The sequence below is a fragment of the Eretmochelys imbricata genome, chromosome 18 (genome assembly GCF_965152235.1).
Source record: "Eretmochelys imbricata isolate rEreImb1 chromosome 18, rEreImb1.hap1, whole genome shotgun sequence".
NCBI lineage: Eukaryota > Metazoa > Chordata > Testudines > Cheloniidae > Eretmochelys > Eretmochelys imbricata.
In genome coordinates, this window is record NC_135589.1 from 48,766 (window position 1) to 192,524 (window position 143,759).

At 47.9% G+C, this 143,759-nt stretch overlaps 2 protein-coding genes and 1 long non-coding RNA gene across 42 annotated transcripts in view; 1 reads left to right on the forward strand and 2 right to left on the reverse strand.

Annotated features, from left to right (window-relative positions):
* Positions 1-7,596: 7,596 nt before the first annotated feature.
* Positions 7,597-87,088, reverse strand: HP1BP3 (heterochromatin protein 1 binding protein 3). 19 transcript variants are annotated; one of them, XM_077837534.1, is made up of 16 exons: positions 86,723-86,794; positions 85,565-85,643; positions 78,322-78,428; positions 77,653-77,732; positions 70,085-70,283; positions 69,512-69,593; positions 48,544-48,691; positions 46,279-46,438; positions 42,713-42,856; positions 41,588-41,668; positions 23,407-23,561; positions 22,620-22,710; positions 21,657-21,816; positions 13,304-13,415; positions 10,831-10,965; positions 7,597-8,793 (listed from the first exon to the last, which is right to left on the reverse strand). In XM_077837534.1, exons 5-16 carry the CDS (start codon positions 70,178-70,180, stop codon positions 8,508-8,510), a joined length of 1,650 nt encoding a protein of 549 aa, XP_077693660.1. In that variant the 5' UTR covers positions 70,181-70,283; positions 77,653-77,732; positions 78,322-78,428; positions 85,565-85,643; positions 86,723-86,794; the 3' UTR covers positions 7,597-8,507. The 19 variants fall into 19 exon arrangements, with proteins under 19 accessions (XP_077693660.1, XP_077693657.1, XP_077693658.1 ...); XM_077837531.1 differs by having other exon boundaries at positions 69,494-69,593; XM_077837532.1 differs by having other exon boundaries at positions 69,512-69,596.
* A 9,696-nt stretch (positions 87,089-96,784) lies between these two features.
* LOC144276956 (uncharacterized) lies at positions 96,785-100,656 on the forward strand. The gene is made up of 4 exons (XR_013348368.1): positions 96,785-96,840; positions 98,166-98,382; positions 99,797-99,939; positions 100,188-100,656. It is a non-coding gene; the product is annotated as an uncharacterized LOC144276956 (long non-coding RNA).
* A 27,045-nt stretch (positions 100,657-127,701) lies between these two features.
* The window catches only part of EIF4G3 (eukaryotic translation initiation factor 4 gamma 3), a 449,900-nt gene continuing 433,842 nt past the window's right edge, over positions 127,702-143,759 (reverse strand). For 19 of the 22 annotated variants that reach the window (XM_077837081.1, XM_077837076.1, XM_077837073.1 and 16 more), the window contains 3 exons: positions 135,456-135,537; positions 132,611-132,757; positions 127,702-128,354 (listed from right to left, as the gene is read on the reverse strand). In XM_077837081.1, the coding sequence (XP_077693207.1) occupies positions 128,173-128,354; positions 132,611-132,757; positions 135,456-135,537 (411 nt within the window). In that variant the 3' untranslated portion in view covers positions 127,702-128,172. The remainder of the gene's footprint in view (positions 128,355-132,610; positions 132,758-135,455; positions 135,538-143,759) is intronic. The other 3 variants (XM_077837080.1, XM_077837079.1, XM_077837078.1) reach the window with 1 other exon arrangement.

The following is a 143,759-nucleotide window of genomic DNA, read 5'->3' on the forward strand; positions in this document are numbered from 1 at the left end:
TAACTAACTACAGGTACTAACACTGAATGAACAAACAGTTCTGGGGATGAGCTACAGCAAAGCTGGAGCAGAGCAGTTCCGACGCACCTTCACTGGTGGCAAGAAGGTACCGAGGGTGGGGGGAGCATGCAGCTCCCCTTATACCGCACCAGGCAGGCGCCCCTCCAGGGGTTGCGGGGGCATGCTCCCCCCCTACAGGTGCTAGGGGAAAAACTTCTGGCACCAAGCACGCACACCTATTGTGGAATACACATAAGCAATGACTCGAAGACGACGACGACATGTATGCCCGTGACAATGGGCACAGCTCAGTGAATGGTGGGACTTTCCATTCCCACCTCGGCTGGACAAAGATACTCCCTCTGTGATACATGTTTATACTGTAATACCAACAAGTTAGTTCTACTGCCCCCTAATGTCGCTAGTTAGTACCCATCATTTTGTATATATTGGTTCAGTCAAAACATCTCCGTTACATACTGCCATCCTGACCTTAGGGAGGATTCAGTGTGTTCCTGTTATCCTTGGGCAATGTTTTTGTACCAGCCTTGATATCGGGATGTGTTTGCGTGAGTACTCTATGACTAGCACTTCTTAGGAATGTGTATTTCTGCAATATCAACCCTGTTCTTGCCAGATTCTGTGAGCAGGTCCTGCCTCATAGCAGGCCTCTGATATAAGGGATTATGTCTCAGGCTCTCCTCCTACTACAGTAAATAGTTGCACAGCTAGTATCTAAGTACATGCCACTTCCCAGACTAAATTTTACATCCACTGTTTGGAAAGACTAACCCCTTAGTAACACTCACTCAAAGCATTAGCCAAATGAAACTTTACAAGGAAGTCTGGCTCTCACAGACCAAATGGGGCCATAACTATGTTATTCAGTTTGCCAGAAACAGTGAACTAAAGTAGAACAGGAAAATCTTGGGCTGTCACCATTACTGAGTTTTCTGGCAGTGGCAATGAAAGCAAATCCTCACGTAAGATGATGAAATAAAAGGTCATTTGGATCCAGAGTCAAGAAAGGTGACATATCATTGGAAGATTTATGCAACAGATTCAGGTTACGAGTGTGTAATCAAGGCAGAGACAACAGACGGTTCTTAAGCAATAAGCTTGGAGACAGCATATTTGTGGCAACCAGACATTTTGTAAGGCAAGAGATCTGGATGTGTTGCAAAGTCACACTCAATCTTCATAATAATGAAATTCCAGCATGATTCAAAAAGAATGATTACTTACCTTCTCGTAACTGTTGTTCTTTGAGATGTGTAGTTCACGTCCATTCCACATTAGGTGTGCGCGTGTTGCGTGCACGAGCGTCGGAAACTTTTCCCCTTAGCGGCTCCTGTTGGGCGGGTGGGGCCCCTGAGTGGCGCCACTGCACTGTGCATATATACCCCGGCCGGCCCGACCCCCTCCAGTTTCTTCTTGCTGGTGACTCTGACAGAGGGGTAGGAGAGTGGGTGGTGGAATGGACATGAACACCACATATCGAAGAACAACAGTTATGAGAAGGTAAGTAACCGTTCTTTCATCTTTGAGTGCTTGTTCACGTCCATTCCACAATAGGTTAATCACAAGCTTACCTCTGGAGGAGGGTAGGAGTCACAGAACAACTGATTGGAGGACCGCTCTGCCAACTGCTGCGTCCTTTCTGGCCTGCTGGTTGACCACATAGTGGGTCTTCAAGGTGTGCACCAAGGACCAGGTGGCTGCTTTGCAGATCTCCTGGACTAGGACCTGTGTCAGGAAAGCCATGGAAGTTGCTTGCACCCTGGTCGAGTGGGCCGTGACTGCCAGGGCCGGAACACCTGCGAGCTCATAGCACGCCCGGATGCAGCTTGTAATCCAAGACGAGAGCCACTCATTCCACTTTCATTCTCTCGGCTACATCCACGAACAGCTGCGCTGATTTACAAAAGGGCTTGGTGTGCTCCAAATAGAACACAGGTGCTCGACGGACATCCAGGGTGTGTAGGTTGCGGTGACTTGGGTCCGTATGGGGTTTTGGAAAAAACACCGGCAGACAAATGTCTTGGCCCAAATGGAATTGCGAGACCACTTTAGGGAGGAACTTGGGGTGCGGTCAAAGCTGCACCTTATCCTTATGAAACACTGTATACGGTAGCTCAGAGGTGAGAGCCCTCAGCTCAGACACCCTTCTGGCCAAGGTAATGGCCACTAGAAATGCCACCTTCCAGGAAAAGTGGAGGAGGGAGCAGGTAGCGAGGGGCTCAAACGGGGGTCCCATGAGCTTAGGGAGGACCAAGTTAAGGTTCCAAGGAGGGACTGGGAGGGCCTGAGTATGGAAACATCCTCTCCAATCCTTTAAAGAACTGTCCCACCACTGGGTGGGAAAACACCGAGCCCCCCAAAAACCCCGGCTGGAAGGCGGAGATGGCCACCAGATGCACTCTGAGTGAGGACAGGGCCAGCCTCTGAGGTGCAGGAGGTACTCGAGGATGGCTTGCACCGGGGCCTGGCATGGCCGCACCTGTTGGGGCTCACACCCACACGAGAACCTTTTCCACTTGGCCACATTGCTGGAGGGCTTCCTTCTGCCAAGCAGAATCTGCTGTACAGGAGGGGAGCACCGGCTCTCCAAGGCATTTAGTCACAGAGCTTCCACGCCGTCAGGTGTAGTGATTGCAGGTCAGGGTGGAGAAGCCATCCGCCGTCCTGCGTGATGAGGTCCCAGTGTAGGGGCAGGACTACCGGGCCTCCACTGACAGCTCTAGGAGTGTTGTGTATCAGTGCTGGTGGGGCCACGCCGGGGCAATGAGGACCACTGCCGCCCTGTCCCTGCGTTCCTTGAGGAGGACCTTGTGTATCAAGGGCAGCAGGGGAAAAGCATATATCAAGCCCCCTCCCCACGGGATCGCAAACGCATCTGCGACTGAGCCCGGGCTGTGGCCCTGAAACGAGCAGAACTGAGGGCACTAGGAGTTAGCCCTAGTGGCAAACAGGTCTACCTGGGGAAACCCCCACCTGCGGAAGAGCGAAAGCACGACATCCGCTCTGAGCGTCTACTCGTGCATGTGATATGACCTGCTGAGGTAGTCTGCCAGCTCGTTTCGCACCCCCGGGAGATACGACGCCGCGAGGTGAATGGCGTGGGCTGTACAAAAGTCCCAAAGGAGGAGAGCCTCGTGACAGAGAGGCGAGGAACGGGTACCACCGTGCTTGTTTATATAGAACATGGCTGTAGTGTTGTCTATCAGAACTGTCACACTGTGACCAGAGTGGCGTGAAAAGTCTTGCAGGCCCTGAGCTCCTTCACATTGATATGGAGCAACCACTCTGTTCCGGACCACAAGCCCTGAGGCCTGAGGTCCCCAAGGTGAGCCCCGCATCCGTGGTCTGACACGTCCGTCACCAGCATCAGGTCTGGTTGTGGGGCGGCAAAGGGGATGCCTTCGCAAACCACAGGCTGGGACTGCCACCACAGCAGGGAGTCCAGCACGTCCCTTGGGGCTGTCACTACCAAGTCAAGGGGGTCCCTGCCTGTGTGGTACACCCGAGCGAGCCATGCCTGCAGAGTCCTGCATCTCAGTCTGGCATGCCTGACCACGTGTGTGCATGCTGCCACGTGGCCCAGCAATTGCAGGCAGCATCTGGCCATTGTAGTTGGAAACTGGCGCAGGGAGGCCACCGCTTGCTGGATAGCCCGGAATCAGGATACTGGAAGGCTTGCCCTGGCCTGCACCGCGTCCAGGACCGCCCCTATGAATTCCACTTTCTGTGTGGGCATGAGAGTGGACTTGGGGACATTGACCAGGAGCCCCAGCTCGCGGAACCATCTCAGGGCCACCTCCACGTGGCCCCGCACTTCTGCTTCGGATCGACCAGCCAGGAGCCAGTCGTTGAGGTACGGGTAAACCCGGACCCTCTGCCTCCGTAAGAAGGCGGCCACCACCACCATGCATTTCGTGGGGCCACGGCTAGACTGAACAGGAGAACCGCAAATGATCTTGGCCCACAGTGAAGTGCAGGAACAGCTAATGTGCTGGGTGGATGGTGATATAAACAAACGCTTCCTTCATGTTGAGGGCAGTGTACCAGCCTCCCGGATCTAGGGAAGGGATGATGGTGTCCAGAGAGATCATGCGGAACTGGTCCTTGACCAGGAACTTGTTGAGCCCGCGCAGGTCTAAAATGGGACGAAGTCCCCCTTTAGCCTTGGGGATGAGCTATATATAACAGCTATCTATGAGAAAGGCTAAGGGACTGCTCACATCCAAGAAAGAGAGGTTGTTCCAACACCGCCACGGACGGTAAGGAGGAACTGGAGGGGTCGGGCAGCAGGGGTATATATGCACAGTGCAGTGGCGCCACACGGGGCCCCGCCAGCCCGAAGCGAGCCGCTAAGGGAAAAAGTTTCCGACGCTCGTGCACACAACGTGCGCACACCTAATGTGGTATGGACGTGAACAAGCACTTGAAGAAAAACTTATCACTGTGCTTCTGGATCTGCAGCTAGTGGAAGCTGGAAGTTAATGTTCAGGAAAGCTGCTACTGGAAAGGCATCTGGGAAGATACACAGAAATGGCATGAAAATCCTAGGAGCCTGTGTTTTGAGACAGAAGACTGTAACTTTACAAACAACCCCAAAAGTTCCATAGCACATAAAACACAGTGCATCTCACCCAAGATAAAAATAACATATACCAGAAATGGAAATCACAAATGCCCATATGCTCTCACAAAACAAACCTGAACTTTTCACTTTAGCATCTATCAGCAAAAGCTAGCACTGATGTGTTCTGGAAAGACTGCCTAGCCAAGTGAAGAGCCTATGCAAATACCAACAAAATAGCAGCTTTGGAGTCAGTTATTTAGAGGATGTATTCAATATCAGTAACTCAAATTCCGTTTTCTCCTACAGTGCAGTAGAATATGCATATTTTAACCTTCCATGGATGGAAAATTTTAGCTAAGTCCCATTTTCTGTTTTTGGCAAATTGTCAGAGGAGCGAATGAACTTGTGGCTGAGTGTAAGGCTTGCTCCATGCTTTTCCCAGGAGTTTGGAAGGTGGGATCCATGAAGGTATATAAGCACCTAAGTCCCCTTTTTAGGGACTGTTGCAATCCACAAAATACCCACTCTACTGGTGCCAAATCCTGTAGGTCCCTAAACTCACTTAGCACCTGTTTTTTCCTCAGGGCTACCTCCCTCGGGGTAGAAAGAGCTAGGTGTCCAGCTAAGCCCCAGAGTGATTCACAAACTGGGAGAGACAGGCATCCGGCTGCCCAAGGAGACAGATCTGGAAGGCAGCCTCTGAGCACACCTACAAGATCAGGTCCTCAGGTGAGTTCACACTAAACTGCCAAGGGCAGAGAAGCTCCCTTACAGTCTTTAGCCTAGTGGCCAGGGTACTCACCCCAGGATGTGGGAGACCCTCCATTCCAGTCCTCCCCCACGAGACTGGGAGAAGGGATTTGAACAGGGATTTGCCACCTCCCATCTGAGTGCCTTAACCACTAGGGTAGCAAGTCATCCTACTGCTTTCTCTAGCCCAATTAATAGCCAGATATTCTATTGTTTAATTAAAGTGGCACTACTTCAATAGGAGAGACTGCAGGAGCCCCACAGCAAAATATTCTATAGCATTGTTGTAAGAGTTCAAATCCCTGGCACCAGCATATTACCCATACTTCTGAACACTATAGACTGAAATGGCCTTAGTTTGACTCAGGCTGTTTTTAAGGCTAGCATGCCCAACACTATTCTCTGAGCAGCAGCAACCTTTGACACACCTACCTGTGGCAGGCTGCATTCTTCACCCTCTCTCTCTCTATTCAGCTATGTTGGTGTATATGGATCTTATATTAGTTACCTGCAGGGCTGTTAATGTGGGGAAGTTATTGTGAGGAAGTTATTCCTCGGAGCAGCAAGATTTTTTGTCTGCAGCCCCACAGATGGAATAACATTCCTGTCCCATTAAAACCTACACGAACATGATCTGAGTTTTAGAGAGTTTTCATTTTTTATACTGATGCGGTGATGGAAAGTAAAGGCCAACTGCACTGTGCTATTTTACAGGTATCCCATATTATGTTCTAATTGAGTGTCATTAACATCACTTTGCCATCTCCTTGAGACACAGCTCAAAAGGTTAAGTTGGCAGTAGGTAAAATTTGAAATGAAATACATCAGTCACATGCCGTTTTGCGTCTTTCCTTTCCTGGCAAGGATCATTACAAATAATCAGTGTGTAAACAGAGGTGATCTCCATTATCAGCAGACTTCTACTAGATTTGCTTAGTGATGGCACAGTTCAGTGTCTGCAACATATATGGGCGAGAGCAAGGATATCAAAACTTTGCTAGTGGTCAAGTTGTACCATCCCACAGAGAAAGCCAAGGGAGACTGCAGCCCAGCAACTGGTTGGGAGGAGGCAGTGGGATTGACAGTACTTTCCTTTTGTCCCCCTTTCCTGCAGAAGCAGTACTGACAGTGGGTAGGCTCCCCCACATCAAGAGGGTAATGCAGGCACAGAGTCTGAGTAACTACTTCAAGCAACAACACAGGTGTGAATATCTGCTTGAAAAGAAGAGTTCCTTCACCTCTCTCAAAACCTCCAGCTCCCTTTCAAGGAATGCACACACCTCTAAAAGGCTGTTCTCTTAGCATTAAGCTTCTCTAGTTTCTCCCTCCCACTGAGTTTCTGCCTTTTGGGGTTTGTCCCCAGATACAGTAGTTTCTACTTTCCCCCCTCACTTTGTAATTTACTAACCATGATTTAAATTGTTCTATGCACCTGTAGACTGTTTTGGTTTTCACAGATACTTTCAACTTCTCCCAGTCTAGTATCATCTGAATTTCATTAGCTGCTGTTTACAGCCTCTTTCGGACAATTAAAGGGGCGCCAACAATGTAAGTCACTTTTGTCTATTTTTTAAATCCACTCTTGTTGCTTGTAGTTATCTTTGGTTACTTGTAAAGGAATGGAGGAAAATACCACTTTTTTCAGTTTATTTTGTATTGTTCTCAGGTTTTATACCACACTCAACACCATCATACACTCAAGCACTTTCCTATCTATCATTATGTGTCACATGAGGTTCATTCATATTCTCATCCTCATTCTAGGAGAGGATTGCATGTGCAGTGTTTTGGCAAGAGTTTTGGTTTTTCAAATGTACATGGCTGTGTATGTTCTGAGTTTATGTTAGAGAAGGCGGATGGAAGAAAATGCACCATGCATTTGGAGTGGAAGGTGATGAGGTTTTGTGATGGTCCTTAGTTCCTGCGGGAGTTCATTTCACTCAATACTGACTATACAGGGGAAACTGACTATACCAATTTCCCCAGTTCACAATGGTCTTCACAGAGAAGGAGGGGGAGAAGAGTTTTAAAGAGTGAGTGTAAAATTACAGAGTTTGGTAGGGGAGTTGGGAAGCGGGGGCGGGGAGGATATCCAAAACTCATTAACAAGGACCAGATTTCGAGCTGATGGTATCCCTTTAACAAAATGTTAAATAAAATGGGCCTCTACATTGATCTCTATGGTAATCCCACTCTCCTTCTAGATCTCACCTAAAGAATCTGAGAAAACTTCGGAGAGGAAGCAGCACACAAAACAGGGCTGGAATCTAGTTTCATTTTATTTTAGCAAACTGCATGTTCATCACTTATCAACAACTCTACACTAGGAGTTAAAGAACTCTCACTTTTTTTTTTTTTTTAAAAAGCGCAAACAAGAAGTGAAAACTCAGGTTCTTCATCTTTTAAAAAAGATTTCAAAGTTGGATTAAAGATGACTTGTATATATTTTGGTATTAGGTAACAGATGGAGGATGTGTGGAATCGCTTACTCAAATCACAACAACCTGGCTAACTGAAACTCAGGAGATTGCCCATTCTGGGACCCCTTTGACATCAGATGGGTCAGAATGTTTTGCATTCACTCTGAGATAAGACTCATTTTCAAGGGGAACCTGTTGGTCTGAAGCGGCCAAACAAAACATCTCCTTAGCAAATCACTACAATGGCCATGCAGAGAGAAGCACCTTCAGAATTCAGTGCGAGCATTGTATATATTTTGCTTCTCCACAGAAGCATTAGGAACCCTTTGTGTTAGTTACCATGCAGGAAATCTAAGGAGAAAACTCCTGCAGTTTTGTCTTTTCACTTCAGAGTTACATTTCCCCACTGATCCTGTTCCTGCTGTGTAAAGATATAAAACTCTTTTTTGAACAAGTTCTGAAAGCAAAAACCCAAAACAAACACCATAAAATGTACAGATTACACACTCTAGAAAAGCCCTAAAATTATTGCAAAAACTAAAGACGACTTGTTCCAGGAGGAGGGCAGGCACAGGGCATCTAGATCTAACTCGGGTTGGTTTGACTTAGTTTTCAGCTTTTCCCCATCATTCAAGAAAAAAAAAAAAAATTAAGAAGTGTTTAAGCATTAGAACTAAAATACAAATGCACGTTGACGTTATAAAACAAGATTGTGGATTTGACCATGGGATTCCCTGACACATTGGAAAAGTTTACTTTTTTGCCCGGAGAGACTTCCTCATGGTGGATTTGCCCTTCGTAGGGGATTTCGCTTCTTTCCTCCCGCTCGCTGCTGGTTTCTTGGAAGAGCTGCTACCAGAGGGCCTCTTGATGGATGGGGCTGCTGGTCTGGCTTTTTTGGCAGGGGTTTTGACCTTGGGTGCGGGCTTTGCTTTCCCCCGGCGGGCTGCAGGGGCCTTTCTTGGCTTGGGTTTGGATTCTCTTCGTTTCACTGGGGGGGCCCTGCTCCGGGATTTTGGGGGAGATCGCATCTGCATCCTGTCAGGAAGAAAGGACAAGAGAATTTAGTACTAAGGCACCAAAACTTGCCTAGAGCCCACGGGTTAATGGATATAAAATGGAGCAGATTTCAGCCTCCTTCATCTTTAACATGGAGGACCCAGCTTGCAATGATCCACCTCAATTTGAGTAGCCAGACTCCCAAGAGCAAGAAAATCTTTTAAGCAAGATCACATTGTAAAGCTCTTAACAGTCCCCATGATGATCTAACTTTGTATCTCCTTTGTTAGCTTATAACCCTATGAATAGTGCCTGTCATTCAGGAGTCTGAGTCACGCAACCCAAGCATCTTAGAGCTTTCCTTTGTGTTGGGTTTGTTACTAATATAGCTACTCAGCGTAAATGTACATTTGAAGTAAGAACAGTTTCATTTGGCTTTAGAACAGTAAATACACCAGCCAGAAGAGAGAAAAGTAAACTTATCCTGTATTTATCAGATATCATTAAAATGTCCCCAGCTTTTAAAGTGAGACCACAACCTTTCCTAAAGCACAGAAGAAACATGCAGAAGCTAAATGGAAAAAGGAAATGGACACTAAATATGGTACAAAGAATAAGAACAGGCCCACCTCAGCTTTTATGAAATTGAGTAAAAGACTATCACTAGAGTCTGGCAAGGTGCACACTGACCACGTGTGTACAGCACCTACCATGATAGAGTCCTAATCCCGACAGTGCCCATAGCCTCCAACCACAAAAAAAACTATACACCACCTTGCAAATACCTGCATCATCCCCTGCTATTCCAGTCCTGGGCCTCTCTGCAGCAGTAATGACTATCTGTGGATAATTATCCACTGCCAGAGATTGAACACTATAGAATTTGACCTCTAGCCTCCAAAGGTGAAATGTTGGCACACCAACCCACAGCCTCACTAGAGTCTTCTGTAGCATATATTTAGTATTAATGATGACTAACCAATTCTCAGCAAGTAGCCCTAGTCCTAAAGAACTTTACCACAGCCATGATAAAGTTCCAATCAATTGCCCCAAACTCTGGTTAATCATGACCTCAGTTCTTTCATGGACGATCCAATGTTTGAGTCGCCCCTGCACTATGACATTTTGCTGGAGCCTGCTGCTGAAGAGCCATGATTCCCATGAAGTCTGTAACTGCAAGTCAGTCATACTTTTTAGTATGTCATACCGGAGGAGCCCTGTAATGAGGAGGTGTGGCTTCCCTCAGAGGGAAGGACAGGGAGGACCCCAACATGCCCGCTGGTGTGCAGAACCAGGAAGGCCAAGCCTGCCCCAGGCAGGACAGGAAGAGGAAGTACAAAAGGCAGGCCCTGCAGCTCAGTTGGGCTGGAAACGCCAAGGGAGACAGATGCATCCCGCCTGCTGCTGGAACCTTTAGAGGAACCCCACTGTGCTGAGGACTGGCCAGATCTCCCTGGGCTGCTAGCTGACCAAGATGCTGAGTAGCTATGGGGGCTGCCGCCTGAGAACTGGCCAGAGTTCCCAGGGCCACCGGCCAACCGAGACACCAAGGAGCTGCTGGGGCTGCCACCTGATGACTGGTCAGAGCTCCCCAAGGAGACAAAGGATCCCCACATTACAGAGATACCAAACCCCAGGGATGTAGGAAGTAGCCCAGGGGAACTAGACGACCATCTGGTTAAGTGCTGGCCTGATCCTAGGTCAGCGTGTTGCGGGCGGACCACTCTGCCACTGTTAGGGCCCTAGGCTGGGATGTGGTGGAGTCAGTTGGGCCCACATCCCATGCCACCCTACTCCTGGGGTGGAAGCCTCCCCACCGAAGGCCAAGAGGCCTGTGTTGGTCTACCGTGCACTGAGCCCTAGACTGCTTTGCTGCCCTGCCCTGACTGAGGGTCCAGGACTCAGCCTTATCGCTCTGCCCAGCCTGAGGGCCTGAATACTAGATGCAAGCTAATTCCCTGTTTTTGAGATCAACTTTACAGGTATGTGACAGTGAGGAGGCATGGCCTCCCTCAAAGATGGGCCAGTAGGGACGGCCACACAGGCTTACAAGCCCATTAATTTTCAGCTCTATACCTTTTCTTTGGAGGTGGTTCTTCCTCCTCTGACTCTTCTTCCTCCTCAGACTCCTCTTCTGCCTCCTCTTCCTCCTCCTCAGATTCCTCAGAATCCTCCTCCTGCTGCTGCTTCTCTGGGAACAGCACACCTGGGCTACAAAAGTAATCTTGTTAACTCATGTCAAAGAATACAAAGTTCAGTGTCAGATGGCTGAAAGGGAGCAACTGATTGACCCTGCATTGCCAGGACTAGTTGCCCATTTTGTTAAAGTAAAACCTAGCTAGTTTGAGCTTCCACACACTGTGGACTTACACATGATGCTGATTTCCATGCATGTGGCTAAATATGTAGAAATCAATGAAGTGCTGCTAGGGAAGGGCCAAGGTGGATGAAGTCAAGCTGGCTGCAAATTAATGGACATGCCACAGCCCCATCTCTCCCCTAAGCAGTTCTGCCTCAAGCTCTCTTACACATTGCTCCCTCCCATTGCAGACATAGCAGGGGGATGGCAGTTTAAGTCCAGGTTCTCACTGATCATGGAGCAGGTCCTAAAGGAATTCATTTTGAAGCACTTGGAGGAGAGGAAGGTGATCAGGAACAGTCAACATGGATTCGCCAAGGGCAAGTCATTCCTGACCAACCTGATTGTCTTCTATGAGGAGATAATTTGCACTATGAATACGGGGAAAGCGGTGGACATGATTTACCTTGACTTTAGCAAAGCTTTTGATACAGTCTTCTTGCCAGCAAGTTAAAGTAGTATGGATTGGATGAATGGACTATAAGGTGGATAGAAAGCTGGCTAGATCGTTGGGCTCAACAGGTAATGATCAACAGCTGGATGTCTAGCTGGCAGCCAGTATCAAGTGAAGTGCCCCAGGGGTTGTTCCTGGGGCTGGTTTTGTTCAACATCTTCATTAATAATCTGGATGATGGGATGGATTGCACACTCAGCAAGTTCGCGGATGACACTAAGCTGGGGGGAGAGGTAGATATGCTGATGAGGTTCAACACGGACAAGTGCAGAGTTCTGCACTTCAGAAGGAAGAATCCCATGCACTGCTACAGGCTGGGAACTGACTGGCTAAGTGGCAGTTCTGCAGAAAAGGACCTGGGAACTTCAGTGGACGAGAAGCTGGATATAAGTCAACAGTGTGCCCTTGTTGCAAGAAGGCTAATGGCATATTAGGCTGCATTAGTAGGAGCATTGCCGGCAGATCGAGGGAAGTGAGTATTCCCCTCTATTTGGCATTGGTGAAGCCTCATCTGGAGTACTGTGTCCAGTTTTGGGCCCCACACTACAAGAAGGATGTGAAAAAGTTCTAGAGTCCAGCAGAAGGCTACAAAAATGATTAGGGGGCTGGAGCACATGACTTATGAGGAGAGACTGAGGAAACTGGGATTGTTTAGTCTGCAGAAGAGAAGAATGAGGGGGGATCGTATCAGTTCTGCTAAGCTACACGAGGCCAGGGCAGGTTGGTAATTAGAGGGGTTTTCTTAAGCAGTCTCCCAGGAGCAGTGCAGAGCAACGCTTGTGGGAGGGATAGCTCCGTGGTTTGAGCATTGGCCTGTTAAACCCAGGGTTGTGAGTTCAATCCTTGAGGGGGCCATTTAGGAATCTGGGGCAAAAATTGGGGATTGGTCCTGCTTTAAGCAGGGGGTTGGACTAGATGACCTCCTGAGGTCCAAGCCAACCCTGATATTCTATGATTCGATAGCTGCTTTCAACTACCTGAAAGGGGGTTCCAAAGAGGATGGAGCTAGACTGTTCTCAGTCATACCAGATGACAGAACAAGGAGTAATGGTCTCAAGTTGCAGTGGGGGAGGTTTAGGTTGGATGTTAGGAAAAACATTTTCACTAGGAGTGATGCACTGGAAAGGGTTACCTAGGGAGGTGGTGGAATCTCCTTCCTTAGGAGTTTTTAAGGTCAGGCTTGACAAAGCCCTTGATGGGATGATTTAGTTGGGGATTAGTTCTGCTTTGAGCAGGGGGTTGGACTAGATGACCTCCTGAGGTCCCTTCCAACCCTGATATTCTAGGATTCTAATCTTCTATGATCCCAGGCAGCTGTGCTGAAGCCATGATGGACTTGAAGATTAATAAAAGAACAGGAGTACTTTTGGCACCTTAGAGACTAACAAATTTATTAGAGCATAAGCTTTCGTGGGCTACAGCCCACTTCATCGGATGCATAGAATGGAACATATATAGACACACATACAGATAAGTTGGAAGTTATTTTCCTGAAGAGTTTCTTGGTTGGTAAAGCCATCGTAATGTTTAATCAGATTTGTTATCATCAGAACCTAGAATGATACGGGTTCTACAAAGTTGGGCATAATCACGGTTGTTAAACCCTATTTAAAAAAAAAAAAAATCTTCCAAGGCAAAAAAAAATTGGTCCTGTGAACATCAACACGTTAAACATGGCTGGACTAATGGTTTGTGAAATGCTGTGCATGACCACCTGTCAACGGAGGGCTCTTTACCTGGGGTAATAAGGGAAGCAGAGCTGGAAGGTGCCACTGAAACCCTTCCCAGAGATCTGCTCCATCCAGCCATTCTTCTCACATTTCTGCAGGGTTCTCTTCAGTAGATGTACTGCAGGAAGTGAAGTAAGGGTGCGTCAGTACCTTTATCCAGCCACAAGCCCTGACCTCACTGTTCTATACAGTCCCCTTCCCCTTTCTGATGCAGTCTGCTTCTGTGTAGGACCCAGCTAAAGAGTGGCTTTAGAAGAGGTTTACTACATTTGTACTGTATGTAGAACTTACAGTGCAATCCTCCCCACAGATAATATTTAGGTAGATTCAGGTGTTGGGCCTGAATTGTTAACAAATGTTAGTTTAATCGCCTTTTGGAAAGATTTAAACAGTCAAGACTTCTTGGTGAAAATATTAAGACCAGAGACAGTTCTTTTATAAATGTTTCTAATACAACATAATTCATTTTAGTTACACTGACCTTTTGTCTCTGTTCTGTTCCAATTGTTCTTTGAAGTATTTTTGCCTTAGTTTGAACACTTCATTTCCCATCCTTTCCTCCCTTTTGTTTTCAGGTCCTTAATTGTGATCTGGCACCTTCTTAGCTCCACCTTGTTACAGTGAATTGCTAGGGCAAGATTTGAGGGGTCAAGTACCAGAAGAAAAAAAATAAGACATGTTTTTGCTCCAGTCTTTTCCTTGGTACTTGCGTGCATTGAAGGGAACTTGCCTCTCTGGCAGATAGGAGATGAACACTGCTGGTTCAACAGTTTGTCATGAGACAGGTTTCAGTTTCAATTAGGATGGAACATTTACATAAGTTAACTTCTCTCCAAACCACTAAGAGACAGGAAAGAGCCTTTTCATCTACCAGATTCAGAAGAGACTCAGGTGGAGAAGGGAAAGAAAAAACAGAATCAAAAGGAATATACTGTTTAAATTACTTGATTTATTAAGCGTAATAAATGGAAAGGTACTCACTCCAGCCAGCTTCCACAATATTGCTGAAGTGGGACTTTTAAAGGGAGAACATTTCACTGTAACAAAATCATCTGGGACTAAGCCATTGTTTTATCAGCCCTCAGCCATTCCCAGTGAATAAAGTTTTAATTAAAAATAGCACTTAAAGAGCTTGCTTTATTAACTGAATGGCTCATTTCCATTAAACTATTAGCTTTGCCCATATTAGATGCGCAAGAGTCCAAACCCCCCCCCCCAAAAAAAAAACCACCACACAAAAAAACTTATTTAAAGAAAAAACACCAAGTTTTAGAATATGCATCATAAGGCTATTTTTAAACCTGGGCAGCAAAAGAAATGCAAGGCATAAAATGACAACCATGGCAGAGCACAGAAACTCCCTGTCTGCTTCTACATCTCCTCAGGTCTCCCGCTCTAGATAGTCCAGAAAGAGATTGAGATCATTACAGATATTTCTATCTAGTGGAGGGGATGTAAATTAACAGATGGCATGCTGAAACGTTTCCACATACGACCAGCAATAAATAGATGTCATATCTCCAAGCAATGATCAATGTTCTCAGGCACTGGGGATAGGTTGAATTATGTATGCCTTTAACAACCAGAGTTGCAATTTCCTATAGCAATGCTCTAAAACCAAATAATGCCAGTGCTAAATACGTATTAGACTAGCCTGGATATTCTTCCTACACCAGAGATTCAAGCTGAGTCATAGGTCAAAAGACAGTTACTCACCATGTGCAATGTGCAGATGTGCGTCCCGATGAGTACTCCATTGTAGGTGTGCTTGCGTCCATGTGCTGCAGATTGGAGAACTTCAGTAGAAGTGTCTATTAGGCCCGCACATACGCTGATCTCCCTTGTGACCTACCACGAGGCTAGTCAGTGTGTAGGGGCTAACCCTCTCAGTTCCTTCTCTACGGCAGAGTCATTGACAAGAACTCCAAATAAAGGGGAGTAGGGTGGGTTGTGGAGCACCCATAAGGGGACACATGTCAAAGAACCACTGTTACTGCACAAAGTGAGTAACTACTATTTCTTCTTCTAGTAGTGTCCCTATGGGTACTCTACGGTATGTGACTCCCAAGCAGTATCCCGACGGGAGGGCTGAGACTTCAGAGCAAGATCAGTTACAGATGACAGTACTGTGGAGTCGAAGATGACATTGGGGGCGGAGTCCCCAGCGATTGCATAATGTTCTCTGAAAGCATGGACTGACGCTCATGTTGCTGCTCTACAGATCTGAGATAGGGACATTCTTGAAGAAAAAGAGATGAAGATTGACCTTGTGAAGTGTGTACTAGTACCATCTAGAGGGGTTATACTGTGAACTTGATATCATTGTCTGCTGCAGTTCGAGATCCACTTGGAAAGTCTTTGGGCTGATATTGCTGAGTCAATGGAGAAAAAAAAAATCTAGGGGGGCTTCCTGAAAATCTTCGTCCTGTCCAGGTAGAAGACTAGGGCGCTTGAGTGTGTTGTATAGTCTCCCTGTCGTTCTGGTGAGGCTTAGGGTAAAAGGTTGGAAGATGAATCAACAGATTCACTTGAAATGGGGAGGTTACCATGGCAATGAATTTCAGGTGCGGTCTGAGTGTAATCTTCTCCCAAAACAATACAGTGTAAGATGGATCTGCCATCACAGCTGCTATTTCTCCTAGCCAAGGTAATCACTATCAGGAAGACTGTTTTCACTGAGAGGTATGCAAGCAAACAGGTGGTCCTGGGTATGAAGGGAAGCCTAGTCAGTCTTTTCAATACCAGGTTTAGGACCCACATGGAAGTAAGAAATTGAGGAAGTAATTAGATGCAACAGCAGCGAATATCCCTCTACTGGTTGGTGGAAGGCTGCTATAGCTGCTGGGTGGACTCAGAGAGCCCTGATCTTTTTAGGGTTAATGCATAGTCTAAGATATGTGGAAGAGTTGCGAATGTCAGGGAAATTTGTTGGGAAGTACACCAAATCCAAAACCTAGACCACTTTTGCAGGTAAGTACGTCATATTGAGGACTTTCTATTGTGTAATACATCTTGCACCTCCTTTGAATAGGAGCTTTCTAGGTGTTGGAACCAAGTAGGAGCCATGCCTTGAGCCAGAGAATCCCCAGGTTGGGATGTAGGGTACATCCTCTGTTTTGCGAGAGGCGTATGGAGTGGCTGGGAGAGGAATCGGCAGGCACAGCCCAAGCTGTGCCAGGTAAGGGTGCCAGGTCTGTCTCGGCCAAGTGGGAGCACGTCATATTGATCACTCCATCTCTTTATTTTCAGCAGGACTTTTGACAGTAGGGGAAAGGAAGAAGAGAGAGCTGGAGCGTGAATGGCCATGGTGCCCGCGTCAGGAGTGGCTATGGTAGCTCTGATGAGAAGGGGAGCGCATACGGCGCCTGTGCCTGTCCCGTTGATACTCTCTGCTTGGCGTGGAGCGGTGCCTGGAACTCCTATCCGATGGCACCCAACCAGACAGCCTAGTGGGTGATGAAAGCAGAGGCTGGAGACTGTGCCCTGACAGGACGCTGAGCGGCGAGCAGGCCTGAGAGCAGTCCCCTGACTGGGATCTGCGTCGGGTCAGGGTCGACTGCCTGGAGCCAGCGGCGGCTTGCCTCCTGAGCGGGGCCCGGGTGCCGATGATGCCCTGGGTACCTGCAGAGTCATAATGTCTTGAGCCGTCTGTAGGGCCTCCAGCGGCGAAGGCATCCCGACATCCGGAGGGGCCTGAGTTGACACAACTGGGCTGTTCCGCTCGACATGAGTCTGAGCTCTGGAGCCCAGGGGGGAACTGGGGCTGTCTCACTCGGGTCTAGCCTCGCCCCTTGCTTTCTCTCGACACCACTGAGAAGATGGGGCCTTTCTCTGTTTCTTAGACGGGGAGCGGTGCTGGCCACCTGAAGGTGCCAGGGGATCACTGCGCACCAAAGACGAGGTGCCCGGTGTCGAATCCGCTCGGCGCACCGGCGTTGGGGCCAGTGCCGACTCCATGAGAAGGGCCTGAAGTCTAATGACTCTTGTTTTTGCTTCTAGGTTTGAAGGATCTGCAGATTTTACAGTGGTCACTAATGTGGAATTGACCCAGGCAGCGGAGACAGTCGGTGTGCGGGTCACTTCTGGGCATCGAATGCCTGCAAGAATCGCATGATTTAAACCCTGGGGCACGGGGCATGCCCCGGCCTGAACGCTAACTCACTGAACCGAAACTTGTTGAACACACACACACACACAAAACGAACGAGTTCTGGGATGAGCTGCAGGGAAGCGAAGCTGGAGCACGTAGTTCTGACGCACCCTCACTGGCGGCAAGAAGGAACTGAGGGTGGGGGAAGCATTCAGCTCCCCTTATAGCGCACTATAGAGGCGCTACTCCAGGGGTTGCAGCAGCACTCCCCCTACAGGTACTACTAAGGGAAAAACTTCCGGCACCGGTGCACGTGGCGAGCATGCATGCCTACTGTGGAATACACATGAGCAAGCAGTCGAAGAAGAAGCTTCTTTCACAGACTGGATTCCTTCCTAGTCTGGGTCCACCAATCACTCACGCCCCCACAGTTACTGTCCTTTGTTCCAATTTCTTTCAGGCATCTCTTGGGGGTGGAGACACCATCTCTTAAGCCAGCTGAAGACAAAATGGAGGGGTTTCCAGGGCCTTTTATATTCTCTCTGGGTGCCTGAAAACATGTTGGGGTACAGTATTGCAAACAGAATGCAGATAGCAATATCTATTAAAGTGTAGGTGCCTTGGCTTTCAGCCACCAATGCCATGAGGCGGTGTGCCTCAGTTTCTCCTTCTACACAGCAGTGTAGACCAGTTATGCTTTTGCTGCTGTGCCAAGCTTCCAGCCTGTTTACAGGTATAAGCTGAAAAGCAACATGCTTGTGATACTGTTTTGTCACCATCCCTAGCATGTACAAAAGTTTTTTCCACAAATCAGTTATGTCACACATCTTTAAAGGGTTTACCATTAATATTAACTCCTTTGTCTTGACCAATATATGAAATAGCAAAAGACACAAGATTAACAGGAAATCTATGGCGGACAGGCTCGGTTCACACAATTTAGCTTGTTTAGTGTCTACAGCATTTCCCAAGTCCTTTGCGTACCATGGTGGGGGGTTAGAAAGAGTCTAACCCTAACCCTAATCCATCTCAGGAATTGTTCCTGAGTAACCAAATCACACATTCCTTCAAAGCTTGTAATGTCTTTTCCCCTCACCCACTTGTCTAACAACTCTCTCATTTCATTTACATAAACCACATTACTCAATCCAGATCCCCTCTTAAGACTCCTGAATTTAACCCTGTAGGTTTCAGGTGTAATCTGAAACGGTTTTAAAATCAGTTCCTTAAAATTTACCATAGTCTGAAGAACCATTAATAGGCATCTTATTGAATATGTCCAGTCCTCTCACCTCAATTTCGCAACTGAAGTAAGTCATTTTTTGACCTTCAAGCATTGCATGGAGGGTGCAGTGTCTCTCAAAGGTGATGAAATATTAGGCAATATCACTGAATTCCATTATACTGCGGACATAACCGTTCTCATTTGTGGATTTTTGGGGAAGCGGAGCCAGCTGCTGAAGGGTTCTGTCTCTGCCACTCCATTACAGGCAGTTCATGCTTCTGAGTCTCAATCTGAGCTTGTATTTCTCTGTCTTAACTCCAGGGTTAGCCTCTGGGTTTTCATGGCTCTTTTGTAAGCAGCTTCCTCCCTGGCTACCTCTGCTTCTTTGAGCTTCATTTGAAACTCACGGTCCTTTGCCTTCTCTTTTGCTTCCAGTCTGGCCAGCTCTAGTTTTGTAGCTGCCTCACTGGTAGTCATTTTCCTGCTTTCTTGTGCTTGTTTCCCTCATCCGAAATAAACAGAAAACAACAAACCAGTAACCACTTTGTCTGTTCTCCAGCCACCACACCCAAAACTCACTTAAAATCACTACCACTATCTCAAAGCAATCAGCTGTGCACAGATCCTGCCGACTATGCCACTGTAACAGGTTGGGTCACAGAGACCCCCTTGGGACTGTCACCTGATGTGCTGAGACTACCTCTAAGCCCGTTTTCCTTGCCAGCTTGGGACTTCAGAACCCTGTCTTGTTGAGCCAGACACGCTGCAAACACAGACCCAGTTCTGAACCACATTTCCCCAAAGCTGCAGACTTAACTGAAAACAGCTTAAGAAGTGCTCCTGTCTCTAGCACCCAGACACCCAGCTCCCAATGGGATCCAAACCCCAAATGAATCCGTTTTACTCTGTATACAGCTTATACAGGGTAAACGCATAAATTGTCTGCCCTTTATAACGCTGATAGAGAGATATGCACAGCTTACTCTGGGTTAATTTATAAGCAAAAGTGCTTTTATTAAATATAAAAAGTAGGACTTAAGTGGTTGTAAGTAATAACAGACAGAACAAAGTAAGTTACCAAGCAAAATTAAACAAAACACACAACTCTAAACCTAATACATTAAGAAACTGCGTACAGGTAAATCTCACCCTTAGAGATGTTCCAATAAGCTTCTTTCACAGACTGGACTCCTTCCCAGTCTGGGTCCAGCAATCACTCCCACCCCCGTAGTTACTGTCCTTTGTTCCAGTTTCTTTCAGGCATCTCTTGGGGGTGGAGAGGCCATCTCTTAAGCCAGCTGAAGACAAAATGGAGGGGTTTCCAGGGCCTTTTATATTCTCTCTTTTGTGGGAGGAAACCCCTTTATTCTCCTGTGCAAAATCACAGCAACAAGATGGAGTTTGTAGGCACCTGGGCAAGTCACATGTTCATGAATGATTCAGCTTTTTGCAGGCTGACGCCATTGTTTATATGTTAGTTTGAACATCCCCAAGAAAGCTCAGATGTGGATTGGTGTCTCCCAAAGTTCATTGTCAGTTAAGTGTTTATTGATTGGGCACTTACTGAGAATAGTCCTTTCTCAAGAAGCTGACCAAATGCTTCACTGAGGCTACTTAGAATCAAACACATTGAGATACAAGTATATAGCCAATATTCAAAACTTCAAATACAAAAGTGCTACACACATACAGACAGCATAATCATAACCAGCAAACTACAACCTTTCCATAGACACCCCACTTGACCTCCTCTGTACAAGACCTGATGCAACCATAGGACCCTGGTTGCAACAATAATCTATATGGTCACAGTTCATATCGCTAACGTCATACATACCTACAGTGGAACACCCATAGGACACTACTGGAAAAAGAACCTGACATCATGATCTCTGAATGACAAGAACACTAGCCTCAGCCAATCCCCTTTTGCCCTCATTGCTAGGCCCCTTTATGGATCAGAGAGCCCTAAATCAAAAATTTGATTATGCTGATGCAGATGGGGAGTGCAAGATTGGCTGTGCTATCTCTGGCTCTGTCTCATGTAAGCATTACAGGAAGGCACCAAGCATCACAAAAATCTGGAAACAAAGAACCAAAAATGCTAATGTGTCTGGAGATTTGCTTCCGAGTCTGGCAGTAGGGGGACATTACAGTGAGTTGACATCTGCCTCATATGACTACCAGCACAGGTCAAACAATCACAGTGTCCAGAAGTGCTCAGATCAACACCACATACTGTAGTTCCTTTGCAAGTGAACAGTTAGGAAAAAAAAAAAATCTACCTTTGAGTCCCTAAGACATCACCACTACTCTTAATAAAGAATGGTTTACAAGTCACAATCAATTATAATATCCCACAGAAAGATTTTTTTTTCTTTTCTGGCAACCAAGATGCCTCTTTCAAATACAACTAACACAGTCTCTGCCCCAAGCAGTTATCTGTCTTAAGATTATAAAATATGGAGAAGTGGAGGCAGCACAAACAAGCAAACTGGTCAAGGTGGTGCATGGGTGCTTCATTGGTTAGGATTGTGCAACATCTCAGGATAGGAAGTAAATCTGGAACTGCATTTATTTTTTTTCGAGCTACAGTCTCCTAGAATTTTTCCAGATGTAACAAAAAAAAAAAAAAATCAATTCAACTGGCTTAAGACAAATAAGAATGGTACTATCTAGACCGGGGTGGCCAACCTATGGCTCCGGAGCCACAAGCAGCTCTTGAGAAGTTAATATGTGGCTCCTTGTATAGGCACCGACTCCGGGGCTGAGGGCTTTAGAGCAAGATGACACAAAAATCCATTATGGTTCAGAGAGGGACTAGGTGGCTATAAGCCTTGGGACTCAACTGAAATAATGGGACTTTAAAATCCTGGGAATCTCTGTAGTGTGCTTCTTTCACAAAGGATAGTGCTAAGCAGCTGCCTGGCCCCTGGCAAATCAAACAGTACATTTTTAACAGGGAATATAGAGAATTCTGTGGCTTTTGGGACTCCCCGCTTAGTCTCTGTGAAACTGACAGCTATGTAGATTTGGAGTCATACCCTGGAAGTTGGAGTTGGTCCCTGGGTGGTTCTCCAGAACATACTTCTTCAGAGCTGTGGTGGAGCAAGTCTTCGGTTCATTCATGGCAGCAATAGCAGACAGGATGGCATCTTCCATCAGACTCCCACCAAGTAGGGGCTTCTCCCCTGATTTTTTCAGCTATTTTCCAAGGAGGAAGAGAAAAGCAATCAAGACAAAATTCTCCCAAACCAGCTCAGGACAAGACTCTTCTGCATCAGGTGAGTCAGGGCTCCTGCATTAGCAGAGATACGTTTTACATTAAAACTTTGCACAGGGAATACCTCCTTCCCACCCCACAAGGAGAAGACAGGTCTTTTAGTCAATTGACCAGAAATGCCTTTGATTGGAGCCACTGTCCCATCTCCAAGATACACAGTAGATATATTTTTAATATACTTAGTACTGTCCAGTCCCCTGCATTCAGGACTTGATGACCTCTCGAAGTCCCTTCCAGTCCTACGATTTATATTGAGCTGAAGAAAGTAACACCACCGGTTAATTAACATGCCATGACCTTCCTCCATCTCACAGACCAGACAGCCATTGGCTTTAGACTTCCATACGTCTCTGCCATAGGTGGGACTCACACACACCTAGCAAAAGTATTTATAGTTACACTGACAGAATGTTAAAAAAACCAAACCAAACACTTACCCCACCATCCTGTCTCATCACTCTAGTGAGTCAGAGATGAAGCAGCATGTGGAGCACTACTGACAATAAACAGGCTATAGATCTCAGCAAGAATAGCTGGGTGTCCCGCTCCAAAAGTGTAGACCAACCTAAGAATCCTAATATTCCACAATCTGAGAACTGTTGCATGTGAATCCTATTTGATAGGCTGCTAGAGAAGGTTGTAGCCCAATAAAATCAGAGGGGGAGAAAATAGAAGGATTATGTATGGTATAAACAACAACAGAAGGGTAACTCTGGCCTCTGACCTGGAATGTTCCAGAAGCTCCTTTGCCTGTGATCTGCTCTAATTGGCCCTTCTCTACTGCTCTCTGCAGGGCATTCTTCAACAGCTGAGGTCTGAAAAAGACAGGCAATATAGCTTTAAAGGGGAGGTGGAGAGATGACACTTTACCCAGGGCATGAGAGTAACTATCAGCAAGTGACATGAGCAAGGAGTAATGGATATTATTTAAAAGTGAACTGACATTGTCTTCTTGTTCTACAGTTTATCCAGAAAAGATCAAGCTTCATGTTTCAATTTAAAAAGTTTGACTTAATAGTAAAGCAAATTTGTAGACAGGACAAGGTGGGTGACTTACCCACCAATCAGTCAGTGGACAGAAGGCTCTTTACATTTACCAATTAAAAGATCGTACATAACATCACTTTTTTAAACCATCCACATAGGTGAACTAGCTGGCAGGCTGTGTGCCCTTTACAGCATAAAAAAGGAAGTGGATGCCAAGATGCCAAGAGGAAACCTGTAAATATTCATATCCCAACAACTAAAGGGATTCCATTTAGGTTACTGGTGGATGTGCAATATGAACAATGCTACCTTAGGTATCAGAAGTTTCATATGGGTTACAGAAATCAAAAAAAGTCACAGGAAAAAGCATTTTATTCTCAGCTTCTAGGAGGGTATTACAATGCCGAGCTAAAAATGTCATCTACAGTCTCCTTAAAGGAGCAGAAGAGGGCAAATCTACAGAAATTAGTGTTTCAAAACAGTGACAGAGACACCTGTTACCAATATGTACCACCTACACCTACCTTACATCCACCTTGAGTTTGGGGTAATACTGAGACACATATTTTTTGATCAGGCTGTATGAAGCTTCCTTAGGTTCACAAAGGCGGGTGAATGCCAGCGGAAGGATGTCTTCCAGCTTGACTTGCTGCTCTGGAGTGGATGTGGAGGTACTTCTCTGAAATACATTTTACAAAATATATCTGAAGTCAGAACAAGGACTAGGGCTCCATGTATTCTCAGCTATACACATATAGGAAGAGCTGTTGAAAGAAAGGTTACTTATAGTAACTGGAGTTACTATATCTAAAGATATAGAGCAGGTTGCACAGAGGAGCCAAGAGGCCAGTGAAGAAACTTGGCAACATGTGACCTCCAGAAGAGGTAAGCGGAATGTCCGGGTTCCAGTAACACAGACACAGGTAACTAACCGCTTTCATGTTCTCTCCGCAGGTACCGTTGCAGAGAGTGGACCAGATGATATGTCTGGGGCGAGAAAGCAGAAGGAGACTCCGCTGGTTGGAAGGCATGAGATGCGATGTCCTGAGGTTGGGGGTTCCACGACCACCACTCCCAAGAGGAGAAGGCGGGTGGTGGTGGTCGGGGACTCTCTCCTCTGGGGGACTGAGTCATCTATCTGCCGCCCTGACCGGGAAAACCGAGAAGTCTGCTGCTTGCCGGGGGCTAAGATTCGCGATGTGACGGAGAGACTGCCGAGACTCATCAAGCCCTCGGATCGCTACCCCTTCCTGCTTCTCCACGTGGGCACCAATGATACTGCCAAGAATGACCTTGAGCGGATCACTGCGGACTACGTGGCTCTGGGAAGAAGGATAAAGGAGTTTGAGGCGCAAGTGGTGTTCTCGTCCATCCTCCCCGTGGAAGGAAAAGGCCTGGGCAGGGACTGTCGAATCGTGGAAGTCAACGATTGGCTACGCAGGTGGTGTCGGAGAGAAGGCTTTGGATTCTTTGACCATGGGATGGTGTTCCATGAAGGAGAAGTGCTGGGCAGAGACGGGCTTCATCTTACGAAGAGAGGGAAGAGCATCTTTGCCAGCAGGCTGGCTAACCTAGTGAGGAGGGCTTTAAACTAGGTTCACAGGGGGAAGGAGACCAAAGCCCTGAGGTAAGTGGGAAAGCGGGATACCGGGAGGAAGCACAGGCAGAAATGTCTGTGAGGGGAGGGCTCCTGCCTCATACTGGGAATGAGGGGCGATCAACAGGTTATCTCAAGTGCTTATATACGAATGCACAAAGCCTTGGAAACAAGCAGGGAGAACTGGAGGTCCTGGCGATGTCAAGGAACTATGATGTGATTGGAATCACAGAGACTTGGTGGGATAACTCACATGACTGGAGTACTGTCATGGATGGTTATAAACTGTTCAGGAAGGACAGGCAGGGCAGAAAAGGTGGGGGAGTAGCACTGTATGTAAGGGAGCAGTATGACTGCTCAGAGCTCCGGTACGAAACTGCAGAAAAACCTGAGTGTCTCTGGATTAAGTTTAGAAGTGTGTGCAACAAGAGTGATGTAGTGGTGGGAGTCTGCTATAGACCACCGGACCAGGGGGATGAGGTAGATGAGGCTTTCTTCCGGCAGCTCGCGGAAGCTACTAGATCGCATGCCCTGATTCTCATGGGTGACTTTAATTTTCCTGATATCTGCTGGGAGAGCAATACTGCGGTGCATAGACAATCCAGGAAGTTTTTGGAAAGCGTAGGGGACAATTTCCTGGCGCAAGTGCTAGAGGAGCCAACTAGGGGGGGCGCTTTTCTTGACCTGCTGCTCACAAACCGGGTAGAATTAGTGGGGGAAGAAAAAGTGGATGGGAATCTGGGAGGCAGTGACCATGAGTTGGTTGAGTTCAGGATCCTGACGCAGGGAAGAAAGGTAAGCAGCAGGATACGGACCCTGGACTTCAGGAAAGCAGACTTCGACTCCCTCAGGGAACGGATGGCCAGGATCCCCTGGGGGACTAACTTGAAGGGGAATGGAGTCCAGGAGAGCTGGCTGTATTTCAAGGAATCCCTGTTGAGGTTACAGGGACAAACCATCCCGATGAGTCGAAAGAATAGTAAATATGGCAGGCGACCAGCTTGGCTTAACGGTGAAATCCTAGCGGATCTTAAACATAAAAAAGAAGCTTACAAGAAGTGGAAGGTTGGACATACGACCAGGGAAGAGTATAAAAATATAGCTCGGGCATGTAGGAATGAAATCAGGAGGGCCAAATCGCACCTGGAGCTGCAGCTAGCGAGAGATGTCAAGAGTAACAAGAAGGGTTTCTTCAGGTATGTTGGCAACAAGAAGAAAGCCAAGGAAAGTGTGGGCCCCTTACTGAATGAGGGAGGCAACCTAGTGACAGAGGATGTGGAAAAAGCTAATGTACTCAATGCTTTTTTTGCCTCTGTTTTCACTAACAAGGTCAGCTCCCAGACTGCTGCGCTGGGCATCACAAAATGGGGATGAGATGGCCAGCCCTCTGTGGAGATAGAGGTGGTTAGGGACTATTTAGAAAAGCTGGACATGCACAAGTCCATGGGGCCGGACGAGTTGCATCCGAGAGTACTGAAGGAATTGGCGGCTGTGATTGCAGAGCCATTGGCCATTATCTTTGAAAACTCGTGGCGAACCGGGGAAGTCCCGGATGACTGGAAAAAGGCTAATGTAGTGCCAATCTTTAAAAAAGGGAAGAAGAAGGATCCTGGGAACTACAGGCCAGTCAGCCTCCCCTCAGTCCCTGGAAAAATCATGGAGCAGGTCCTCAAAGAATCAATCCTGAAGTACTTGCATGAGAGGAAAGTGATCAGGAACAGTCAGCATGGATTCACCAAGGGAAGGTCATGCCTGACTAATCTAATTGCCTTTTATCATGAGATTACTGGTTCTGTGGATGAAGGGAAAGCAGTGGATGTATTGTTTCTTGACTTTAGCAAAGCTTTTGACACGGTCTCCCACAGTATTCTTGTCAGCAAGTTAAGGAAGTATGGGCTGGATGAATGCACTATAAGGTGGGTAGAAAGCTGGCTAGATTGTCGGGCTCAACGGGTAGTGATCAATGGCTCCATGTCTAGTTGGCAGCCGGTGTCAAGTGGAGTGCCCCAGGGGTCGGTCCTGGGGCCGGTTTTGTTCAATATCTTCATAAATGATCTGGAGGATGGTGTGGATTGCACTCTCAGCAAATTTATGGACGATACTAAACTGGGAGGTGTGGTAGATACGCTGGAGGGGAGGAATAGGATACAGAAGGACCTAGACAAATTGGAGGATTGGGCCAAAAGAAATCTGATGAGGTTCAATAAGGATAAGTGCAGGGTCCTGCACTTAGGACGGAAGAATCCAATGCACCGCTACAGACTAGGGACCGAATGGCTAGGCAGCAGTTCTGCGGAAAAGGACCTAGGGGTGACAGTGGACGAGAAGCTGGATATGAGTCAGCAGTGTGCCCTTGTTGCCAAGAAGGCCAATGGCATTTTGGGATGTATAAGTAGGGGCATAGCGAGCAGATCGAGGGACATGATCGTCCCCCTCTATTCGACATTGGTGAGGCCTCATCTGGAGTACTGTGTCCAGTTTTGGGCCCCACACTACAAGAAGGATGTGGATAAATTGGAAAGAGTCCAGCGAAGGGCAACAAAAATGATTAGGGGTCTAGAACACAGGACTTATGAGGAGAGGCTGAGGGAGCTGGGATTGTTTAGCCTGCAGAAGAGAAGAATGAGGGGGGATTTGATAGCTGCTTTCAACTACCTGAAAGGGGGTTCCAAAGAGGATGGCTCTAGACTGTTCTCAATGGTAGCAGATGACAGAACGAGGAGTAATGGTCTCAAGTTGCAGTGGGGGAGGTTTAGATTGGATATGAGGAAAAACTTTTTCACTAAGAGGGTGGTGAAACACTGGAATGCGTTGCCTAGGGAGGTGGTGGAATCTCCTTCCTTGGAAGTTTTTAAGGTCAGGCTTGACAAAGCCCTGGCTGGGATGATTTAACTGGGAATTGGTCCTGCTTCGAGCAGGGGGTTGGACTAGATGACCTTCAGAGGTCCCTTCCAACCCTGATATTCTATGATTCTATGAGTTCTGCAAGATGTGTAATCTCTATGGCAGTAGTTTCCAACATTTATACGCCCAAGATCACTTTTTGAATTTAAGAACAGAGGATCTACTACGCCCATTCCCCAAAGCCCCACCCCACTCACGTCATCCCCCCCACCCTCCCGTCGCTCGCTATCCCCCACCCTCACTCACTTTCAGTGGGGTGCGGTTCGGGAAGGGGTGCGGGCTGAGCCTGGGGCAGGAGTGAAGGAAGGCGGGAGAGGTGCAAGCTCTGGGAAGGAGTTTGGGTGCAGGAGGGGACTCTGGGCTAGGGCAGAGTGTTGGGGTGCAGGCAGGGGGTATGGGGTGCTGGCTCTGGGAGGGGGCTCAGGGCTGGGGCAGGGGTTTGGGGTGCAGGAGGAGACATGGGGGGCTGGCTCTGGGAGGCTGCAGGTTGGGTGGTGGAAGAGAAATGCTGGTCCTGCTGTACTTACGCTCCTCTTGGTCTTAATGCTGCAGAGCCATTCAGAACCTGCCCATTGAAGGGGGTGGCACTTACCTCAGGTGGTCCTGGCCCCACGCCGCTCCTGGAATGGGCCAACGCACCCCTGCTCCGCACACTGTCCCTCTCTGCAGGGACCGCTCCCACAGCTCCCATTGGCCATTGAGGAACTGTGACCAATGGGAGCTGCGGGGGCTGTGCATGCAGGCAGGAGCAGCGCAGAGCCCCCTGTCCCTCCCCTTCCCCCAGGGCCATGGAGGCATGTTGGGCTGCTGGCCGCTTCAGGGAGTGGCGTGGGGCAGAGGCAGGAAGGGAGCCTGCCTTAGAAGCAGCCCTGATGCACCACCAGATTGCGATCAACTGGGAGAGAGTATCCAAGATTGACTGGTGGTGACCACTGCTCTATGGGTATTCACTGTGGGCGTGTATGTGCAATGTGCACCCGGGACTGGAAATTCTTTAATAGCAGTGTCACACAGTTCATCTACCTCTCCGGTTCCTGATCTAATGTGAATCCCATGAGGGACTGAACAGAAGGGAAGGAGAGCGGGTTGAGAACACCCACAGGGACCATACATCTCAAATGACTCGAGTTACTACAAGGCCCTTAACTTTCCTTTCTTCTTTGAGTGCTGGTCCCTATGGGTATTCACTGTGGGTGACTCGCAAGAGGTTCTCATTAAGGAAGAAGGTGCAGAGCAAGGAAGTATGCTGTATCACAGAGTGGAGGACCACTGAGCCATATGAGGCATCCTCAAGCTGAAGCATGAATCAGCACGCATGGTGCAGGTGTGTACAGAACTCTAAGGAGCTGCTCTGTACAGCTCAGAGGGATTCCTTGTATGGAAGCTGCTGATGCTGCTTGGGCTTTCATCAAGGGGGCCCTAACAGTTTGAGATGAAGGGGTGTTCATAAGATCATAACATAAAAGGGTGAGACAGGAGAAAATCCACTAAAAAAGCCTTTGGGAAGAGCGCTTTTGACTTATTTTTTTCTGCAACAACAGTAGTCTTGAAGACTTTCAAAAGGGTGTTGTGTGCAGGTAGAAGGCTAGATCTCTGCGCATGCCTAGAGAGGGGAGCCTTGTCTCTTCCATGCTGTGGTGAGACTCAGGGTAAAATGCCAGAAGGTAAACAGTGGAGTTTAAGGTGAAACTCCAGGAACGAATTTTGGATGTAGTTGCAAAGAAAAAATGGTTACTAACCTTTTGTAACTGTTGTTCTTTGAGATATGTTGTTCATGTACATCCCATTCTAGGTGTGTGTGCTCGCCATATGCACCGGTGCTAGAAGTTTTCCGCTCAGTAGTATCTGTAGGGGACCGGTCTGGCACCCTCTGGAGTGGCATGTGTATGCACCAGTATAAGAGGCGTTGCCAGCTTCCCCCACCTTCAGTTCCTTCTTGCCGGAAGTCTAACAGAGATGAAGGAGGGTGGGTCATGTAATGGACATGACCAACATCTCGAAGAACAACAGTTATGAAACGATAGTAACCAGTTTTTTTTCTTCGAGTGCTTGCTCACGTCCATTCCATTGTAGGGGACTCCTAAGCAGTACCTCTGGAGATGGGCAGGAGTTCATGGACGTGCCAATTGCAACACTGCTCTGCCAAAGCCAGCGTCATCTCTGGCCTGCTGGGTGATGGCATAGTGCACTGTTAAAGGGTGTAGTGATAGTCACGTCCTGACTCTGCAGATGTTCTGGATAGGGACATGCGCCAGGAAGGCGGCTGATGACACTTGAGCCCTTGTGGAATGAGCTATCACTATCGGTGGAGGCACAGCCTGTGCTATCTCGTAGCAAATATGGATGCAGGTGGTGATCCAGGCCAAAATCCTCTGAGAAGATACCAGGAGGCCCTTCATCCTGTCAGCCACCGTGATGAGGAGTTGAGTAGATCTGCAGAAGGGCTTGGTGCGCTCCAGGTAGAAAGTCAAGGCATGTCTGACATCTAGGGTGTGCTGATGACTCTCGTTGGATGTGTGAGGCTTTGAACAGAATACCGGGAGGAAGACATCCTGGTTGACATAGAATTGCGACACCACTCGAAGGAAGACTGGATGGGGATGCAGTTGGACCTTGTCCTTGTAGAACACTGTGTACGGGGTTCTGACACAAGGGCTTTAAACTTGGAGACTCACTTGGTGGAAGTAATAGCTATAAGGAACACAACCCTCCGTGACAAGTGTGAAAAGGAGCAGGAAGCCAGAGGTTCAAAGGGAGAGCCAGTGAGTCTACAGAGGACTGGGTTGAGATCCCACTGGGAAATTGGGTCCCGAACAGGCCTTTCAGGAACCTGATCTCCTCATGTGAGAATACTGATCTACCCTGGACATGAGGGTGGAAGGCTGGTATGGCCACGAAGCGTACCTTCATCGATGAACAAGGCAGGCCCTGGTGCTTTAAGTGAAGCAGATAATCTAGGATGGATTGTAGAGAGATATTCCGTTCCAACACCCACTAGGAGAAGCGCTTCCACTTTGCCAGGTATGTCGCCCTGGTAGAGGGTTTTCTGCTTTCCAAGAGGACCTGCTACTCCTGACTAGAGCAGGCTTGCTTCTTGGGATTCAGTCACTCAGCAACCATGCAGTGAGGTGGAGAAAGGTGAGGTGTGGGTGCAGTAATCGTCAGTGATTCTGAGAGAGCAGGTCTGAGCAGCCAGGCAGTGTTTATGAGCATGCTGAACCAATGCTGGCGTGGCCAAGCCAGGGTGATCATAGTGATTCATGCCTTGTCCCTCTTGATCTTCAAGAGGGCTTTTTGATCAGTGGGATGGCATATATCAGGTCGCCTGACCATGAAAGGAGGAAGGCATTAGATAGCGATAAACTCTATCCTCTGCAGCGGTACCTATGTTCATTTATCAACAGTCCCAGTTCTTGACAGGTGGCTTGCAGTGTTATGAAACTGTGTTGGACCTGGTGCCTGGAGTGGCCCTTGATGAGCCAGTTGTCAAGGTATGGGTAGCTCTGGATGCCCTGAGACTACTGCCATGCACTTCGTAAATACCCTTGACGCCTACGGATACTACTGAGGGAAAAACTTCTGGCACTGGTGCACATGGCAAGCACACACACCTACAGTGGAATGAACATGAGCAAGCACTCGAAGAAGAACTTTGTCTTTTTGAAAAACTGTATAATGTAGCAGGTTTCAGAGTGGTAGCCGTGTTAGTCTGTATCAGCAAAAACAACGAGGAGTCCTTGTGGCACCTTAAAGGCTACCAAATTTATTTGGGCATAGGTGTGCCATAAGGGCCGCAACCTTCTCTTCCCTTCTAGCCAAGGTAATTACTGTCAAGGAGGCAACTTTTCAAAGAGAGACAGAGGAGACAGCAGAAGATCAAGGGTTCAAATGGTGGTCTCATAAGAGCAGAAAGGACAAGCTTCAGAGCCCTGGCAGGGACAGGTTTTGTAACTGGGAGGGCGGGACAGCTACCACACGTAGGGAGTAGATAGACAAGCCTGACTTCTTCAGTGAGAGAAGATATTCCAGTATGAGGGGTATTCCCGATGCCTCAGAATGTAAGTGGTACTCCAGAACCAAAGGGAGAATCGTATCCACTTAAGTGTAAATGCTATTCCACTGAGAGGGTCTCGTGCTGCTGTTGTTTAGGATGGGTAGAACATTCTGAGAGCATGCCCTCTCTATGCTTGTTGTCCATTCAAAAACCACGCTGCCAGATGCAGGGAAGCTGGGTTGGTGTGGTTTGCCCTGCCCATGTTCTGGGCTATCACGCCCTGGAATGGTTGTAGGTGGACACATGGATGGGCAGCTAGCTCTAGGATGGGGGTGAACCAGAACTGCCTCAGTCACTAGGGGGCTGTCAGGATCACTGTCACTCCAACAAGCTTGATTTTCCCCCAAGTACATGAGCTACCAGGGGGATGGAGTGAAGGCATACATCAATGGGTCTGATCACTGTACCAGGAAGGCATCCCCTCTGGAGTTGAGGTCCTGGGCAGCCTGGGAACAGTATGATAGGCACTTCTTGTTCCGTTGGGTTGAGAAGAGATCCTAAGATAGGACCTTCCCATTGCTGAAAAATGCGCTACACTATCAACAGGTAGAAGTTCCTACTCGTGATCCACATAGAAATGTCTGTAGAGGCTCTCTGCTAGGGAGCAGATTATCGCTGGAATGTGTACTGCTGAGAGGGTGATCTGGTGGCCTGAGGCACCAATTCCAAAGTTGGATTGCCTCTCTGCAGAGTGGGGTGGATCTTGCTTTTCCCTGTTTATCTGTTAGACTGTGTTTATATTGTCTGACCTGACCTGGATTTGTGGAGACTGGATAATGGATAGAAACATCTTGCAGGCTTTGTGAATTGGCTGAAGCTCAAGTAGATTGATATGCAGCCTGGATTCTTTCGGGGACAAGGATTTGTGGGAGGTCTGGTCATAGAGATGTGCTCTTTGTAAGTGGCACGGGAACAAAGGGGACTCCCACATAAACCATGTCTCTGCTCTCCCACCAGGTCAGTGACATCAGCACATTCCATAGAAGAGAAACTTTGTCCAGTGAGTACCTGACTGGGACACAGAGTATCCTTAACCATGTTTGGAGACACTGCAGGTGCAGCCGTGCAAAAAGGGTGACATAAGCCACATGGCAGTGGGCAGCTAATAGGACCAAGCAGGATCATACTCTAGTCTGAGGACTGAGACAAAGCTGGACAATGAGATCCCCCATGGCAAGGAATCAGTCTTGAGGCAAATAGGCTGTTGCTGCAGATCCACCCCGATTAATTCTATGATTTGCGTGGGTGTTAAAGTGGACTTTGTCTAAATTTCACTGGAATCCCAGCAATGAAAGAGTTGAAGTGCAGCAGGGGCTGCTGTTTACATTTTCTGACATGACCATCCAGGTAGGAAAATGTTGGTCTGCCTTGGCTATCACTACAAGCACTTTTGTAAAGACCCTAAGGGCCATCAAAAGGCCACTTTCTGTACTGAAAGTGGTCTGGGCCCACCATGAAATGCAGGAACCTTCAGGGGGTCCAGGGGGGTGGGGAGAGAAAAGTGGGAAATGTCCAAATGAAAGTATGCCTCTTTCAAATCGAGGGCCATAAACCAGTCGCCTGAGCTGAGGGAGGGTATCAGAGGCCAGGGTGATCATCCTAAACTTTGAGTGTTGTATGAAGACATTCAACTGCCTGAGGTCCAGCATTGGCCTCCAGGCCCCCCTCTTTTAGGGGTGAGGAAGTACCTTGAGTAAAACACCTTCCCTACATGAGGGGATGGTATGGGCTCTATTTTGAGAATCCTCTAATGAGACAGGTCCCTGTAAAGGGACTGGAAGAGAGCAACTCTAGTGTGTAGCTGTTTGATAGCATCCAGGATGCAATTGTCCCCTGTGATAATGTGAAAGAACTGGGAGAGAATGGGCCAGGCAGCCACCAAAAGTGGTGATAGTGAGCAGCACAGAGACTGGTAGATCCCTCATGTATCGCATCAAAATACTTTCTGGAGGCAGCTAAGGCCGTGGAGTGGAGTGCGATGATGTGGGATGCTAACCATGCTGGACAATTCCTTGGGGGAGGGAGAGGGTTCACAGGATGGCTGGAGGGGAGCTTAATGAGACAAGTCCCATGGGGACCTTGGGAAAGGATACAGATGGATTATGTAGAACCCCTACCATTAAATTATGGGGGGGAGGAGGAGGGAGAATCAATTTATTATGCTGGTGGCGTTAGATGCTTTTAGCAAGTGGATGGAGACGTTCCCCACGGGATACCAAACTGCCAAGGTGACAGCTAAGAAGTTGGTCAATAAGGTATTTACTCGTTCGCGGGAGGTTCCAAAAATAATAGACTCTGACCAAGGAGCCGCTTTCCGATCCCATCTGATTGGGGAGCTCACAGCACTCACCGGAATCACATAGCTGTTCATAGAATCCTAGAATATCAGAGTTGGAAGGGACCTCTGGAGGTTATCTAGTCCAACCCCCTGCCCAGAACAGGACCAATCCCCAACTAAATCATCCCAGCCAGGGCTTTGTCAAGCCTGACCTTAAAAACTTCTAAGGAAGGGGATTCCACGACCTCCCTAGGTAACGCATTCCAGTGTTTCACCACCCTCCTAGTGAAAAAGTTTTTCCTAATATCCAACCTAAATCTCCCCCACTGCAACTTGAGACCATTACTCCTTGTCCTGTCATCTGCTATCACTGAGAATAGTCTAGATCCACCCTCTTTGGATCCACCTTTCAGGTAGTTAAAAGCAGCTATCAAATCCCCTCTCATTCTTCTCTTCCGTAGACTAAACAATCCCAGTTCCCTCAGCCTCTCCTCCTAGGTCATTTGTTCCAGACCCCTAATCATTTTTGTTGCCCTTCGCTGGACTCTCTCCAATTTCTCCACATCCTTCTTGTAGTGTGGGGCCCAAAACTGGACACAGTACTCCAGATGAGGCCTCACCAATGTCAAATAGAGGTGAACGATCACATCCCTCGATCTGCTGGCAATGCCCCTACCTATACACCCCAAAATGCCATTGGCCTTCTTGGCAACAAGGGCACACTGCTGACTCATATCCAGCTTCTCGTCCACTGTCACCCCTAGGTCCTTCTCTGCAGAACTGCTGCCTAGCCATTCAGTCCCTAGTCTGTAGCGCTGCATTGGATTCTTCCGTCCTAAAAGTGCAGGACTCTGCACTTGTCCTTGTTGAACCTCATCAGATTTCTTTTGGCCCAATCCTCCAATTTGTCTAGGTCCCTCTGTATCCTATCCCTACCTGCCACCGTATCTACCACTCCTCCCAGTTTAGTGTAATCCGCAAACTTGCTGAGGGTGCAATCCACACCATCCTCCAGATCATTAATGAAGATACTGAACAAAACCAGCCCCAGGACCGACCCTTGGGGCACTCCGCTAGATACTGGCTGCCAACTAGACATGGAGCCATTGATCACTACCCGTTGAGCCCGACAATCTAGCCAACTTTCTACCCACCTTGTAGTGCATCCATCCAGCCCATACTTCTTTAACTTGCTGACAAGAATATGTGGGAGACCGTGTCAAAAGCTTTGCTAAAGTCAAGGAATAACACGTCCACTGCTTTCCCTTCATCCACAGAACCAGTTATCATAGAAGGCAATTAGATTAGTCAGGCATGACTTGCCCTTGGTGAATCCATGCTGACTGTTCCTGATCACTTTCCTCTCGTCTAAGTGCTTCAGAATTGATTCCTTGAGGACCTGCTCCATGATTTTTCTGGGGACTGAGGTGAGGCTGACTGGCCTGTAGTTCCCAGGATCCTCCTCCTTCCCTTTTTTAAAGATGGGCACTACATTAGCCTTTTTTCAGTCTTCCGGGACTTCCCCTGATCGCCATGAGTTTTCAAAGATAATGGCCAATGGCTCTGCAATCACATCCGCCAATTCCATATTGCTTATCACCCGCAAGCTGTGGGACAGGTGGAACGCATGAACTGCACTATTAAAAGTGAATTGAGAAGGGGGGTAGAAAAAGGAGGGAAAAATTGGTCACAATTGTTACCCTTTGTTCTAATGAGAATAAGGGCCCAAAGAATCAAAAGGTACCGGATTCTCCCCACCATGAAGCTTCCCCTGGAGAGGTTTCTACACATGGATTAACACAAGAATGGGTTTTAACCCTAATTGACCTCAGCAGGCAGTGGCCTGGCAAAAAGAGCAAGGAGCAGCAAAAGTCAAAACATGGTATAATCTACCAGGAGAACACAATATACTGCAGTGGGTGATTGAGTGATGTACCAGATTCCCAGCTTGACAAAACCCTGGCTGGGATGATTTAGACAGGGCTGGTCCTGCTTTGAGCAGGGGGTCGGACTAGTTGATCTCCTGAGTTCTCTTCTAACCCTGATCTTCTATGATTCTATGATTCCAGGAAACGCATCCATTCCAAGCTCCTAAATGGAAGGGCCCTTAACGGGTCCTTAACCAATTAGGGCCCAATTTGCTACTACTGGCAACAGAAAATGGGGGACAGGAGTTGGTTCACTGTACAAAAATAAAGAGGTAAAAGCACACAGAAGATGAGAAACAGGAAACGATGTTATTTGCTTTACAGAAACAAAATGCAAAGGATGGTGGAACGGTGGAATGGAGAGAAATCAACAACAATCCAACGTGGAAAGGTAAATAGTACCTGTGGATGTGAATGGGACGATGTTTAATAATCCAGAACAGAGGTGTAACCACTCACCGAATACCCCCCCGTGATTTAATGAAGGGGGAAAAGGAATGGGAACGAATTCCAACCATATGGATTAAGGGAGAGTGTAAAGGGGGAATGGAATTTGCTTCCCCCCTTGGCAAACTTAATTATACTTGTAGTGCCCCTTCCCTGGTACCACCCCTTCCAATATATGGTCGTGTTCCATTCTGGGGGTGGGGGTGTCTCGTGTCTGGCGGCAATGAGCCCACTCAATGAGAATGAGCCCACCTCTTATGTACCTGATGGGAGGGGTAAGGAGCAAGGTTACTTTTGGCTGTGGTCACTTTATGTGTCTCCTCCTTACACCTTCCCACTCCTCCAGCTGCTTGGTTACCGTAGCAACTGATTAGCCCCTTATCTTGTTACTGAAAGGCAAGGCTACCAGCTTGGGATGGGGATATAAGAGAAAGAGGGGAATGCAGCCTTGTACTTTCACTTACATTCTTTTGCTCGCTTATTCAGCCTGTTTAAACTAAAAGCAAGGCCAGAAGCAAGATTATTATTGTTTGGTCTTTACCCTTTTTATTTCACAGTCTCCTAACAAGGACCATCAATGACTATTAGCCATGATGGTCAGGGAAAACCCCATTCTCTGGATGTCCCTAAATCTCTGACTGCTAGAAGCTGGGACTGGATGACAGGAGACGGACCACTTGATAAATGCTCTGTTTTATTAATTCCCTCTGAATCATCTGGCACTGGCCACTATTGTGAGACAGGATACTGGGCTAGACGGACCATTGGTCTGACCCAGTATGGCCATTCTTATGTTCTTATCATGCTCCAACACTAGAGCCAAAGGTACCACGGGATCCTACCCTGGCCTATCAGGAACAGGAGTAGACGCGGAGTACGTGACTGCACTGGAGCTTCCAATTCACAGCTGGGGCAAGCTACTGGCAGATGCTGGCCTGACTGAGTCAGGACATCCTATAACAGGATTGGATCTGAGAAGGACTCGGGATTCCAGATCTGTATAGATAGCTAGGTCCTAGAGGAGGTCATATTGAGGTCCAGTCTGCGAAGTGTCTTGGGCTTGGCCTGAACTGTCCATCTCACCTTGGAAGTGGAGGACGTATGCAGGGCCAGTACCACCAGTGCAGAGGGAGAATGATCCCTTCTGTTTTTATGCAGTGCACGAGTTGTTACTGTTCTTTCACTGCAAGGTTTCAGCGCCCTGGAAGCTCCCGATACAGTCCATGTAATCTTCCTGTAGCTCCAGGTGCACCTGTTCTGGAGCACAGAGTCTCACAGGACGAAGAGACAAAGGAGACCTGTTTTTAGAGAATTTATGGGGAGATTTGTCCCTCTTTTTGTGGGGTTGTTGGCCCTTGCCTTCCTCATGCTCCTGCTTCATAGTCCATTTCTTGAGGATTCCCATCTGTTGGGATGAGACACAGGAAGGGTGTTGCCCGGAGGCTCTGAATAGGTAGTTGGGGAGTAGGAGGGCCCAGGTTCCGAACAGAGCCTCATGGAGAGCTCCAGCACTTGAATTAGTGGGATTGCCTAGTACACAGGGAGAAGCATGGCAGATGCCACACTTTGCAGGGATGCGTGTTTCCCCGAGGTAATACAGGCAGCTCTCATGTGGGTTGCTCAGTAGGAAGACCTGGGGGCTAGCCAGGCAAGGCTTGAAGCCTGGAACTTTGAGCATAAAAGGTATACAAAATGGTGGGGGAGCTGAGGGAATCCCCACAATCCCCACATAACTAATTTTAGCACTAAAACTCAAGCTATTTACAACTTTGAACAATTATTTACAATATTTACAGGTTTGACAAAGCAGAGCACTGAGGAGCAGAATCGGACATAGGAGGGTTCCATCCCAGACCACAAGTTGTAGAAAAGGAACTGGAGAGGCTGTTGATCAGCACCACCCCTTATGTCCTTTGTTGGGAGCACAAAGAGGTGCAGAGTGCAAGCATGGACCAACGGACACTGGTATTGAAGAATTTCCAGTACCCAGTGCACAAAGAGCATGCACACCCACAATGAATACCCATAGGGATCAGCACCCGAAGAAGAACCTGACTACATATTTAATAAAACAAAGTTACAATAAGGCAGCTTTTCAAACGTAATGTTGCATCAACAAGTTAAAGGGGTATTGTCTACATGACATCAAGTCAATTCGTCTGGGATTTTCAAAGGAGCCTAATGGAGCTGGGCACTTACAATCCCAGCCTTAAATAATGGAGTTAATACGCGTGCCCTGAATGCCCTTGACCACACGTGGGTTTAGTCACATCTTCCTTTTTATCGTTTTAATGTCTCTTTGCCCATTCCCAATTGCTGTGTAAAAGTTTTTATTTGTTTATGTGAATCCGACTTTACACTATCAGCAAATGCACAAAAGCAAAACTGAAAAGGAAAGGTTCCCCCATGCATTCTGCATCAGTTCTATTAAACTGTAGAAACAAAAAAGACAGGAGTGTGATTTTTAAGTCGGTGTTCCTTTTAAATCAAGCCTTCACATTGGTTTCCCTATCCGTTCCACAGTGGTAGGAGATGGATGATTAGAAAGGGGAGCTCTGCTCTTTACACAAAAATATCCCGGTGAAGAATCAAAAGGGAAGAAAATGCAGAAAATGCAGTAGATTTGTGAATAGTTATTCAAGTGTGGAAACTGCACATCCAGACAGTTTTCACAACAGGCCAGGTTGCTAGCTACTTGTTTTTAGTTAGAGTATTAACTGCTGCTGCCTACATGAAGAAAGCAAACAGCAACGAGGAATACTGATTTGCTTCAATGCTTTGTAAGGACATGAAGTGACACATTAGTACGGATCAGCTGCAGTAGTCTTTAATGCAGCAACACAGCTTTATTTTAAAAAAGAAACAATTCTACAGTAGGTTCCTTCTCACACCTTAAGTACCCACACATATCACCATCATTATCCTTTCTAGACCTCTCGGTTTGTTTTGTAGCCAGGAAGTAAGCTCCAATATGTTCAAATACTCAGTCCAACACCACCTTTAAAACATCAGGACTCAAGTCTGGGACATCAATGGATATCCCATTTTTGTGGATTGGATATCACTTAGTTGGCAGCTAAAGCATAAATGCTGCACAGCCATTACCACAGGAAGTAGGGAGAGGGAAAGCTACTTTTAGCAAAGGCATCTAAGCTCAAGAACCATACCTGATTTTTGGACATGATACAATATACATCACATCGCATCTCTGGTCTCCTCTCAGGAGAATTAAGACATTTGTATTCCCTTTCTTCCTCACTGCTGATGTAAGAGGTCCAATCTGTCAGCCCCGGAGACTGAAAATCCTCCATTTATCCCAAAGAAGCAAGGTTCCCTCACACTGCCTTGGGAGGGATCCACCTCTAGGAGTAAGGAGAGAAGCCCAATTCTCATAGCCATTCACTCTTCAGCCTCTCTGTGGTGATTTTAGGTAGACATCTGTCCACTAACAACTGTGATGACTATAAGACCAGCCAACAACTCTCCAACACCATCTACTACAGAGAATTCAAAGACCACCCTGTATTACAATTCACACAGGAATTAAAGGAGATCATCAAATCCTTCCACAAACAGCTCCAAGAAAAACTCTACAACCTCATCCCCCACAAACATAACCCAGTGATCTTATACATACTTCCCAAGATACATAAACAAGGGAACCCAGAAAGACCCATCATATCTGCCCACAGCACTCTTACTGAAGGAATATGAAGAGTCTCAGAAACCCATGCTCAAGCCACTCATCACACAAAGGGCCAGTTTCCTAAAGGACATAATTGACTTACTCCAGAAAATCTAACATTAACTACCTCCCTCAGAATACTGTCCTTGCCACCAGATGTCATATCCCTATACATCAACATCCCTCATCATGATGATATCATTGCCTCCCTCCAATATCTATAAGACAATAGACAACACTTACATAGCCACACCAAAAACTTTAACAATCTCATCCATTTTATCCTTATCCATAACAATTTTACATTTAACACTCTGTCCAAACCATGGGAACAGCCATGGGTACTATGACAGCTCCTCAATATGCTAATTTCTTCCTGGGCCACCTTGAGGAAGAATTTCTCAACAAATGCACCACAAAACCTATGCTATACCTGAGATTCATCAATTATATTTTCATCCTCTGGACAGACAACCTAAACTCCCTCAACAGATTTCCACCACAACTTCAACACTGCCACCCACACATCAAACTCTCTTTAGAACACTCCCACACCAGCATCAACTTCCTGGACACCACGATCAGCTTCAGTAATGGAAGCCTACAGCCAACCATACACAAGAAAGCCACAGATCACTACACACTTACCTCCACAGATCCAGTAACCACCTCAGACACACCAAGAAATCTGCTATCTACAGCCAGGACTCAGATACCATAGAATATACTCTGAGGAGAAAGTCCAGGAAACACACTCTAAACCACTTTAAAACACCTTCACCAGACACTACACCAGAGAAGTCGAAAGCATCATGGAACAGGGTACCCAAATACCGAGGAAACTTGCTTCAACATGGACCAAAAACCCCCCAACCTCCCTTTTGCGACCTTTAAATAGCCTCCCAGACTCACCAAGCTCATCATCAGACCAGGTCACACCAAGTCGAAGTAGCACCAGACTCTGCCATCACAACAAATACAAAACTGCAGACATCAACACCCCCCCCCAAACACACCTTTCAAGATCCATGTATCCTAAATGTGCCTTGCATAATGTGTGATGTACCTCAGCCAGTGCATCCAACTGCCCCTACTAGAACTATGTGGGTGAAGAGAGACAACCACTACGTTCTCGAATGAGCTCTCAAGGGAAAAAAAAAAAAAAACCAAAAACCAAAACACTACCCATTTGTGGGTGAACTTTTTTTGCAAATATCCATATCTGACTTTTCAGTCCTCATCCTCAAAGGAAACTTGCACTCCACCTTCAAAAGAAGGCCCTGGGAACATAAATTCATAACTCTGTTAGACACTAAAAACATTATGGACACAAAGACACTGGTTTTATGGCTAATTACAACAATTTGTAACCTACTAACCCTCTTTTCCTATGACTGTAGAGGTACTATTGCTAAAATCATTTTAAATGGTTTCCCTTATGCTTAACAATCTGCCCCACTTGGTATTTAGCTGTGACACTGATTAATTTTTCCGGAGCTGAAGAAGAGCTCTACGACGCCCGAGAACTTGTACCTTCCATCAACAGAAGTTGATCTAATAAGAGATATTATGTCATCCACCTTGTCTCATTAAGAACTAGACAGACCAACTAAATGATTTCTCACAGCTAATTTTTTCCTATAATAAAACATGTTTTACTGAATATATTTGGGAAAGAAGGGGAAGGAGCAGCTGTTGGGTACCTGGTTTTGGGCCATACTGCATTTTGTATAATATGTTTTTTCTTGTATTCTGCTGGGCACCTCAAAGGCCTTTGAGACAATATTTATTATTAAAACTGATATATCTTACCTTTCTGTCTCTGGATTTCGGAACAGTTTTCCCTGCATTAGAGACCACCACAAAACTCCCAGAGGCTCCTTTTCCTTTCACCTATTTTAAAGAATAATTTCCATTTCAGTCCCCAGTAAGCAATAAATTAACTTTCAATAATGACCAGTTGAGAAAGGCTGTAGTATATTGTGCCAAAGATTTAGACTACCTCTCGATTGTGCACCTTACAGCGACACAGGAGAGCTCTTCTGCAAACAAAATAAAATCACCCCCAATGAGGGGAGGTAGCTTTGTCGGTAGGAGAGTGTCTGTCCACACCAGCGCTTTTCGTCAGTAAAACTTTTGTCAGTCAGGGATTCCGCCCCCCAGACAAAAGTTTTACCGATGAAAGCGCAGTGTAGACATGGTCTTAGATTGGAGCCCTCCATCTTAGCCACAGAGAGCTATGGTGATTTTAAACAAGAAGGACTGACCTTTCTGTAAGATTAAGGAGCTAGTTGGTAACAAAAGGCAATTATAATAGCATAATCCAGGGGTTCTCAAATGGGGGATTGGGACCCCTCAGGGGGTCACGAGGTTATTACATGTGGGAGTCACGAGCTGTCAACCTCCACCCCAAACCCCATTTTGCTGCCAGCATTTATAACGGTGTTAAATATATTTAAAGGTGTTTTTAACTTATAAGGGGTGGGGGGTCGCAGTCAGAGGCTTGCTGTGTGAAAGGGGTCACCAGTAAAAAAGTTTAAGAGCCACTGGCATAATCTGCTTGCCTTGAGCAGATGATTCTGTGATGCTGGAAATCTGATGTTGCCAGGACAAAACATACTTTTAAATTAGACATGCTGATGCAAAAAGGTGAGGTAGCTAAACATATGGTGAAGACATGAGTTGTTGCAATGCCATAAACCACAGTTCACCATCAAAATACAAACACTTGTATCTTGTACAGAAACTTACAAAGTATGTGGTTCCTAGAACAATGATGACATCCTGTCAATGATCAAAGAAGCAGAGACAAAGGTATAGTAACCTTTAAGAGGGAGAAGATGATCACACAAATGACATGACTATTGAGTGCCTCACTATTAGGTTAATATGGGTATTTTCACCCACCTCTGCAGTGCTGCTCAGAGTGGCTCTTACCTGTCTGATGACTCCCCTCTCCAGTTCCCTTTTCAGTGCTTGCTTTAGAAGATAGCCTCTCCTCTCAAGTTCCAGGGAAGGGTACTTGTGTATAATGTATTTACGTATGGCAACCACGGATGCACCACTCTTTTGAAAGCATGCCTGAAACAGAACCAACAAGTTAGCAAACCAAGTGCAATAGACCTACCTCTCCACGGGACCAGAGGGGTAGAGATTAACTGTTGCATATATGACAGCACAGTGGCCCAACATGCCAGGGCTAGCCTTGGTCCCACATTGGTTTCAGAAGCAAAGAATAGCACTAACGATACCATATCTTTCTACCCTTACAGATTGACTGAACAGCAAACATGAAAATAGTGTGGTAAACAGGTGGAACCCTCTCCTGTCCTGTGTTACAAAGTAGCAATTTATGTTGTAACAGAGATAATCACTCCTTACAGGAAAGCAACAACTGCACAACTGTTAATATGTTCCACCCACGTCAGACCGAGTTAATCATTGGTTACTGAAGTACCATACATATACTTGATCATAAGCTGATTCGTTTATAAGCCGACCCCCTCCCCCCAAGATGGATAAGTAAAAATAGAAAATTTTTATGACCCATTCATAAGCCGACCCTATAATTCAGGATCAGCAAACTTTGGCTCCCCGGCCATCAGGATAAGCTACTGGTGGGTCGAGATGGTTTGTTTACCTTGAGCGTCGGCAGACAGAGGCAAACCTACGTAAACAAAGCGTCCTGGCGCGCCAGCTGCTTACCCTGACAGGTCGGGACAGTAACTAGTGGGGAAATTTTTTTCGGGGGGCGGGGGAGGGGGGCGGAAGAGAAGCTGGGGGTCAGGGAAGTAACCCCTGTGACCACCCCCCACATGACTCCACTCCTAGCCTGGGACCCCCACACTCTCCCCATCCCATCCCATCTTATCTGGGGAGGATGCATCTGGCCTGGCTGGAGCTGCTCTGAAAGGCTGGGCAGCGCGGTCGCAGCCTGCTCTGGCAGGCCAGACCGGGTGGCACGGCCACAGCATGTTCCAGCAGGCTGGGCCGGGCAGTGCGGCTGCAGCCTGCTCTGCAGGGTGGGGCCGAGCAACATGGCTGCAGCCTGCCAGCCCCGGAGCTACGGCTGCTTCGGAGGCTGGGGGGAAGAGCAGCGGAGAGACTCTGGCCCCGCCTTTTCCATTCTGGCTCTGCTGCCTCTCCTTGCTCCCTCTGTTGGGGAGAGGGGCTGCGTCCCATCTCTCCCTCTCTATACCTGTTGATAAGCCAACTCCCTTCTCTGGTGCTTCCCTTTTTTACTAAAACAATTTCGGCTTATGAACAAGTATATACGGTAATTGCCAAATTTCCACTCCCAATTTTTTGCCTTGAATTTTGAGAGTGAAACTAGCAGGCTAAAAACAGAAACTAAGCTACAAATTCATATTTTAAAGTTGCTTCTTTCAGAGATTCATGTTTAGGATACCAAGTGTTACTTTAAAATATTCTTAAGTATAAGAGCTCTTAAGATTATAACAATACTATAATTCTGCTTGTTTTGTAGCCCAGTTGTTATCCTAAATCAATTACTTAAAAAAAAAAATCTTATTTTAAAATCAATTAATCGGTAGTTCCAAGGGTTTAACTTGATGAAACTCTGGGTATAAAGTCAATTTGCAGGTCTAAATAGATTTAGGCTGACTGCCCACATGTATAGCCATGTAGCACGGAATGAATTTAACCCACACAGAGCAGAGTTATGAGCCTTAGAATCTACACCATTACCTGCCTCTTCTAAATAACAGCCAGCAATCTAGGATTTATAGCAACCTAGAGTTTAGGGCATTTCTTCTCTCTTCCTCCAATGGATTTGGACGAAACTTCGGAAGACTGCAGTGGCGGGAGAGGTAGAGTCTTTTGCAACCAAGGCTGGTGGAGCCCAGACTCCCTGTGAAGGGAGTGTGCATTGAGTGAGTTCTAAGGGGAAGGTGGCACTATTACTGCTACAAAAAGCATCTTGGGCCACAGCCAGAAATGGGGATGCAGTAGACTTAAGACCACTGCCATTTTTGGACTTAATTTGCAGTATTTCAATCCATTTTGAGCTTTGAAAAAGCTTTGAAAGAGACACATAGCAAACTGCTGTACCAATCAAAATAAATCCGGAAGAACACAGCTAGAAGCAGAAGCACAGCAGACTGGTTAACTGATGTCAGCAGTCAACCAAAGTCAATGCAACAGTTTCTAATGTGTTAAGCACGAAGAGGTACAAAATCTAGACAGAGAAAAGTTTGTCAAGAGCCCCCCTCAGTTACATCACTGACTGAGAAATAAAACTCAGGTGCCAGGAGTCAAGAATGTAGTAGGAAGAGGACCTGAAACATAAGCCCTCGTATCAGAGACCTAGTATGAGGCCTGAGCTAAATAGTGGTCAAAGCTTTGCGGATATAAAGCAAAGTCAGGTGGATATTGGCAAGAACAGGGCTGATATTGCAGAAACACACATTCCTAAGTGGTGCTAGGCACAGGCCATGCATGCAAACACATTCCAGAAGGGTGGTACCAGAACACCTCGACACCAACACATTCCTCAAAAGATAACAGGAATATGCTAACCCATCTTGAAGATAAGGTCAGTATAACAGCATGATGGATAGAGATGTTCTGATTGAACCTACAGGTACACGGTAATTGGTGGTGGTTAGCTACATCACAGGGTGGTATCTAGGCATGTCAGAGGGCAGTAACTAGTCACATCACGGGGGCAACAAGGAACTTGTTTGTATCTGTGTATAAAGATGTATCTCAGAGGGAGTGTCTTTGTCTGGCCAAGGGGAGAATGGAAAGTCCAGCCATTCACTGAGCCAGTCCATTGTCACGAGCACATGTGTTAGTGTACCATTGAGCCAGGGCATTAGCACCGTTCATCAGCAATAAACCTGACCAAGTTCCTTTGCTGAAAACCGAGTCTGTGGATTTAATGGGCAGCTCAATCAAATTCTGCTATCTCTGCAGAGCTGGGATGGGGGCGGGGGGGAGAAGAAGAGAGAGAGAGAGAGAACGAACATGCGCACAGACACACACACACACACACACACACCCCCGACATCTGACCACATGGAATTTCTGTCACCGAAGTCCAACAGTATACAATCTATTATAGCTAATTGCACGACTATACTACAAAAGGAAGTTTCTTTTAAAAGTACAGTATTATTCATGTCTATACAGAAAGCTGACCTGAACACAAGGGCACATCACCACAGCAGGATTTCTGGACCTCCTATTATGATTATTTTTCCCTGCCCCACCATCGCAGCAGCACGGTTATGTTAATACAGATACACGATCTCTTGCCTTATCTATGCACTTATAACATACTCCTTGTAGTATCTGAGGAGCGACTTCTCCATGCCTTAACACATGCTGAAAGTGATTTTGCTTACCCACAGTCAGAATTAAGTATATATTAGTCCCAAGAAAAGAAACTGAGGATACCACTGTGAAGCCTAAGAATCCTCAGATTCATAATATATTTTATATCTGACCTACAAACAAAGGGAATGAAGTCTTCCACTTGCCTTGATGGCCTCAGTTAAGATAGCATCCATCTTTGGGCGTGAGGAAGCAGCCATCTGTGTTTGCTTCTGTGCTCTAGCTAGTTGGCTAGCAGAAAGGGTTGCCCATGAGGGAATGGTCTTTTTCACTTTCTTCTCCTTTTCTTTAGACTGATCCTTCTCACTTTAGGGGAGAGGGGGGGGAAAAAAAACAGTGACAGTAAGACAACAAAAAGAAAAGGAGTACTTGTGGCACCTTAGAGACTAATCAATTTATTTGAGCATAAGCTTTCGTAAGCTACAGCTCCCTTCATCAGATGCATACTGTGGAAAATACAGAAGATGTTTGTTTTTATACACACAAATCATGACAAAATGGGTGTTTATCACTACAAAGACAACAGATATTGCACCAAGGCAGCCCATGGAGCAAAGAGGCAAAACTCAACCCTCCCTCCCCCCCAAAAAAAAAATACAAACCAAAACAAAAATCTCAAAAGGTTGTCTTGAAAAGGAAGGGCTTTTAAAAAAAATATAGGAGGAGGCTAAGTGGATACAGCACTGAGGACTTTATATTTAAAGTAATATAATTTTGAAGCATAGACTGTGGTAGTTCAGTGCCAGAGGATAAATCCAAAACCCCTCAAAAGACCAATTCATTTACTACATAACTAACAGACGTGTTCAAGACCAACAAGGACACAAGGAACTAGAGATCTGCCCTTGTCCCTTCAGCCAAAAGGATTCACACAGTATACCACAACTTTAACTCTCCTTTGGACAACACAGGGTTCCAAGACAGAATGGAGACCCATATCCAGGCCAGGTCTACCTTACAAACTTTTGCGGACATAGCTATGTCAGCAGGGGTGTGACGTGTGACCAACACAGTTGTACCAGCAAAAGTCCCTAATGTAGATAGTTATATTGGCAAACCTGCACTTCTGCCAGTGATGCTTGGTTAGCTTTTGGAGTGGGAGATTGTGAGAGAGAGAGAGAGAGAGAGAGAGAGAGAAGAGACACGATACCTAGAATGAACTATGTCAGCAAAAGTACAGTTTTATTAGAATAAGCTGTGTCCACACTGGGAGCACTTTGCCAGCAGAGTATAGTACTATACCTACACTGTCATAGGGCTCCTAGTCTATACCTAGCCCCCCGTGATGGACAGTCAGAGTTAGTCAAAAAGACAATGCAGAAAGCTTTGCACTCCGGATAACAACCTTACAGCATACTAACATGGCATATGGGTTGTTCAGTTAAACTTCTGTAAGGGTTCTGCCTTACCAGGGAAGAGGCAAAGTAACTGTCATAAGAAGGTTACAGGAATATTACTGTATAGCACATTTAAATCACTAACTTAGCAGTCTAGCAAAACTGATTTTGAATTGCAGCAAGGATTTATTTCAGTTCATTGGAAAGTGGCAGAACAGGAAGAATTATCTGCAACCACAAGAGGGGGTGGGACACCAGTTTGGAGCAACCTCAAGGCTTCTCTTCTTGGGAAACAGCATCAAGTAGAACAAAACACTTAATTCACATCCTGGGAATGCAGTAATAGAACAAGGTGCTAACAGTGGAGCCCCTTACACAGAATCTCTGTGATTAGGACACGAAAGACAGGTTGCCTGAATATTACTCCTACTTAGTTACATTTGTGGGATTTGCCCACAGCCCAGCTGAGCTTTGGAATCTTCTAGAAAAGCAATGCCTGTTGGGACCACAAGTAAGCATTCTGTGCCCCGAGAGTACACACAGTTCCCATCCTCTTCAGTGCCTTCCTTTTCACAACTAGCTGTAGATTCTCTGGGTACGGACAGGAGTTTGTGTGTACGTACATCCCACAAACAGGAATATGCAGAACCACCTCAAAGATGAATTGCTCATTTCAGGTCGGCAGTCAAGTGACATAAGTATATCCCTCTCCCTGTACTAATGGAGAACAAAAAGATGGACAATATGTTCAATATATTCAGACTAGCAAACCGGTTTGCAGAAAACATGTATTTTCCGGCAAATCTGGTTTGCAGGGGAAAAAAATTCCACACAAATAATTTCCTGGGAAATGTAATCTGCTACTGGATGAACCCAAGGAATGTGTTCCACCCCAGAACAAAATACTCAATTTTGTATTAATTTACTTCAAAAACAGCAGTGGCATTTTGGCTCCCATCCTTAGTTTTCAAGAAAATTTTAGTCTTTTGTCACTAAGATCCTTTAGAAGAATTATTCCAAACTTTCCCTGCAATCCCACCCCAATTCCAGGCATTCAGAAAGGATAGGTCTTACTCCTTTTTGGTTTCTTCAGAAGACTTTGCTTCTCCCTTCTCACTCTCTGGTTCTTTTGGCTGCTCTGTCTCACTGGATGTAGCAGGTGGAGTTTCATTTTCTTGCTCCTCTCCAGTAGAAGCAGATTCCTCAGAGCTGACTTCCGCGTCTAATGAAAAATTTGGAAATACAAAAGTCTGTATCCAAAACAAAACTCTATTCTTTAAAAAAAGGCACAGGGAGAGTTTATAAACACACCCAAAAGCAGCCGTTTCCCCAGATAATCTCTGTGAAAAACTCAAATTATCCATTTAAATTAAACTTTAAAAATAGTTCTATTAACTTTTTAAAGCTCTTCAGTATGTGGTGATTAGCAGTCAAATGCCAGAGTAAACTTCAAAACAGACATTACATAAAATTCTCAAACTGGATTAAGTCAATTTTCTCATTTCAACCCCCCTGCACATCTCCTTTTCCTAGACTATGGAAGTTTACTATCATTGTGGTCACTCAAGTGAGGTGCCACAGAAGAAGCCACTATCATTTCTGTTTAGTGCTAACACTGGATGAAGTGGAAAAGTTTTTGCCTAGACTGAGATGATCTCTGGCATCCTTGCACACCTTTTAATATTGAAGAGACACTGTCAGTTAAAATTTGACAACATTTAGATACATCAAAACAAGTTTTTGGAAAACTTGAAATCAATATAAACGTACCCATCAGTTCTTTTGTTTTCAAGAATAGGTTTGATCATGACCAACTAATGTTTTAAAAACATCAATCTTTGTTTATACTAAACAGTGGCACTGAACATTTAGGTAACATGTTAACATTTTTAAACTAGGTTTCAGAGTAACAGCCGTGTTAGTCTGTATTTGCAAAAAGAAAAGGATATAATGTCTGCTGCAGTTTCCACGGTATGCATCCGATGAAGTGAGCTGTAGCTCACGAAAGCTCATGCTCAAATAAATTGGTTAGTCTCTAAGGTGCCACAAGTACTCCTTTTCTTTTTATTTTTAAACTAGTCATGCATGATTCTAGACAGGGCCCGAGAGTTTACAGAAGTGTTGGGAACTGCCTTTGTCTAACACACAGGGATGAAAACCAATGTCAGAAACCAACATTCTAAGAAAATGAACGCAAATAGTTGAGTGCATGCCTTATAGGCTAGACAACCCATCAAATAAAACTCCAAATTAATGATATCTTGACTTTAGTAAAGCTTTTGATATTATCTTGCATGACCTTCTCATAAACAAACTAGGAAAATGCAACCTAGATAGAGCTACTATAAGGTGAGTGAAAAACTGGTTAGAAAACCTTTCCCAAAGAGTAGTTATTAGTGGTTCACAGTCATGCTGGAAGGGCATAACAAATGGGGTCCTGCAGGGATCAGTTCTGGGTCCGGTTCTGCTCACTATCTTCATCAACGATTTAGATAATGGCTTAGAGAGTACACTTATAAAGTTTGCACACAATACCAAGCTGGGAGGGGTTGCAAGTGCTTTGGAAGATAGGATTAAAATTCAAAATGATCTGAACAAACTGGAGAAATGATCTGAAGTAAATAGGATAAAATTCAATAAGGACATATGCAAAGTACTCCATTTAGGAAGGAACAAATCAGTTGCACACAAACAAAATGGGAAATGACTGCCCAGCAAAGAGTACTGCGGAAAGAGTATCTGGGGGTCATAAGCTAAATATAGAATATTAGGGTTGGAAGAGACCTCAGGAGGTCATCTAGTCCAACCCCCTGCTCAAAGCAGGACCAACACCAACTAAACCATATCAGCCAAGGCTTTGTAAAGACGGGCCTTAAAAACCTCTAAGGATGGAGATTCCACCACCTCCCTAGGTAACCCATTCCAGTGCTTCACCACCCTCCTAGTGAAATAGTGTTTCCTAATATCCAACCTAGACCTCTCTCACTGCAACTTGAGACCATTGCTTCTTGTTCTGTCATCTGCCACCACTGAGAACAGCCTAGCTCCATCCTCTTTGGTACCCCTCTTCAGGTAATTGAAAGCTGCTATCAAATCCCCCCTCACTCTTCTCTTCTGCAGACTAAATAACCCCAGTTCCCTCGCCTCTCCTTGTAAGTCATGTGCCCCAGACCCCTAATTATTTTCATTGCCCTCTGCTGGACTCTCTCCAATTTGTCCACATCCCTTCTGTAGTGGGGGGGACCAAAACTGGACACAATACTCCAGGTGTGGCCTCACTAGTGCCGAACAAAGGCGAATAATCACTTTCCTCCATCTGCTGGCAATGCTCCCACTAATACAGCCCAATATGCCATTGGCCTTCTTAGCAAGAAGAGTACACTGCTGACTCATATCCATTTTCTCATCCACTGTAATCCCCAGGTCCTTTTCTGCAGAACTGCTGCTTAGCCAGCCGGTTCCCAGCCTGTAGCGGTGCATGGGATTCTTCCTTCTGAAGTACAGAACTCTACACTTGTCCTTGTTGAACCTCATCAGATTTCTTTTGGCCCAATCCTCCAACTTGTCTAGGTCACTCTGGACCCTATCCCTACTCTCCAGCATATTTAACTCTCCCCCAGTTTAGTGGCATCTGCGAATTTGCTGAGGGTGAAATTAATCCATTATTTCAACTGTCCATTCGTTGATGGAAAGCCCCTAACCTACTCTAGTTACTCTATGTGCTATGGAAAGCCATCTTCCCTCTCCCTTTAAGAAGTGTGCTCAAGTGACTTTCTGCTGGGCATATTTTTCTTTTAAATTTTGTGAATTAAAAATATCAATTCTAATGCTGCATTAACAACTATTTTTGCTTTAATTTCCTTTCTGCCATAAGAAAGAGGGTAAAAGGAATCAGTGGGATTAATTGAACATGATATCCAAGAATAACATTGCCAAGAAATTCAGCAGAGGTGGTATGATCAGAGATGCAACGTAAATCAATCTTACAAAGAGGTTGTGTGATGGGGCAGCTGCCCCTCACTGGCTAACCAAGGGTTAATAGCAGCCCTTGAGTGGCTGTGCAGAACCCAGCCAACCAGAGGAAGGCTTCAGAAGCAGCTAATCAGGGCCAGGCTGGGCCCTATAAGAAGTGCTGCAGGGCAGAGAGTAACTTAGTCTCTCCCTGGAGACTGAGGGAGAAGGGCTGGCTGCCTGCAGAGAGAGAAGTGCCTGAGACAGAGCAGTGCTGGGCAGGGTCAGGGGTGTAAGCACAGCTCCAGCCTGGCTGGCTCCCAGACGGAGGCCTTGATACAGGGGCCAAGTAGGTGCTGGGACTATGGGGAAGTGGCCCAGGTAAAGCAGGTAGCGACAGAGGGGAAGGAGAGGCAGTGAGCGGTTGCCAGCTATAGGGTCCCTGCATTGGGGGCCAGAGTAGTGGGCAGGCCTTGCCCCCACCCCCTCTTTTGCCCCACTGGCCGCTGAAGGAGGTGGTCAGCCAAAGGACTGCAGTTTGTCCCTGAGCGAGAGGCTGGACTAGGGGCTGCAGTTCGCCATTGCAATGAGAGGCTAGGCGAAGGACTGCTGGTTCCCCCCAGAGGCAGGGAGACAACGGAGTTGGGGCACAGCTGGAGGGCCGTGCCCTGAAGAGGATGCCGTGGTCCGGGAGTGACGTGGGTCCCCAGAGTACAACGTGTTACACCTTGCTAAACTGCACAGACCATCAACAGAAAAAAGCAGACAAAGAGGAAGTTACTCACCTTGTGCAGTAACGATGGTTCTTCAAGATGTGTGTCCCTATGGGTGCTCCACCTTAGGTGTCTGTGTGCCCATGCATCTCTCATCGGAAATTTTTGGTAGCAGTGTCCCGTTGAGCCCACGCATGTGCTCTCCCTCCCTCGTGGTCTGCCTTGAGGCTATTTAGCACTGCACAGGCAAACCCCCCTCACTTCCTTCTCTACCACAGAGCCCTATAGAGAACTCCAAAGTAGAGGGGAGGAAGGCGGGTTGTGGAGCACCCACAGGGACACACATCTTGAAGAACCATAGTTACTGCACAAGGTGAGTAACTCCTCTTCTTCTTCGAGTAGTGTCCCTATGGGTGCTCCACTTTAGGTGACTCTGGAGCAGTACCCACCACTGGAGGCTGGGACTTCGGAGCGGAGTCTTTTACTACAGAGAGTACTGTGGAGTTGAAGATGGTGTCAGCGGCCAAATCTTCAGTGATTGCATAATGTTCTGCGAAAGTATGGACAGAGGCCCCAATCATTGCTCTATAGATTGGGGAGAAAGGGGTATCCCTATGGAATGTGATTGAGGTAGGAACTGATCTCATGGAGTGCGTATGGATGGAAGCAAGTTGCGTCCTTGCTAAGTGATTAATGCAACTAGAGACCCATTTGGATAGTCTTTGACGAGATATCACAGAGCTTTTGGATCTTTCAGTGGATGAAAGGAAGAATTTATGGGATCTCCTTAAGTCCTTAGTCCTGTCCAAGTAGAATGCTAATGTCCTTCTAATATCTAGCATATGCACAATTGTCTCCCAGTTGTCACAAATGTGGTTTTGGGAAAAAACAGGGAGATGGATCTGTTGATTCACATGGAAAATGCAGAAAAAGTAGGGAGAAACTTGAGATATGGCCTTAGAGGGTTTTTTTTTTTTTATTTATTTATTTTTGTAAAGACAAAGGCTGTGAATGATGGGTGTGCCATCAGGGCGACTATTTCTCCTATGTGCCTAGCTGAGGTGATGGCAATTAGAAATGCTGTCATCATGGACAGGTATAGAGAGAGAACAAGTTGCTCTGGACTCAGAGGGAGGTCTAATCCAAGCCCTGAGAAGTAGATTAAAGTCCCAGGCTGGAGAGGGTGGTGTCACATGGGGGAAGAGAGTCCCAATGCCCTTAAAGAGTCTACGCATTAGTGGTTGAGCAAACTCCAAGTGGGAAGCCATTTTCACCTTGAGATGTACCTTGAGGGAGCTGAGTGAGAGTTTAAAATGTAGTGCAAAATAAGAGGGAGGAAAGAGGAGGTTGGGTCTGTCCATTTGGAATGGTACAAACTTGGAGTCGTTTCCATTTTGTAGATGGCTATGTGGAGTGGTCAACTTGTGGTTGTATTGCAACATGTGTTTCAGCTTATCAGAGCATTCTGCTTCTAAGCCTTGGAACAAAGAAAGATCCAAGCCTGGAGGTGAAGGACCCATGGGTTGGGGTGAAGGATCAGCCCATTGTTTTCAGAGACTGGGTGAAGAACAGGCTGACGTCAGAGGAACAGGAGGGCATATTGACATCTGTGTCAGGTAAGGGAGCCAGACTTGTCATAGTCAAGAGGGGCAATCACAATAACTCGTTGCATTTTCAACAGAATCTTCGATAGGGTAGGAAACTGGGGAAAGATATACAAGTGGGCCCTGTCCGCTGGGAAGACGAGGGCAACTGTCAGTGAATGTTTCCCCGAAGGGTGGCTATATCTTGCAGCACCTGTGAATTCAATACACACTCATTGTCGTGAGAAAATTCCAACTGAGACTGTTGGTTATCCCCTTCTGTATCCCTCATAGACAGGCAGCTGAGAGGAGCACATTGTGAGGGGTGTATCAGTTCCAAAGTTTAAATGCTGTCTTGCAAAGGGAGGGAGATCTGGCAGCTCCTTGGCAGTTTATACAAAACATACAGGTCACATTAAGTCCATCATAACCTTTGTGTGTTGTTTTATGACGAAAGGCAGAGTTTGTGCACAGGCACTCCTGACAGTCCCGAGCCCCAAAAGAGTGATATGGAAAGTCATTTCTGTGGAAGGCCATTTGTCTTGAACCTTGCTGTTGTGTAGGTGAGCTCCACAGCATATTAGGGAGACATGGGTCCCAGGGTGGTGAAAGTGGCTAGTGAGAGGAGCGTTCTCGCTTGTACTGCATCAGGTTGATGCTGATAAAGTCCAGTCACTGTACCGGGGTCAGTATGCCACTACAATGAAGTGAACCTTGGCGACTACCCTGTGTGGAGCAGTCTGTACCTATAACGATCCTGCCCCAAAGGTAAGCAGTAGGAAATCTCCTGTACGATGGTTGTATTGAGACATGGAAGTAGGCACCCTGTGATTTCTAGCCCCGAACTTAATCTCTTTGCTCTAGAGCTGGTCTTATCTACTGTGAAGTAAGGTAAGGTGACTTCTGAGTGGCATGACAGGTATATAGATGGCAGCTGATGCTGTAAGGTATCATTGTTCAGGCCCCTGACCAGCTCCTCAAAGTGCTTATAAGAGGCAGTTTGAGAAATCATGGACTGGGGTGCAGATTGTTCTCACTTTTGAGCCCTGGGCCTCTTACACTGTGGCTCATAACAGCACAGAGATGATGAATATTGAGAAGATTGTGATCTGTGGTGTGGTTGAGAGGTATATCTTCTCTTCTGTTCACAGTGTAGATTCCTAAGGAGCGTAGTGCAGTCCAAGAATCCTTCAGGATGTGGAGAGAAAATCTGTCTTCTCCGCAAAGAGTTTGGCCCTTCATATTGGAAGTCTGTAGCTCTTTGGGCAATCTAGAGAGGTGCAGCGAACAAAAAACAAAAACAAAAAAAAAACCCACAACCCACCTCAGTACCACTGTCATGGAGACTGGGCGGGCAGCTGTAACAGCTACATCCAGTGGTGTCTCTAGGACCGGTCTGGCTATCAATAGATTCAGACCATTCTTAGAGAAGGTCAGTTCTGTTTGTAAAAAGAAAAGGAGTAATTGTGGCACCTTAAAGACTCACCAATTTATTTGAGCATAAGCTTTCGTGAGCTCACTGGATCCGATGAAGTGAGCTGTAGCTCACGAAAGCTTATGCTCAAATAAATTGGTTAGTCTCTAAGGTGCCACAAGTACTCCTTTTCTTTTTGCGAATACAGACTAACACGGCTGCTACTCTGAAACCTGTTATTTTTGTGTTTCCAGTAATGTTTCAGAAACATCCTGGGTTACCCAAGATTAACAAAATTGTTTTGGCCATGACAGTTTGGTAATTTATGACTCTAAACAGTAATGTTGTTGATGAACACGCCATCTTGCGAAACCTGATCATATGGAGTTGACTTGGCATTATGTTGCTTGCTTCATGCATTAACCACATCCACTATGATGGAGTTGGGTTGCAGATGTTGAAAACTAAGTCTGCCTCTTTGGGTAGAGATGTAGGGTTGTTTTTATTTACACTCTGTTGCTGGTTGGTGCGATGGAGGCTGGCTCTACCAGATGATTTTGGTAGGATCTAGAATCAGCTCATTAATTGGGAGGACAGTTCTAGATGAGAAGGTAGTTTGCAGAATTTCCACCAACTTGTGATGTGTATCTGCCACCTCCTGTAAGGGAATCTGCAGCTCGTCTGCCACCTTCTTGGTAAGATCCAGAAAGTTCTTAAATCTTCACCTAGTGATGAAGGGTGGGCAGCACAGTCTCATCTGGGAGAGATGAGAAGTGTGCTGAAGAGGAAGCTACCTCTTCAGGTGTGGGTTCCCCCCTTCCTTCCTGTTCTGAAAAAACTCTCTCCTGCCCTGGCTCAGGTGCCAGGCTGTAGCAAACCATCAGGTGGACTCTCCCTGAGGGACACCGGAGACGGTCGCGCCATGTGTGTATATGCCTGAAGAGTTACAATATGGCCTTGGGAGGGAGAGGCAGGAAGGCAGGCATGGGCGTGATGGAATTGGGGATGACCCTTGTAGTGTGGTGGTGGGCCACCTTGAGGGGCCAGGGAATGACCTCCTCCTGGCCAGTGTCAGATTAGTCAGTGGTTAAGGGTGCCGCAACTGGGGTATTGGCAGTATACAGCCCAGTTCTAAGAGCCGGGATGTGCTAGATAGTGAGATCCTGGTACCAAGTAATGGGGATTGTGGTTCTTCCCCAATCATCAGGTCTCCAGGGTACCAGAGCTCACACAGTACCATGGGTTCATTTGGTACCACAGAGAAGGGTCCGTGGTACACTGTCAGTATTGATAGTTGGGCAGAGCACTCCCTAAATGAGAGTTTTGCCCAGTACAAAAAGTTTGTTGGTGCCACTTTTTTTTAGAGACGACATGGTAATTGTCTCTCCCTGGGTACTGAGGCCACAGGTCTCCAGAGTATCAGAGTACCTGTGTTACCATGGGCTCATCCGGAACTCCAGAGGAGTGTCTGTAGTTGGTATCAATGGTTGGGAAGGTGCAAAACACTTCCTAGATGGGAGTTTTGTTGCATCTGGTACCAAAGGGTTTCTCTATGCTGCTCTTTTAGGGATGGTACGGTAACTGTCCCCTCTCCTTAGGGGACGGTACCCTTGCCTCAGGGCTTCTCTGTGTTGCTCTTTTAGAGATGGTATGGTAACCGGTGCAGTAGTTGCCCAGAGTAGAGCTCAGAGCAGCACAAAGCTTACAGAAGTCCCTTGTCAGTGGGAGAGCAGAGCTCAGACCAGGGCAGAGCTCACAGCAGGAGGTTCCTCTGCTGGTATTGTCCTACGAGGTGGCCGCACGGGGGAACACCCCTCAGGCTGGTTAGTTGCTCGGAGAAGCCTTTCCAGGGGGAGTCTGCTGGTGACTTCTCTCTCTTCTCCTCTTCACCACTTGACCCCTTTTGAAGTGAAGGCTTCGGGGTCAACACCCACCAGAGTCTCCTGCAGACTGAAGTGTTTTCTCTGTAGGGAGGAATTTTCTCTTTTCTTTTTAAACCAAAGGAATAAAATAAAATAAAACAGAATAAAAACACTTGCCTGAGTACTTTTAGGGAGACCACGAGGGAGGGAGAGCACACGCGCGGGCTCAACGGGACACTGCTGCCAAAAATCTCCGATTAGAGGTGCAGGGGCACACAGACACCTGAAGTGGAGCACCCATAGGGACACTACTCGAAGAAGAATGTCCAGTTAAGTCATTCAGCACCCTGTCTACACACAGTTCATCAGTTCCCCTTCTCAATCTCAAACTGCCTTCCTTCCACCAATGAAAGCCACATATCTCTACTTTCACCCTGAACAACCAACAGGCAATCACAACAGATCATGCTTATTGGTTATATGTTCATTCAATGCAGTAAAGCCACAAGCCTATACTAATTATAAAACACATTTAGTTTGTACGTGGTGTGACAGGGTCGAGCCAGATGGCTATAGGAGAGTAATAGAAGGCAGATATATTAGCCCCAGGTTCAGTAGGTCCCTTTTCCCTGGGTAAGGTAACAGGGATGGTTCCAGAACAATCAGGAACCTTCTGGAGACAATTAAGACAGGCTGATTAGAACACCTGCAGCCAATCAAGAAGCTGCTAGAATCACAGAATATCAGGGTTGGAAGGGACTTCAGGAGGTCATCTAGTCCAACCCCCTGCCCAGAACAGGACCAATCCCCAACTAAATCATCCCAGCCAGGGCTTTGTCAAGCCTGACCTTAAAAACTTCTAAGGAAGAAGATTCCACCACCTCCCTAGGTAACGCATTCCAGTGTTTCACCACCCTCCTAGTGAAAAACTTTTTCTTAATATCCAACCTAAATCTCCCACACTGCAACTTGAGACCATTACTCCTTGTTCTGTCATCTGCTACCACTAAGAACAGTCTAGAGCCATCCTCTTTGGAACCCCCTTTCAGGTAGTTGAAAGCAGCTATCAAATCCCCCCTCATTCTTCTCTTCCGTAGACTAAACATCCCCAGTTCCCTCAGCCTCTCCTCATAAGTCATGTGTTCCAGTTCCCTAATCATTTTTGTTGCCCTCCGCTGGACTCTTTCCAATTTTTCCACATCGTTCTTGTAGTATGGGGCCCAAAACTGGACACAGTACTCCAGATGAGGCCTCACCAGTGTCGAATAGAGGGGAACGATCACGTCCCTCGATCTGCTGGCAATGCCCCAACTTATACATCCCAAAATGCCATTGGCCTTCTTGGCAACAAGGGCACACTGTTGACTCATATCCAGCTTCTCGTCCACTATAACCCCTAGGTCCTTTTCTGCAGAACTGCTGCCTAGCCATTCGGTCCCTAGTCTGTAGCAGTGCATTGGGTTCTTCCGTCCTAAGTGCAGGACTCTGCACTTGTCCTTGTTTAACCTCATCAGATTTCTTTTGGCCCAATCCTCCAATTTGTCTAGGTCCCTCTGTATCCTATCCCTACCCTCCAGCGTATCTACCTCTCCTCCCAGTTTAGTGTCATCTGCAAACTTGCTGAGGGTGCAATCCACACCAATCCTCCAGATCATTTATGAAGATATTGAGCAAAACCGGCCCCAGGACTGACCCTTGGGGCACTCCGCTTGATACTGGCTGCCAACTAGACATGGAGCCATTGATCACTACCCATTGAGCCCGATAATCTAGCCAGCTTTCTATCCACCTTATAGTCCATTCATCCAGCCCATACTACTTTAACTTGCTGGCAAGAATACTGTGGGAGACAGTGTCAAAATCTATTAAGGCAGGCTTATCAGGGCACCTGGGTTTTAAAAAGGAGCTCACTTCAGTTTGTGGTGTGCGTGTGAGGAGCTGGGAGCAAGAGGCACTAGGAGCGGAGAGTGAGAATGCGGACTGTTGGAGGACTGAAGTGTACAAGCATTATCAGACACCAGGAGGAAGGTCCCATAGTGAGGATAAAGAAGTTGTTGGGAGGAGGCCATGGGGAAGTAGCCCAGGGAGTTGTAACTGTCACAGAGCTGTTCCAGGAGGCACTCTAGACAGCTGCATTCCACAGGGCCTTGGGCTGGAACCCGGGGTATAGGGCGAGCCCGGGTTCCCCCCAAATCCTCCCAACTCCTGGTCAGACACAGGAGTCGTCGACCTGGACTGTGGGTTCAGAAAAATGGCCAATCTGAGGGCTGCTGTGAAGCTCCAAGGCGAGCAAATCCGCCAATAAGTGCAAGACCCACCAAGGTAGAGCAGGAACTTTGTCACAACTCGTGTTGGAAGTGGGATCTGGTGTCCACAGCGCAGCGGAAGGAGGAGGGCTTTTGGAAGGAAGGAAAAAGGAAAAAAAAAAAAAAAAGGGAGGTGATCAAGGCGGAGGTAAAAAGGACGTTGGAACTGGGAATCATCGAAGAGTCCCATAGTCCGTGATCAAGCCCGATTGTGTTGGTGCCCAAACTCGATGGTACCCCTAGGTTTTGTAATGACTTTCGCCAGCTGAATGAGAGATCCAAATTTGATGCATACCCCATATCGATGAGTTAGTTGACCGCCTCGGCAATGCCTGATTTTTGACCACCCTTGATTTAACAAAAGGATACTGGCAGATTCCCCTTGCCAAAGATGCGAAAGAAAAGACTGCATTCTCTACACCAGAGGGTCTGTTTCAATATACTGTTCTTCCTTTTGGACTGCATGGGCACCTGCCACCTTCCAGCGTCTTATGGACAAGCTCCTACGGCCCCATACCAGTTATGCAGTGGCATACCTGGATGATGTGATTATTCACACCCCCGACCGGGATACCCACTTAGGAAAAGTGGAAGCGGTTCTGGACACGCTAAGATAGGCTGGCCTCACAGCCAACCCAGCCAAGCGTCCTATAGGGCTAGCTGAGGCTAAATACCTTAGCTACATTGGAGGAAGGGGCATTGTCAAGCCCCAACTAAACAAACTAGAGGCTATCCAAAATTGGCCCTGGCCAAATTGGAAAAAGCAAGTCTGGGCATTCCTGGGTGTAGTGGGGTTCTACCGACGATTTATTCCCCATTTTGCTACCAGAGCGAGTCCCCTGACAGACCTGATAAAAGCCCGGGGTCCAGACATGGTGAAGTGGACAGATGCCACAGAGAAAGCATTAATGGATTTACAGACAGCCCTCTGCAGTAACCCCATGCTTATAGCCCCAGACTTCAACAAAGAATTCATTTTACAAACAGAGGCATCTGAAGTAGGATTGGAAGCTGTCCTATTGCAGCTGGTCGGAGATGAAGAACACCCAATCCTCTACTGCAGCAGGAAATCCTGAGAGAGCAGAAGTATGCCGTGGTTGAAAGAGAGTGCCTAGCTGTGAAATGGGCCATGGAAACTCTACATTATTACCTTCTGGGACAATGGTTTACCCTTGTGACCGAACATGCACCCCTCCAGTGGATGCAGCGAAATAAAGAAAGAACGCAAGGGTGACCAGATGGTTCCTGTCCCTACAACCTTTCCAATTCACCATACACCACCGGGCTGGAAGCCACCATGGCAATGCAGATGGCTTGTCACGAGTACACTGCCAAGTTGCCCAACCCCGCAGTGTTGAGTGGGGGTGGGGGGGCGGGGCGGGGGAGGGTGATGAGGAAGAGATATGTGACAGGGTCAGACCACATGGCTATAGGAGAGTAATTTTTTTTTTCTGAAGCAGAAAAAATTTTATTTGTGTAACACTTACAAAGATCACCAAAAAGGATAAAGCAAAACTATGCAACAAAACAAAAGCAAACGCAAGGTATAACACAGCAGCCTTCAGGAGGGAGAAGTGTTCAGGCTAGCCTGGGCCCAGAGCGGGGGGCTTCCTCGACACTCGCGGTCTTCCACCCTCCTGAGTTACCTGGTGGCCTAGAGCGGGGGGGTGGGGGGGCTTCCTCAACACTCATGGTCTTCCACCCCCTCGAGTTACCTAGTGCCACGCCCAGTGTCACCGATTATTCCTCTCCTGAGAGTGCCCGACAAGATGGGCACGGCTGCGGGGTGGGCAGATGTACACCCACGTGTGATAGGACCCCTCCTAGGTGACAGTAATGATGGTATCCACAGCGGCAACGGCTGGGGCCTCTCGCTCTTCCCCTCAATGAAACGGTCAGACGGAGGGAACCGGACGGGGTCACCGAGCAGAGAACCTCTGACAGCGCCCACTGCTCCTCGAAGGCGTCAAGGGAGTTGGTGGACGCCGCCCAGAGGAACTCCTCCCGGATACGAGAATGTACTGAGGATCGGAAAACGGCCCTACAGTCGCAGGCCGCTTCATTGGCCAGCCTCCCCTCTCTGGTTTTATAGATGGCTGTTTTAGCTAGGGCTAGGAGGAGGTTAACCAGGAGATCCCGCGACTTTGTGGGGCCACGGATGGGGAGTGTGTAGATAAAAATGTGAGGAGAAAAGTGTAGCCAAAAGCATAATAAAATATTCGTGAGGAGCCGGAAAAGGGGCTGCAGCCTGGCACAATCTAAACATACGTGTGCCAGGGTTTCCCTCACGTTACAAAAAGGGCAAATATCTGGGATGGGGGTGAACCGCGTCAAAAACACGGCCGTGTTCACAGCTCCATGAAGGAGCCGCCAACTAATGTCCCCGACGGGCCTCGGGACCAAGGTGGAATACATGCTGGCCCAGCGGGGCTGCTCACCCTCCAAAGGTGGCAGGAGGTCCCGCCACTTTGTATCCGGGCGCGACACCAGGGTGTGGGCGTGAAGGGTGTGAAGCGTGAGCGTGTATAGATGTTTCCGTGGCGCGATTTGGAAGCTGACCGGCTGCAGTTCATGCAGCCGGCTCGCAGTGAGAGGGTGAGGGGTTTGTTGGGATCTACGGGGTAGAGGCCCAATTTAAAAGGGCCTGGGGTAGAGGGTGGGCGGGGTGCGCCCTCATGCAGGGCTCGGGTGAGATAAGCCTGAGCAGCGGGCGTCAAGGTGGCCTTCACCGCCTGAAGTACGCACCGGGGGGTACGAGGCCTGGAGAGCCCCATGCGCCGAGTGAGCGTCAGGGGATCCAGCCAGTCTCCCCGGTCGTAGTCCAGGAGGTCTCCGACTCTCGTGACTTCAGCCAGGACCAAACTCTGGCGCACTGAGCGGGACTCCGCCACCCGCAGATGAAGCTGGGGGTTGTGTAGCAGGGGCTCCGCGAGGAGATCTGCTCCCACAGTGGCCGCCACGGACCTGGTCGTTGAAAACATTTTCCAGGTCTGGAGGAGGTCCTAGTAGAAGACCGGCAGCCCAGAGAGGTCTCACGGAAAACCTCTTGGACAGAGATAGAAGAGCTGCCGGTCGTATCGGAGTCCTTGGAAGCGGCACAGGAAGGCGTGCGCTAGTATGCCCGTAGTTCGACGTGGAGCACTATAAAGGAGCCTCTGCAGGGCCTGGAGGCGGAAGACATGGACCTGAGTGTGCAGACATTTCAGGCCCTGCCCTCCCTCCTCCAGGGGTAGATGGAGAACCCCTGCAGGGGCCCAGTGCATTCCTGACCAAAAGAACGCCAGAATCGATGACCGGAGGTTGGTCAGGAAACCCGGGGCCGGGACCAGGGTGTTGAGCCGGTAGCAGAGGATGGACAGGACTAGCTGATTAAGCACCAGTGCTCTCCCTCGGAGGGAGAGACATCGGAGTAGCCTCGTCCATTTCCGGAGCCGCTCTATCACCCCGCATTCTAAATTTTGCCACTTCTCCGGCGGAGAAGGGTGCGTGGCAGAAAGGTAAACGCCTAGGTAGAGCAGTGGACCCACGCTCCACCGGATGGTCTGAAGAGCAGATGGGAGGGAGCTCACCCGCCGCCAGTCCCGCACCGCCAAGCCAGAGCTCTTGGCCCCATTGACTTGGGTGGAGGAGGCTGCCGAATAGATGGCCTGGCAAGCCTCCACCCGTGCCAAGTCGCCCGGGTCCTGGACCACGAGGAGCACGTCATTGGCGTACGCCGACAGGACCAGCCGCAGCTCCGGCTCCCGCAGCACCAACCCTGTCAACCTCCTTCGGAGGAGACAGAGGAAGGGCTCGATTGCCATAGCGTACAGCTGGCCCGAGAGGGGGCACCCCTGCCGTACTCCTCACCCGAAGCTGACCGGTTCGGTCAGGGTCCAGTTGAGCCTAACCAGACACTCCGCGGAAGCGTACAGCACTCGGAGAAAACTCACAAACTGAGGTCCGAATCCAAACGCCTGCAGAGTGCCCAGGAGGTACCCATGGTCCACTCTATCGAAAGCCTTCTCCTGATCAAGAGACAGGAGGGCGAAAGACAGACAGTCTCTACGCCCGAGTTCCAAAAGGTCTCGGGCTAGAAATAGGTTGTCAAAAATGCTGCGGCCTAGGATAGTATAGGTCTGGTCTGGGTGGATCACGGACCCTAGCCACAGCGAGATCGCTTTCGCTACGATTTTGTAGTCCGTGCTAAGATGGGACGCCAATTTCGTAAATCACGGAGGTCCCCCTTCATCGGCAACCGCTTGCCTGCACGAAAGAGGGAGGACCCGACCCTGCCCTGCAAAGACTCGGCCCAGACAGTGGCTAGGTCTGGGCCAAGGATGTCTCAGAACGCGCAGTAGAACTCCACGGTCAGCCCGTCCATGCCCAGAGATTTATTGGTGGGCATACGACGGAGGGCTTCCGAGAACTCGGCCAGGGTGAGAGGCAGCTCTAGTCGATCTCGGTCTCCCACGCTGACCGTGGGGAGTTCCTCCCAGAGCACCCTGCAAGCTCCAGGATGGGTCGGATCCGGGGAGAAAAGGCTTGTGTAGAAGTCACGGGCCCTCCCACCCATCTCCACCGGATCCGTGAGGGGGGTGCCTTCTTCTATTAGGCAGGTGACGTGTTTCTTGGCCCCCCTTGTTTTCTCCAGGGCGTAGAAGAAACGGGAGCGGCGATCTATCTCCCAAAGGAGGTGGATGCGAGATCGAACAAAGGCACCTTGGGCGCGATGGTCCTCGAGGGCCCGGAGCTCCTCCCGCTTCTCCCGGCATGCTCCGCAGAGGAACGGGTCCTCGGGGCTAGCGGCCAGACGCCTCGCCATCTCTAAGACCTCCCATTCCAACTGCTCTATCGCTGCATTTCTCCATCGGCTGGTGCCCTGGGTGTAGTCACGGCAGAAGAGCTTGGTGCGCACCTTCCCTAGATCCCACCATCGCCGCGCCGAGGGAAAGGCACATTGCTGCTCTCGCCAGGCCAGCCAAAACTCCCGGAAGGACATCACGAAGTCCTCATCCTTCAACAGGCTGTTAAAATGCCAATAGGCCAGCCCCGGCCTCTCTGCACGGAGGGAGGCTGTTATGGTGGCTAGATGATGGTCGGAAAATGGGTCCAGCCGAATGTTGGAGGAGTGGGCTTGTGAAAGACGGAAACGGGATAAATAAATACGGTCCAACCGAGAGTGGTGTGACCGATGGGCCTCCACCCGGACAAAGGTGAACGTGGAAGTGTCATCTGGGTGGTGGTCACGCCAGACGTCCACTAGGGAGTGCTATTTCTCGGAGAATGTTCGTGGCGGCCGGGCTCAGCTCGGCCCCTGAGCGGTCCTGCTCCTCGAGGGTGGTGTTAAAGTCCCCTCCCAGGACTAGGCACTCGTGAGAATCTAGGGTGCTGAGGAAGTCGGACACCCGCTGATAGAATTGCGGCCGCTTCGGGCTCATTGTCGGGGCATAGATGTTAACGAGGTTGACCATGAGCCCCTCCATACGGACTCGGAAATGCAGCAGGTGGCCTGGCACAGCCTCAGTGACCCCTAGCATCTCAGGCCGTAGGTTGGGGGAGAACAGGGTCACCACTCCAGCTTGTCGAATCGTGAAGTGGCTAAAGTAGACCCCGTCCACCCGCTCCAGCTGCCAGCTGTCCTCGGCGGTCGGATCCGTATGGGTCTCCTGCAGGAAAACCACAGAGTACCCCCTTCCTGAAGGTAAGAGAGCACCTGGGACCTGAGGAGAGCCATCCTACAGCCTCTTGTGTTCAAAGTTGCGATAATGAGAGGCGTCATGCGGAGGGCTGGGGGGTGGGGGTTCCTTGTTGGCGGGGGTGTTTGCGGCCCCCCGGCGGGTCACGCAACAATCCGTGACCCATCCCGTAAGTGAGTAAATCATCACGGAAGTTGTGGCCCGCCCGTAGGCAGCGACACCGTGCCTTCCTTTCCCTCTACCCTCCTTTATAAGGGCCCTTGTGGCCTGGAGGATTTGATCAAAGTCCCCCCATAGCTGGAGAGCTAGCTGTACCCTGTTGCGGGAGCCACGGATGTCTTCTAAAAACTCCCTTAACGCTTTTCGCAGCTCATGTGGGGGGGGGGGGGGTGCGATATCCTGGTTATTCCCTGGTGGGGCTGTTGGTGCAGCCTCGTGGTCCACTGAGGCGGGCAGGCAGGGTGCAGACCACCGATGGGGTGTCTGACAGGCTAAAGTTATTAGGTCCATCTCAAGCCTTGGGGTAGAAGGAGACGGCGGAGGGAAAATTGCAGCTCCTAATGGGTTGCGGCAGGAAAATGCAAAGACTGCCCCTTGGGGGGGATCCGCAAAAAAAGGGAAAGAAATAACCCCAAGGGCGGCAATAGCATTGCAGGAGGAGGTGGATTGGGCAGGGACAGGGGTGGGGGCAGAGGCGAGGCTCTGGGCTTCGGGAGGCAAGCAGCTAAGAGGTGGCGCCTCCCGAACAGATTTGAGGGTTAAGGGGGTGGGGGGGGGGCTCCCAGTGATGCTAGGCGCAGGCTCCATGGTGGATTTGGCAGCCACAGCAACAGGTGGTGGACTACCTTCTGTAGGGTGCCCACCTGGGAAGGCGGTTAGGGAGAGGGAGCATGGGCAAAGGGGGACTGGGGTGAGGTTGCCCAGATCAAGGCCAGCTGGCAGAAGACCATCCTTTCCCTGGGTGACTGGGGTCAAGCCTAGGGCCTCGATCTCCTCATACATGGAGAAGAGGTTATCTTCTGCCATCCCGGGGGGCTCCCCTCTGGCACCCACTATGACGGTCGCTTTGGGGTTCGTGGGGGTTCGGGTGATATTCGGGCAGAAGGGGCTTCCTCAGGGGTCTCGGAGGGGAGGGTCTCCCATGGAGGGGAGATCCTACCTTCCAATGCTATTTTGTCCTGTCCCCCACCCCTGGACACTGGTGGATGGATCTCACTCGTGGGCATAGCGGAAGGTTCAGTATCAGTGCCACCCTTCCTGGTCTTCTGGGGGGCCTCCGCATCGGATGGGTGCAGTGGAGCTCAAACCTTCCGCTTGCCTCGCTTCCCCTGGACTAGGGTCCAGCCCTCCATAGCATCGTCTGGAGGCTGTCTAGCAGGGGTTGTGTCGGGGGCGGGGCAGAGGCAATGATTCAGGGACTCGGGGGGGGGGGGGGGTAATGGTGAGGCAGCATGGGGGGGGGGGGGGGGTTCTCCTTGGGGCGGGCCCTCTCTTATGCCCAGTAATATCTTTGCTGCACCCTCCTCCATAGGCTCTGCCGGATTGTTAACAGCAAGGGCCCCTCGCTCGTCTGGGCATTGTAGGAGAGGTGTCTCTTGGGCCCGGGTGGGAGCAGCGGTGGATCGAGCAGGAGGAAAGGTGGTTTCAGGTGCTGGGCGGCCAGGGGCGTCGGCAACGATGGAGCCGATGTCCTGCCGGGTCTCGGGTGCCCCTCCCCGCCGAGCCAAGGGGCAGTCTCTTCGGACATGCCCCACTGATTGGCAGAGGTAGCACCGGGCCTCTCCCGTGGAGTAGTAGACCCGATAGCGGGCTCCCTGGTAGGGGACTAGGAAAGACCCCTCGAGTGCCTCTCCCCGTCATGCGCCACCGGTGGCGGTAGAAGCTGCACTTGCCGGCAGAATGAGAGGACGTGACGGAGGGTGGGGTCCTTGCAGCCCAATGGGAGAGGGCTGATGACAGAGACGGGTTTCCCCAGGGTGAAGAGAGCAGGTAACAGGGCTGCACTGGGTAGAAAAGGAGGGATGGAGGTCAGGACTAGGCGGACACCCAAGTCCTCTAGCAGCTCCAGGGGGACGAACACTCCCCCCACACCCAGGCCCTTCTCTACCGCCTCCTGGGTGGCAGCCTCAGATGCTAAGAAAAAGAGGACCTTCCCGTACATTTTGGAGGCCGCCACAATAGCCGTGGGTCCTACCACCCTCACCAACACCTGCACGTATGTCTCCACATGGGGCGAGGCAGGCACAGGAGGCAACGGACGCTGTGCTTCCTGGTCATGGTGGGAAAGGGGCCCCGGCCGGTATTGATGGTAGCGGAGGCGGTGGGTGGGCGAGATGATGAGGTGGCAGGTGGGGGGGGGCTGCCACCGCCCGGGCATATGCCCTGGGGGCCAGGGGAGGGACGCTCGCAGAGCTGGTGGAGGGAACAGCGGGGAGGGACGCCATGGTCGATGACGAGGCCACAGTAGTGGGGGCAGCCCCTGCCATGGAGGGCCTGGTGGTTGTAGCAGGGCCCTTTCCCTTCTTCACACCCTGGCCTTTCTGGCTAACTGGGGGGGGGGGGCTTTCCTAGAATCTGGGGGGGGCGGTGGGCATATCAGCGGCAGTAGTCGCCCCGGTGCCTCCTGCTGCCAATGCTCCAGCGGGGGCGGTGGCAGGTGTTTTGGCAGCAGTGGTTGGGGGGAGAAGCTTGGGGGTTGGGCAGGGGGGTAGGTGGGGGAGGGGCAGCTGAGGTTGTTAGCGGGACCTCACCCCTCTCATTCCCCGCCATCGTGAGCAGGGAGAGACAGGGCGACATCAGAAGGAAGAGGGGGAGGGGGAAGCAGATTAACCACTTCTCCCTGTTGGGCTGCAGGGGGGGGGGGGGGCAAATGGGTCGGACTGGACAGGGGGAGGAAACAGGAGTTGGGGTCAGGTAGTAGGGGCAAACTGTGGGGTGGACAGTTCGGGGGGGGGGACGAGGGGGACGTGGACTCACGCGCATTTGTCCAAAGAGTCTCGTTTGGTCAGCTGTCGTTTCTGGTCCGGACGGTGAGATCAGGGAAGCAGCTGAATCCAGAAGCATATGGCAAGTTGCCATCAGGGACGGACGGCGGGGGGGCCATGACAGTTGTAGTAGTGTTGGGGGGGGGGGGGCAATGATGGATCAGGGGGCAGCTCCGTGCCACCCCCCTGCACCCCTACAAACGCAGTTAAGACACAAACTCCCCCCAAACGAGAGTACAGTTCAAAGTTACCCAGTCTTACGGCCCCCTCCACGATGGTTCGCAGCTTCCCTGGGCACTCTCTCTGTCGACTGTCTTCTCTCCCGGGCTTTGTGGAGCACTCGAGAAATGCCAAGCGGATAAGAAGAAAAAAATAACCTGTCGGCCAATTACGGGTCCACAAAAACAACAAACGGCTGGGTCTGGGGGATTGCACTATCCTCCTCCGGGGAGCAGGTCAGCAGGCCTCCCCCCACCCCTCCGGGGGTTTCAGCTGGAGCAGTAGCAGCGTCCGAGGGCAGGCGTGGGGGGGCTGGCAGCTAGCTGGCAGCCGACCAGCACTCGAACAGCAGCAGAAAAACAGCAAAAAAAACCACAAAACGAAGGAAAAGCGTCTGGCCCGGTCTGGGTGGGAAGCTGAGACAGGGCAAAAAGTAAGAAAAGCTCAGGCCAGGGGGCTTTAGGAGAGTAACAAAAGGCAGATATATTAGCCCCAGGCTAACTAGGTCCCTTTTCCCTGGGTAAGGGAGCAGGGAAGGTTCCAGAACAATCAGGAACCTTCTGGAGACAATTAAGACAGGCTGATTAGAACACCTGCAGCCAATCAAGAAGCTGCTAGAATCAATTAAGGCAGGCTAATCAGGGCACCTGGGTTTTAAAAAAGAGCTCACTTCAGTTTGTGGCGTATGTGTGAGGAGCTGAGAGTGAGAACGGGGAGTCCTGTTGGAGGACTGAGGTGTACAAGCATTATCAGACACCAGGAGGAAGGTCCTATGGTGAGGACAAAGCAGGTGTTGGGAGGAGGCCATGGGGAAGTAGCCCAGGGAGTTGTAGCTGTTGCAGAACTGTTCCAGGAGGCATTCTAGACAGCTGCATTCCACAGGGCCCTGGGCTGGAACCTGGAGTAGAGGGCGGGCCCGGGTTCCCCCCAAATCCTCCCACCTCCTGGTTAGACACAGGAGTCGTCGACCTGGACAGTGGGTTCAGAAAAACTGCCAATCTGAGGGCTGTCATGAAGCTCCAAGGAGAACAAATCCACCAATAAGCGCAAGACCCACCAAGGTGGAGCAGGAACTTTGTCACAGTGGTTTCGTACTGGTGCATGTAAGTAAGTGAGGTATGGTTTCAGATTGCAAATGATGGCTGCAAGACATAAAACTTTTAAACTACAAAAAAAAAAGCGGCAAATGAATAGGAGTTCTTTGTTAGTGACTGCTCTAAACTTGGTGCTAATATCTATGTAGGAGTTACAGAACTGAAGTCTGTGTTGGTGTACACATTGGTAACTCAGCATACAATTATCATTTCATTTTACCTGGCTTGGCCTCCTCACCTTCAGCAGGTTTGCTTTTGGGAGGAGTTTCCCGAGCAGAAGAATTCACAGCACGACGGATCGGCATGGTGTCGTCTTCAACCTTCTTTAAGAAACAGAATAAGAAAGTCAAGCATATATGAGAAAGAGCCTAAGAAAGTTCCTGAAATGGGTCTAAAGCAGAGTATTAGAAGCTACTGGAAGAAGTGTGTGGAGAAATTTTACAGGCAAGATCTGATGCAATCAGCTTTCTAAACTTACAGGTAAAACCCAAACCAGCTTCTCTGAAGCACATTAGGAGACAAAATAGTTTCACATTTTTTATTCCAGTTTACAATTTACTAGAGAGAATCTTTTCATTCCAATTCAGTTAAATGAGGAGAGCATTTGAGGATTCTGGCAAACTGGACACATCTCAGGGAAATCAGGGGAGGAGAGAGGAGGGGAGGGGAGGAAGCATGCCTACAGGATTTTAATCAGGCTCTCAACCAAGTTTCCTACAAGCAGGGGAGGAAGAGTATAAAGTAACCCTCAGCAGGGCTGGAAGTCAAGGACTGATCCAAGGGCGAGCTTGGAGAATGGGTCAGACCCTACCTCACTTAACTTGTCCGTGTGGGTCAGCTGAGCTCCCGTTAACAATGGAAGCGCCTTATGATGTAAGGGTTCAGCTTCAGACAGATCAGTCGCCATTTAAATTAATTTCTAGCCCCAAGTGCAGGTAACACTGTGGAGCCCCAGGTTTTAACCACAAAGATTTTTCCTAATGGCTTTCACAGTGCAGTGAGGAGTCAACCTAAAGTACAGAAAAGATCTGGTATGATTAACAAAAAACAAAAAACAACCACTTCTATTAAACTAAAGATTTTAAAAAAATAAAATAAAAAAAATAAATTACAGTTTATATCAACATGACTGACAGTATATACTTCATGTTCAATAAAGATACCACAACATCAACACACACAAACTATTCTACAAAGCTAGGACAAAGGCGGAAGCCACAGTAGCAGTCTGTTATGTTAATGCACGTTCTAAGGGAAAAAGGAGACCACAAAGGAACAAGAAACATTCTAAAATAGAATCCCCACAATACACTATGCCTAAAGCACCAGCTGGCAAAAGGTAAAGCTTCAAGGTAACAGGGATGCCATTCACTTGGGCTAGAGCAGGACTTGAAAAAATTACTCACCTACCTACTAACCCAAGAATGAAGTCTATTAGACAGGAAAAAATATACCAGTGACCCAAGCTATACCCTTCCTAAGCCACACTCCTTAACATTTAGAAGGAATAAAACAGGCTTTCAAACAACTCAATTTACTAGGAAGATAATATACACTGATTTATTGGTGGCTATCACCCACTATAAATTAATACTTGGCAGCAGCATTCCCTCTAACGTTCAAGTGTAATGAATATCTGTCCAAGCTCAAGTTTAAGAGCCAGTGACCATAGTCTCTCCCACACCCTTCATCTTTTCCAGATTTATATTTACTCATTATCTCCTTCATTTCATATCTCATTCACTATCAATTCCCCTCCATCACAGGATCCCATTCTCCCTCTGTACTATGAATAGCCTCATTCCCCTCCCACCACTAAAAGAGGGAATTGTTTTAACTTCTCCATTCCCTTCCCTTCCCCACCATCTCCTTTAAGAATACTCAAACCAACAATCAACAAAACCAGGGCTGAACCTCACTTCCACTTTCCTCATATACTGTTAAAGGAGCAGTAACACTTAGGCCTCTGTCCTCCCTTCACGTCCAGAGAACTAGCCTAGCCGTACTTTGCCCATTTTCTATTTATGCTAGCAAGTAGGTTTCTCCACATCCTGAGTAGAGGATAAAAGGCTAGGTGCAGTAACTGCTTAAAAGACACTTCCCCCGCCCAAGAGTTTTGTACCACTCCGACTATGCTCTCACCCTTTTCTACTAACTTCTCATTACCACTCAAGGCCTCATAATGCAATCAACAATGAATATCATAGACCAGGGGTGGGAAAACTTTTTGGCCCGAGGGCCACATCTGGGTGGGGGAAATTGTATGCAGGGCCATGAATGTAGGGCTGGGGGAGGGGGTTGGAGTGTGCCTGCCATGGCCCCTCGCTGCTCCCAGAAGCGGCCAGCATGTCCAGCAGTGGCTCCTGGGGATGGAGTGGGGCAGGTGGCTCTGCCACGTGCTGCCCTTGCCTGTAAGTACTACCCCCGAAGTTCCCATTGACTGCGGTTCCCTGTTCCCAGTCAATGGGAGCTGCAGAGGGTGGTGCCTGCAGGCAAAGAACAGCTCCCCGTACAGTGATCCCTCCACCCACAGCTGAGGAGTGAGGGGGGCAGTAAGTAGGGGAGGATGCTGAGCTTCCTGCAGCTGGGGAAGGGTCTGACACAGCCCCAGCCACTCCTTGCAGGGAAAAGGAAGTCCTGTCCTCTGCTGCCTCAGCCCAGGCAGGAGGGTAGGAGTCACTGGCAGGAGTGTCCCCAGCCCCGCAGTGATTTACTCTGCCGGCTGCCTGAAATGATGTACCTGCACTGCTAGGGAGTAGTACATGACTCTTGCAGCCTCCCTGTCAGAAAGTCATTTTTCTGCAGGGAAGCAAAGAAATCTATGGGGTACATGAATTCTACGCATATGCAGTATTCCCTCAGGAGTAACAGATACACAGAGCAATACGAGCAACATTCATACAGACAAAACTGGTGGCAGTTGGGGGGGAGGGAGGACGTGAGAGGAACATGTAATATTAGGAAATGATTCCTGAAAATGGAATACAGTCAACTAGGTTCAAGATTAACAAGAAATGACCTTCCCTTTAGAATTTAGTGGACCAAATTCAGCCCTGATACAAGGGGTGTAATGCTGAATTAGGGCTGAGTAAGGCTAAGAGTATCTCCAATTCAACCTTAGGTCAACCAAAGGGAGGCAGTAAGAGAACTGGAACTATTCCCAGATGAACCAAGCAGGCAGCATTTCAACAGGAGACATACCCTGAGACATTTCTTTAGCAGGCAGCCTGCAAAAGGCAGGTGTTTATGATGGTTAAATACAATTTATCCACTTCCTCTACAATGTAAACCTCATTTGATGCTCTTTAGGACAATTTTTATTAAAAAAGAGTGAAGTATCGTTTAAAGGTGCTGTGGTCTGTACATTAATGAAAGTGAATGAGGTAGACTAGGTTTGTAAACCCCCCAGTGGTAAAAAGCTAAGTTCATAAAGTGCTGCATTCCAAACACCAAACAAACATGAGGGGGAAAATGAACTTTTCTGTGTCATTCCACTCTTCTCCTGGAATTTCAAAACATCTCTAAGCCATTTGCCCAACGTCCAGCACTTTAAATTTAATTTCTATCTGGGATGGGAGGCCCCATCAAATGTGGAGAGAGAGACAGAAACACCTAATGAAATTTTGGAATCTATTTCAGAGTCTTTCAATTATTAATCCAATTACTATAAACTATCAAAGAATTTCTACATTCTTTTGGCTACCATTCATTACTCAACAGGAAGTTCAAAGAATCCAGATCATAGAATAACAGAGTTGGAAGGGACCTCTGGAGGCCAACTAGTCCAACCCCCTGCCCAGAGCAGGACCAATCCCAACTAAATCATCCCGGCCAGGGCTTTGTCAAGCCTGACCTTAAAAACGTCTAAGGAAGGAGATTCCACCACCTCCCTAGGTAACGCATTCCAGTGTTTCACCACCCTCCTAGTGAAAGTTTTTCCTAATATCCAACCTAAACCTCCCCCATTGCAACTTGAGACCATTACTCCTTTTCCTGTCATCTGCTATCACTGAGAATAGTCTAGATCCATCCTCTTTGGATCCACCTTTCAGGTAGTTAAAAGCAGCTATCAAATCCCCTCTCATTCTTCTCTTCCGTAGACTAAACAATCCCAGTTCCCTCAGCCTCTCCTCATAAGTCATGTGCTCCAGTCCCCTAATCATTTTTGTTGCCCTTTGCTGGATTCTCTCCAATTTCTCCACAACCTTCTTGTAGTGTGGGGCCCAAAACTGGATACAGTACTCCAGATGAGGCCTCACCGATGTCAAATATAGGTGAACGATCACATCCCTCAATCTGCTGGCAATGCCCCTACTTATACATCCCAAAATGCCACTGGCCTTCTTGGCAACAAGGGCACACTGTTGACTCATATCCAGCTTCTCATCCACTGTCACCCCTAGGTCCTTTTCTGCAGAACTGCTGCCTAGCCATTCGGTCCCTAGTCTGTAGCGGTGCATTGGATTCTTCCATCCTAAAAGTGCAGGACTCCGCATTTATCCTTGTTGAACCTCATCAGATTTCTTTTAGCCCAATCCTCCAATTTGTCTAGGTCCCTCCGTATCCTAGCCCTACCCTCCAGCGTATCTACCACTCCTCCTAGTTTAGTGTCATCCGCAAACCTGCTGAGGGTGCAATCCACACCATCCTCCAGATCATTAATGAAGATATTGAACAAAACCGGCCCCAGGACCGACCCTTGGGGCACTCCACTTGATACCAGCTGCCAACTAGACATGGAGCCATTGATCACTACCTGTTGAGCCCGACAATCCAGCCAACTTTCTACCCATCTTATAGTGCATTCATCCAGCCCATACTTCTTTAACTTGCTGACAAGAATACTGTGGGAGACTGTGTCAAAAGCTTTGCTAAAGTCGAGGAACAACATGTCCACTGCTTTCCCTTCATCCACAGAGCCAGTTATCTCATCATAGAAGACAATTAGATTAGTCAGGCATGACTTTCCCTTGGTGAATCCATGCTGACTGTTCCTGATCACTTTCCTCTCGTCTAAGTGCTTCAGAATTGATTCCTTGAGGACATGCTTTTTCCGTGATTTCCATGATTTTTCCGGGGACTGAGGCTTTAGTTAAGGCGGTAGATTGTTTCTTTGCTGTCTCCACCCTAATATTCATAGAATATCAGGGTTGGAAGAGACTTCAGGAGGTCATCTAGTCCAACCCCCTGCTCAAAGCAGGACCAATCCCCACTTACATCATCCCAGCCAGGGCTTTGTCAAGCCTGACCTTAAAAATATCTAAGGAAGGAGATTCCACCACCTCCCTAGGTAACGCATTCCAGTGTTTCACCACCCTCCTAGTGAAAAACTTTTTCCTAATATCCAACCTAAACCTCCCCCACTGCAACTTGAGACCATTACTCCTTGTTCTGTCATCAGCTACCACTGAGAACAGTCTAGATCCATCCTCTTTGGAACCCCCTTTCAGGTAGTTGAAAGCAGCTATCAAATCCCCCCTCATTCTTCTCTTCCGCAGACTAAACAATCCCAGTTCCCTCAGCCTCTCCTCATAAGTCATGTGCTCCAGTCCCTTAATCACTTTTGTTGCCCTCCGCTGGACTCTTTCCAATTTCTCCGCATCCTTCCTGTAGTGTGGGGCCCAAAACTGGACATAGTACTCCAGATGAGGCCTCACCAACGTCGAATAGAACAAACCAGTGATGTAGGTTAGGACAAGAAACACAGGTCACCATTCAAAATGGTTACAAGGTAATTTTTGTTAGTCTAATTAACTACCAGCAAAATCTAAAATCCCTCCTAGGCATACCAGTATGATTCAACAGAACAGATATTAAAAGCTAGATTTCTAAAAATTGCATTGGAAATGCATATAATTTCACACACACAGAACTACTATTCACTTAGGTTATCCATAAGAGATGACACATGGCTCAGCCCAGTGGCCCATGTAGTCCAGTATCCTCTCTCAGAGTGATCAGTACCAGATCATTCAGCAAAAGGTGCAAGAAGCCACAGTGAAGTTGTGGAAAACTTTACCTACAGAGATGTTCCTGCCTAACTTCTGTCAGTTAGTTGTCTGCTTATGTCCTGAATGCAACATGAGGGTTTGTATCCTGTGCGCATGTGTGTTTTATATACATATAAAAATAAAAAAATGTATCTTAGTTGTGGATGTTCTCATCCATAAACCTATAGCTGTTTCGAATCCCAAGTTCCACAGGTTAATTATGCATTGTATAAAAATCTCTTTGTATATCTTAAAAACATCTTGCCTTTCAATGTCATTGATATCCGCATGTTTTATAAGTGTAAAACAGTACTCAATTTACTTCTATTCCATTTATTTTACGTATCTATCATGCCCCCTTATTCCATTCCTCTTGAACCTAAGATGTTTGCAAGTCTTTTCACTGTCCTTAAGTAAAGTCTCTCCATATCTCCAGTCTCCCCTTACTAAAACATTTTCATCTCTGCTAAAAAAGAAAGGAGGGGGTAAACGTATGTGGAGGATGCTCTTCTTACACAAACCCTAATGAGAAGCTCACCAAACCAGGTTTAACAGTACCTTTCACTGGTGAAAACGTAGCACGCATTATTAGAGGACTTTAAGGACTGATCAATCATGTAAGAGACTTTCAGTTCCAAGCAGTAACTCCAAACTGATAGCCAATAAAGGTGAGCAAGATGACAGATAGAAGCGGCAAGGAAGGGAGAAAGCTCAGTTATTGTACATAATTTTTTGGGCAAGACAATCACTACCACTTTGCCATTAGTCTTATTTCTAGTCAGCCAGCCAATCTGTCTAGAGCCACCTTGCTTCCCCTCTACACCCAAAACTATTCAAACCCACAGCCAGGGCCACCCTTAACATCCATAAATAAAGTTCCACTGAGGATAGCTGCTGTGAATCAGGACCTTGTGGATTTTGCAGGGAGGCAGAGGAAGAGAAAAGAAAGGCATGAAAAAATAATAAGGTAAGGAGGGTAAAAGGATAACCAGTCTCAAACAGGGATAACAGAATCCTTGCTACCAGTAAAAGTACTGTTAGTGTATATGTGCAATTGCAACTGCCCTGGGTAGCAGTTTGCCTCAGACAAGAGTCCAAATAACAACTGAATAGGGCAACATGGATGAGTTAAGTATCATTTACCTTCCCTCAGCAGATTCTGCAGCACAAGTTAATTCTTTTCAGGGTTGTGCTAGCAACGATGCAGGCTTAGAGATCTCTTGATACCATAAAGAAATACTTTATAAAGCAGTTTTAAGCACACAGGCTAAGTTATACTGCAAACAAATGTGCAACAGAAAAAAAAAAAATCTGCAGGGTGGGGTGGGGGGGCTTGGCATTCAGTCTTTTCCTGCCAAGAAAGGCACATCTACTTACAATCATGTAACATACAATACCAGTGACTGTAGAAGTCTTCACTAATCAGTATATCTTTCACTCTATCTTCATAGTGGTTCTGGGACTCAAACCAATAAAGCAAGACACTAGTGTTTTATAACATCTGAAGATTAGAAGCCCTGCTTTAGAGGATATAAAGAATACCAATCTCTAATAAGCAGTTCAAGAGGTATCGCCTGTTTAAAAATATCAGAACCATAGGCGCTGGAGCACCCATGGAAAAAAATTAGCGGGTGCTTAGCACCCCCCTGCAGCAAAGCTCTCCCCCTCACCCGCAGCACCTCTTGCCAGCCAGTGGCCCTGATGATCAACTCATCCCCCTCCCTCCCACAATGATCAGCTGTTCTGCAGCATGAAGGTGATGCTGGGAGGGAGGGAGGGAGGGAGAGAGGGGAAAGAGATTGGGGAAGAGGTGGGGTGGGGGGGTTGAGCACCTCCCGGGTAGGGAGGAAGTCCGCGCTTATGATCAGAACTGAAGCATTAAAAAGCAAGATAATCATAATGAATTGATTTCAAGCCATGGATGTCACCTAATTTTACTAAAATCATTTTCCAATATTTGGTTATTGAATGTTAGCTATCTTAAATCTCTCAAGAGTTCCAAACAAGATGAGCAGCAAAGCAAAAGCGAAAATTTGAATTAAGCCCAGAAATATGCTACATGCTATCCACGAAGTAATTTGAAACTAGCACAGAAAGAAGTTTTAACTAGTTTTCTACAGACGACTGCCCCTCTGAAATCCTCTAGGTATTGCCTGGTTCACTGAAGAGTCACAAAATGCAACTTCTGACTGCAACCCAGGATATCTGCCTCATCACAGAATGCTGCATCCTGTGATACCTTTAGTATCAAAAAAAAAAAAAAAAAGTTCCATAAAGGGAACAGTTAAAAGTCACTTCTTTGCTGAATAGGCCTTTCTAACTAGGTTCTGGGAGGCACAGTACTCATTACTGATCTTCACTCCACTTTCATTTTTGTTTTGCAGCTCACCTTTAATTGGAGAACCTGGTGCACAGCCTGTTGTCCTGATAAGGAAGCTGGTCCAGTAGAATAAAGCCATTCAAGTCAGCCTAAAAAAAATTAGGAGACTAAAATACCTTACTAAATAAAGAGGAAGAACGCAAGTTTATTCACTGTGTTTTATCTTTGTGTGTTCTTTCAAGTCTTTATTTGGTAGTTTCTATATTAAATAGGAATGAAATTCTGAGTTAGTTTTAACAGCTGGTTAAGCACCATTTCATCATGGGCGCCTCCACCACAGTCATCTCCATAAAGCAACTTTTGTGCTAATTTTGTCCCAACTAAGCAACAGACTTTAAAGCATAAGGATAGTGAATGGCACAGGTTTCCTGGGAGGTGTCCTAGTTAAGGAGACTTTCTAGTTAAGTAGCTCCTGATTTCTTAGACTGTATCTGTAACTCCCTTGGAGGTCCCCCCTCCCAGAAATCTGTTACAGGCTATTCAAGCCCATGCTACTGCACACATCATAAGCAGTTCCTGTTTCAATTAAAAAAGAATAATGGTTCAATAGGAAAAGGAGCCACAAGTCCTCCTTTTCTTTTTGCGGATACAGACTAACACAGCTGCTACTCTGAAACAGGTCCAATATGAAGATCTAATAACTCACAACCTGCCAGGCTAGAAATTCTTTGGTCTTACCAATATAAATTCTTCCAGTCCCAGTAAATTTTTCTAAGTACTAATCCCTAAGTTATACAACATCACAGGCTTTTTTTGGAGGAGTGGATGGATGTGTTGTATAGATTCTGAAAGAGAAAGAAGGAAAAAAAAAAAAGTTACCTGCCTTTCGTAAGTGTTGTTCTTCAAGATGTGTTGCTCATGTCCATTCCATTCTAAGTGTGTGGGTGCCCGTGTGTGGCACCCGGAGGGCCACACTCATGCCACGGTATATCAGGCGCCACCAGCCCCTGGGCGTTTGGCTGCCCCAGGCTGGGCGTTTGGCTGCCCCAGGCTGGGCGTTTGGCTGCCCCAGGCTGGGCGTTTGGCTGCCCCAGGCTGGGCGTTTGGCTGCCCCAGGCTGGGCGTTTGGCTGCCCCAGGCTGGGCGTTTGGCTGCCCCAGGCTGGGCGTTTGGCTGCCCCAGGCTGGGCGTTTGGCTGCCCCAGGCTGGGCGTTTGGCTGCCCCAGGCTGGGCGTTTGGCTGCCCCAGGCTGGGCGTTTGGCTGCCCCAGGCTGGGCGTTTGGCTGCCCCAGGCTGGGCTGGTGACCAGGAAGACGAAGGGCAACGATGACCAAAACTAGCATCCCTTCTCCTCATAGGGAGAGACGAGGCTGCCAGTATCTTGGCGGTTGCAGAGGTCTGAAGAGCTTCCTGGATGATTGAGGCGTGTGCATACCCAACGAGCAAAGGGTAGCTCTGGTGTCCTTCAACCTGTGCAGCCTGGTGTTCATTTGATCCAAAACCAGACCAAGTCCATCAAAGGGGAGGTCCTAGATAGAGGCCTGCATCTCCTGAGAGAGGCCTGAAGTCTGGAGCCAAGAACTATGTTGCATGACCACTGCCAATGCCGCCAAATCTGCCGCTTCCCATGCCATTTGCAGGGAGCACCTGGCCGCTGCCATGCCCTCCTCCACCAGCGTGCCAAACTCTTGGGCCAATTCCTGAGGGAGGGATTCCTGAAACGTTTTGAGACCGTCCCACAGATTAAAATCGTCAGCAGGGCCTGATGATTCGCCACACAAAATGATAGGCTGGCGGTACAATAAATTATTTTTGGGACTCAAGGAGGTGGAGACCCACTTGTCCTTTTCATCGGCCACAGATACAACTACCAAGCCAGGGACGGGTGGGTATAAAAGTATTTGAAATCTTTGGCCAGCACAAAGTATTTTTTCTCTGTCTGTTTCGAGGTGGATCAGATGGAGATGGGGATCTGCCACAAAGCCTTGAATATCTTGAGGACCCCCTCACGCACAGGCAGGGCGACGTGGGTGGGCGTAGAAGCCAAGAGAACATTGAAGAGGGTGTCCTCCTGCTCTACCACCTCTTGCACCTCAAGCCCCAGTTCTTGGCCACACCGGAGAAGGGCTTGCTGCTACTGAAAATCATCCACTGGGCTAGCTCTAGGTCCCGCGACCACCTCATCTGGGCACAACAAGGAAGACCGGTGGGGGTGCTGGGGTCTTGATCACCGTCGGAGAAAGAGGCCTTGGGGTGGGCACAGGTTCCTCTGCCCCAACTTCAGAACAGACTTCCAATACCGGGTCCGGTGCCGGTAGGGCTGCTGCCCCATCACGGGCACCAAGGAGTGCTATGAAGGAGGCATCGCCACGATCGGTACACCCCACACGCTCCAATACAGCCACTGTGCTTGCCATTGGCCATGCTGCCCATTGTGGTGCTGCCGATGAAGGAGCGGGCTCCGGTGCCCAGCCAGGTTGACGAGACCGTGGCGACGGGGTGAACTGGACCTCCATACCAGAGGAGCCACCATCTGGCGACCAGGGAGGAGCTGTCAACGCCTGAGTTTGTTTGCTGGTCATAGCTACCGGTGACCGTTGCTCAGGCATAACTGAATGGTAACTGTAGCGTGGAGAGTGGTGCCAGTGCTGGGGGGACCGATACTGGAATGGGAAATGTTCCCACCATGCTGGTGATTGGCACCGACGCCTAGAGGACGACCATTGATTCAGCAAGCGGTGCTGGGAATAGTAAGGGGAGCGGAGAGTAGCACCATGGGAATCTGGAAGCTTGCCTGGGCGACACGATTGGGACCTGCTCCATGATTCCTGACGTGGCAGAGAAGACAGATGCCTTCTATCTGGCGACTGACGTTGGTCCCCTCTTCCCTGAAGGGTCTTAACAGCAGGCTTACCCTCTTAGGGAGCCTTAGCCAGGGTCATCATGGGAGCTGGTGGAGACCTGTGTTCTCTCTGCACCGTGGGAACCTGGGCTGAAAAAGGTGTAGGCAGGCATGCAGGTCCCAAACTGCTCCCAAGAGTCAGTGGTGGACCTTTCAGGGTGCTGGGTGCCCCAGGCAGGGTGGCACAATCACGTGGCTCCAGGGCAGTCTGGTGGGCAGGCCCGGGTCTCTTGGTAGATGATGTCTGGGCCTTCTTGCTCGATGACAGGGAGCGCTTCCTGGCTTTCTTTTTCAACACCAGCGATGGCGAATGGGGCCAGGATTTGGCTGCTGGTAGTGTGCTATGCATGGAGGCTGAAGCACTTGGTGTGACCTGCTCGGACAGCTTGGAAGCCAGAGGGTGGACTACATCAGGAGAGCCCTGAGGTGGATGTCCTGTTCCTTCTGGGTGCAGGGCCAAAAGTTTTTGCAGATCTGGCACTGCTCCTGAATGCGTGACTCCCCTAGGCACTTAAGGCAGCAGCTGTGGGGGTCACTCACAGGCATAGGCCTGCTGCAGTCTGAGCAGGGCTTGAACCCGGGAAACCGGGGCATGCCCCTCCTGGGGCAAAATCCCACTGGAACCCTAACTACTTAAGGCCAACAAAGTGAACTATATACAACAGCCTTAAGGCCCAAAGTTCAAAATGATAGACAACCACTAGCTCTTGCCAAGCAAGAGGGGTGCTCCAACTGACCACAGTGGTCAGTAAGAAGGAACTGAGAGGGCGTAGGGCCAGTGGTGCCTGACATACCACGGCATGAGCTCGGCACTCCAGAGGGCGCCACAGCTGGCCCTACTGGTACTGCTCAGGCAAAAATCTCCGATGGCCACACTTGAGCGCACGCACACACCTAGAATGGAATTGACATGAGCAAGCACCCGAAGAAGGATACAAAAATACTACAGAATTGGACATCTGACTCCCAGTAGCATTAACAGCAGTAATAACTAAAATCAGGACATAAAGGTTAAATGCTACATTTGTGATTACACATCTTCCTGCAAAAAAGCTGTTTGTGGACATGGAGATCAATAACTCATGGAAGCTCTCTTGATGTAAGGTCACAGTGGAGACAAGGCACAGATAACCTCAACTAGCTTTATGAAGCTAAAAAACTATCCACGCCTTGTCTCTACTAAGCTTTTACATCATAAGAACATAGGACTAGAAAGGACCTCCCTGGATCACTGAGTCCAAGATAGCTTTCTCAGTGTTAACTCCCCCCCCACCACCACCATAAACTCCAGTCTCTCTCTTTCCGTTCACCCTCTAATCTTCTGAATTCTATAGAAGTAGCTCAGCAACAGATCACTAGAGCCCTGCATGGATACAAAATTTGTATCCACATCTGATCCACAAACATGGTCCACAGATATCTGCATCTGTGGTGCAAATCTCCATGAATACAAAGTCGATATCCGCAGATTTGTGGGGCTCTATAGATCACTTCTATAGGACGAGAAGATAACTCGTCAGAACCTAACTGGTGTTACCCATTATTTCTAATTTGATGACCAGAGCCAGGTACTGCAGCATTTAACCTTTTTAGCCCTTTCCATGCTAGGGAATGCCAGTGATTAAAATAATTTCCAAACATGCTTATACAGTACATTATATACAATTCTGTTACAGGTAATATTATAACCATGCTGAGGAACTGTGCTAGAACTCTAAAAGATTAGCATAGAGCAGAAGTTTCTGCGTGCATGGCTGTTTAAAAACAACAGCATTGTTATTTTTTGTCCTCTGCATTGGAGCACAAAACCATGATACCTACAACCCATGTTAGTATGCATCCGATGAAGCGAGCTGTAGCTCAAGGAAGCTTATGCTCAAATAAATTGGTTAGTCTCTAAGGTGCCACAAGTACTCCTTTTCTTTTTGCGAATGCAGACTAACACGGCTGTTACTCTGAAACCTGTTAGGAAACTGTTTTCAAACAGTTTTAGCTATGGTTCACAGCCTAGATTCCTCATTTCTGCTACTGCAGAAGACTTTTGGAGGGCACAATATCCCAAGTTCAAAAGTCAGCGTGTCAACTTGAAGTTTACTGTAGGTTTGGGTTGGAAGCTTAAAGCTATTATAACAGAAAATTCATTATGGAAAACACTTAGAGAAGTTATGGGCAAAATATGGATACTGAAATTCAGATGTCACTCAAAATTTTGATATACCGCTAACCTGACACTTGAAGGGAGGTTTATATCACTAATATTATACATCAGGGAGAGAGGTTTACAAGTGATAAATATGACTGTTTAAATTCATGCTAACTGCATAACATTTTTAGAGGGTTTTTTTAATATTAAAAAAGTGTGTGTTCTGGACATAATCCACTAACCGCTCATATTTGTTTTTTTATGTAAAGAAACTCTTTTTTACTTATATTCTCTCTCTCAAAAGGTTATAAGAGGACATCTTAGGTCACTTGTAAACAGACAATAAAAGACATCAGCAACAGAGCCAAATGTTATAGTTTTAATCAAAAAGGAAAATGTGAAAAAAATGACACCCTAAAGACTGAAGCAGCTCCCATCTTTGTCTAAACTGTGGGAAAAAAAACAAAACAAACTGTGCATTTTCCTGAGTTGCACTCAGTGGTTACATACTTAAGAATCAGAGTAGCAGCCGTGTTAGTCTGTATTCGCAAAAAGAAAAGGAGTAATTGTGGCACCTTAGAGACTAACCAATTTATTTGAGCATAAGCTTTCGTGAGCTACAGCTCACTTCATCGGTTAGTCTCTAAGGTGCCACAAGTACTCCTTTTCTTTATACTTAGGAATAACTGTTAAGAATAATTACAAGAAACTGTAAAAGCCAGAGTATACATTTACAGTGTACTCTCACTGGGTTCTTTCCATGGAAAGACAGAATGTGCGGTTGGAAAAGAGTTTTATGTCTTATGCATTCTTGATTTACTGAGACCTTCCACTTTATTCACCAATACCCTTGGACCATATCTTGTAATAGCCATCCTTCTGGTAGAAGAGAACTGAATGGATCTCCCTTTACAGTTCATTAGTGAGTGGAGTGAAGTTAAACAGATCAGATAGGTGCTGTGATGGCAATACCCAACTGCAACTCAGAGTCATGGTTCCCTGCATACACAGGGAAAACTTGGGGAGCAAGAGATTGTTAAACCCTAGATGTTAGGGAATAACAGTATCACTATGGTGCTATCCAATTGCTACCAAATTCAGGGTCCATTTTGGTCAATTTCACAGTTATAGGATTTTTAAAATTGTAAATTTCATGATTTCAGCTATTTAAAGCCGAAATTTCATGTGTTGTAATCCTAGGGGTCCTGACTCAAAAAGGAGTTGGGGGGGGTTGGGGGTTGTCGCAAAGTTATTGTGGGGGGGTTGCAGTACTGCTACCCTTAGTTCTTCACTGCTGCTGGCAGTGGCGGTGCCTTCAGAGCTGGGCAGCTGAGGAAGTAAGGATGGCATGATATGGTAGTGCCACCCTTACTTCTGTGCTGCTGCCCACAGAGCTCAGCCGTCACTCCCTAGCCACCCCGCTCTGAAGACCCCCAATTTGAGAAACGCTAGTCTCCTTCATGACACCTGCATTGTATAGGGTAAAAAACACACAAAAGACCAGATTTCATGGTCCATGACGTGTTTTTCGTGGCCAGGAAATTGGTAGGGCCCTATATATAAAACATCAATATTTAAAAAAGAAAAGGAGTACTTGTGGCACCTTAGAGACTAACCAATTTATTTGAGCATGAGCTTTCGTGAGCTACAGCTCACTTCATCGGATGCAGACTAACACGGCTGTTACTCTGAAACCTATCAATATTTAAGTATCTTTTTCCATACAGTAAATATATCTGCTTGCCAACAGATTTTTTTTTGTTGGGAAAACAACGATGAAAATGTGTACTTTTAGTAAAAATAACTGAAACACTAGATGCCTACCTAGAGTGTCACAAATTGAGTATGTTTAAGAAGTCTGCTATGACCGATAACTCACATGCTTGTTAACCTGGAGTGAATTTTAGCAGCTAAGTCAGATGCCTGAATACACAAACTTGCACGTGAAATGCTGATATAGGTGAGCTGAGAGTCACAGAGCAGAGATAATAGCCAACCACAAGCATCACATTTATCTAAACATCATCTCCCTCACTATACGATAAGCTGGTCTCCATGATTTATAGATTTGTCGCCAATAGGCAGTTATCACATAGAAAATTTGTTCTGAGCAGGGTCAAGTGTGACAGAGTTTGGTGTTCCCAAGCTGCAGCTGTGGAGAAGGCCAAGAACAGTCAATAGATTCCCAGCTGATGTAAACTGGCATTGCTCTGTTAATTTAAATGGAGCTATGCCCATTTGCACTAGCTAAGAATGCGTTCACTATTCTGTTCTCTTTTCTACAATAGCATACACAAGATTTTAGCCAGGAACACAGTCCAGAGGGGTGGACAGGCTAATAAATCCAGAATGCTTCCACTTTGGAACAGTCCAGTTTTTTCTGGCTATAGAATTTACAGCCTCCATCCACTACATTTTAGGTGGGAAAAGGAGAGAAGATAAAGGCTTAGATTTTGAAACCTCACCAAAGAAAAGCTTTTTTCCCAAAACACAGACGAATGGTGCCTTGTATTCTAGGATTTGAATCATAGCTCCTAACAGTCTCTAAACACATTCTGACATGGATGAAGGCTTTTCTTTTAGAAACACAATGCACTAGATGACCCCTGCCACCCAGGTGCAGATTTGGGCCACTGCTCAAGAAACCATCTCAACAGTGGCAATCAAGACACCTACCATCTGATTTAAAACCTCCTTTTATTGGAAAAGATTGTGGTGAAAATGGTGTTAAAGCAGCTGGTGTTAAGAAACTTCCTAAGCCCTCATCAGTTCTATTCAGGACTTATGACAGAGAAGATACTGATATTTCTGGTGGTTGTGCTACCCCAAGCGATTACACTTTCACGGAGTCATTGCTGATTTTGTTAGATCTGTCAGCAACATCAGATAGCATCAGTCTTAGAGAGACAAAGTGGATGAAATATTATTGGACCAACCTCTACTAGTGAGGGACACAAGCTTTCAAGCTTACACAGAACTCTTCTTCAGGTCTGGGAAAGGTACTCAGAGAGTCAGCTAAAGAGAAAGTGGAATAGCATTCAGTTTAACGAGTTGATACATGTTTCGAGAGGCTGCTCAAGGTGAAGTGGGCAGTTAACATCTCTGTAATTGCAGGACAAAGGAGGGTTGGTAGGTTACGGTTTGTTGTAGTGAGCCATAAATCCAGTGTCTTTACTGAGTCCATGATTTTTAGTGTCTAGCATCAACAAAACTGCTATCAAGCAGGTGGTGTCATGTATCACTTCCTCTCAAACAGCTCTCAAATACTGGATACCATAAGGTTCAGTCTTTTATGCCTCCCAATACGTAAATGCTACTGGTGAGATAGTGAGGGGTTACAAACGGCAGTGTCGGTGGCATTCAGTTGAACCTCCACTCTACATCTCGTTTCACTCAACTCTGCTCCTTTTGTGCTTGTCTCTGGGTGTGACTGAACCAAGACAAGACCAGAAATAATGCTGCTCGGTAAGGGAGTTTATCCCGAGGAGCGGAATGGGGCTCTCTCATTTTCCGAGTGCATGGCTGCCCCTCTCAGTCCAGCCCAGCCTTACAGCCACATCAAATCCCTCAGCACTGCTGGATATGTAGGTAGCAACGGCCTTCCATGCCATGCCAAGCCAAAAGACTACCACATCTTCTCGCCGCTGCCACAGCTCTACCGGGCACTGCAGGCTACTCTACTGTAAAGCGTGTTACTTGGTGCGGTCTCGGATGGCCCCGCGCAGCTCGGGCGGGAGCAGGGCGCTCCAGTCGCTATCCACACCCTCCTCCAATGCCCGGCGCCCCTGGGGTGCGGAAGGCCGGTCGCCCCGGTGACAGCTGAACGCTGCTGCCCGAGCCAGGACGCCCTACGCCGTCTGAAGATGGAGCCTGCTCAGCTCCAGGTCCACCCCCTCCTGTCCTCGCTCCCGCCTAGCCTGGCCGCCCGCCTAGCCACTCCGGACACGGGGCCAGCGGCGCGAGGAATCGGGGCCGCTACCTGCCCCTCCCCCCCACGCAGTCGGTGAGGGGTCGTGCAGCCCTTCCACCAACAGCGGCCTTCCTCGGCTCCACCCCGGGACCCTACCCCTCCGCAGGGAGGGGGGGTTACTCACCGGCAGACTCAGGAGACACAAAGCAACCCCTCTAATGGCGGCGGCGGAGAAACCGGGGAAGACAGGGGAGGGGGGCGGACACAGCCGCCTCGCAGCCAATCGCAGCCCCCGAACACCTCTTGAACGCCAGCACGGCCCTTCAGTCAGGAGGGCCCCGAGTTGAGGGCCAATCAGCGCTCCCGCGCGAGGCGCAGGCGCAGGCGCAGAACTAGGCGGGAATCAGAGCGCAGTGCAGCCCCCCACTACAAAACAGAAGCGGGAGCGCGCCGGGTAAGGCGAAGGTGCGGGGTGGGGGGGTCCCCAGTGGCGGCCGGAAGGCGGCCGGCCGCGCTCCCTGCCTCAGTTACCTCAGTGCTGCTGGTGGGGCCTGACACTTCGGCCGCGCTCACGAGCTGCGCAATCCTGCACAGCCGTCGCCCGCGCGCGCTCCCGAGTGGGGACACACCTCCTGTAGCACGCGCTCCTTGCAGCCGTTTTTAAAGAGACAGTGACCAAGGCAGCCCTCGGCTGCTGCTCGGGCGGGGGCAGCCGAGCCCCAGGAACGGGGCGGAGAGGCCCCAGCCTCCCACAGCGCGGGAAGAGGCAGGAGGCGAGGCTCAGCAAGTACCTCGGGTTAACTTTGGAGTCGAATGACAGCCAGGCCCATGCTTACCCGCATCACAGCAGCCCTGTGCTTGGTGGCCTGGAAACGGCCCTGTCCAACTTGCAGAGAGAGTTTAAGGGGCAGAACTGGCGGGGGAGGGATCAGTTGCCCTGAAACCAGGCAGAAAAGCGAGCAGGCTCCAGAGCAGCACACTGGTCATAAACTGCTGTAAGGCACATTGCAGGACCTTGTTCTCACCTCTGTGTCAATCTACAGTGGAGTGGAGCAATTCCAGATTCATGCTGAATGACTCTCCCAGCCCAAAAACTGGGACAAATAGCTAAGTAGTGTAACATGCACTGATTGGGCATTTACTAGGCTTGAAACACCTCTAATTTACCTCTTTTGAAAGTGGGGGTAACATTTCTTCCCACCCCCATATCACAGGTGACATAAACTGAAAGCCATGAGGAGGAAGAATTAAGTCCAGCTGATAGAGGAAACACATGTAACTTCTATGCTGAGGCAAAGAAATGAGAATAGCCACTAATAGTGTGTACATTAGCACCTCAGAGTGACAAACTGATCAGTCAACCACACACCTAATTTGGAACTGGAAGTAAGCAATCAAGCAGCAGCAGAGACCAAAAAAGGCAAGTATAGTACTGTGGTAAATGTAAATTACTAAAAAAATAGTGTCACAGTATGGCTTGTTATAGTACTGCTTTCCCCACAGCTGCATCTGCAGTAGAAATCTGGACCAATACATAATGTCTTGTGGTATATATGGAGCTCCAGATCACCATCCTACATGTGCCTTGTCAAGGTTCCTCCCCCACTCTGAACTTTAGGGTACAGATGTGGGGACTTGCATGAAAACCTCCTAAGCTTACTTTTACGAGCTTAGGTTAAAACTTCCCCAAGGTACAAATTAATTTTATCTTTTGTCCTTGGAATAACCACTGCCACCACCAAACTCTAACTGGGTTTACTGGGAAACATAGTTTGGACACGTCTTTCCCCCCAAAATCCTCCCAACCCTTGCACCCCACTTCCTGGGAAAGGTTTGGTAAAAATCCTCACCAATTTGCATAGGTGACCACAGACCCAAACCCTTGGATCTGAGAACAATGAAAAAGCATTCAGTTTTCTTACAAGAAGACTTTTAATAGAAATAGAAGTAAATGGGAGTAAAGGAATCACCCCTGTAAAATCAGGATGGTAGGTACCTTACAGGGTAATTAGATTCAAAACATAGAGAATCCTTCTAGGCAAAACCTTAAGTTACAAAAAAGACACACAGACAGAAATAGTCATTCTATTCAGCACAATTCTTTTCTCAGCCATTTAAAGAAATCATAATCTAACGCATACCTAGCTAGATTACTTACTAAAAGTTCTAAGACTCCATTCCTGTTCTATCCCCGGCAAAGCAGCATACCCACAGACACAGACCCTTTGTTTCTCTCCCTCCTCCCAGCTTTTGAAAGTATCTTGTCTCCTCATTGGTCATTTTGGTCAGGTGCCAGCGAGGTTACCTTTAGCTTCTTAACCCTTTACAGGTGAGAGGATTTTTCCTCTGGCCAGGAGGGATTTTAAAGGGGTTTACCCTTCCCTTTACATTTATGACATGCCTAGAAAAGGTGCATCTTGCAGAGATGCTGCAGAGAGCTGGTGGAATGGGATCTCACCCCATTGGGGCGGGGGGGAATATGAGCTAGTTGGTAACAAAGGATGATGCAACTTGAGATCCACTTAGAGAGTCTCTACACAAATAGAGCTTGACCCCTTGATCACTCTGCTATGGAAATAAAAAGGTTGTGTTTTTCTAATTGCTTTTGTTCTCTGTAAACGTCTAGAGAATGGAGCCCTCTCTCCTCATCAAAGGCATGCGGTTTTGGAAAAAATACCAGTAAGTGGATGGGTTAACTCATTTGAATCTCCAAAGTTACTTTAGGGATGAATTTCCAAGGGGGAGAGAGGGGCAAAGAGAGACCTTCTCTTTATGAAAGATGGCATATGGCGGCTCTGCCATGAGTGCTCCCAGCTCGCTCACCCTCCTGGCTGATGTTATGGCTACTAGGAAGGCAACTTTCATCAAGAGATGGGACGTAGAACAGGTGGCTAATGATTTGAAGGTACGTTTGGTGAGAACCAAAAGAATAAGGTTGAGGTCCCATTGTGGTGTTGGTTTTACCATTGGTGGAAGAGTTTGAATAAGTCCCTTCAGGAATCTAGCCATTGTGGGATGAGTGAAGTTAGTACGGTCCGCAAATGAAAGGTGCTGATTGCTGGAAGATGGACCTGCAGGGAACTGATTGAGAGCCCTAATGTCTTAAGAATAAGTAATGTGACAGGGTCAGGCCAGATGTCTATAGGAGAGTAATCCTATTGGGATACAGGAAGTGGGCGGGCAAAACCCATCCACTGCTAAAGGATTCCCCGCCCCCAGCCTAAGAGGGGGATCCACAGGACCTGGATACCAAATAAATCCGGGGGACAACTAATGAAATAACAGGGACAGGAGTGCGGTCAAAGGGTCAAACGAAGGGAACCGGACGGGGACACCAAGCAGAGAACCCCGGACAGCACCCACTGCTCCTCAAAGGCATCAGTGGATGTCGCCCAGAGGAACTCTGCCCAGATACGTGAATGGACCAAGGATCTGAAATAGGCCCCATAGTCACAGGAGACTCCATCGGCCAACCTCCTCACTCTGGTTTTATAGCTGGCCATTTTAGCTAGGGCCAGGAGGAGGTTGACCAGGAGATCCCGTGACTTTGTGGGGCCACGGATAGGGAGTGTATAAATAAGAAGGTGAGGGGAAAAGTGCAACCAAAAACGTAATAAAATATTGGTGAGGAGCCAGAATAGGGGCTGCAGCCTGGCACAGTCCAGATATATGTGTGCCAGGATTTCCCTCACGCCGCAAAAGGGGCAGGTGTCTGGGATGGAGGTGAACCACGCCAAGAATACACCCATGCTCACGGCTCCGTGAAGGAGCCGTCAACTGATATCCGTGGCGGGACCAAGGTGGAATATAGGCTGGCCCACCGGGGCTCCTCACCCTCCAAAGGTGGCAGGAGGTCCCGCCATTTTGTATCGGGGCGGGACACGAGGGTGAGGGTGTGAAGGGTGTGGAGCACGAACGTGTATAGATGTTTCCTTGGGGCGGTTTGGAAGCAGACCGGCTGCATCTCGTGCAGCCAGCTCACGGTGAAGGGCTGAGGGGGTCAGTTGGGTCCACGGGGCAGGGGTCCAATTAAAAGATCCGGCAGGCCTGCGGTAGAGGGTGGGCGGGGCGCACCCTCGTGCAGGACCCGGTCGAGATAAACCCGAGCAGCGGGTGGCAAAGCTGCCTTCACCTCTTGAAGTACGCGCCGGGGAGTACGAGGTCTGGAGAACCCCATGCGCTGAGCGAGCATCAGGGGATCCAGCCAGTCTCTGCAGTTGTAGTCCAGGAGGTCTCCGACTCTTGTGACTTCTGCCAGGACCAACCTCTGGCGCACCGAGCAGGACTCCGCCACCTGCATGTGGAGCTGGGGGTTGTGTAGCAGGGGCTCTGCGAGGAGATCTGTCCCCTCGGTGGCTGCCCCGGACCTGGTCCTTGAAAACAGTTTCCAGGTCCAGAGGAGGTCTTGGTAGAAGACCGGCAGCCCGGAGAGGTCTCGCGGAAGACCTCTCGGATGGAGATAAAGAAGCTGCCAGTCGTATCGGAGCCCTCAGAAGTGGCGCAAGAAGGCGTGTGCCAGAATGCTCCACGCTGGACTACCTGCACCCATAAAGGAGCCTCTGCAGAGCCTGGAGGCGGAACACGTGGATCTGAGTGTGCAGACATTTCAGGCCCTGCCCTCCCTCCTCCAGGGGTAGATGGAGAACCCCTGCAAGGTCCCAGTGCAGTCCTGACCAAAAGAACTCCAGAATCAATGTCCGGAGGTTGGCCAGGAAACCCGGGGCCGGGACCAGGGTGTTGAGCCGGTACCAGAGCATGGACAGGACTAGTTGATTAAGCACCAGCGCTCTCCCTTGGAGAGAGAGGCACCGGAGTAGTCCTGTCCATTTCCGGAGCTACTCTGTCACCCCGCCCTCTAAATTTTGCCAGTTGTCCGGCGGAGAGGGATGTGTGGCAGAAAGGTAAACGCTGAGATAGAGCAGTGGACCCGCGCTCCACCGGATTGCCTGAAGCGTGGGTGGGAGGGAGCTCGCCTGCCAGCCGTCCCCGACCACCAGGTCAGAGCTCTTGACCCAGTTGACCCAGGCGGAGGAGGCTGCTGAATTGATGGCCTGGCAAGCCTCCACCGGCGCCAAGTCGCCTGGGTCCTGGACCACGAGGAGCACGTCATCAGCATACGCCGACAGGACCAGCCGCAGCTCCAGCTCCCGCAGCACCAACCCTGTCAACCTCCTTCGGAGGAGACAGAGGAAGGGCTTGATCGCCAGAGTGTACAGCTGGCCCAAGAGGGGCACACCACCGTACTCCTCGCCCGAAGCTGACTGGTTCGGTCAGGGTCCAGTTGAGCATGACCAGACACTCTGCGGAGGCGTACAGCGCCTGGAGAAAACCCACAAACTGGGGTCCAAAGCCAAACGCTTGCAGAGTGTTCAGGAGATACCCGTGATCCACCCTGTCGAATGCCTTCTCCTGATCCAAAGACAGGAGGGCAAATGACAGACCATCCCTACACCCGAGTTCCAAAAGGTCCCAGACCAGATATAGGTTGTCAAAGATTCTGCGGCCCGAGACGGTGTAGGTCTGGTCTGGGTGGACCACGTCCGCCAACACGGACCCTAGCCGCAGCGAGATTGCTTTTGCCACGACTTGGTAGTCCATGCTGAGGAGCGAGACAGGACGCCAATTTCGTAAATTGCAGAGGTCCCCCTTCTTCGGCAATAAGGCGAGCACGGCTCACCTGCACGAAAGAGGGAGGACCCCGCTCTGCAAAGACTCGGCCCAGATGGTGACTAGGTCTGGGCCGAGGACGTCCCAGAACACACGGTAAAACTCCACGGTCAGCCCGTCCGTACCCGGAGATTTATTGGTGGGCATGCAACGGAGGGCTTCCGAGAACTCGGCCAGAGTGAGAGGCAGCTCTAGCCGGTCTCAGTTGCCCACGCTGACTGTAGGGAGCTCCTCCCAGAGCACTCTGCAAGCGTTAGGATCGGTCGGATCTGGGGAGAAAAGGCTTGCGTAGAAGGCTCTCGCCCTCCCGCACATCTCCACCGGATCCGTGAGGGGGGTGCCTTCTTCTGCCAGAAGGCAGGTGACGTGTTTCTTGGCCCCCCTCCTTTTCTCCAGGGCGTAGAAGAAGTGACGGATGCAGGATCGAAGGAGACAGATGCAGGATCGAACAAAGTCACCCCAGGCCCGATGGTCCTCGAGGGCTCGGAGCTCCTCCCACTTCTCCCAGCACGCTCCGCAGAGGGGCGGATCCTTGGGGCTGGCGGCTGGACGCCTCTCCAGCTCTAAGACCTCCCGTTCCAACTGCTCTATCGCAACTGCTGTTGGCGTCCTGGGTGTAGTCACGGCAGAAGAGCCGGGCGCGCACCTTCCCCAGGTCCCACCACCGCCGCACCGAGGGAAAGGCACGCCGCTGCCCTCGCCAGGCCAGCCAGACCTCCCAGAAGGACGTCATGAAGCCCTCCTCCTCCAACAAGCTGTTGTTGAAATGCCAATAGGCCGGCCCTGGCCTTTCCGTGCCGAGGGAGGCCGTCACGGTGGCTAAATGATGGTCAGAAAATGGGGCCGGCCGGATGCTGGAGGAGTGGGCTCATGAAAGATGGAAGCGTGATAAATAAATACGGTCCAACTGGGAGTGGCACGACTGATGGTCCTCCACCCGGACAAAGGTGAACATGGAAATGTCATCCGGGTGGTGGTCACGCCAGACGTCCACCAGGGAGTGGTGTTCGACTATCTCCCAGAGGACGTCTGCTGCGGCCGGGCTCAGCTTGGTCCCCGAGCGGTCCCACTCCTCGAGGGTGATGTTAAAGTCCCCTCCCAGGACCAGGCACTCATGAGGATCTAAGGTGCTGAGGAAGGCAGATGCCTGCTGATAGAATGGCAGCCGCTCCGGGCTTGATGTCGGGGCATAGACGTTAATGAGGTTGACCACGAGTCCTTCCATACAGACCCGGAGGTGCAGCAGGCGGCCCGGCACAGCCTTGGCGACCCCCAGCACCTCGGGCTGTAGGTCGGGGGAGAACAGGGTCGCCACTCCAGCCGTACGAACTGTGAGATGGCTAAAGTAGACCCTGTCCCCCTAATCCAGCCGCCAGCTGCCTTCGGCGGTCAGATCTGTATGGGTCTCCTGCATGAAAACCACAGAATACCCCCCATCCCGAAGGAAGGAGAGCACCTGGGACCTGCGGAGACCCATCCTACAGCCCTGGGTGTTCAACGTTGTCATGGTAAGAGGTGCCATGAGGATGGCTGGGGTGGATTCTCGCCGGCAGGGACGCTCGCGGCTCCCGACGGGCCGCACAACAGTCCATGATCTACCCTATAGGTGAGTAAGGAGTCACGGAAGAGGCGGACCCGCTGGTAGGCCGTGGCGGCCTGCTTCCCGGTCCTTTTACCCTCCCCCATGGGGGCCCTCACAGCTCGGAGGATTTGATGAAAGTGCCTCCATCGCTGGAGAGCAAGCTGTACCTTGTTGCGGGAGCCACGGACGTCTTCTAAAAACTCCCACAACTCCTCTCACAGCGCATGGGGGGGTGGGGTGACGGTCTCCTGGTTATTCCCAGATGGGGCTCTTGGTACAGCCCCGTGGCCCACCGAGAAGGGCAGACAGGGTGCAGACCCCCGACGGGGTGCCTGATGGGCTGGCGCCACTAGGCCCACCTCGAATCCTGGGGCAATAGGGGGCGGCGGAGGGACGATAGCAGCCCCTAGTGGGTCGGGACAGGGAAACACAAAGGCCGCTCCCTGGGAGGTCATCTGCTGGAAAAGGGAAGGAGACAGCCCTAGGGGCGGCAATAATATTGCGGGAGGTGGATGGGATAGGGACAGGGTCAGTAACAAGGGGAGGGCTGGAATCAGGGGCAGGGGCAGGGGCGAGATTCTGGGCTTAGGGAGCCAAGCAGCTGGATGGTAGCGCCTCCTGATCAGGCTCAAGGGTTGAGGCGGTGGAGAGGGGGCTCTCAGCGATGCCGGGCGCAGGCTCTATGGTGGGTTTGGCAGCCACAGCATCAGGAGTTGGACTGTCTTCTATAGGGTCCCCACCCGGGAAGGAAGTCGATTGCTCCACACCAACGAGGGGTGCCCCTTGTGGCTCGGGTCCTGGCCGCGTGGCACAGGCTGTCGCCTGAACAGGCTCGGTGGTCATCAGCGGGGTGCCTTCTGGGGCCGGGTTGAGTCCAGGGGCTCCTCGGAGGTGGGAGCGGAAGCAATGGTTGGGGGAGGGAGCATGGGAAAAGGGGGGCTGGAGTGAGGTCGCCCAGATCGAGGCCCACTGGCAAAGGGTTGTCCTACCCCTGGGTGACCAGGGTCAGACCCAGGGCCTTGATCTCCTCGTATATGGAAGGGAGATCATTTTCTGCCACCCTGGGGTTCTCCCCGCTGGCACTGAACGTGACAGTCGCCTCGGAGCTTATAGAGGCTTCAGATGGTACCAGGGCAGAAGGGGCTGTCTTGGGGGCCTCGGAGGGGAGGGATTCCCGTGGAGGGGAGATACTGCCTTCTGGTGCTGCCACGTCTTCCCCAGCCGGCACTGGTGGATGGAATACACCCGTGGGCAAAGCGGAAGGCTCGGCATCGGTGCCCCCCTTCCTGGTCTTCTAGGGGGCCTCCGCATCAGATGCGAGGAGCAGAGCTCGAGCCTTCCGCTTGCCTCACTTCCCCTGGACTAGGGCCCAGCCCTCCATGGCATCATCCGGGGGCTGTCTAGCAGGGATCGTGTCAGGGGCAGAGGCGATGGCTCAGGGACTCACGGGGGGCAACGGTGGGGCAGCATGAGGGAGGGAGGATTCCCCCTGGGGCGGGCCCTCTCCCATTTCCGGCGGTGTCCCTGCCGCACCCTCCTCCACAGGCCCCGCCAGATTGCAAGCAGCGGGGGTGCGGCTCTCCCGCTCGTCTGGGCATAGTGAGGGAAGTGCCCCTTGGGCCCAAGCGGGAGCAGTGGTAGACTGGGAAGGAGGAGGGGGGGCTTCAGGAGCTGGGCAGCTAGGGGCGCCGGTGACGACAAGGCCGGTGCCCCGCCGGGGCTCGGGGGTCCCGGGTGCCCCTCCTTGCTGGGCCAAGGTGCGGTTCCTCCAGACGTGCCCCATCACCTGGCAGAGGTAGCACCAGGCCTCCCCCGTTGAATAATGCACCCGGTAATGGACCCCTGGTAGGGGACCAGGAAGGACCCGTCGAGCGCCTCTCCGTCACACGCCGGCGGTGGCAGTTGAAGCTGCACTTGCCGGCGGAACGAGAGGACGTGACGGAGGGTGGGGTCTTCGCAGCCCAACGGGAGAGAGCTGATGACAGAGATGGGTTTCCCCAGGGTGGAGAGGGCAGGTAACAGGGCGGCATTGGGAAGAAAGGGAGGGACGGAAGTCAGGGCCAGGCAGACGCCCAGGTCCTCTAGTGGCTCTCGGTATTTAAGACTCCCAAATTCCATAGAAATCAATGGGAATTAAGTGCCTAAACATCCTTGACAGGTTTCAGAGTAACAGCCGTGTTAGTCTGTATTCGCAAAAAGAAAAGGAGTACTTATGGCACCTTAGAGACTAACCAATTTATTTGAGCATAAGCTTTCGTGTAGCTCACGAAAGCTTATGCTCAAATAAATTGGTTAGTCTCTAAGGTGCCACAAGTACTCCTTTTCTTTAAACATCCTTGTGCATCTGTGCCTCTGTGTCACAGTTTCTCACTCTCCCTGAGCATATAATTTACATATGCCCATAATCTGGGGAACAGAGAAAAAGTACCCCCTATTCTGGACTCCCACATGTTGTCATAATTTTGTTTAGTGTTTAAATACAAAACTGATGCCAATTTTATAAATGATAGATTAGATTAAATTGCGTCATGGGCTCGTGTCCTTTGAGATTACATGGTAGAACCATCAGATGCTCCAACCCTGCCAATCTCTACCACCATAATGGGATGTTTGTCCCTTGAGTAGATTGGATCTTCATTTCAGGCTTCTAATACTAACAGTAAGACCTTGAATTTCATTTGTTAGACACTCAGTAGCCAATGGAACATTAGACTGTTATGTCTACACTACAAGCAAGGATGTGATTCCTCTACTCATGTGTGTCCATACCGCTCATGGAGCTAGGGCTAGTATAAATAGCAGTGTAGTCACAGTAGCATAGGCAGTACCAGTGGCAGTACCAAGTACAATCCCCCCGAAACTGGTGGATATGTATTTAGCACCACTGAGCCCTGCCCCTACTACCTGTGCTACCAGGGCTACCCTGCTACGTATACTTGTGCTACATATGGGCTCCTCACCCTAAGAAAGATGCACCTGTGATTTTTGTCTTCTCAGGTGTAGGTGTGAGGAAAAGAACTCCCACGCAAACTTTCTCCAGATTTGTCCACCAGGTGAGAGAAACCATACCCTGTGCTGGAATTGTTACTTTGGTATCAATGGTGTCTTTTTGTTTGGTGAGTAGATGGACTGAAGCCAGGTTTGTAGGCAGTGGAGCTGAAACCTGGAGAATGGTGAGACATGGGTGCATGAGGCCATGCAAACAAGGAGGAAAAGACAGCTCCTGACTGTAGTCTCATGTCTGAGGTTGACCCGTTTTATCAGATTGTCCACGGTGTGGAATCTGTCAGTGGGAAGATAGATTCTTGCTGTGGTTGAGTCCAAAGTCACTCCTATGAAATCTATGGACCTCATGGTAGTCCAAGTGGACTTTTTGTGGTTAAGACAAATTCCCAGGGAAGACAGAAGACAGACTAGGAATTGAGTTGCCAGTTGGACTTCCCTGCTGGATCTGCTAGTTATCAAGATATAGAAAGACAATAAAGCTGTTTCTTCTCATCAAGCTACCACCACTGAAAGGACTTTTGTGATGACCCAAGGTGCCATAGCTAGTCTGAATGGAAGGGCTCTGAATTGGAAGTGGTCTTGCCCAATTAGGAAATTTCTGTGGGATGGGTGATTGTAGATGAAAGTGTCTTTCCTATTGAGAGCTGAGAACCATATGCACTTTTCCAGAAAGGGAATTTTTAGTGCCAACGTGACCATGTGGAATTTTAATTTTTGGGTAAATACGTTTAGTTGGCTTTGGTCGAGACTTGTTCTCCATACACAGGATTTTTTGGGGACTAAGAAATATGGGGAGTAGAACCCTTTCCCGTAGTGCTGAGGGGACATCAGTTCTCTGGCCCCTTTCTGGAGTAGAGAACTTACCTCTAGATGAAGAATCTTTGTGTGAGATTGGTCACTGGAAAGGGCCTGGGAAGGGGGTTTGGGGCAGGGAGGTAAGAAATTCAATGGTGTAGCCTTGGTGCATGATGTCTAGTACCCACTTGTCTGTTGTTACTGTCCTCCAGTTATGGCAAAGTGAGTAAGGCAGCCACCAAAGGTTTTTTGGGGGGCAATAAGGTATGGCATCAATATCGGTATGCAGTCCTCAAGCATACCATCAGAAGGATGCCTCGGACCGTGGGTGAGGCCAGACATTGATCTGAGAGGTAGAAGAAGTTACATATCTAGGTTTTTGAACCCTTAGGCTTTTGCAGAGGCGGTTGGGGTTCACAGGGTGCTGATGATAGAATGCCTGAGTGGGAGGCCTGGGTCTATAGATTTGCTTACGATGTCTCCTCTTCAGGGCAGGGGTGTAAATGTCCAGGGGGAAGAAGGCTGTCCTAGAGTCTTTAAGGGAGTGTAGAGACTCATCGGTCTTTTCTTGAAAAAGGTTAGACTCATCAAAGAGAAGGTCCTCGATGGTATTCAGGGTTCTCCAGGGTGATCCAGAAGATTGCAACCACGACTCATGCCTCATGATTACCAGTGTGGTGAAGGCTCCACTGTCTCTACTGTTTCTTGGAGTGATGTCTTGGCCACCATCCTGCCTTCATCAATGAGGAGTTGGAACTGGGCCCTGTCTTCCTGAGGAAGTTTGTCTTTAAAGTGTAAAAATTTAGAAAAAATCAGGAAATCTTATTTTGCTAACAGTGTCCGGTAGTTAGCAAGTCTGAATTGGAGACTAGCCAATGAAAATATTTTCCTCCCCGAAAGGTTGAGGTGTCTAGCACCCATGTCTGTGGGAGTAGTCTTAAGATGCTGTGTCCTGGACCTTTCTGAAACTGCTTGCACCACTCAAGAATTGGGCAATGTATGAGTGAATAAAAACTCATAGAATCATAGAATATCAGGGTTGGAAGGGACCTCACGAGGTCATCTAGTCCAACCCCCTGCTCAAAAGCAGGACCAATCCCCAATTAAATCATCCCAGCCAGGGCTTTGTCAAGCCTGACCTTAAAAACTTCTAAGGAAGGAGATTCCACCACCTCCCTAGGCAGCGCATTCCAGTGTTTCACCACCCTCCTAGTGAAAAAGTTTTTCCTAATATCCAACCTAAACCTCCCCCACTGCAACTTGAGACCATTACTCCTTGTCCTGTCCTCTTCTACCACTGAGAATAGTCTAGAACCATCCTCTCTGGAACCACCTCTCAGGTAGTTGAAAGCAGCTATCAAATCCCCCCTCATTCTTCTCTTCTGCAGACTAAACAATCCCAGTTCCCTCAGCCTCTCCTCATAAGTCATGTGTTCCAGACCCCTAATCATTTTTGTTGCTCTTCGCTGGACTCTTTCCAATTTATCCACATCCTTCTTGTAGTGTGGGGCCCAAAACTGGACACAGTACTCCAGATGAGGCCTCACCAATGTCGAATAGAGGGGAACGATCACGTCCCTCGATCTGCTCGCTATGCCCCTACTTATACATCCCAAAATGCCATTGGCCTTCTTGGCAACAAGGGCACACTGCTGACTCATATCCAGCTTCTCGTCCACTGTCACCCCTAGGTCCTTTTCCGCAGAACTGCTGCCTAGCCATTCGGTCCCTAGTCTGTGGCGGTGCATTGGGTTCTTCCGTCCTAAGTGCAGGACCCTGCACTTATCCTTATTGAACCTCATCAGATTTCTTTTGGCCCAATCCTCCAATTTGTCTAGGTCCCTCTGTATCCTGTCCCTGCCCTCCAGCATATCTACCACTCCTCCCAGTTTAGTATCATCCGCAAATTTGCTGAGAGTGCAATGCACACCATCCTCCAGATCATTTATGAAGATATTGAACAAAACCGGCCCCAATTGAACAAAACCGGCCCCAAAAACTCTGTCCCTTTAGCTGGCACAAAATATAGTTTTTCAGTTCTCTTTGAGGGAGGGGCACAAAAGGCAGGGGGTATGCCACACAGATCTGGCAGGTTCCAAAATGATTGACTATAAGAGCTACCCTAGAAGAGCCAGAGGGCTGGAAGATGTCCAATAAACCGTGTTGTGTGTTCTGTAACTGACACTCGGTTGCTGCCTTCTGTAATAGCTCCTGGTACTGCTTGTGGTCATCGGCTGGGGAGGGGGATGATGGAGCAACCACCTCATCTGGTGAAGAGGATGATACAGCTGTCAGAACCAGTGGAACTGTGTCAAGGTCAACTACTTCCTCCTCAAACGCCAATGAATCTGGTTGGTATTGACTGGGAGAGGTGCTTCTTGTACGGATCTGGGATGTCTGCTGTACAATCTGATGGGGCCCAGTAAGAAGGATTGGCTGGTGGGAGAGGGCCCCAAGACATAGGGTACCAATGGTCCACTGGGTAACCATATTCTGAAGGAGGTGGACAGTTCCACTGCCTCCTGTGGTTCTGTCTGGGCTTGTTTCCCTCAAGGGGTAAGTACATCTGGATCATCTGATTCTCTCCATGAAATAATAGGTTCCTGCTCTAGTGGCAGCGCTGTCAGTACCAGTGTGAGGATGTTCTCAGTTGTCGATGCAGTAGGAGAGCATTCTCTTCCTCTCAAGGTGGTTTCTTTGGGTGTAAGGATGTCTTTAAGGAGAGCCAAGCCTGGCAAAAGAGGAGACTGTGGATAATACAGAGTGAAAATATCCTCTGGCAGGGTAAAGCGTTTGGTCCTTCCTGAGTTACTGAGGAGTTACTGGTGGAGACTGGTGGATCCAGGGTGTCTGATGGTATAGTATGCAGAGGATTCCACAAGGAGTATGTAACAACCATCAACTGGGGGTCCAGAATGGAGCTCCCATATGGGAACTGCAAGTGCCAGTCTTTTGGCTTGTGGAATGGAGCCTGAATTGGTACCATCAGATCCTTCTTCCTTCGTGCTTTGACTTCTTGAATGGAAGGTTTGTGTGGACCTAACTCTTTTGGACTCTTATGTGCAAGGACTCACCCAACTTGGACTGAGGTGGGGAAAGATCCCTTTTCTTAGAGGCAGATCTGGACAGGGACATGTCTGTATGCCTATGATCATATCCCCTACTCTTGTGAGAGGGTTTTGTAGGCTTAAGTGTCTTACCCTCTGTTCTAGAGCTCATGCTTGGAGAGGCGCTGCTTGCAGTCTGAAACTGCTGTACAGGGGGGTCTCCGTGGCCTGGAACTGAATGGGGCCTCATAGCCTGCTCCATGAGGTGCTTCTACAGGCAGAGTTCTTGTCCCTCATGAGTTCGGGGAGGAAAGGAGTGGCATATACTGCACTTGGTGGTGATGTGAGCCTCCCCAAGGCAATAAAGGCGGCGCTGGTGTTTGTTACTGACGGAGAAGGAACTGGGGTAGGAGACAGTTCTTGAACCCAGGAACTCTTGGACTAGTACCTCTCCACAGGGGGAAGCTCTCTGGGGTGAGGCAAACTAATTTAGCTATATTAATGTTAAAAAAAAACCCACAGTCTAAATTACTGAAAGTAGTAAAAAATTTTACAAATTATATTTACACGTATTAAAGTAGAGGGAGATCTAAGTGGACACAGGATTCTGACTCAGGCCACATGGGGGAGAGAAGGAACTGGAGAGGCATTGGTCCACACTGCCCTTTATACCTTTGGTTGAGAGCATGAGGAGATCAACTATGAAAGTGCGGACCAAAGGACACTGCTTACTGTGACACTATGTACCTCAAAGTAGCATCCTTGTGAAGTATCATTTAAAAAGTCTTGATGTGTTGAACAGTAACATCCTGTTGGATTGTATGTACTATCATTATATATGAAGTATTGCTTTATGTGTTACAAAACTACGTTCTGAGGTTGGGATCACCCACAATCAGACGTTCTGTTACAATAAAGGAGTAGCCATCACTGGCCAGATGATCGTTAATGGCTCATCAACACACAATCCACTATCCCAGAGACTTCTCAAAGAAGGCACATATGTAATGGAGACTGATCAGTGGGGACTGATTGACCCCCACATCACAGCAAGGATCTTTCAAGCAGCTGGAAGAAGGTATAAAACAAGAGGCAGTGACATCATCACTTGGCCTCTCTTCCCCCTCACCTCCAGAAGCAGGCCTGGAAGAAAAGGGCTTTGAACTGATGGAGTTTGGTCCCAGGCGGGTAAAAGATCCAGTCTGTGTATTGAGGAACTGTAATTTGCTTGTACCATCGGTCAATTCAACTCTTGCTTAGACTAATAGTTTAGAATTGAGAATGCGTGTTTACTTTTTATTTTTTTTATCTTCTTCTTATCTCTGACCTTTAGGCTTACCACTTATAATCACTTAAAATCAATCTTTCTGTTGTTAATAAACTTATTTTAATGTTATATCCTTACCAGTGAGTTTGTCTAAAGTGCTTGGGAAATCTCAGCTCAGGTTACAAAGGCTGTTGCATGTCCACTTTCCTATGAAGAAGTGGTGAACTAGGTAATGAGCTTACACTGGCCATGCTTCTGACCAGTGCAAGATGCTACAGTTCTGGGGTGCAAGACTGAGGTTCTGGGGGTATTGGCTGGACCCTCTCTAATGTTGGTTCATGAGTGGCTCAGAGCTCATTCAGTAACACAGTTGGGTGTGTCTGTGGATGGCTGTGTAAGTGCTATGCCTGTCAGAGGCTTGTAGCTTGACATTAGCATCATAGCATGAAAGGCAGCCAAGGTTGGTGGGTTTGGGAGCTCAGCAATCCCTCAGTACAGGTTGCATCCTGGGGACCCCATCACACTTACTAAAAAATTTTGGCCTTAGGTGCATGGTGTACACCCACAGGTGGAATACAGATAGGGACCATCACTGGAAGAAGCACCCAGAGGAGCTCCGGAGCGCTGACATTCAAGTTTGGTGACAAAGAGAGTGGGAGGGCAACCCACTCAAACATGGCCCCAACCTACCAGTGTGGCAACTGTGATCATGCTAATATGGTTGAGAGATGCTCAGGCCTACATCATTGTGGAGGGGGAAGTACTGCCGCAATAGAGATAGGAAGGAGATCCTCCATGGAGCGCAGAGTACTACCTCTGAAGCAGAAGGTGGTGTAAGATGTGCAAGTGAAAACCAGCCCATGAGTCCAGGTCCAGACAGGCTGCAAAGCAACTCAGCAGCTTCAGAATGTGTCTGACCAAGGTATGGAAGAGAATGTGATCTTGGAAGACACTAGTTTCTGTCCGCTAAGAGGAAGGACCAGGCTGACGAGATTCTATCCTCATCCTCATGCCTAAATGTATAACAATCTGGGAGGAAAGGAAATGGCTTCTCTCAGTTGATGTAGAACCAACAGTCCAATAGGCTATTGTCCCTAGAGTGGATCTAGGCTTGGCTGAAGAGGCTTGAATCAGCGAGAGGTTAATGTAAATACCCTGCTGATGTAAATTAGCTATGAGGAGAATAAGGGTAGGCCTTAGCAGAGGTAGAAGAAGTGTAAGTTGGCCCGAGCAAAGTGCAGCTGTTGCTAGTGGGCTGGGAGGATGGGGACATGATCATACACATTCTTCAGGTCCACAGAGGCAAGATTTCCCATGAGGTAGCCTCAAGGATGGATTTGGATGGTGTGGCTTCCATCCAGAACTTTCTGCAGCAGATCTGCATGTTGAGGATGCAAAGGTCTAGGTTTAGATGAAAGCCCCATGTTCGTTTGTCGACCAGGAAGTACCAGAATAAAATCCCCAGCCCTGCTCTCTGAGTGATGTGTGAAAACAAAAAGGATGACCTTTGTGGTCAGCTAACTTTCGATTTTTACCTCCAAGACTTGGTCTGTTCCTGACAACCAGGCTGTCAGCTGGAAGCCTATAGGCCAAGGTGCAGGAAAGAATTTGATGTGGAATACCCAGAACTGCCCTAACCTTTATGGTTGATTTCGGTGACCTTCCCACTGGAACAGTTGGCGGCGGGGTTGGCTCCTTACAGTGTGTATGGTAACACCCATTGTTTCATGTTCTGTGTGTATATAAATCTCCCCACTGTATTTTCCACTGAATGCATCCGATGAAGTGAGCTGTAGCTCACGAAAGCTTATGCTCAAATAAATTGGTTAGTCTCTAAGGTGCCACAAGTCCTCCTGTTCTTTTTTCAGATACAGACTAATCCGGCTGCTACTCTGAAACCTGAGATTCAGTAGGATTTCTTAAAGGTAGGGTCAGTCTGGGAGCAGAAGAAGGATCTTGTGATGGAAATCTGCATGGAAATCTTCCCCCAAGAAAGATGCCTTTAACAGTCCTTGCAAAAGGATATGATCTGGCAGAAGCCCTTCCTTTGGGAGCTTGGGCAGAAAGAGGAAGAAAGCAGATCCCCCTTTGCAGAGTGCTTTGAGATCTACAGAGGAAAAGCATAATGGGAAGAGTTTATTATTTGTGGATTAGGAGGTATACCAGGGATCAGCCGAGACAGCACAAGAGTTCAGCAGGTGCATAGTTTGAAGGGAGATTTCAGCAGCTCCCAATGACGAACTACTGCATAAGTGATTTGCTCTGAGCTTGCCCTCATAACTCTTTGTGATATCACAATTTGATCTGGACATGACTGGTATCAATCACAGATGACGAAGGACAAGAGGACAGGAGGAGTTGAAAACTCTGTGCCTCGTGCACAATTGCTGCTGCTTTGTACGAGTAGGAAGCAGTGCTGAGAAGCATGAACACAGAGGACCAAGCCAAGGGGAGTGTTTCACATAGTGACAGGATGGCAGTTGGGAGGCTGACACTGGGTATCTTCAAATGTTTAACACAGGGATAGCAGGGCTGTCACACTTTTTCCTTCCTCTTCCCTGAATAATCATCCCTGGGAGGTTTTGCTACACATCTAGTCCGGAGGTGGCTGCCCTAGGGCTACCTTTATTGGAATTAGCTTGGATTGTCTCACTGGAAGTCTGGGCAGCGTGACAGCCTGTAGAGTGCATTATTGCCAGCATGTGATGGTGCCAACAAAGGTAAACAAGGAAGCCATCTCTGAAAGGTGAAACTCTGCCAAGTAAGATAACACAACTGTAATTCAGCAGTTTGTCCTTCAACCTCCCACTCCATAAGAACACACTGTTGAAAATACACACGCTACCACCATCCAAGCCAATGGTGTGGCTGGCTTAAACTCAGTCTAGTGGAACCTCATGAATTCATTGTGATGGCAGCGAGACTAGTGAGGTGGAATGACCTCCCTCTGAGCCAGAGAGGGACCACTCTCTGCCCTTTGGGGGGCATAGCCAGGCCAAGCCCACCCCTCATGCCGTAAGCTGAGAGGCAGGACAGGAAGTATAAGAGGCGGGGCCTCTAGCTCAGGTGGGGCAGAGCCAGAGGAGTCAGTCATCTCTGCCTTGCCACTGGCCCCTGGCCCAGGGACTGAGTGATGTCAACCCCTTCCCCGGAGGAGGACCCTGAGGAGCTGCTGGGACTGCCATCGGACAAGTATCCTGAGGAGCTGTTAGGATTGCTGGCTTCTGAGTACCCCTGCGAGATAGAGGAATCTTTGACTACCAAGCCCAACCAGACTGTGGTAGGAAGTAGCTCAGGGGAAAACAAAAACACTTACCTACCTTTTGTAACTATTGTTCTTTGAGATGTCCATTCCATTCTAGCTGTGTGCGCGCCCATGTTCACGGTTACTGGAATCTTTTTAACCATAGAGCCAGCTCTGGCACCCTCGGGACCTCTGTGCTCACATGCCAATATATGAGGTGCAACCGGCCCTATGTCCTCTAAGTTCCTTCTTGCTGGTAAATCCCACTGAGGGGTAGGAGAAGGGGTAATGGAATGGACATGAGCAACACATTTTTTATTCTTCAAGTGCTCGTTCATGTTGATTCCATTCTAGGTGACTCACAAGCAGTATCCCTGGAGATGGGCTCAGAGTTCACGGTTGTGCGGTTTGCAATATTGCTTTACCGAAGCCAGCATCGTCCGGGGCCTGCGTGGTGATCACGTAATGGATATGAACATATGGATGGATGAATGACCAGGTAGAAGCCCTGCAGATATCTTGAATTGGCACCTGGGCCAGGAAGGCTGCTGACGAGGCTTACGCTTTGGTTGAATGGGCAATTACAATCACCGGTGGTGGCACCTTTGCCTGTTCATAGCAAAACCTGATGCTGGTGGTGATCCACGGATTCTCTGAGCAGGCACAGGAAGGCCATTCATTCTGTCCACTACCACGACGAAGAACTGCATCTACTTATGGTACGGCTTAGTCCTTTCAATATAAAAAGGCTAGCACTCTCCTGACATCCAGAGAGTATAATCTATGCTCCTAGTCTGACTTATGGGGTTTTGGAAAGAAGACCGGTAAGAATATGTCCTGGTTAGCGTGAAACTGCGAAACTACCTTGGGCAGAAAAGCCAGATGTGGCCGCTGTTGAATCTTGTCCACATAGAACACTGTGTAGGGCGGCTCCAAGGTTAGTGCTCTAATTTCAGAGATCCTATGCACTAATGTTATCGCCACCAGAAAGGAGACCTTCCACGAGAGCAGCAGAAGGGAGCAAGAAGCTAACGGCTCAAAGAGGGGACCTGTGAGCCTGGACAGCATGAGGTTCAGGTTGCAAGGTGGGACAGGGTCAAGAACTTGAGGATAGAGCCGCTCCAGACCTTTTAGAAACCAGACTGTCATGTTATGAGCAAAGACTGATCTGCCCTGAACTGAAGGGTGGAAGGCTGAAATAGCTGCCAAGCGTAGTTTGTCAAAAGAGACAGGCCCTGAAGCTTGAGGTGCAGAAGGTAATGCAGTACTTGTGGCACCTTAGAGACTAACCAATTTATTTGAGCATAAGCTTTCGTGAGCTACAGCTCACTTCATTGGATGCGTCTGATGAAGTGAGCTGTAGCTCACGAAAGCTTATGCTCAAATAAATTGGTTAGTCTCTAAGGTGCCACAAGTACTCGTTTTCTTTTTGCGAATGCAGACTAACACGGCTGTTACTCTGAAAGGTAATGCAGTAATCAACTGGAATGAGGCCTGTTTGGGCTGAAGATTTTGGTCCGAGGTCCAACATGCGAACCACTTCCACCTGGCTAGGTAGGTCACCCTGGTGGAGGGCTTTCTGCTAACCATCAGGATCTGTTGAACGCAGGCCGAGCATGCCTGCTCTTCCACATTCAAGCATTCAGCAACCAAGCCATCAGGTGCAGACCTGCTAGATTCAGGTTCAATAGCTGGCCGTGGTTCTGGGAAGGCAAGTCTGGCCAGAGCAGTAGCTGTAGTGGAGCCACTACTGAGAGCTCTAGCAGCACGCCAAACCAGTGCTGGCGAGGCCAAGCCGGAGCTATCAGGATCACCTTCGCCTTGTCCTGCTTGATCTTCATGAGGACACTGTGAATTAATGGTACTGGCATAAAGGCCTACAGCAGAGCTCCTGACCATTGGAACAAGAAGGTATCGAATAGGGAGCCTCCATCAATCCTGTGAATCGAGCAGAAAACATGGCACTTCCTGTTTTGCCTGGATGCAAATAAGTCCACCTGTGGAGTCCCACCCCTCTGGAAGATCATGCTGACTACTTCTGGATGGAGCAACCACTTGTGGCAAGATGAGAAGGTCCTTCTGAGGCAATCTGCTAACACAGTCCTAGCCCTTGGAAGGTGCAAGGCTACGAGATGAATGGCATGCTACACACAAAAGTCCCACAACCAAAGAGCTTATTGGCAAAGGGCTGACAAGTGGGATCCACCTCGCTTGCTGATATAAAATATTGCGGCAGTATGGTCCATCAGGATTTGGACCACCTTGCCTCTCAGGTGAGGCAGGAATGCCTGGCATGCCAAGCACATTGCTCTGAAGTCTCTGACATTTATGTGGCGAGCGCGATCATCTTGTGACCAGAGACCCTACGTGCTGAGATCGTCGAGCTCCAGAACCCAGATCCAAAGAGATGGAGACCAGATTCACTGATGGGGACGAGGCTGCGAAGGGAACTCCCATCATTCCGACCACCACTCCAGGGATGACCGGATGTGATCTGATACCGTGACTACCCAGTCCAGATCATGTCTGTTGGGGATGTAGACCAATGCCAGGCATGTTTGCAGGGATCTGAGATGAAGCTGTATGTGCTGTACCACATGAGTACAAGCTGCTATGTGGCCTAATAACTTGAGGCACATGCAGTTGGTAGTAAAAGGGTAGGCCCTCACGTGAGAGATCAGGTAGGACATAGATTGGAAATGGGCCTTTGGGAGAAAGACTCTGGCCTGCGTAAAGTAGAGTATTACTCCTATGAACTCTATATGCTGCCCAGGGGTCAGAGTTGATTTATTTTCATTTATTAATAACGCAGATTATGACAGGTGGAGTGCACCAGATTGAGGCTGCTTTGCACCTGGGCTTAAGACCTTCCTCTGATGAGCCAGGCATCAAGATATGGATAAACCTGTACACCTCAATGCCTCAGGTAGGTGGCCACAGGTGCCATGCAGTTTGTGAATACTCTCGGGGCAGATGAGAAGCCGAAGGGTAACACCATGAATTGGAAATGGTGCTGGCCCACCACAAAGCGGAGACAACGTCTGTGCTCTGGAAAATGGAAATATGAAAGTTGAGGGTGATGTACCAGTGTCCTGGATCTAAATAGAGAATGATGGTGGCTAGAGACACCATGCAAAATTTGCAAAAAGAAAAGGAGTACTTGTGGCACCTTAGAGACTAACCAATTTATTTGAGCATGAGCTTTCGTGAGCTACAGCTCACTTCATCAGATACAGATGAATCTGATGAAGTGAGCTGTAGCTCACGAAAGCTCATGCTCAAATAAATTGGTTAGTCTCTAAGGTGCCACAAGTACTCCTTTTCTTTTTGCGAATACAGACTAACACGGCTGTTACTCTGAAACCATGCAAAATTTCAGTTTCTTAAGATATTTGTTGAGGTGACACAGGTCAAGAATGGTTCTTAGGCCCCCTTTTGCCTTTGGGATTAGGAAATATCAGGAATAGAACCCTTTCCCCCTCATGTCTTGAGGGACCTCCTCTACCACTCCCCCCCCCCCCGGCGCAAGAGGGTTCCCACCTCCTGCACGAGGAATTGCTCGAGAGAAGGGTCCCTGAAGAAGGCCAGGAAAGGGGGGGGGGGGATGCTGGAGAACTGCAGGGTATTGCCCAGCGCTACATTGTTCAGCACCCAGTGGTTTGATACAACTAGGAAGGGACATAAATGGTTTGAGAACAAACGGGGGGATGGATCCAACAGTTTGACTGGGGCGCTGTCCTGGAGCACACCCTCAAAATGGCTGCCAAGGGCCCCCTTGATGTCGTGCAGGGCCCAACTGAAATGGAGAGGGGGAGGAGGCAGCGTGATGGTGTTTAAAACCTCTGCCCTGATTCTTATTTCTATAGGCACTCTGCCATGATAGTCCCCAGGACCTGGGCAGCAGGGGCAGCCAGAACTGCTTCCTAGCAGCTTGCCGGGTGTAAAGGCCTAGCAAGTGTAGCATGGCCCATCTGTCCTTTAGTCCATGCAACTTACATCGGTCTGCTCTGAGAAGAGAGCATTTTCCTCAAACAGGAGGTCCTGGATGGACAGTTGCATCTCTTGAGAGAACTCCAAGGACTGCAGCCATGAACTGCGCCTCATGACCACCGCAGAGGCTATGACCTTGGCTGCTATGTCCGCTGCATCCCAAGCCATCTGGAGGGAGCCCCTTGACACCACCTTGCCCTCCTCCTAGCTAGCCACGAACTCAGAACCGAGGTCCTGAGGGAAGGAGACCTTAAATTTATTAAGAGAGTCCCGCAAATTAAAATTATATCTGCGCAAGAGGGCCTCGTGGTTTGACACCTGCAGTTGGAGACTGGCTATCAAATAAACTTTTCTTCTGAACAGATCCTGTTTCGTTTCATCCTTATTTTCAGGCGTGGCACTTGCCTGACTGCCTGTTTCTTTCATTAGCTGTGGACACTACTAATGATCCAGGGCGGGTGGGTAGGTGTATAGATTAGGGTAGGTGTATATTCAAAACCCTTGGTAGGGACAAAATATTTCCTTTCTGCCCTTTTGGATGTCGGCGGTATGGAAGATGGGGTTTGCCAAAGGACCTTGGCTATTTTCAAGACCCTCTCATGCATTGAAAGTGCCACTTTACCCAGGGCTGCTGTGGCCGAAACATTAAATAATGTGTCCCTGGGCTCTGCAAGCTCCTCCGCCTGCAGGCCCAAGTTAGCAGCCACTCTCTTTAATAGATCCTGATGTGCTCTAAAGTCATCAGGAGGGGCAGAATGAGATGACCCCCCCCCCCCATGCTTCATCCAGAGATTAGGATAATGAAGGCACCACAGCGGGAGGGACTGGGTCAGACTCGCCTACTGGGGAGGTTCCCTGTGGTGTCAGTGCTTGTTCCTCGGCCCCCACTATGGAGCCCGCACCAGTGTCTGAACCTGGTGCCAGCATTGTCAGTCATTTCTCTGAAGCAGCTGCAAATGAATAGTGCGAGTACAGCACTAGCATCATCGGGAGCCCAGGCACTTGTGGAGGGCTCCGCAGTAGCATCTGGCATCCACGGCGACTGCTGTTCACATGGGGAGGGGCTAAATTCCCCTCCCAAATCCCCAGAGGAATCAGCTCCTGGGGACCACGGTGGGGCCATGAACATGGTGCCAGAGACCTGGATCGCCTAGCCAGAGACTGCGGCTGCAATGGATGGATCTAAGTGTCTCCCCCGGGGACCCGCGACGCTCCACCACTACTCCATCCGCTACAGGCAGATCTCTGGCTGACTTGCCACTGGGTGCGAGAGCCTTCATGGTCTCTCCCGTTGGCCGTGGCACAAGCAGAGGTGGTAGGGCCATAAGGTGCCTAGCAGACTGGCTGACCTGGGATGCTGAAGGCACTGTTAGGTGCCGGGGTACCCTACCACTCCATGCAGTCAGAGGTGCATGCCTAAGAGGGCTAAACAGTCTTGATGGTGAGACCTCCCCTTGATGTTCCGGGGTGGGCAGATGGCTCAAACATGATCCTTTGCAAGCCACTCTTTTCCCCTCTTTACTCAACATTGGGGGACTACCCCAATTCTGATACTTTGCTGGCACCAGGGAGGGGGAATGGCATCGAGAAGAGCTCAGTGCCAGAGGGGTACTCCACAACGATGCAGACGTGCTTGGGGCTGAGTCGGAGCAGGACAGCTCCGACGCCATGGGAGGTGTGAAGGGCCCTGCATGAGAAGGGCTCTTAGGGGAATGTCCCTTTCCTTCTGGGTCCTTGGCCTGAAATTATTCCAGTGTCTTCACTTTTCTTTCACGTGCAACTCCCACAGACACTAAGCAACTGCTGTGAGGGTCACTAACCAGCATAGGCTTACTACAAGCTGAGCAGGGTTTGAAGCTTGAGGAATGGGGCATGCCCTGACCCAGGGCAAAGTCCCTGTTGGGACTCTAACCTAACATCTAACACTATCAACTATATACAAAGAGAAATAGCCAGTAGGCAAATAGAACTGCTATCACAGTTGCAAAGCAAGAGGAAGGCGCTCAGACCAACCGTCATGGGTAAGAAGAAACTAAGAGGGTGTAGGGCTGGCAGCACCTCATATACTGGCGTGTGAACATGGGACTCCAAAGGGCACCAGAGCTAGTCCTATGGATACCACTCAGGCAAAAACTTCTGACACCAGTGCAAATGGGCATGCACACATCTAGAATGGAAGCAACATGAGCAAGCACTCTAAGAAGAGCCAGACTTTAGTCAGGTTTTGCTGTCAGACCATGAGCCAGTGTGTTTTGGTGGGATCCCTACTGACCCAGTGGTGGAGCCCTCCGCTACTGTCAGGGCCCTGGACAGGGACCAGAGGAATAGGTTGGGCCTGGGTCCCCCTACCCGCTGCTGCCAGCCCCACCCCAGGGGATGGCAACCTCCCTACCTTAGGCTGGACGGCCTGTGTTTGCTTATTGTTCTGCCTTACCTGAGAGCCAGAGCCTTAAAATGGCTTATTGCTCTGCCATGCCAGAAGGCCAGAGCCATTAGACTGCTTATTGCTCTGTCCTGCCCGGCCAGCTAGAGCCTTTAAACTGCTTATTACTCTGCCCCGCCACAAGGGCCAGGGCCAGAGACTGTTGATTTGCTAATTCTCTTGCTGCTTAACTTTGATTGCTGTGACTAGTGAAGCAGAGTGGCCTCCCGCTGAGCCACACTGGGAGGGATAACTGCCAACACACTACAGAGACCCACTGCAAATGCTAAAATCTGCAAGGCAAGGAATAAGCAAACAGAGTAAACAATAATGTATCACTCCAGGCTTGTCTACAGGAGAAATTGACTGTAATAGCTATTGCAGAAGAAACTATTCCACCATTACTATTCCAGAAAAGCTCTCAGTAGGGATACTCTATTCCGGAATAAAAATCACTTTATTCCACAGTAATTGCTACCTTTATTCTGGAATAGTGTCCACAAAGGAATAGTAGTCAATTTCCCTCTGTAGAAAGCCCGAAACATACTCACCCACTTTGACAAGGTTAGTGTAGTACTTTTTAACATTCAGTTATATACTAGTTAATATTCTGTAGTGCATAAATCTTAGTAACGTGAGATTTCATTACAGACTCTACCATTACACCGTTGCTGAGCAGTAGGGTGAGACAGCCAAGTTGTGTGCAAACCACACTGTTTGTGGAGCTTGCAATTATATAACACCCCACAGCAGCAGCTACAGCAATTGCTTACATGGAAAAGTTCCATTAGGAAAGTACTGATTTTATTGAATGTAGTAGTGTTAGCTTTTTTTAAAATGCAATTTAGCAGCTGGAAACAAGAAAGAGTAGCCAACATGGTATCACCAGCAGATTTCCATGGATCATAGCCTGGGCACCTCTGCAGCAGAGAATAACCATGAGGAAGTTATTTCAACAAACCGCTATGATGTTATTGTTAGCACAGATGGTAACTACAGCCCTGGGGGGACGTGGGAGAAAATGTAGAAAATGGCAGCGAATTTTCCCAGATAGTTGCAGAGATTTAATATAACTTCTGTAAGCAAACTGTCCTAGTCACATTCACACTAACTATTTATAAACTATGCCTAAACCAAGTCACTGTGGTCTCATGAAAATGACATGAGGTAGTTAAGCAGGACTAGGAGTCTCAGCAGTTACATCTGGCAGCACAGCAGGACAGAAGTTAAACTCTGACATCAAGCCTTCTACTCCCCAGCTCTGAAATGTCCCATCCACACTGACCAGGCAAACTCTTAGCATGGAACAATTTCCAACCAGTTCTATCTGTATAGAGAAGGCCTTAGATTACTCCTACTCAGTGTCAGCATTTGCTCTCCCAACTAGGCTGCTAGGTTAACACTTTATAGGAATAATCTGAGTGGCAAAGAATTCATGCATTTGCAGATCCTTTTTGGCTAGAGACACTGTTCAGTCAGGCTGGACTCACAGGGCAGCAGGGTGGTGGGTGTCTCAGTACTCTGAAAATGAGCAAAACTTGCTTTAACTCCCTTATGAAATCTACAATTTTCTTGCTCCCCCACAGTCTCAAAAAATCCCTGTAAGTGCAAAGGTCAAATTATAACCACACACTGATCTTTTGAAATGGCACTTCAGAGCACTTGTGTCAGCTCCAGAATGCACTGGTGCCACTGTAAGCTGTCATGTAGCCAAAGCCTGAGACTCAGAAATCCTGAGTTGTATTCCAGACTCGGGAGGTGAGTATGTGTTCTGGTGGTCACAGACCCTTATACCCTTATTCTCCCTAACCTGATTCCATTCTGGTTCCCTATCCTGGTTCCTTCTCTCAGTCCTAGCCTCCTCACCTAGATAGTTCCAGTTTCCCCTCACAGATCATCATATGATGTCCCAATTTACTCCCTCTGTACCCCACACCAAACCCCGTGGACTGGATGCTGTCACTTCTGCTTGAGTCAAGCACTTACTCCATGCTGCCTGGGCACCATCAGGGGCGCACTGAGAAAATGGGGCAGAGTGTCCTTGCTCTGAGGTCCCATGCCCAGAGCTACAGCGGTCTGCAGCAGCTGGGAGCAACAATTGCAGGAAAAGTCCTGGTCAGCCCCTGCAGTCCTGAGTTGGAGCATGCACACCACAAATGGTGTCATTGAAGAATTTAACACCCAAACGTTAACAAGCCTTTACTGAGCATATGTGAACTCAGATTTTTTTCAGAGGAGGATAACTTGGCCTAAATTTGGCAGTTTTTCAACACCAACAGGCATACTTTATCTTTGAAAACTCATGGCGATCGGGGGAGGTTCCGGACGACAGGAAAAAGGCTAATGTAGTGCCCATCTTTAAAAAAGTGAAGGAGGAGGATCCGGGGAACTACAGGCCAGTCAGCCTCACCTCAATCCCTGGAAAAATCATGGAGCAAGTCCTCAAGGAATCAATTCTGAAGCACTTAGAGGAGAGGAAAGTGATCAGGAACAGTCACCATGGATTCACCAAGGGCAAGTCATGCCTGACTAATCTAATTGCCTTCTATGACGAGATAACTGGCTCTGTGGATGAGGGGAAAGCAGTGGACGTGTTATTCCTTGACTTTAGCAAAGCTTTGATACGGTCTCCCACAGTATTCTTGCCAGCAAGTTAAAGAAGTATGGGCTGGATGAATGGACTATAACGTGGATAGAAAGCTGGCTAGACCATTGGGCTCAATGGGTAGTGATCAATGGCTCCATGTCTACTTGGCAGCCGGTATCAAGCAGAGTGCCCCAGGGGTCGGTCTTGGGGCCAGTTTTGTTCAATATCTTCATTAATGATCTGGAGGATGGCGTGGATTGCGTCCTCAGCAAGTTTGCAGATGACATTAAACTGGGAGGAGAGGTAGATATGCTGGAGGGTAGGGATAGGATACAGGGGGACTTAGACAAATTGGAGGATTGGGCCAAAAGAAATCTGATGAGGTTCAACAAGGACAAGTGCAGAGTCCTGCACTTAGGACGGAAGAATCCCATGCTCCGCTACAGACTAGGGACCGAATGGCTCGGCAGCAGTTCTGCAGAAAAGGACCTAGGGGTGACAGTGGGTGAGAAGCTGGATATGAGTCAACAGTGTGCCCTTGTTGCCAAGGCTAATGACATTTTGGGCCTTATAAGTAGGGGCATTGCCAGTAGATCGAGGGACGTGATCGTTCCCCTCTATTTGACATTGGTGAGGCCTCATCTGGAGTACTGTGTCCAGTTTTGGGCCCCATGCTACAAGAAGGATGTGGAAAAATTGGAGAGAGTCCAGCAGAGGGCAACAAAAATGATTAGGGGACTGGAATACATGGCTTATGAGGAGAGGCTGAGGGAACTGGGATTGTTTAGTCTGCAGAAGAGAAGAGTGAGGGGGGATTTAATAGCTGCTTTCAACTACCTGAAAGGGGGTTCCAAAGAGGATGGAGCTCGACTGTTCTCACTGGTAGCAGATGAGAGAACAAGGAGTAATGGTCTCAAGTTGCAGTGGGGGAGGTTTAGGTTGGATATTAGGAAAAACTTTTTCACTAGGAGGATTGTGAAGCACTGGAATGCGTTACCTAGGGAGGTGGTGGAATCTCCTTCCTTTGAGGTTTTTAAGGTCAGGCTTGACAAAGCCCTGGCTGGGATGATTTAGTTGGGGATTGGTCCTGCTTTGAGCAGGGGGTTGGACTAAATGACCTCCTGAGGTCCCTTCCAACCCTGATATTCTATGGTACCCCTGCCAAATTTCAAGCCCTTGCTCCAAAGCATGGAGGTACTAGAGCTTCTTAATTATTAAAAAAATATTTAATTTAAGCAAAACAACATTGTTTCCTAATCTCATTTTCATAAATGGTTGAACCATTTCTGAAGAAAATTTCTAAAACAATTCATCCTGAGGCACTCACCTGACATGGAAAATTTCAGTCTGAATGGTTAAAGTTTGGTGAAGTTATAAGCCAACTGAAAAAAGGGTCCAATAATGGGAAATGTGGGGCAACTGTACAGATAGGGGGTGTAGTAGGAAGAGAACCTGAAACATAAGCCCTTGTATCAGAGGTCTGGTATGAGGCAGGACCTGCTCACAGAATCAAGCAAGAACAGGGCTGATATTGCAGAAATACACATTCCTGAGAAGTGCTAAGCAGAGTACTCACGCAAAACATCCCAATATCAAGTGGTACTAGAACATCCCGCCATCAAGAATGGTAAAAAAACATTTCCCAAGAATAACAAAAACACACTGACCCCTCCTAAGGTCAGGATGACAGTATGTAATAGAGACGTTTTGATCCAACCAACATGTACAAGGTGATGGGTGATAACTAGCCATGTCAGGGGGTAGTAACTATGTCAGAGGCAGTACATAACTTGTTGGTATCAGGGTATAAAGATGATTTTTAGAGGGAGTATCTTTGTCCAGCTGAGGGCGGAATGGAAAGTGCCGCCATTCACTGAGCTGCGTCCATTGTCACGGGCAGACATGTCTTAGTATCCTCGTAGAGTCTGCCAGGTGCTATTACTGTGCTTCGTCGACAATAAACCTGGCCTGGTGCTTTTGTACCTTAATGGATCTTGTGGTCATTGGACAGTTTGTTCGAGGTCTGCTGTGCCAGCTGTCTGCATAGAGCTGAGACAGCACACAGGAAGAACACACACATGCAGCCAAACATCTGATAACAAGGGGCCCTGCCAGCTCCACCAATAAGAGTGACTTTGATTCGGCCACTTCTTAGGCGGCACGCAACCAGTGCACAAGATTGTAGCATTCCAGCGCCAGTAGGAGCTAGATGTTAACTGAAGTAATGTCTAGTATAGTCTTTCACACTGATCAATAACTTACTCCCATATTCACAGGAGTCTGGAGTAAAGAACAAAAGGTTACTTACCTTGTGCAGTAACTGAGCTTCTTTGAGATCGTTGTCCCTGTGGGTGCTCCACTTTAGGTGTCTTGACACCCTGCACTTGCAATTCGAGATTTATAGCAGCAGTGACCGGTTGGGCCATGCACATGCCACAGCCTTCTTGTACCACTCCAAGCAGTTACATAGTGGGTGCACAGCCAACTGTCTCCCAGTTCCTTCTCTACCCCAGAGAATTGGCGTGAAACTCTTAAGTAGAAGGGAAGAGGGAAGGTAACGGAGCACCCACAGGGACAACCATCTCAAAGAACCTCAGTTACTGCACAAGGTGAGTAACTTTCTCTTCTTCTTCATGTTCCTGTGGGTGCTTCACTTTATTGAGCAGTGCCCCTCAGTGGAGGGGAGTGGCTTTGGAGTTGGTTTATTGATGGTGGATAACACCGTAAGTCCAAACTGAGCATCTGTTACTGATTGTTGTTCTAAAGCATACTGTTTAGTGAACGTATAGGCTGATGCCCAGGTAGCTGCTTTGGAAATGTCAATGTTAGGTACATTATTGAGAAAAGCCACAGATGTTGCTAACGCTCTGGTGGAGTGTGAATGGACTCTTGGAGGCGGGGGCAGGGGGGAGGGGGGTTGCAGATTGTTGTTTTGGTAGCACAAATGCATACATACAGATATCCATTTGGAAAGTCTCTGTTTTGATATGGTTTGGCCCCTTGAGCATTCTGTTATGGGGAAACAAATAGTCTAGGTGATTTTTCTGAAAGTTTTTGTTCTTTCTAAGCAGAAAGCTAATGCTCTACGAACATCTAGCATGTGGAGGGAGGCCTCCCTCCCGTCAGCATGTGGCTTCAGGAAAAATACAGGTAAGTAAATGGGCTGATTTAAATTAAAAGGGGAGGTGACCTTAGGTATGAATTTAGGGTGCGGTTGTAGGATTACTTTATCCTTAAAGAATGTTGTATAAGGTAGGTGTGCCATTAGGGCACCTAATTCTCCCACCCCATCTTGCGGACGTGATGGCAATGAGGAAAGCCACCTTCACTGATAAGTGCAACAAGGAGCAAGTTACAAGGGGTTCAAATGTTTTTCCATGAGAACAAGTTTGAGGTCCTACATAGGTGTACGGTTTCTTAGTGTGGGATAAGTGCCTTTAGGGAAGCATTTAATCATTGGGTGAGCAAATATAGTGACTCCATCCACCTTGTTGTGGAAGGAGGTGATAGCAGTCGAGTGTATTCTGATGGAGTTTGTGGATAGCCACGATTTTTTAAGTCCCAGTATATAGTCAAGGATTCTTGGTAGTGGGGCTGACTGTGGACAGATCTGTTTGTCCTGGCACCAAGTGCAGAATCATTTCCACTTATGGATATATGTCTTTCTTGTGCTTAGTGTCTGACTCTTCAATAATATATTTTTCACTTCCTCAGAACAGTCCTTCTTGACTCTTGTCAGTCATGGAGTAACCAGGCCTTGAGATGGAGTCCTGTGAGGTTGGGATGACGGATGCGTCCTGCATCTTGTGATAGAAGGGAAGGGTTTGAAATGTTTTCACTGCCATCTGATGCAGGTATGGGAACTATGTTTGTCTGGGCCATGAGGGTGCAAAGAGAATGACCATGGATTTGTCCTGCCTGATCTTGTAAATGACTCGGCTTAGGAGTGGAGTCAGGGGAAATGCATACAACAGTGGCACCTCCCATTTTAGGAGGAGCGCATTGCCTAGGGAGTGGTGTCCCAATCCGGCCTGGGAGCAATATTATGGGCACTTGGCATTCTGAGTGAGGAACCCCATAGTTTGAATATGGCTTTGAGAATTCCAGGATCATCTCGTGGGTTTGTGAAAAATCCCTACTTAGTTGATCTGCTGTTGTGAGAAAGTGCTCATGTGTATTTCGGACTGTGCTTAGCTCCAATAAGTTTATGTGTGGGTTGGACTCTGCTGGGGACCAGTGGCCTTGGATCGTATTGTCATGTAGATATGCCCCCAACCAACTAGGGAAGCTTCTGTCGTGATTGTCATGGTTGGAGCTTTTTGTTGGAAAGGGACTCCTGAGCAGACATTCTGTGTTTGTGTCCACCATGTTAAAAGACCATGAGACTTTTACTCTGTGTGGCATTTGTGAAGCATCTGTTGAGAGAGTGTCTGTGTGGTATATATACTGTTCGAAGCCAGGCCTGTAAGCATCTCATGTGGAGTCTGGCATACTTTACAACAAAGGTTGTTACCAACATGTGCCTCAAGAGTTGTAAACATGTTCTGGCAGATGTTTCTGAGGTGTCTAACACTGTTGAAATTAGGTTGACTAGAGTAAGGAAGCGTTGTTGGGGTAACATTACTGTTGCTGTGAGACAACTGAGGTAGGCCCCTATGAATTCCAACTTTTGGACAGGAACTAGTGTGGATTTTTGTACATTTATTTGCAACCCTAGGTCCATGAACAGGGTTATTGTGGTCTGAGTCATGTTTATTGCTCCTTGCTGCATTGGTGCCCTTATCAGGCAGTCGTCTAAGTATGGAAATATCATCACTCCCTGTCTGCAAAGGTGAGCTGCAATGACAGCGAGAACCTTGGAAAAAACTCTTGGGGCAGTGGACAGGCTGAAGGGTAGTACTCTGTATTGGAAATGCTGTTTCCCTAGGGTGAATCTCAGGAATCTTCTGTGTGACGGGTGAATGGTAATATGAAAATAAGAGTCCTGGAAGTCGAGGGCTGAAAGCCAATCTCCTTTCTCTAATGTCAGAATTATTGTGGTTAGTCACCATTTTGAAACGCTGTGTTCTCATGAATTTGTTGAGTTTTCGTAAAGCCAGGATAGGTCTCCACCCCCGCCACCACCGTTCTTTTTCTGAGTTACAAAGTAATGGGAATAAAAACCTCTCCTCCTGTGTTGGGATGGTATGGGTTCCACGGCACCAAATTGTATGAGGTGGTTTATTTCCTGTTGTAACAGGTGCTCATGAGAGGGGTCCCTGAAGAGGAACAGGAAAGGGGAGTGGGCAGGTAGGACAGAAATAAAGGGGATGGGGTAGCCCTTCTGAATAAGCTCTAGAACCCATCTGTCTGTTGTGGTGGTGTTCAGACTGGGTAGTATGGTGACAGACAGTTTCTGAATGGGTGGGGAACCATATCTGATTCCAGAATCAGAGAGAGTATTGAGGTCTTGTGCCCTCGACCACACCTTCAAAATGATTGTCTGGAAATGGATGGTTGAGACGTTGAAGAATGATTTTGACTCTTTTGACGTCTGTTCTGTTTTTGTTTACACCGTTGATCGTACTGTCTTTGTGGCTGGGAGTATGGCATAGACCGAAATCTCTGGTTGTAAAACCTGCTCTGTTTCTTTATATTTGAAGGTACATATATGTGCAGGGTTTTTAAGGTCGCCCTTGAGTCCTTTAAGGTGTGTAGAAAGACATTGGTTTTGTCTGCAAATAATTTTTGCCCTTCAAAGGGTAAGTCCTCAACAGTTGCTTGGACTTCCCTTGGGGACCCATAAAGGTGGAGCCAGGATACACAGCACATGACCACAGATGTATCGATGGACCAGGCTGCTGTGTCTGCAGAGTCAAGAGAGGCCTGTATGGCCGTCCTGGTGATGAGACTCTTCAGAAATGTCATCAGGTGTATTTTTTGTCATCAAGTAAACTTTCAATAAATTCTGACATTTTTGCAAACAGATAATGTGTGTATTTTGCCTGTAAGGCGGCATTATTGGCCATTTGGAACTGGAGTGTGGCGGAGGAGTAGGTTTTCTGTCTGAATTGATCTAGCCTTTTCCAGTCCTTATCATAAGGGATCGTTCTGGACTCATGTTGTTTTCCCCTTTAATTGGCCCCATCCACCACGAGAGAGTTTGGTGCAGGGTGCGTGAATAAAAATTCAGCTCCTTTTGCTGGCACATAATACTTTTTGTCAGACCTCTTACATGAGGGAGGGGCTGTAGCAGGTTTCTGCCAGATTATTTTTGCAGGCTCCATGATAGCATCATTAATTGGCAGAGCTATCTTTGCCGCTGGGGGTGCCTGGAGTACGTGCATGAGCTTGTGTTGGGTTTCTGGTAGTTGTGCCAGCGAAATGTCCAGGGATTCAGCTACCCTTTTGAAGAGGTCTTGAAAAGATTTGAAATCATCCCCCGTAGTGGAGGAGGGTGGCATTATTGTTTTGTCCAGTGATGAAAATGAGATGTGAGTGGGCGGCAGAGTGTCACCTTCAGCTGTGTCCTCAGGCTCCTCAGTCTCTTCCTCTTGTGTCTTTTAGGGTGCTGGGACAGTTTGTGAAGGGGATCATGTCGCTCTGGGCCTACGTGAGTTAGGGGGCTTGAAGTTTTGGGCCCTATACATTGCCCATGGATGCCAGTATGGCCAGTTGGGTGGGAATGGTATAGGGGGCGGTGCCCATGTCTGTAGATATTTGGTGATGAGAAGGTGCAGGTTTAAATGAGGAGTGGCAAGGAGTGTATATTATTGCCTCATCCTCTCCTTCCTCATCACTGGAGACAGGAGGGGCTGATCCACAGGGAGTGGTTACCAGGCTTGGTCCCGGTCTAGATGGGGTACCGTCGGTACTGAGTAAAGGAGATTCAGGCATTGAGGCCACTATCAGGTCCGCATGCCTCATGAATTGCTGTGGGACCGTGAAGTTCGGTGCTGGGACAGCATCATGCACTGACCAGGAATTAGAGTTGAAGCTGTTGGTGCCAGTGACTTAGAGCTGTGCTGCATAGATACAGCAGGTGGCACCATTGTACTGCTCGGTGCCGAGGTTTTCTTCAGCCACATAGGTGCTGAGCTGGGAGACTTGATTTTGCTGCATGCACCTCCATTAGAGCTTGCCCGCATAGGGTCTTCAGCTCCTTGGGAAGTCTTGGTATCGGATGTTCCCAGTGCCTCGCAGTCTGGCACTCTAGGTGCTGTGGCAGATTTTTCATTTGGAGATTGCTTTCTTTTAGGTGATTCTTGGTGTGTGGACGAGTGTGGCTGCTTTTTGGTAGCATTTCTAGGAGCAGGCTCCTTAGCAGCCGTTGCTGAAGCAGATCCCCTGTCAGACATTGACACTGGCAACCATTGGCCAGGAGGCGTCCTGGACTTGGGATCAGAGGCTGGTCTGAGGGATTTCTCAATCATAAGGAACTTCAGTTGGAAATCCCTGGCCTTCCTTGTCCCGCCTGTCAGTTTTCTACAGTGCAGACATTTTGGGTAATGTGTGTCTCGCCAAGGCAGTGGAAACACTGAACGTGAGCCTCAGAGACTGGTATGGAGAGTCTGCAAGTCAGGCAACATTTAAAGCCAGGTGAGCCGGGAATGCCTGAGAGAGAAAGTCTTTTGGAGAAAGAACAGGGATAAACTGTGTTTTTCTTTCTTTTTTTAAGGCAAGAGCTGAGAACCTTGAGGCAGGGTAAAAGAGGGAAGGAAAAAAAAATTTTTTTGAGAAGAAAAAGAAAGTAAAATATAAAAGACAAACGGATAGGGTAGCTAACTACAACTAAGCTAACGCTATCAGGAACAACTATGAACTACTAAGCTTATCTGAAGGAAAAAAAAGAGTGCTGCAGTCGTTCTGATTCAAGCCAAAGGCGGCAGAGAAGGAACTGGGGATGGCTGGCTGCACATTGCTATGTATCTGTTTGGAGCAGCACAAGCAGGGCACCAAGACACTTCAAGTGGAGCACCCACAGGAACACTGCTCAAAGAAGGGATGTGCTGTTGGTTTGGCTTATAGGTAGGGCCCTACCAAATTCACAGTCCATTTTGGTCAATTTCATGGTCCCAGGAACTTAAAAATCGTAAATTTAATGATTTCAGCTATTTAAATCTGAAATTTCACAGTGTTGTAACTGTAGGGGTCCTGACTCAAAAAGGAGTTATGTGCATGGGGGGATGTTGCAAGGTTGTAGTAGGGAGGGGTTGCAGTACTGCTACCCTTCTGCGCTGCTGCTGGCGGCGGCGCTGTCTTCAGAGCTGGGCAGCTGGGAAGCGGCAGCTGCTGGCCAGGAGCCCAGCTCTGAAGGCGGAGAAGCTGCCACCAGGAGCACAGAAGTAAGGATGGCCTGGTGTGGTATTGCCACCATTACTTCTGTGCTGCTGCCTGAAGAGCGAGGCCCTCAGTCAGCAGCCGCCACCTTCCGTCTGCCCAGCTCTGAAGGCGGCAGTGTAGGAGTAAGGTGGCCTGGTGTGGTATTGCCACTTTACTGCGGCACTGCGGCTGCAGGGGCGCTGCCTTCAGAGCTGGTCGCCCGGCCAACAGTAGCCGCTCTCCAGCCACCCAGCTCCGAGGGCAGCGCAGAAGTAAGGCTGGCAATACCACAATCCCCCTAAAATAACCTTGTGACCCCCCTGCAACTCCCTTTTGTGTCAGGACCCCCAGTTTGAGAAATGCCGGTCTCCCCTGTGAAATCGTTTTTCATGGCTGTGAATTTGGTAGGGCCCTACTTACAGGACAATGACTTAAAAATGATCCTCAGCATTCATGCGAGGAACTTGCTACCCTTTCCCCTTAGGCCTCACTCCTGTACTTGGCAGGAGTAATCTTGGCTGCCAAACACCAGCCAGCTCTCTCATTAATGCAGAATTAGGTTCCCTCATCTCTCTGTCCTGCTCACCAATTTACACGTTGCGCTTGTAAGTGCACTACTCCACACCTGTGCTGTGCAGGATTTAGCTACACGAGAGTGGGACTACGCCTCTCTTGTGCCAATGTACAACAGTTGTGTGGGCACTGTACTGTTCTTTTGCAAGGTCTTTCACGACCCCTAATGACCAGTCTGGTCAGTGGTCCCCATTAGGAAGGTCACACCTGGCAAAATTTAAGCCATGTTTGTTTGTTGCCTCAGGCCTACGATGCATCCACTCACACACCCCTTTGTCTTACTATGAGACTACTCATGAACAAACTACACTACTAGTCTGTGACGGGCAAAAGGAAACAAAGAGTAATTTGTTCGTTGGTGGTTCCACAGAAATTAACATAAACCTATTTTTGTGCATCCTTAGTAACATTCCAGATTAGAAATAAACACCTAATATCTGTAAAAATACCTTCTGATCAGAGCTTCCAGATGGAACCTACTGTTAGTTATTCCTTTTCTATTTTAATCAGTCATCATTTAACAATGAAGTTATCATAGAATCATAGAATCATAGAATATCAGGGTTGGAAGGGACCTCAGGAGGTCATCTAGTCCAACCCCCTGCTCGAAGCAGGACCAATTCCCAGTTAAATCATCCCAGCCAGGGCTTTGTCAAGCCTGACCTTAAAAACCTCTAAGGAAGGAGATTCTACCACCTCCCTAGGTAACGCATTCCAGTGTTTCACCACCCTCATAGTGAAAAAGTTTTTCCTAATATCCAATCTAAACCTTCCCCACTGCAACTTGAGACCATTACTCCTCGTTCTGTCATCTGCTACCATTGAGAACAGTCTAGAGCCATCCTCTTTGGAACCCCCTTTCAGGTAGTTGAAAGCAGCTATCAAATCCCCCCTCATTCTTCTCTTCTGCAGACTAAACAATCCCAGCTCCCTCAGCCTCTCCTCATAAGTCATGTGTTCTAGACCCCTAATCATTTTTGTTGCCCTTCGCTGGACTCTGTCCAGTTTATCCACACCCTTCTTGTAGTGTGGGGCCCAAAACTGGACACAGTACTCCAGATGAGGCCTCACCAATGTCGAATAGAGGGGAACGATCACGTCCCTCGATCTGCTCGCTATGCCCCTACTTATACATCCCAAAATGCCATTGGCCTTCTTGGCAACAAGGGCACACTGCTGACTCATATCCAGCTTCTCATCCACTGTCACCCCTAGGTCCTTTTCCGCAGAACTGCTGCCTAGCCATTCGGTCCCTAGTCTGCAGCGGTGCATTGGATTCTTCCGTCCTAAGTGAAGGACCCTGCACTTATCCTTATTGAACCTCATCAGATTTCTTTTCGCCCAATCCTCCAATTTGTCTAGGTCCTTCTGTATCCTATCCCTCCCCTCCAGCGTATCTACCACTCCTCCCAGTTCAGTATCATCCGCAAATTTGCTGAGAGTGCAATCTACACCATCCTCCAGATCATTTATGAAGATATTGAACAAAAAAAATATTTTAAATATTTTAGCACCTCTCTTCCTGAAAGGTCTCAAAGCACATCACAAACTATATGCCACATTCTGTGAGCTTCAGCTCCTTGTGAATCTGACTTTGTATATCCATTAGCCCACTGAAAAGCAGCGTGGACCATGTAACCAAACAGCACACAGAATGCATCACACTGGTAATGGGAGGAGACAATTTTGTCAATGACACCAGAGCAAACTGTTCTTATGAAAAGAGACATGGGGGTCTTTAATGTCCAGGCAGGGCAGATACAACTACAGTCCTAAGGTCTCATCCAAAATACCCCTAACACGATGCATGTAACTTAATTCATTTACCTTAAAAGATGACTTAATTAAGCTTGCCAACATATGAACCTGTGCTTCCAGGATTCTAGATACTCCTAAAAGGATGCTTAGACCTCTACAACATCCCCACTAGGCACTTACACAGTTGCCTACTCCCCAAAAACATTTAACTTGAAAGGGTCAGACAATGCCAGGGGATATTGGGAGTTATTTCTCCTTTCCCAGTTGCTCATCCCCATTGATTTTGCTCATCTAATACTCATTGCACTGATCAATGTTTTGCCATCTCCTTCATTCAAATGATTCAAGTCTCTCAAGCAAAATAACCTGCTAGTGACAGATTCTTTTGCAGCAGAAGCACCTGCTTGTTCAAGGTGCTAGAATTTCTTCCCCTTTGGGCAAGGCAACACTTAAATACATCACATAACTTTAAATGCACCTTGCAGAGCGGGTTGGGTTTCAAAAGCTCATTCTAATCCATTTAAGCAAGCTGCTAGGATGGCCATCCTCCTTGCAGAAATTTGCAAGGCACGAGTCTAGTGTATAGTAGAAAGCCTCCTCAGAATTCTGCCTGAATGGAAGACATGCAGATTCGTAATCTATCTCAGGCCTCGGTTGTGTCTACACTACAGACTATACTGGCATAGCTGTGCTAGCATAAACCTGTAGCGTAAGTGCAGCCTACACTGATGGAAGGAGTTTTTCCATAGGTGTAGGAATACCACCTCCTCAGATAACAACATATTCTTCTGTCAGCACAGTTGCATCTACAATGGGAAATAGATTGGCTATGTCTACCTAACTTTTAAGTGAAGTCCAAGCCCTGTACTACACACAAACTTGCACTGGTTTAATTAAACCAGTGAAAATCCCTGTGTGGACATTCTTGTTTTGGTTTAAGAGAGACTTATTCCCAAAGAAGAGTGCCTATGAAACCCTTTGCACTGGTTTATCGCTTCTGTAATTAAATTGGTACACCTCTGCCTGGACGAGCCCAGAATTTTTCACCAATTTGCAGAAATAGCTCTTTGGTCAGGAAGGCTGGAAGGGGTGTGCAAAAGCTGCTGAGGAGTGGGAATGATTAGCTGTCTTTAATGTAAGTGGGTACATATATGTGGGTATATTAAGGGTGGGGTTTTTTGTTTTTTTTTTTAAACAACACACCAGAGAAAATGTTTTATTGTTACTTAAAAAAAAAAATGGTCTCATCTTTTAGGGCACAGGTTATCCATCTTTGATTTCATAGTGTGGACCAAATGTTAATGGAGAGCCTGGTCTCCTGGATACCTCTCCCTCCATCCACAACCAGACACCTTGTCCACTCCCGCTAGCAATCAAATATCATCCTTGTGCATGTACAGCAATTATTTACATTTAAAAGTAAGAGTAGGAAAGTATTTAATATATTTGTAGCCTTTAAAAAAGTGATTTAGCAGGAGAGAAAGAGAGAGCACCATGTGAGTGGCCAGCACTCCATGGACCACTACCAAGTGCTCCATAAACCACCAGCCAGAGCTCCATGGGTCGCTCATGGTCCATGGACCACAGTTCACAAATCATCATTTTAGGGCTTCACAAACTTTGCAGATTGTGGATGCATCTTCATAGTGACAGCCAGCAGATCATCTTTGGTTGTTCAAGAGAGATACACAGAGACTTAATTTGCTCAGAAGCAGCTCAGTTTTGTGAAGTGTACTTTGTATAGTACCAGCCCTGTGAAGAAGAGCATGCTTGAGTCATCTTTGGACACAGAGATAGTACGTACACCTATTTGTGCCAGAGAAGCCAGTGCCCAGGCTGCACTCAGACTTCATACACCAGTAGGGATTGGGCAGAGCTGGGAAAAGCATTGTGTCACTTGCAGCACTTGTTTCAACTCTTTTGCTTAATGTTGTAGTTTGTTTTCTTCCTTTTGTTTTTTACTTCTGGGGATTTTGGGTTCCTTAAGCACAGCAAGGCAACTGACAGACACAAAGAACAGCAGTGATGGCTGGGTGACAATGGATGTACAAGCCTTTGAGAAGAGATGTTGGTTATCTGGTTCCAAGGCTGCAACCTGTTGATAGAGCTACCACCATAACAATGCAGTGTTCTTGAGTCACAAGACACACTGTAGTCCAACAGCTGCAAAACTAAACGGGGGTCAGTTATTTTATTGGCCCACAGGTCATCTCCCAGCCTAGAGGAGAAGTATTTGAAATTGGATGAACCTAGCTTGTACAGTGACACAGCTAGCTCCTCAACCTTTAAGTTCACTCTGCAAAAAGGGTCTCCCAAGCAGCAGCCCCATATTTACCACAGTGGCCTACACCTCTCTTCTTTGGTGTGGACACACATACACACACACTATATAAACATAAATTTGGATCCAGAATCTACACATTGAGAAGGAAGACAGCACCACTCAGAGATGGTGGTGCATTCAACAGCTGTCTAAAGGAGAAATCGCTTTACTTTCTTTTAAACTTGCAATGTTTGTCTTTATTTTTGTTCTTTATATTTTCAAAGTGAAAAGAAATACTATTGAGTCATTTTCTTTCTCTTTTTAAATATTTGTTCTATGTATTTACAAGCCTTAAAGTCGTTCTAAAGGTTTTGAAAGTATCACTAGTACTTTTTTTCCCCCGGGGTAGCACTTTGTTTTGAATGACTTTTTTCTGGAGCACTCTGGTCCATAGCGTTTTTCCCAAATGCATTTCCTTCTGTTCCAAGTTTATGTGTGTTTTGATTACTATTTTCTTTTTAATCTCTGAAGCAAGCTGAGAGGTAGGCAGAAAAATCTGACAATTAAAAAAAAAAAAAATCTCTCCCTCATGTAGCTTACCCCAAACCCTGTTGAAAGTTTTGACTATCTACCATGCTTTGAAACAAAACTGAGGTGCAGCTGAAGGGGAGGGAAATTTATTTCTCTGCTTTTTTCTATCATACAATTTGTTTACAGAAACTGCAAATTTAAAAATTACACTGGCATTTGCAGTCCTTAAAATAATAAATTAAAGTTTTCAACTTTTTTTTTGCTAAACAGATCTGTTTTTTAAAGTATGAGTCCTTGTTTAAAAAGAAAACAAAAAATGATTAAAACAGAAAATATTTTCTATAAATAATACATGTATTTTGGTTTAGTGCTCCCGCCCTCAGGTTTGACGTTTACTTTTTTTTCCCAGGTACCTTTTTCCTCCATGATCACCTTTATGTTTATCTATTTTTTTTCCTCTCCCACTCGTGCATATGTGGGGGACGGAGGGGGTTATGCGCGAGAATTGGCCTTGCTGCACTGTGATTGGCGAAGACGTGAAACTTTTTAAAAAAATACTTAAATTGTTCTTTTTTTTGTTTTGTTTTCTGTATTTTAAGTTTTAATTATCCTCTGATTCCTCTTCAGCCTCCCGTAGCCATGTGAAGAATGCTGTGACTGATTTCAGTGCTACTCCTTTCCCATTCTGCTCTCCTGGGTCCTTGCTGCTTTCCCATTTGTAAAAGGCATCCTCCGATATCACCTCCTCGTCATACAGGCAATCAAAAAACATCCGCAACAGATCTGCAAGGGGGAAACATCTGTTTAGTAATGTACAGTAGTTGGTAGACAAGGAAATACAGAAATGATTAGAGATTATCTGTTTAAAACCTGAATAAAAGTGGACTTTATTACAGTGAGAAGTGGAAAAGCAAGTAGCGGGAACTGCTGTTAATAGTGGTTGTGCCTTGATTATGCAGGATATGAAGGTTAAATACACACTTGCTAAAGTAAAGTTTCCTCTGATGCTACAAAACATGCTGTCATATGTTAAAGAGAGGGCTGGAAAGGCAGCAGCGTGTGCGCATATACCAGCAAGTGGCCATGGAACAGAATCTACAGTGGCCATTCTGAGCTACCTAGTTTCACTAGTTTAGAAATTAGGACAGCATCTAAGTTACAGATACGATGATTTCTTACAGTATCCTGGAAAAACCTTTTGGGATTAAGTTTAGAAGCGTGAGCAACAAGGGTGATGTCGTGGTGGGAGTCTGCTAGAGACCACCGGATCAGCGGGATGAGGTGGACAAGGCTTTCTTCCAGCAACTAACGGAAGTTACTGGATCGCAGGCTCTGGTTCTTATGGGAGACTTCAATCACCCTGATATCTGCTGGGAGAGCAATACAGCGGTGCACAGACAACCCAGGAAGTTTTTGGAAAGTGAAGGGGACAATTTCCTGGTGCAAGTGCTGGAGGAACCAACTAGGGACAGAGCTCTTCTTGACCTGCTGCTCACAAACCGGGAAGAATTAGTAGGGGAAGCAAAAGTGGATGGGAACCTGGGAGGCAGTGACCATGAGATGGTTGAGTTCAGGATCCTGATGCAGGGAAGAAAGGAGAGCAGCAGAATACGGATCCTGGACATCAGAAAAGCAGACTTTGACTCCCTCAGGGAACTGATGGGCAGGATCCCCTGGGAGAATAACATGAGGGGGAAAGGAGTCCAGGAGAGCTGAATGTATTTTAAAGAATCCTTATTGAGGTTACATCCCAATGTGTAGAAAGAACCATCCTGATGTGTAGAAAGAATAGTAAATATGGCAGGCGACCAGCTTGGCTTAACAGTGAAATCCTTGCTGATCTTAAACACAAAAAGGAAGCTTACAAGAAGTGGAAGATTGGACAAATGACCAGGGAAGAGTATAAAAATATTGCTCGGGCATGCAGGAGTGAAATCAGGAAAGCCAAATCACACCTGAAGTTGCAGCTAGCAAGAGACGTTAAGAATAACAAGAAGGGTTTCTTCAGGTATGTTAGCAACAAGAAGAAAGTCAAGGAAAGTGTGGGACCCTTACTGAATGAGGGAGGCAACCTATTGACAGAGGATGTGGAAAAAGCTAATGTACTCAATGCTTTTTTTGCCTCTGTCTTCACGAACAAGGTCAGCTCCCAGACTGCTGCACTGGGCAGCACAGCATGGGGAGGAGGTGACCAGCCCTCTGTGGAGAAAGAAGTGGTTCGGGACTATTTAGAAAAGCTGGACAAGCACAAGTCAAGAGGCCGGATGCACTGCATCCGAGAGTGCTAATGGAGTTGGCGGATGTGATTGCAGAGCCATTGGCCATTATCTTTGAAAACTCATGGCCATTGGGGGAAGTCCCGGAGGACTGGAAAAAGGCTAATGTAGTGCCCATCTTTAAAAAAGGGAAGGAGGAGGATCCAGGGAACTACAGGCCAGTCAGCCTCACCTCAGTCTCTGGAAAAATCATGGAGCAGGTCCTCAAGGAATCGATTCTGAAGCACTTAGAGGAGAGGAAAGTGATCAGGAACAGTCAGCATGGATTCACCAAGGGCAAGTCATGCCTGACTAATCTAATTGCCTTCTATGACGAGATAACTGGCTTTGCGGAAGAGGGGAAAGCAGTGGACGTGTTGTTCCTTGACTTTAGCAAAGCTTTTGACACGGTCTCCCACAGTATTCTTGCCAGCAAGTTAAAGAAGTATGGGCTGGATGAATGGACTATAAGGTGGATAGAAAGTTGGCTAGATTGTCGGGCTCAATGGGTAGTGATCAATGGCTCCATGTCTAGTTGGCAGCTGGTATCAAGTGAAGTGCCCCAAGGGTCGGTCCTGGGGCCGATTTTGTTCAATATCTTCATAAATGATTTGGAGGATGGTGTGGATTGCACTCTCAGCAAGTTTGCAGATGACACCAAACTGGGAGGAGAGGTAGATATGCTGGAGGTTAGGGATAGGATACAGAGGGCCCTAGAAAAATTGGAGGATTGGGCCAAAAGAAATCTGATGAGGTTCAGCAAGGAGAAGTGCAGAGTCCTGTACTTAGGATGGAAGACTCCCATGCACCGCTACAGACTAGGGACCGAATGGCTCGGCAGCAGTTCTGCAGAAAAGGACCTGGGGTTACAGTGGACGAGAAGCTGGATATGAGTCAACAGTGTGCCCTTGTTGCCAAGAAGGCCAACGGCATTTTGGGATGTATAAGTAGAGGCATTGCCAGCAGATCGAGGGACGTGATCGTTCACCTCTATTCGACATTGGTGAGGCCTCATCTGGAGTACTGTGTCCAGTTTTGGGCCTCACACTACAAGAAGGATGTGGAAAAATTGGAAAGAGTCCAGCGGAGGGCAACAAAAATGATTAGGGGTCTGGAACACATGACTTATGAGGAGAGGCTGAGGGAACTGGGATTGTTTAGTCTGCGGAAGAGAAGAATGAGGGGGATTTGATAGCTGCTTTCAACTACCTGAAAGGGGGTTCCAAAGAGGATGGATCTAGACTGTTCTCAGTGGTAGCAGATGACAGAACGAGGACTAATGGTCTCAAGTTGCAGTGGGGGAAGTTTAGGTTGGATATTAGGAAAAACTTTTTCACTAGGAGGGTGGTGAAACACTGGAATGCGTTACCTAGGGAGGTGGTGGAGTCTCCTTCCTTAGAAGTTTTTAAGGTCAGGCTTGACAAAGTCCTGACTGGAATGACTGAGTTGGGGATTGGTCCTGCTTTGAGCAGGGGGTTGGACTAGATGACCTCCTGAGGTCCCTTCCAACCCTGATATTCTATGACTCTATGATTTAAGTATCTTTGGAGTCCATTGCATTAAATGGAAAGGTTATCTATGATTGTGGGCCAGGATTGTATGTAATCTCTCTAGGGAGGAAATGTGATGTGAACCCTGGCAAGTATTATGAACTTCAAACGACTGTACTGAACAACGTGCCAGACAAGAATGGACTTTGGGGACAAACAGGGTCAAGTGATTTGCTTGGGGGAATCTCTAGTGGGAGGTGAATGCAAATTCCCCACCCCGTCTATGCAAAAAGCCAGCCTTTGGAAGTTATGCCTTGAGGAGACCATTGTCTGCTGATTACATGTTCCCAGAGTCTCAAGATCAAACGCCAAAACTGTTTGTTATGAACTTGTAATCACAGAAAATCCCCATGGTGGGTTTGAAGGACTGACTTCCACCAGAGTCCGGGTTGGAGCTGAGGTGTGTTGGAGTCTGGTAGGCTTATTGTCATGCATGTAGATTCTTTTATGGTTTTTAATAAGTTTTCTCTGTAATGCTTTAGTCTTAAGAATAAATGTACTTGCTTAGAAAGGGCTGTGTGGTAGCTTGGGACTTCTGGCAATTACAACTGTTCACAGCCTTTGGGGAGAAAGCAAAGCGCAGACGTTGGCCTGTTTACGCAGCCTGGCTTGCTGGGGATATCACAGTGTAGACAGGGAACTGTACAGCCTGCAAAAACTTCTGTCAGGAGGGAGAGAAACCTGGGTCTCTAACCAAGAGAGGTGATGGCTGAAGACCCAAGAGCCTAGAGCAGATGCCCTCAAGGGCTCATGGTGCGGGTGTGCAGGTGCAGTTGCCCTGAAATGTAAGTAGAGCGATTGGTACTAAATGCAGCAGAGGATAAAACATTTTTTTTTCCTCTCTCCACATTATGGGCATTTCCTTCTCGACTGCTTATGGTGGCAGCCAATAGAGGAGCTCACCTTCAGCCAGGAGGGTGGGGAAGAGTATTGGTCTATGATGATTTAGTTGGGGATTGGTCCTGCTTTGAGCAGGGGATTGGACTGGATGATCTCCTGAGTTCCCTTCCAACCCTAATATTCTATGATTCTAAAGCCATGCACTGTATAATTGGATGCTATAATAGTAGTTTGCCTTCAGCCCCTTGGCACCCACCTAACCAGTCTGTTCCACCTTCAGGAAGAGCACAATCTACCAGACTCTATCTAAGACCCAAGTCTAATCCTCCACCTGGATCTTTCCTTCAATGCCATATAGTCATTTTTCAAATCCCAAACACAAAAAAACACTTACTAGGAGGCTGATCAAGTTTTACTATTGATGCTTGTAGTGCATAAAGTGCTTGTAGTTCCTTCTCTGTATCTGAGTCTAGGTACTTGAGTAAGATCGGCACTCTCTGCTTGATAACAGCAGTGTCCACACGGAAACTAGAAGAATCCGCTGGAGAGAAAAGAAGAATCAGGGTTACTTTTGGTGGATCTGAAGCCAGGGGCAGGTTTTTCATCATATTTATTTATAGAAATAGAAATAACAAACTCAGGTTAGTCAGAAACGGGAAGAGGACTGAAACAGATGGGACACAAAAGAGTATTGGCTATTTCTATGATAGGAACATATCTGCTTCTCACTCCCCAATTCCAATGAACACTTTCAGAGACTCTGGACCACATTTTCAGCCAGGCCTCTCTACCCAGCCTTCATGTATGCACATGCAAAATTGCACTCATATTGAACTGGCTATTTCTATAATAGGAAGAGAAAGTTACTCACCTTGTGCGGTAACAATGGTTCTTCGAGATGTGTGTCCCCATGGGTGCTCCACTCTACGTGTATTTGTGTCCCAGCATCTCTAATCAGCGATTTTAGGTAGCAGTGTCTGTTCAGCCTGCACATGTGCTCTCCCCCCATCATGGTCTGCCTGGAGGCTATCTAGCACTGTGTGGGTGACCCCCCCTCAGTTCCTTCTCTACCGCAGAGCCCCTTATAGAGAACTCCGAAAGTAGAGGAGAGGAAGGCGGGTTGTCGAGCACCCACTAGAACACACACCTTGAAGAACCATCGTGTTACTGCACAAGGTAACTTCCTCCTCTTCTTCAAGTGGTGTCCCTCTGGGTGCTCCACTACAGATGACTTCAAAATAATATTCTCCATGGAGGGCTGGGGCTTCAAAGTAGACTCTGTTACTACAGAGAGTACTGTGGAGCTGAAGATGGCATCAAAGGTTGAATCTCCAGTGATCACATAATGTTCTGTGAAAATGTGGACAGAAGCCCAAAGTGCTGCTCTGCAGATTTCTGCAATAGGGACATCTTTAAAAAATGTGACCAAGTTAGAAATTGACCTTGTGGAGTGCATACAAAGATTGCACCCTTGATAACAGTGATTAATGCAACCAGAGACCCATTTGGATAGTCTTTAAGCCCATATCACGGAGCCTTTGATCTTTCCATGAGCGAGAGGAAAAGTTTAGAGAACATCCTGAAGTCCTTAGTCCTGTCCAAGTAGAATGCTTCTAACGTCTAGCATGTGCAGAATTACCTCCCTGTTACCACGATGTGGTTTTGGGGAAAAAAAGGAAGATGGATCTGTTGATTCATATGGAAAGCAGAGGTAACTTTAGGAGGAAAGGTGGGAGGCAGCCTCAGAATTACTTTGTCTTTAAAAAAGACCGACAGGGCTGCTATTTCTCCTATGTGCCTAGCTGAGGTGATGACAATTAGAAATGCTGTCTTCATGGACAGGTGAAAGAGAGACCAAGTTGAGGTCTCTATCCAGCCTTCATGTAAGCACATGCACTTGAATACTTGAATATCTACGCACAAAGAGAGGTTGACATTCTTCTTTTTTTCCTGAGATTTGAAAATAATTACAAGGATGTTTTTCTTTCAAAAGACAAACAGGAATAGAACACTAAATCACAAATAAGAAAACCAAAGTATATCAAGCCCTGCTAGAAGTCCACAAAAATGTACACCCCCACAGGAAGAGTTATCTATAGAAAAATATTCAGCAGCTTTTAGCCAGCATATACTCAAAAGAGCATGAAAGAAAAAGTCTGAGCAAAAATGAAAAAACCTAGATAGAGATGATAGGGGGGAGGGATACCCCAGGGTTGTGAGTTCAATCCTTGAGGGGGCCATTTAGGGATCTGGGGCAAAAGTTGGGGATTGGTCCTGCTTTGAGCAGGGGGTTGGACTAGATGATCTCCTGAGGTCCCTTCCAACCCTGATATTCTATGATACAAAACAAAACCAGAACAAGACATTACTGATATTCACAGAGCAAGGATGTATCAGGAAACCCCTAAATATTAATGATGAAATCCTGCACCATCTAGATTTTAACAGTAGGTGGCATCAAGAAGATTATACTCTCAGAGAAAAAAGAACTCTCCCTTGATTTTGTCCTCTCTGAAATCCATGCAACAGTGAGATGAAATTCAATTACACCCATCCCAAGAGAAAACACTTGAAAGAATAATTTTTAAAAGGCTGAAACCTCACAGACAGTTCAATCCAGATACCTGTAAATTAGTTGCTGCTTTGTTAGCACATTCTCATGATTCCTGTTATCTTAGAGGAAAATAACAGCAGTATTTAAGCCACATAAATTTATTTTTCTCTAGTATCAGACTTTGAAAGTGAAATGCTGCACTCTCCATGTTCCATGGACGCTGGGGACCTCTGCAAAGATTTTAAGTCCAATTTTTTATTTAGAGTACCAAAAAAACAAACACACAAACAGAACCTATTTCAGAATAGCATCTAGTGGATTTTCATCTACATTGGAAAATCAGCAATCAGGCATAATTCAACAGAGGCGTAAGTCCCCACTCAAGGGGGACCAAGATGCTGCAGGTAAAGAATTGAAGGGCACTGGCAGACCTATGTGTGGAAGGGGCAGCTGGCACACCTCTCCTGCACTATGACTGGCTCTTGACAGTGGTGTCAGTCTCTGTCTTCACTTTCTTCAGCACTAAAACTCTACAATCTGGGAGAAAAAAATCTTGACGCACAGTTTGTATCAAAGATTAGCCAGCCTCAAACAGAAAAATAAGTGGTTAAAATCCAAGTAATCTGTAAATTTATTACTTTCATATTTGATGGTTTTGTACAGCCTTATCTTGAAAGTTACTCACCTGTAATGGCCGCTTTACAAACTGCTGTCATTAAAGCTCTAAGGAATGTAGGTGAACTCATCTGGCTTTCATCTAGATTAGCCTGAAATCAAGAGTAAATGGACCAGTTAAAAGCACTCTAATGTACAAAAGAAACTGTTTCCAAAATCCACTGCTGCATTTGGCACTAAGTGCAAGTTCAGTGAAAGCTGCTACAGTAGGACTCCAATTAATCCCTTGTGTAAAAATTTATCTTCCCCACTAAACTTCTCGAAAATAACTCAGCTGTGTTAATGTTTGCCAATATATCTCCTGTAATCAACACTACAATCTATCTAACTACACATGTTCACTATTCATTTAGCTAGAGAAACATTCTGAAATAATACTTGGCATTTATACAACATTTTACATTTCCAAAATGATGTACAATTTTAATTAATCATGCTACACAATATCTCTGTAAGGTGAGTCTTATCCTCATCATACAGATTGGAAACTGACAGAGTGGTTAAATGACTTGCCCAAATCTACAAGAGAGCTGATGGCAAAGCCAGGACCAGAACCAGAACAGAGATGTTCCCAGACTTTCAGTCTTGTGATCTCTCCTCCGGACCATGCTGACTCTACAGCAGTAGAGAAATGACCTGTTTCTGACAAACTGTGTTAACAACAGAGAGGTGAAACTAAACTGAACTATGTTTAGTTGCAAGCATACATCAAGATAAGAACAGCCATACTGGGTCAGACCAATGGCCAGTGACAGGGGCCAGTGCCAGATGAGGGAATGAACTGAACAAGGCAAATCTGAGTGATCCATCCTCTGTCATTCAGTCCCAGCTTCTGGCATTTGGAGGTTTAGAGACACCCAGAGCATGGGGTTGCATTCCCTGATCATCACAGTTAATAGCTATTGATGGACCAACCCTCCATGTACTTATCTAATTCTTTTTTGAACCCAGGTATACTTTTGGCCTTCACAATATCCCACGGCAATCAGTCCCACATGTTGACATTCCATTGTGATAAGAACTTCCTTTTATTTGTTTTAAATCTGCTGTCTATTAATTTAATTGAATAAAAATCAGTTACTAACCTGTAACTTGTTCTTCAAGATGTGTTGCTCATGTCCATTCAATGTAGGTGTGTGCTTGCCCCAAGCACCGCCGCCAGAAAGTTTTCCCTCAGTGGTATTCATTAGGTTGGTTCTGGTGCCCCCTGGAGTCGTGCCCTCATAGCGCGAGATACAGGGATCTGCCACCCTCTCTGTTCCTCCTTGCCGTCTATCTCCAACAGAGGGGTGGGGGTGAGAGTGGGGGTTTGGAATGGACATGAACAACACTTTACGGAAGGTTAGCATTTTTTCAAGTGCTTGCTCATGTCCATTCCAATGCAGGTGTAGCAGGAGGGTTCAGAGTTCATTGACAAGCAGATTGTAGCACCGCTCTGCCAAATCCAGAATTGTCTCTGGCCTGCCTAGTGATGGCACAGCGTGATGCAAAAGTGTGGGCCAAGACCATGTTCCTGCTCTACAGATGTCCTGGATTGGAAGCTCTGCCAGGAATGCAGCTGAAGATGCTTGTGCCCTTGTGGAATGTGCCATCAGGGACGGAGCAGGGATCTCCGCTAAGTCGTAGCATGTGCAGATACAAGAAGTGATCCACGATGAAATTCTCTGGGCTGAGACTGGAAGACCTTTCATCCTGTCTACCATCACCACAAAGAGTTGTGTAGTTTTCCGGAACGATTTAGTCCTTCTATGTAGAAGGCAAGCACATGTCTGACATCTAGTGAGTGAAATCTCTGCTCCTGGCTATTGGCATGTGGTTTTGGATAGAAGACAGGAAGGAATATGTCCAGGTTACTATGGAATTGTGAAACCACCTTCAGTAGGAAGGCTGGGTGAGGGTGTAGCTAGACCTTGTCCTTGAAGAATACCATGTAAGGAGGTTCCGAAGTAAGAACCCTAATCTCCAAGACCCTCCTCTAACGGCAGTAATGGCCACCAGAAAGGCCACCTTCCAGGACAAGTAGAGGAGAGAATATGTTGCCAATGGCTCAAATGGGGGACTCATGAGCCTCAACAATACCAGGTTGAGATCCCAGGGTGGGAGTGGTTGTCACACTTAGGGGTACTGTCTGTCCAGGCCTTTGAGGAAATTACTTCAGATCAAGTTTGCAAAGATGGACCAGCCATTTACCCAAGGGTGAAATGCCGAAATTGCAGCCAGGTGGACTCTAATCGATGACAGCGATAGCCCTGGCTGCTTCAGGTGTAGTAAGTAATTCAGAATGAATGGCACTGATGACTGCGTGGGTGAAACACCTTTCTGTGCTGACCAGATAGAGAACCTTTCCTGCTTTGCCAGGTACACAGCTCTAGTGAATGGTTTCCTGATCCCTAAAAGGATCTCTCGAACCAGTCCGGATCATGCTAGCTCCAAGGAGTTCAGCCATGGAGCTTCCAGGCCGTGAGATGAAGGGACTCGAGGTTTGGATGATGTAAACGGCTGTGGTCCTCAGAGATCAGATCTGGAAAGAGAGGCAAGCTGGTTGGTGTTTCCACTGAGAGGTCCAGAAGGCTGGTAAACCACTGGTGACGTGGGCAGGCCGGGGCTATCAGGATCAGGCTCGTTTCTTCCTCTCTGACTTTCAGCAGGACATTGCGTATGAGCGGAATGGGAGGAAATGCATAAAAGAGATGGTCCTTCCAAGGGAGGAGAAACATGTCTTTGAGTGAGCTTGGGCTGTGATTCAGGAAGGAGCAGGAACTGCAGACAGTTCCTGTTGTGTCTTGTTGCAAACAAATCTATCTGGGGATCTCCTCGCCTCTGTGGAATGTCCTTCACGATGTCTGGGTGAATGGACCACTCATAATTGGAGAAAAGTATCAGGGGATAGCCGTGTTAGTCTGTATCCACAAAAACAACAAGGAGTCCGGTGGCACCTTAAAGACTAACAGATTTATTTGGGCATAAGCTTTTGTGTGTAAAAAAACACTTCTTCAGATGCATGGAGTGAAAATTACAGCTGCAGGATCTGCTGAGATGATCTGCTAACTTGTTCTGTGCATGGAAGATAGGAGGCTTTGAGGTGGACTGAGTGGGTTATATAGAAATCCCACAGGCGAACGGCTTCCTGGCAAAGGTGAGAGGAGCACACTTGACACGGTTTGTTTATACAGAACATTGCTGTCGTGTTGTCTGTAAATACTGACATACATTTGCCTTCCAGGTGGGGCTGGAACGTTTGGCAGGCAAGGCACACCACTCTGAGTTCCCCCGTGTTGATGTGTAGCGAGAGCTCTACCTGGGATCAGAGGCCCCGAGTTCTGAGTACACCTAGCTGCGCCCCCCCAAACCAGCCCAGATGCGTCAGTGACAAAAGAAATTAATAGATGTGGTCTCAAGAATGGGAGACTTACAAATACTGTCCTCGGGTCCAACCACCAAAGGAGAGTGGTAATTAACAAAGGGAGAAGTGTGAGAACCATGACCAAGCAGTTCTAGCCCTGCCGGTACACTGATGCTAGCCAAGTCTGGAGAGGTCTAGGTCGTAATCTTGTATGCTGCACCACGTAAGTGCACGAGGCCATGTGCCCCAGGAGTTTTACGCAGTTTCTTGCCATGGTGGATGGGGTGGTTTCTAAGGCTTTCTATGGTCGTGCCTAGGGCCTGGAACCCGGTCTCCGGAAGGCTCTGGCCTGGACTGAGTCAAGGACTACCCCTATAAATTCTATTCTTTGAACTGGTGAGAGTGTCAATTTCTACATGTTTATCAACGGACCTATCTTCTTGAAGGTTGACAGTATTAACCATACATTTGCCTCCACCTGGGCCTTGGTTCTACCTTTAATCAGCCAGTCATTGAGGTAAGGGTAAACCTGAGTACTTTGGTTCCTCAAGAAGGCCGCAACGATTGCCATGCACTTCGTGAAAACCTGAGGGGCTGCTGACAGGCCAAATGGGAGCATAGTAAACCGGTAGTGTACCCGATTCACAATGAATCAGAGGAAATCTTCTGTGATCTTGAAAGACTGAAAAGTGAAAATAAGTTTCAGAGTAGCAGCCTTGTTAGTCTGTATTTGCAAAAAGAACAGGAGGACTTGTGGCACCTTAGAGACTAACCAATTTATTTGAGCATAAGCTTTCGTGAGCTACAGCTCACTTCGTCGGATGCATTCAGTGGAAAATACAGTGAGAAGATTTATATACACACAGAACATGAAAAAATGGGTGTTATCACACACACTGTAAGGAGAGTGATCACTTAAGATGAGCTATTACCAGCAGGATGGTGTCCCCTGAATAGATATGTGGACACAGTTGGCAACGGGCTTTGTTGCAAGGATAGGTTCCTGGGTTAGTGGTTCTGTTGTGTGGTTGCTGGTGAGTATTTGCTTCAGGTTGGGGGGCTGTCTGTAGGCAACGACTGGCCTGTCTCCCAAGATTTGTGAGAGTGATGGGTCGTCCTTCAGGATAGGTTGTAGATCCTTGATGATGCGTTGGAGAGGTTTTAGTTGGGGGCTGAAGGTGATGGCTAGTATCATTCTGTTATTATCTTTGTTGGGTCTGTCCTGTAGTAGGTGACTTCTGGGTACTCTTCTGGCTCTGTCAATTTGTTTCTTCACTTCAGCAGGTGGGTACTGTAGTTGTAAGAATGCTTGATAGAGATCTTGTAGGTGTTTGTCTCTGTCTGAGGGGTTTGTCCTCACCCATAACTATTTCACATTTGGGGACTATTTCAAATCAGCGGCACTGCTATGGGTACCCGCATGGCCCCACAGTATGCCAACATTTTTATGGCTGACTTAGAACAACGCTTCCTCAGCTCTCGTCCCCTAACGCCCCTACTCTACTTGCGCTATATTGATGACATCTTCATCATCTGGACCCATGGAAAAGAAGCCCTTGAGGAATTCCACCATGATTTCAACAATTTCCATCCCACCATCAACCTCAGCCTAGACCAGTCCACACAAGAGATCCACTTCCTGGACATTACAGTGCTAATAAGCGATGGTCACATAAACACCACCCTATACAGGAAACCTACTGACTGCTATTCCTACCTACATGCCTCCAGCTTTCACCCAGACCACACCACACGATCCATCGTCTACAGCCAAGCTCTATGATACAACCGCATTTGCTCCAACCCCTCAGACAGAGACAAACACCTACAAGATCTCTATCAAGTATTCTTACAAGTACAATACCCACCTGCTGAAGTGAAGAAACAAACTGACAGAGCCAGAAGAGTACCCAGAAGTCACCTACTACAGGACAGACCCAACAAAGATAACAACAGAACGCCACTAGCCATCACCTTCAGCCCCCAACTAAAACCTCTCCAACGCATCATCAAGGATCTACAACCTAGCCTGAAGGATGACCCATCACTCTCACAAATCTTGGGAGACAGGCCAGTCGTTGCCTACAGACAGCCCCCCAACCTGAAGCAAATACTCACCAGCAACCACACACCACACAACAGAACCACTAACGCAGGAACCTATCCTTGCAACAAAGCCCGTTGCCAATTGTGTCCACATATCTATTCAGGGGACACCATCATAGGGCCTAATCACATCTGCCACACTATCAGAGGCTTGTTCACCTGCACATCTACCAATGTGATATATGCCATCATGTGCCAGCAATGCCCCTCTGCCATGTACACTGGTCAAACTGGACAGTCTCTACGTAAAAGAATCAATGGACACAAATCAGATGTCAAGAATTATAACATTCATAAACCAGTTGAAGAACACTTCAATCTCTCTGGTCACTCGATTACAGACCTAAAGGTCGCAATATTACAACAAAAAGACTTCAAAAACAGACTCCAACGAGAGACTGCTGAATTGGAATTAATTGCAAACTGGATACAATTAACTTAGGCTTGAATAGAGACTGGGAGTAGATGGGTCATTACGCAAAGTAAAACTATTTCCCCATGTTTATTCCCCTCCTCCCCCCCCCCCCCAGACATTCCCGTTAACTGCTGGCAATGGCCCACCTTGATTATCACTACTATACCAGTAGATGATTCCTGCACCGCAGGATGTGTTGGAGGTGCTGTACATTCCAATACAATGGAGTATGCTCTCCTGGACTGCGATCCTTGGACTAGTGGAAATGCCCTGGGAGTTCAAAAAGGCCATTGCATAGGCAATTTGCCACTGTACTGGTGGCCAGGCCATTGGCAGGATACCCTGGCTCTTGTCAGCTGCTGGGTAGAGCCGGTTGGAGAGATGTCAGCTCCTGCAGGAGGTGTAAGACTCTGCCTTCAAGTCTGACTCAGGAAGTTGCTTCTTGGTGACCAAGGCAGAACGGAACCAACCGGGGCTGGAGAGTGGTACCTGGAATGGGGAGACCAGTGCTGTGCCATCATGGCAGGCTTCCCTTTTGATGGCACTTGGGGCTTCGGTGCCATGGTTGCCCTTGCCTCTGGTGCCAGCAATGACAGTTCCCGAACAGTGGGAGATGGCAGTACTGGGAGTGATAGCAACTCCCTCCCTGTCTCAAACGCCTCTGGCGTGGATGGTAGTGCCAGGGCTGTACTCTGGTGGCTCCCTCTTGGTGGAGAGTCCAACAGTGCCAGGCTCAACAGATCTGAGGCCAGAGTCAACGGTGCCATGCAGGCAGCTAACTTCTGAGTGGCGTGGCATGGTGTCTCACTCTACCTGGCTCTCTGCAACTGGACCTTGGGGTTGGGGAGTGCCTCCAGTCTGTCTTCTTTTGCTTCTTTCTTGGCACCCTTGATGGAGAGCGGTGCCAAGAGTCCCATGGAGGAGCAGACTTCCTCTGCACCAGAGGTGACTGACAGTTCCGAGAGTCCCAGGACTGAAGAGGAGTCCTTTCTTGGTGCCGGAGAGGCCAAACTATGCTGCCTTTTCATCGGAGAAGCCAGAGCATTTCTCACCAAGGTAGAAGAGCTCAGAGCTGAGTCGATGTAGCCGGGCTCTGAGGGGGGATGGAGTGCTGCCTCCATGAGGAAGAATTTCAGTCTCTTATCCCTGTCTTTCTGGGTGCGGGGCCTGAACCCTTTAAAAATTCTACAGTGCTCTTGCATGTGGGACTCCCCCAAACCCTTAAGGCAGCTATAATGGGGATCACTGCAAGGCATCGGCTTGTGGCATGGCGCTTACTGCTTAAACCCCGGGGACTGAGGCATGCCCTGATGCTGGGGAGGGGTTAACCTCACTAAGCAAAGTTCTCTAACCGAAATACTAAAAATTAGAACCGAAACTTAACCACTAGTGAATAACTATATACAAGAAATCAAAAAAGTCCACTGAGAGGCGTACTTGCAAAGAACACAAGGACAAGTTAACATTTCAGTGACCATCACAGATGGTAAGAAGGAACTGAGGGGATGGTGGGTCAGCAGGGCCCTATATACTGGTGCCATGAAGGCGCGATGTCAGGGGGACCCAGAGCCAACCAGACAGATACCACTGAGGGGAAAGCTTTCCAGCAGCAGTGCTTGGGGCGAACACACACCTACGCTGGAATGGACATGAGCAAGCACTCAAAGAAGAACCCCTAAGTTCTTATGTTATGTGAAGGGGTAAATATCACTTCCCCATTCACTTTCTCCATGCCATTCACGATTTTATACATCTCTATCATATCCCCCTTAGCTGAATCATCCCAAATCTTTTAATTTCTCCTCATATGGAAGCTGTTTCATAGCCCTGATAATTTTCGTTGCTCTTCTCTGCACCTTTTCCAATTCTAATATATCTTTTTTGAGATGGGGTGACCAGAACTGCACCCAGTATTCAAGGTGTGGGCATACCATGGATTTATATAATGGCATTATGATATTTTCTGCTTTATTATTTATCCCTTTCCCAATGGTTCCTAACATTCTATTAGTTTTTTTAACTGTCTCTATACAATGAGCAGGTGTTTTCAGAGAACTACCTATGACGACTCCAAGATCTCTTTCTTGAGTGGTAAAAGCTGATTTAGACCCCATCACTTTGTATATGTAATTGGGATTATATTTTCCAGCGTGCATTATTTTGAATTTCATTTGTCACCCAGTTTGGTGAGATCCCTTTGCAACTCTTCGCAGTCAGCCTTAGGCATAACTATCTTGAGTAATTTTATGTCATCTAAATATTTTTCCACCTCACTGTTTACTCCTTTTTCCAGATCATTTATGAATATGTTGAAAAGCACAGGTTCAAGTACAGATCTTTGGGGAATCCCGCTATTTACCTCTTTCCATTGTGAAAACTGACCATTTATTCCTATTCTTTGGTTTCTTTCTTTTAACTAGTTACTGATCTATGAGTAGACCTTCCCTCTT

Coding starts and splice junctions, on each gene's coding strand:
- HP1BP3 (XM_077837530.1), bottom strand. CDS start 70,180: ATGGCGACTGATCTGTCTGAAGCTGAACCCTTACATCATAAGGCGCTT. Junction 22,711..23,406: donor AAACTCAAGGTGGATGTAAG/GTAGGTGTAGGT, acceptor TGTCTTTTTCAG/ACCTCAGCTGTTGAAGAATG. Junction 8,794..10,830: donor GAACCACCTCCAAAGAAAAG/GTATAGAGCTGA, acceptor TCTTCCTGACAG/GATGCAGATGCGATCTCCCC.